General features: G+C 40.3%; 2 protein-coding genes across 2 annotated transcripts in view; both read left to right on the plus strand.

Annotated features, from left to right (window-relative positions):
* Positions 1 to 46,629, plus strand: part of TMTC1 (transmembrane O-mannosyltransferase targeting cadherins 1) — a 239,531-nt gene extending 192,902 nt beyond the window's left edge. Inside the window, exons 13-20 of the mRNA XM_081083700.1 lie at positions 14,442 to 14,550; positions 30,295 to 30,397; positions 32,969 to 33,104; positions 33,817 to 33,961; positions 34,869 to 35,006; positions 36,632 to 36,754; positions 39,148 to 39,225; positions 45,316 to 46,629. Of these exons, the coding sequence (XP_080939826.1) occupies positions 14,442 to 14,550; positions 30,295 to 30,397; positions 32,969 to 33,104; positions 33,817 to 33,961; positions 34,869 to 35,006; positions 36,632 to 36,754; positions 39,148 to 39,225; positions 45,316 to 45,456 (973 nt within the window). The 3' untranslated portion in view covers positions 45,457 to 46,629. The remainder of the gene's footprint in view (positions 1 to 14,441; positions 14,551 to 30,294; positions 30,398 to 32,968; positions 33,105 to 33,816; positions 33,962 to 34,868; positions 35,007 to 36,631; positions 36,755 to 39,147; positions 39,226 to 45,315) is intronic.
* Positions 46,630 to 57,442: 10,813 nt separating this feature from the next.
* Positions 57,443 to 101,498, plus strand: OVCH1 (ovochymase 1; the record flags this gene model as incomplete). The annotated part of the gene is given in 17 exon segments (XM_081084002.1): positions 57,443 to 57,778; positions 58,929 to 59,097; positions 64,679 to 64,718; positions 64,720 to 64,748; positions 65,405 to 65,537; positions 66,664 to 66,854; positions 72,892 to 73,006; positions 76,941 to 77,078; positions 81,234 to 81,306; positions 81,723 to 81,899; positions 81,903 to 81,918; positions 84,642 to 84,796; positions 88,422 to 88,475; positions 88,479 to 88,537; positions 92,697 to 92,800; positions 101,216 to 101,351; positions 101,462 to 101,498. Coding segments are annotated over 17 exon segments (1,764 nt in total). The 5' UTR covers positions 57,443 to 57,640.
* Positions 101,499 to 121,896: the final 20,398 nt, after the last annotated feature.

Raw genomic sequence — 121,896 nt, forward strand, 5'->3', positions numbered from 1 at the left:
TTAGCATAACCTTTTTATGAATGAAAAGAGTAAAAGTCCCTGATGGCTCAAAAGAGTATAATAGAATATTTAAATTCCGGGCTTGAGTTAAATAGTTGCTGCTGTTTGAAACACAATATGAAAAGAACCTCTTTTAAAAATCATATCATACATCCCTTCCAAAAATCATATTATTGCCTAAAGTACCCTCCATTCATGTGATTGGCTGTAGATATCACATGGGTGTTACAATAAATCTTATAATTAAAACTCAGAAGACAAGAAATAGAATGTCCAATAATTGAACTATGTAGAAGATGAATTTGATAACGGCATACATTTGATTTTCTTCACTCCAATCCTTTAGAAAATTGAATATCTAAAGAATAAAATAACACAAAAAGAAGGGCAAGTAACCATTATCTTTGAAATAAATTTAAATGTTAATAATGCATTTTCTTATGGATTTGATACTAACCACTCCCCCTTTTATTACACAAAAAGGACTTTAATACACTCAAGATAGTAGTATTTCCCTTCTGTACTTTTTAATTGAGGCCCCAGAGAATCCAAAATGCTAGCCTACTGTGTAAAGAAAAATGTTTTGAGGTTCTTCCCACCACATTAGGATGTCAAGTTCTGCATTCTCCCCTGGGGTGAAATCTTACTCCTCACCCCAGGGTGACCTATGAGTATCCAGCTTTACTTACCTGTAGTCCCAACCCCATTACAGTTTCTCCCCTTCATCTTTATCCAACTCATACCCGCCTCTCTCCAGGTCTCTTTCCCCAGCTCTTTAGAGGCCCAGCCCAGCCCAGCATCTCATGCACATCATCGCCATCCTCATCACTGCCACCTCACAGTTTTTGGTACAGTCTCCCATCGTCCTCAGGGACTTGAGCACCAGAGCAATGACTTTCTCTTGCTCCCAACCTATGCTGCCCTTTTTAGCAAATTCAAATATTAGATTAACCTCCCAGTTTCTCTGCTGCCTTCATTCCAGGGCCCTCCAGTTCTGCACTGCCTTTCAGACCTTTTCATTCTTTAATACCTGAATTCTGAAATGCTCCTCCTTGACCTTAACCTCTTACCCTTCCCATCATCCTCTCTGTCACTCCTACTGGCCTGTTGACAGGGTCATGATTATGGCCTGCTGCTTCCTAGCTTTGCTCTGTGCTCACTTGTCTTCTTTTAAGACCTTAATGTTGACATGCCTTCCATGACAAGTTTATTCTCCTCATTGCTGCTGGCCCTGCATTGAGACAATAAACCATTGTTAGAATCTCTGTTCTCTTGATTCTGATGTTCATAATTTATAATCCCATCTCTAATTTATCTGATCTATTTTAGTAATGTAGGTGACATCAACTTAGGCTCCTTCATATCTTAACTGTCATTTACTTGCCTGACCAGACCCCTGACCTAAGGTACCCCCATTGCCTACATTTTGCTTTCCCTAAAACAGCATTTCTCAACTTTTTTCATTATCACCCATCTTTTTAAAGCATTTTTTTTTCTAATTACCCTCCACCCCAATTTAAAACTCAAGAATACTATTTGTAGGTGGGGTTGAGCACTGGGAGACAACAAATCATTGTAATATCTAAAATGATTTTTCACTGTACCCCCTATCGTCCAAGAAGCAATTTTCACCCCTACCCTAGACCCTCCTCTACTCTAAAACACAAATCTGAGTTGAATGGGACTCTTACAAAACTCTGAAGATAGCACTGTGGAACACAACAGGATGAGGTGGGGTGTAGAGTTGTTAGAGATTCATCCTTTATGATCTTATAATATCTCCCACATATTTTCTATCTTCCTGATACATGTATTCTTTGTTCTCCTCCTCAGTCTCCTTACCATAACCAGAAGATAACATCATCCCTTACTTTAACTAACAATATTCCAGTCATTTAGGGTGAATTTTTGCAGCTTTCCTTCTGCGTACCTCAAAACTCCCTTCTTCTTTTTTTCTTTCATGGGAGGATGAATTGTGCTGCCTCTTTCATATTTTATGTTTAGATGTTTTTGTAAAATTGAGGCATAATTGACATGTAAAAAAATGCACAAATCTTAAGTGTTCAGTGTAATGAGTTTTGACAGTTTTACATGTTCTTGTAATCACCCCCAAATAAACACATAGAGTATTACCATCACCCCAGAAACATCCCTCGTGCTTCTGTTGAGTAATGTTCCCTTCCTGTGAGGCAATCATTATTTTTTTCACCATAAACTAGGTTAGCCTGTTTTAGAACTTCATTTACAGGCGATCATTTACTATGTACTTTTTTGCTGTTTGGATATTTTTCTTAGCATAAGTTTTTGAGGCTTATCCAGGTTTTTACATGTTACATTTTTTTTAATGCTCAGTAGTATCACGTTGTATATACATGAAGTACTTTGTAATTTTTCGCGCATAGATACTTGGTTTGTTTACAGGTTTGAGTTATTGTGAATGTCCATGTTGTGGATATTCACATCCCAGTCTTTTATGTTCATTTTTTTGTGGTAAATATCTAGGAGTAGAATCGTATCTTTAATGTTTTAAGAAACTGCCAAACAGTTCTTTAAAGTAATTGTACCACATTTCAGTCCAACTATGGTGAGCGATCCCTTTGCTTCACACCCCAACATTTGGTGTTGTCAGTGTTTTTTATTTCAGCCCTCAGTAGTCATTAGTGTAAAACCCACATGTGTTATCGATTCTGTTTCTTTCCTGTCCTCCCATCCATTATCATGAGTTCTCTCTTGAGTCTTCAGATTCTTCCCATTCCAAACTTACGACCCTAGGGACTCTTTCTGGGTTTAGCTACTCTCGCCAGTTGTTCTCCTAACCCATTCCTTTCTCTGATCAAATTGACAAGAGGAGTGCTTAGCACATGGTGCTCCTCCTCCCTCCCACCTGTTCATTTGGTATTGCAGCAGAGCTGCGGTCTTGAACATCAGCTATTTCCAAGGTTCTCTCAGCTCTCATTCCCCTTGATGTCTCTGAAGTGAAGAATATGACACCACTGACCACCTTCCACTGCTTTTGCAGCTCTTTAGTTCATTGCTGTATTGCAACACATTGTTTTTTTCTTCTGTTTCCAATATCTACTCTACTTCCACCCTCCCTTTAAATTTAGGGCACCTGAGAAATTCATTGATTGTCCATTACAGACACACATGCAGTCCAAATGCCATGGCATCCGGGACTTTCCACAATCCTGACACCTTCCTCCTTTTTTTCTCCTCTTCCACATTGTGTGAACCCAGAGGCTGGGCCAAACTGAGGACTTGCCAGTGTACAAGAAATACACATTCGCAAACTACAGTTGAGAAAAACATTACAAAGGGTTCAAAGCGAGAACTCCTGTAGTTCATCTGATATATGTTTTATTCTCATTTTTATAATCTTATATTCAGTGTCTTACAAAATGGAATTATCTGGGAAATGATGAGAATGTTTACCTACTTCCTCAGGATTTGGGAGTTATTTGTATATAAACACATTGCTAATTGTGAAAATATTTTTGTAAGTATCTCTCCCCTACCAAAACCCTGCTCATTCACGCTGTGATTACTAAAGAACTGGGCATGAGTAAGTTGTTTTAAGTCCACAGTGTGGTTTGTCAAGGAAAGGCCCCTCTTCTCATTCCTCTTGGCCCTGATGGCTGCAGTAAACCCCGCGGAGGCCGGGAGACAGCCCTGCACAGGACGTGCTGTGCGGGAGGGCATGCTTTAAGGATCCCCGGGTTTTGTTTACATTCCCTTGAAGAAATTGGACTGTCGTCATTTCCTTTCCTTGCATACCTATTTCTGACAGAGCGTAACTGAACAGGCTGGACTGCGTTGTGAGGGACAGGAGTTTTCAGCAGTCTCCTCTGTCAGGAAAAGCACTTGTCCCCCTCCTTAACCCTCATCACCTTTCCCGGCTGCATCTGCAATCTAGTCCCCTTATCCTGTGCTGGGGAATGACTTGGAACAACTCTTGACTAGAAATGTAGCTTAAAGAAGGTACAAATCAATTAAAAGAGAAATGAGGGTTCCCTGCTGGCATGGCTCAGTAGTGAGCATGGACCTATGAACCAGGAGGTCCAGGTTTGATTACCGGTCAAGGCAATCAAACACATACCTGGTTGCGGCTCCATCCCCAGTTGGGGGCATGTAGGAGGCAGCCAATCAATGGTTCACTCTTATCATTAATGTTTCTCTCTCTCTCCCTCTTCCCTCCTTTCTGAAATCAATAAAAACATGTATTTTTAAAAAGAGAAAGAAATGAGGGTAATCATTGGAAATTTCTTCTTGCACATATCATCTTACTTTAAGGGGCCAGGCACCTCAACGTTCAATCTTAAATTCTGTAAGAAATCAGCTTTGCCCTGACAGGGAGACTGAATGTGGAATATAAATTGTTAGAGATTATTTAAAGGCTTCCCGATCTAAAACTTCTGGAGAGTCCAGGAGGAGAAGCAGAAGGACAGGAAGGAAAGGCCTCGTCTGTGTGTTTCCTCGCCCCCCACCTGCCTGTGCCCCGCAGGGTCTGTCTGGGAAGTGCTGTGGGGAGGTGAAGCTTGCCTCGAAGCTTCCCTCCCTTCTTTGTGACCCCTCACCAATTCTGCAAGCCTCCCTCCCAGGCTCCCCTCCCTCGAGTAGGCCCACTGTGTTGCTACCTGCCTGCTGGCAGCATTGTGGGGCTCTCTGCCCTCAACCTTTTTGCTGCCTCTCCTTCTCCAAGGGAAAAGAACACTAGTGACTGACAATTGAATGACAAAGTGCTCCTCCTGGCTCAAGAACCCGCCCACTCTGCCACACTCACCGCAGGTCCATCAGCTGTAGACCTCAGTGAGTTTGCATCTCACCTCTCCCATGTAGTAGCCAGCAACCTTAGGAAAACAACTTTACTTGCATTGCTTCCCATTACTCATTTATACACTGGAAATAATACTAGTAACTACATCCTGTATGTATTAGACACGAGAATGCATGGAAGTACTTAGCATAGGACTTAGCCCCCAGTAAAGATGAAATAAGTTTTAGCGATTTTTAATTATTACTAGCCCAGGGACATAATTTCTCACTTCTAATTTGAAGCTGAACTTCTTAGTATAAAATTAATTATGAATGAGAAGTAGGGAATACATTTTCTTCCCCTGCAGATGAACAGGTCTTAAGGCAATATTCAACCTCCTTGAGACTCCGTTCACTCGTGTTTGAAATAAGGGCCGGAACCAGGCGATACTGTAAAGCTCTCGAGCTGCAAGAATCCGTGGTTTTAACTATGACTCCAAGCTTTTGATCTCTTAACTGAAGTGTCAGTAGAAGAACAGAAAGGAACATGAAGGTCCCTTTTGTCTTCAGAGGCAATCCTTGCATTCGAGCAACATCCTGCTTTTGCTGAGAAAGCAATCCGTGAGGCTGCCCTAGAATTTCCAGGTGGGACTCTGGGTGGAGGGGATTGAAGGAGCCCGTGGACCTAGCATTTCCTGCATCAGCCCACATGCCAGACACTCTGATGAGCTCACTGCCCGTGAGCGTTTATTTCACCCCCACAGGAACCTGGAGAGGTAGAGATTCATGTGCACATTTCACAGATTGGGCCACTGAGGCTAATGGAGATGGAGCATCTAACCCAAGTCACACAACGGGTGAGGGCGGAGTCGGGATTTAGGCAGCCATCAGCCTGAGCCTAAAACCAGGGACATGCCTTCAACTACACCCTCCAAGGGGCCCTTTACCTGAGGGTAAATGAACCCTGTCCACATCAGGCTATTCTCAGCTACCCTCTCCTCCAGGCCCCAGCCTAAGAGCATTATTTCCATACCCTCCTTCAAATCACTGAAGGGTTGAACTTAAATAAATATTTGCCTGCACTTTGAAGAGATGCTGGCCTGGGATCATTATCCCCATCCCCTCCCAGCCCACCTTCATGCCCTCGTGGCTCAGAGCTGGCTCCCTACACACAACAGCCAGGCCACTGTGGGACATGCACCCTGCTTCCAGGGTTCAGGGCAGCCGCAGCTCTGAGCTGATGACAAAGAATATCAAGAGCCATTCGCAGGAGCGAAGGAGGAGGGGACTCAGGAGGAGCACGCCCTCAGAACCTGCCTGTGCCTGGTCCTCACGTGAGCTGTGTCTCCGTCCCTGCTGCCCTGTGACCAGACAACATCAGAATTTCCCATCGTTCCATCTCTTCAGTGTTCAGCTGGGACACAGGTGTTCATGACAGCCGAAGCCTGACCGCTCACGCCACACAGGCGGGCACCCCAGCTGCCTCCCGTTGTTGCCACAGTGACTGAGTCTGATCCTGCAAACCCACCCTGTGGGGAGGGCAGGTGGTCTACTTAAGGCTGAGTGTGGGTTTGGAGTTCAGAAAAAAGATTCGTTCTTTACCACCACCGCACAATATGAATCTGTCTTCCAGACAGTTCTCTGCAGCTTCCATAAAACATCAAGCAGAAACACTAGGGTGACCGCCAGTAACCTAGACGCAATATTTCCATTGCATCACCCAGAGGTGAGCTCAGTAAACTTGATCATAAAAGAGGCATCAGAAAGGAGGATCCAATTTTTAAAAAATTACTGTACAGGAAGGATAGTAGTAGAGCCTCAGAAAAATGTTTGCTTTGAAAAGATCGTCTCAGTCGGACAGTTACAATTTGACTTTCATGATTCAGTTTTTCGCAAGAGCTGGTAAGTCTATCAGCCAGCTCCCCTCCTCCCCACCACCACATTAAAAAAATACTCTTTTCCTTTGTGAAAGGCATCAGATTTTGGATCCAACAACAACAAACACCCTAACAAAGAAATAGAAATTAAAAGAGCTGCCCGGCACTCCAAGTTCACAACTGTGGTTAATGGGAAATTGTACTACTGCCAAGTGGATTGCCAAATCCATTTATTTCTGTTACTGGCATTTCCGAAATTCTCCCAAAATGTCAATACTTTTTCAAAGCAAGCATCTGCTTCCAGTTTAAATGAATGTGTCATGAGATTTTAGACAGGAGTCCAAAAAGTTTTCTAAATTGACACTTAACAGGTCCTTAATTACTTAAAGAAAATGTGGTGAAGTTTTATTTGCTTTTGCTAAATATCTGTCCTTGAGAGAGAGCCAGGAAAGTGAGATGGTGCAAATGTTTTTACTTAACACACCAGAGGACCTGTCTCACTGCTGTAGAACTGAAGGGGAAATTCCCTGTGAAACTACAAATGTTTAATGGCAAGATTTGCACATTATGAACAAGATCTAATTTCTTCTTGATGTTTCTCTTACGGAATCAATGATGAAGATGTTATTGGTTCCAGGAATCCCTTCTCGGGAATCTTAACCTTTTGGAAGTTCCCGGGGGATACTTAAGAGAGTGGAATTTTGCTTGCAGCATACTAGGAGCTTTTTATTTATATATGATGACTATATGGATAGCACAGGAGCTAGGACTTGGATGCAAAGTAGAGGACATTCACAGCAGAGCTTCTATGAGATGGAAAACTGCCTCTTCCAATTGCAGTATTCCCCAGCGTACCCCTCCACCTCCAGCCTCCCCACATCGTTGGCCATCCAGAGGTATCAATCAGCTGGCCACGGTGACCTTTCTCTTTGGCTCAGATCATCCCAGGAGGTCTTCTTTCTCTCTCTCTCTTTTTAGGCGTTCTTAATCCTATAGCAGTTAGCCTTACATCAAGGATCAATTGATCAGGCAAATCCCACATGGTAATCAGTGCCTTAAAACACAGACTGAAGACCACCTTCAACAGAATCGCCTCAGGGGTTTATTAAGATTACTGACCCAGCTGGTGTAGCTCAGTGGTTGAGTGTCAACCCGTGAACCAGGAGGTCAGGGTTCTATTCCTGGTCAGGGCACATGCCTGGGTTGCAAGCTAGATCCCCAGTAGGGGGCTGCAGGAGGCAGCTGATGAATGATTCTCTCTCATCATTGATGTTTCTCTCTTTCTGAAATCAATATATATATATATATATATATATATATATATATATATATATATATTTGAAAGAATACTGATTCTAGGATTCTACCCAGGACCTACTGGACCTTATGAGGCCTGGGATCCTGAATTTTACCAAACACTTAATTATTTTTAAGCACTAAAATTTGAGAACTATTGACCCACGGGAAAGTGAAGATGGAATATTTTAGGTCATGGAGGATTCAGTCATCAGCTGGTGGCTCATTTGAGAGGTAAGGAAGTGCAGGATGCTGAGGGCAAGAGACATTACTTAACCCTGGAGCAGTCTTACTCCCACCTAGTTCCCTCACCTGTGCAGGTGTCCCTGACAGTTCCATCAGTGCCAGTGGAACCCCTAACAGAAGCGCTGACCGTCCTCAGGATCCTTAGTGTGACATGAGTTTCCTAAGGGACTCCATGCCCCTTTGATCCCACAGAAAGTGTGCCCATGGCTAAGTGGACGGGGGTATGTACTGAGGTTCACTTGGTCAATGTGTTCACCAGTTATGGATTCCTTCATTCAAACGTTTTCCACTGAATTCAGAGAAACAGCCTGGGGACTTGGTTACCTAAATCACATGCTTGGTCAATTCAGAGGCACATGTTCTTTTCCTATTGCTTCCATTCGAATGGACTTGTCGATTCAGTGTCAATGGATAACAGAGTAGCTCTTTGTAGGTGGTGTTCACATCGACAATGGGCTACTGATTTCCCTAAATAGCTTCTTATAGGCCCAGAGCAAATGCATTGGCAAGTTTTAGCACTGTCTCCTGCTGACCCAGGGGGGATCTGTACTGTCAGAATGCATAGGTAATTCCCATTATTAAGGAGTCTCATTATATCTATCTGAAATTGTTTGCATCTCTTGTTATACCTTTTTAGTTGGAAATAACTGCTTAAGCCTTTCTTTTCTAAGAAACTTCCCCGGCTTGGCTGAAGAAGAGTCTCAAAATTGCTCCTGATTCTTTCCTGCCCTTAGCCATCACCCTTAAAATGAAGACCCACTGCTTTGGGTGGGTTCACCATCTGCTGAGTGGACTCTGAACTGTGGGCTGCCATGTAGTCCTCCTCAGCTCCGTGTTTGCCTTTGGAATGAGGTTTCCAGGGACATGCCTCTGTTACTGGTGTTATTTTACATTTCGTACAATGCTGTTTGTTGGTGTACTTAATGATGATTATCATATTAAAAATCAATTGTGATATCAGATATCTAATATCACTCCTATATCTTACCTAATTCTTTGTGAATGGTTTAAAGTGTGAAAGCATATTACTTTTGAGGGAATTTCAAAAACACCGCATTCTGCTTGTTTTAAAAATTAATTGTAAGGAAGGGAGATATAGGTTTCAATGGGTGATTTTTAGAAACATTAAATGAGTTAATAAAAGCCAAAATATACATAGTACCTACTGTGAGCCTGAGACACAGGGAGGTTAAATAATTTTCCTAAAGAAATACAGCTAGCAAATGGTAGAAGTAGAGTCCAAACCCAGTCCTGGATTTTGAGTCTGTGCTTTTAACTACTATGGAGACTTAAGGTAGAGAAGCCACTTAGCAGTGCTTGGTAAGTAAGAAGTGCTCAATACTGGTAAATGGACACTAAACTTGTAATTTTTTTTTTTTTTATGATTCCAAGCCTTGGGTGCTTCTGCCTTCCTTAGGATCACTTCTATAATATTGAATGAGGTGTAGAAAGAGAGCTATAAAATGAATTATATAATCCTCATCTGTCAAATTTTTATTAGAATATTGAGAAGTTTATTTCAGGAGATTTATAAAAAAATCTAGGACTAAAGAAAATAGTAAAACCATGGCTTTTAAAAAATAATTTAGCAATTATTGAATTTCTACTATGTGCAGATCACTGGGATAGAAGTAAGTAAGATGAATAAGACATGGGTCCTGTCTATGAAGGAGTTTAAAACTGGTCACAGACAGAGTGCACAGCATTTGAAAAAGTGGACACAAAAATGCGGACCATGGACTGCCCATGGGCCTGGTGTTAGAGTAGCTGTGAGCTGTGTGCAAACCACTTGAGCTCTCCAAATCTCAGTTTTGTATTATTGGGGTGGTGATTGCTAGTATTTACAGTAAAGATAATTATGCCTCATTTGTACCGCTTAAAAGGAATTAAAATAAATAATGCAAAGGAATCACTCTGTCCTTAGCAGAGAGAACATATGCAGCAAACAACTGTTGGAAAACGTGGAGCTTGAAAAACTTGCCTGGTTGGCACGTTCACTGATACACAGGCTTGTACCCTCCCGCAGGGGGCAGTGTTGGGAACCCTTCACATGCTGTGCCTGCCAGGACCTTGGAAGAGAAAAATAATCTGGGGCCCAATTACTCCTTAGAATGTTGGGCTGAAGAACAAAGAGCAGCTGCCCTTTTGGAGGCCAGGATAGGGCTTCTAACGTGATTCCCCTACCACCTGTTTTGTTATGGAGGTACAAAAAGAAAAGCACAATATAAAAAAGGTAGCATATGTGTGGTTTCTGGTTTTGTTACATGTTTCGGGCTCTGATGAGGCCATCATGCTGTGAGCTGGTTAAGTCAGGGAAGGCTTCCCGGGGGAGCAGAAGGGTGGTGAGGAGGGGCAAGCCACCTGTGAAGTGACAGGCAAAAGTCCAGGCTGAGAGGCACAGACTTGGGGGAGGCCGTCCCTTGTGCTTGGGCCCGGGGCAGGTCACCGAGGCCCCCTGAGTCTCAGTTTCCATTCCTGTAAACTGAGAAGGTGAGATTATATCCATAATTCTCAAATCTGGATGGCCATCACTTTCCTGTGGAGAGCTTCCTCTTAAGAGGCCCAACCTCAGAACAGGAAGGTCTTTTGAAAAGCACCCTGCATCGTTTTAAGGTACAGTCAGGCTAGAGAAGGAGTAGGTGATCTCTTAGGTTCTATAGAAAAGATGTCAAAGGCCACCCAGTTTAGCTGGACTGACTAGTGGATACCTACGTATGTTTAAACATTGGTCAGAATTGTATCATAGAGGGTTTTAAACTATAAGTCTACCTGTAGGCAGTAGGATATTAATGAATATTTTTATATAAGAAAATGTGTTGAAAGCGATGCTCTGTGGGGAAATGCTTTCAGAGAGGAAGGGAGAGGGAAAGAGAGGAACATCAATGATGAGAGAGAATCATTCATCAGCGGCCTCCTGCACTCCCCCTACTGGAGATGGAGCCAGCAATGTGCCCCGACCTGGCCAAGAATCGAACCGTGACCTCCTGGTTCATAAGTCAAAGCTCATCCAGTGGGCCACACCGTCTGGGTTTACCCCTATTTTTTAATATGGGATAAGTATCAGAGAAACATGGGCCATAATGTAAATATGAAAAGGGATGCTATTCAGAAACAGGTTGAAATGAAGTTCAGTTCTCACATGGTAACTTTAAGACCAAGGAGAGTCCCATATGGATGAATTATCTGCCATGTAAAGTTACTGTGTCAAAGCCACACCTATTTCATAAATTCCCACCAAAGTGTGAGCAAAAGAGAGACTATAGAAGAAATATATCTTCTATTTCTTTCTATATGAATATGCCTACTATTCCTCTCCCTTTCATAAACAAAACAGCAATAAAATTACCACATGTGAATTTCTTGGGCTTTTGTAAAAGGCATTGTAAAATATCAGTTAAGGTGGTATGTGCCTCACTCTATTGGTAGGTAATGACGGATTCTCAAAGGTTCCCATGGAAAAGCAGAGTCACCTAAGAGTACAGAGCCCAGAGAAAATGGCCTGTCTGCCACCACAGCTGCACCTTGCAGTGCTCATATACTAACGAAATTGTGAAATACAGAGGTTCCCTGAAACTGTCAGTCAGTCCCTTGAGAGATTCGTAGAAATGCAGTTTTTCATAAAGAATCCACATTCCCTATAAGTAACCTTGATACTAACTTTTCTGTTGGGTCACAAGAATGTTAATGAACGACCTTAAGTATACAGGCTCGTAGACTATATTCAGAGGTAATTATTCGCACTGTGTTCTTATATAAAAGACTTACATTGCCATTCTAACTGATATGAGGCATGACAAATGAAAAATCATTAAATTTTATTATCAAATGTTGTGTGTGTGCATTTTTTTCCCTGCAGATCTTGAAGAATATCCAAGCTAAATTATGTCCTGAGGGACTTAATTTTCAGCCTTAATTTCCTAAGTTCATAACCCCCTTTGGATTTGGAGAGGATTTCCAAATGAATGTTAATAAAGATTTAAAAAATCCTTGGAGGAAGAGTTCTGCTAGCCATGAAATCAATAGTAAAATTACCAGGATTAAAAAATAAGTTTTTTTAAATATATTTTATTGACTTTTTACAGAGCGAATGGGAGAGGGATAGAGAGTTAGAAACATCAATCAGCTGCCTCCTGCATACCCCCTATTGGGGATGTGCCTGCAACCAAGGTACATGCCCTTGACCAGAATCGAACCTGGGACCTTTCAGTCCGCAGGCTGACCCTCTATCTACTGAGCCAAACCAGTCAGGGCTAAAAAATAAGTTTTTACTTAAGAAGTTGTGCCCCTGGAAGAATACTTCAAGAAATGTTTTAGAATAGAAATGCAGGAGTAAGTACACGTGTGCACTTCTATAGAGTGTTATGAGCACTCATTAAGTGTTTGTTGACTAAATGAATTAATCAACAAGAAAGCAGCACCAAGAGAGCTGTAAAGCAACTTTTTTATAACCATGCAACTTTCAAGCCACATTCCAAGGACGATCTACTTAAGGACATGGATGTCACACTTTGATATTTTGCATCGAGAGGAGCCCAGTAGGAGTTAGCTAGACCCCAATAAAGGGAGGATGTCATGGACAGCCACCTCCCTCAGGGAATAGCCAGCACATCATAGACAGTGATAAATGTTGGCTCAATTGAATAGTTAAATGCAAGGTCTATGCTGGAAACATGATTTTTTTTTTCCTCAAGGTCTGTGATAAAAGACTATCTTCCAGGTAAAATCACCTTGTGATATGCTTGCTGCTTCTAACATGTGGAACTCGGACACGGGGAGTCAATATTAGTTTTCCCTCTGTAGGGCTTTGTCCTGCAATAACTGAAGCTGTAGGGGTTTCATAGCAGGAGCTACTCTCAACTGCCTTTGATAATTCACTGAAATCTTGGCATGGGTTCAGATTACCCAGGAATCTGTTTTAAGTGCAGGCTCTGATTCAATGGGTCTGGCTGGAGCCCGAGACTCTGCATTGTTAACAAGCTCCTGAGTGATGCTGATGATACTAGTTCCATGAATCACACGTTGAGCAGCAAGGTCACGGAGGTAGATTTATGAGTAGAGAGAATAAGTGCGAGTGGTGTGATAGACGAGCACTGGCTCTTGACTCAGAAGATGGATTATGTGAATATGATGAGTCACCTGACTCTTCTGAATCCAAATGTTCTCATTAGAGAAAAATGAGTATAATAAGACACTAATAACTGCTCCATGGAGTTGTTGTAAGAATAAAATTAATCATGTTATGTGAAAATTTACCAGAGCATATGGTAGATATCCATTGCTGATGAAAACCATTGTTGATTCTAAATAGAAAGAACATAGGCACACGATTCAGCATTGGTAATGGGAAAAGATGGGGGGACCCTTTGGCTTTGCACTCTGTAGTTCCAGTCTTCCTTCCACTTCTTTTGCCAGTTACAATATCTGTCACTTAGCAAAGGATCAGTGTTTGTGGAACTGTACTAGCAGCAAAGTTGATCATTGCGAGTGTACATTTTTTTTTTTGCTTCAAAGATATTGATATTAGGAAAATGACCCAGTGTTTCCCCAAGGCACTAACAGGAGAGAGAACTGTCACCCCAAATAATGGGAATAACTTGGGGGCCTTGAGTCCTTTTTGAACCAGAAGCATAATCCCTGGGAGAAGATTAAAATAAAGAACAAAGATTCAGCCTCAATTCTGCATTAAAATATGATGATAAAATAGCCTATTATTCTTAGCCAGCCATAGTCACAATATTCCTAATTTTATAAACTATGTAAAAAATGTATCTCTCTTAGTTAGAAAAACAAAGACTGACATGGGCAGTTTGGCTGACTTGTCCCTGATGGGTGGCGTGGCTCGGCCCCCATAAGGCGCCTAGTCCGCAGTGATGCAGCTGGTACTATAGGGCCGCAAGTCAACTTCCACAGCCTCGCTACTGCTCCCGTGCACCCAGGGAAGGTCCCCACATTCCCTCTGAAGGTTTACCTTTCTGGCTAACATACTTGTAAGATATGAAATAACAACTCCCCAAAAGTGCACGGCAGGATATGGAAGGTAGAAAAATCAGTGAATAGCCTGCAGCTTCATTTATGTCTTAACATCTCTTTCCACCGAGAATTCAGAGACAGAAACCGTTGACTCGAGACAGTGTTAGTTCAATTCATTTGCAATGACACCCCGAGGGAATCAGTTAATCTTTGCTAGCATAAACAGATCTTAAAGTCTAATCAGAAGGTTTCAATAAAGTTTTATTAAAAGATGTCCCCTCTCCCTCTTGTAATCTACAGGTCCCAGGAGAAAAAAGAAGAGGCTGTCACTTTACTGAAAGATTCCATTCGATACGGCCCGGACTTTGCAGATGCGTATTCAAGCCTCGCTTCATTACTGGCTGAGCAGGTGATTGTTTCCATTTCATTTCACTTAATTTTTTCTTCACAGAGTTTTGCTACTGATGGTTGAGTTTATAAGGTCATATTGGACAACTAATCTCTATGTCAGTTTTCTTCTTGACAAAAATCACAAGTATAGTATTCTCACTCCAGTATTGTCTGTGAGGTGCAGGTGGTCCTTAGACAAAAGTGGTCCGTTATGCCCTGGCCTGGTGGTTCAGTTGGTTGGAACTTCATTCCATACACCAGATGGTTATGGGTTTGATTCCCAGAAGGAGCACATATACAGGCGACCAATCAATGTTTCTCTCTCTCTGTCTCTCAAAATCAACAAAAACATATCCTCGGGTCAAGGTATTTTTAAAAAGTTCATTATAGGCCTTTTGACATATTCTCTATCACTTTGGGACAAAATCTGTCAAGAACAATGCACAGTATTTGCTGGTTTTATTACTATTTACTTGTCACATTTTTCTGGGGGAATTGTTAATGTACTGAGACCTCTAAAGTCAATATGGAGCCAATTACCACTCATTTTATAGACGCAGTGTCTTAATATCGGTTAGGTCACAGAGGCTTATGGCACAGGTTCCTGAGACAACATTTCTCTCGGCATCAAAGAGGGGTATCTCATTCCCCTCCTTTTCACCTGTGTCTAAGTGATTTGGTACCACTTCTCCGTGTCCTGGAATCCTGCCCCCTGCTATGGGGGAAAAAATGTAAGTTGTCTTCTCTAAAATGATAAGTTTTGTTGACACACTTAAGTGCCCTCGATAGACAGTAGGTTCTGCTTTCATGAAATTGCCAGATTGTCTTTAAAATCAAACTCAGCGTCTTTGAAAGATGCCCTGCACCCTCAGTTGGCTTAAATGTAATGAATGACTTGGTACTGCATGTCAGGTTCATAGAGGTGCAATTTGCAGGTGTCACTGGGAAATAAAATTAAAGCATTCTGTGAATATGTAAGTATCAGAAGTGATAAGTCTAGTTGTCTTGCTCTAATACTCTACATATAATGTAGGCGGGCTTTAGCAAAAAGCCCATGTCTAGAATGGGTGATTTTAATGCAGACTGTAGCACAACATTTAAACTAAAATGATGATGGTGATATTCTATGATATACTCTGGCAACCTCAGCTGCCTTTGGCTTAAGCTGAAACAGACACAGCAGGGATTTTCTGAGGAAATCATTGGCTCCATCATTATTCCCTTTTCTCACTTCATCCTGGGTCCTTTATTTTGATAAGAAGACCTTTACTCTGCCTATGCCTGACTAGATGTCTTGCAGCTGCTCAGACATGCCAAGCATGCTTCTCACTCAGAGCCTTTGCACTAACTGTTCCCTTTGCATGCAACACTTTCCTCTCATATCTTAGTTTCCTCCCCTGTGTCACGCTGGTTTTAGCCCAGACATTACCATATCAGAGATGTTGTCTGTGACTAACCGTTCTAAATATTAACCTCACACTGCCCGTCTTGTTCTCTATCACCTTACCCTGCCTTACTTTTCCCCATAGTGTTTATCACTACCTCACAGGTATTTATTTGTCGTGATCCTTCTCCCACCACCAGAATACTTAACTCTATGAGAATGGCTGTCGGGTTTTATTCATGGTTATCTCCCCACATCTGTCACCTTGCATGCAATCAATACATTTTGAGTAAATAAGGGAGTCAATATGAACTGAAGAACATGGAGTCCCTCCAATCTAGCACATATTCTAAATTTACTCTTATATTACAAGGGAGGCTGGGCAGGTGGGCCACACTGTTTTGTAGCTGAACTGTGCCTCAGAATGATGCTCTTGTCCTCCACTGAGGAAAAGCATGTGAAATTGCTCAATTATAACCATCAGGTCGGGGATGGAATTGAGGCCAGCACCTCCTAAAGCATTCAGTGGCTTCTTTATGACATCTCGAGGGAGAAATTTCTCTCATGTTTCAGGATTAGGAAAGGCTAGGCTGTTGAATTGCAAGATTTTTGTTTTCTTTTTAATCTAATGCATAATAAATCTTGCAAATACTAGAAAGGTTAAATCTCTATCCCCTGCCCCCCACCTTTGACTAACAGCCAGTCTGGACTCTACAATCTGCTTTTCTGTGTGTGCTGCTTTTACTCCTGGCTTTATTATCATTTTTCTTAATAATTTATTTTATCCAATGTATGTCCTATATTTTTGAAAACTGCTTCAGTTTCTTTGTGGAATCATAAGGTGTAAATAAGTAAATAAATAAGGCATTTCATTAATAGTTCCCATTCATATTTTTTCCCACAACTCACCAGGACAGCTAATAAACATTAAATTTCTCTTCTTTTTTTTTAAATATATTTTTATTGACTTTTTACAGAGAGGAAGGGAGAGAGATAGAGAGTCAGAAACATCGATGAGAGAAACATCGACCAGCTGCCTCCTGCACACCTCCCACTGGGGATGTGCCCGCAACCAAGGTACATGCCCTTGACCAGAATCGAACCTGGGACCCCTCAGTCCGCAGGCCGACGCTTTATCCACTGAGCCAAGCCAGCCTTGGCTAAATTTCTCTTCTTGATGAAAATGGCCCTTAAGATAAATGACAATATCGCTTACATAATACTAGTAATAACCCAGTATTTTGTTTGAGGGAAGCTCTTTACAGATATTCACACAGTTCCATCTTTCTGTAATGGCATCTTTTCTTTCTCTCCCCCTCAACTCTCCCTTTTTCAAGATCCAAGTCAACTTCCACTTCCTCCCTCAACATTCTTCCACCTTCCCATCTCATGGTGAGTTATATTGAGTTATATTTCTTTGGAGCTCTTATAACATTTTAGGAAACATATATCAATTACTCATATTTTATTTCTTAAATTAATACCTTGAACTATAACTTAAACAGTTTTTGAGGTTTATTTTCCTTGCAAAACTGCAAATTTCTTTAACAACTTTCATACCGCCTACGAGCTTTCCCGTGTTTCGCGCGCCATCTGTTAAGGACCGCTCACGAGTTTTCTCGTTTTTCACGCGCCATTTGTTATGGACCTTAGATGTCAACACACTGTCTTGTCCACATCGAATGAAGCAATCTCATTGGTGGAAACCGTGCAGGTCAGTCTACAAAAAACTATATAATTGCACGAACCCATAAAGCATTGCAGTTACATTGTCTTTTGGTCATTCGAATAGTCTTCGTCTTCAAGTTCCTGGCGCTTTTAGAAATGCCCCCTCTCGGAAAAAGGAAGGAAACCAACGAAACTGATACACTTCCTTTCGTGTTGTTCCATTCTAAGGAAAATGATGAAATGGACAAAAAAAAAAGTAGTGCTGTACCTTATAAACTGTGGACTTTTAAATTCATTTAGAGTGTATAATGTCCTCAATCCACAAGCAAAAATGAAGTATAAACAGTTTCTGCTATCAGTGGCGAGAGACTGGATAACGGATGACAATAATGAAGGCTCTCCGGAACCAGAGACAAATCTGCCCAGCCCTTCCCCTGGGGGTGCAAGGAGAGCACCTCATAAAGATCCACCCAAAAGGTTGTCAGGTGATACGAAGCAGCATGAACCTACGTGGAAAGAAAAAATTTCCTACGAGAACCTGCAGAGTTTGTGCCGCCCATGGAAAAAGGAGCGAATCTAGATACTTATGTAAATTTTGTTTGGTCCCTCTTCATAGAGAAAAACGTTTTACGCAGTACCATACGTTAAAAAAGTACTAGGAACTTTAATTGTTTAATTGTTTAATTGTTTTTGTAAATAAAAATGTTATAATTATTGAAAAACAACCCCTAAAGTGCATTATGATCTGTAGTTATGATGATTTAAATAATGTGCAGTTTGCCCAAAAACATGCGGTCCCTGGCGTATGTCTTAGAGATTTCTATGCGGTACGAAATGTGTTAAGAAAAGCAGTATTGCCAGGCTTGTGCCTGAGCATCGACCTAGGAACCAAGAGGTCACAGTTTGATTCCCAGTTAGGGCACATGCCCAGGTTTTGGGCTCAGTCCCCTACTGGGGACGTGCAGAAGGTGGCCAATCAATGATTCTCTTTCATCATTGATGTTTCTCTCTCTCCCTCTACCTTCCTCTCTGAAACCAATAAAAATATATTTTAAAATATAAAAGTAATAAAATCAATCATGTGATAAATATATTTTTGTGACCCACAATGGCAAGTCGATGTAAAGTTATTGCATGTCTCATAGTTGAAGTTAGGAAGAATTTTTACGAAAACCAAATTGTGACTATGGCCATGACCTTTTCTAACATGCAAAGGTCACATCTTTTGCCGGTCTTTCCTATTCTAGGTTCAAATGAAAAATGCTGTGAGACCTAAGAATGTAATTGAAAGAGTGGAAGGTTCTCTGTTCTGCTCCTTTGGGCAATTGATTTTAACATCAAAGAGACAGAGCAACCGATGAGTATAACTGCGGATTGCCTCCCTCTCTTTCAACATCTTGTCTTCATGTTTTGAGTTCTTTAGTGATAAAAAGGTGCTTCGGATACACAAGCAAGGCACGGTGAAACTATTAGAAGAAAATCCACCTAGCTTCACATTCTTTGGCAGCAAGATGAATTCATTTTTGTGTGTCATGACCTTGTTTAACAGCATTCCGCAATTTCAAACATCCAGGTTATACGAAAGCAACATTCACAAACCTTTGTCAATCTAAGACACACTTGTGAAACTCTCCCCTTACAGGTTATCTTCCGGGCCACCTGTTGCACATGGATGGCCATGCTTACTGTGGGGTTGGGATGGGGTGGGTGGGGGCAGGCTAATGTTAGAAAACTCTTTCCTACACTGAGCTGAAATCCCCAGTCCTATAACTTGCTCTTATTGGGCCCAGGACAACAGAGAGCTTCTTGGCCACAGCTTATGAGCACAATTACTTTGTCACTTCTCTAATTATATATTTTGTTTTCTTTTTTTTCAAAACAGGCAGAAGCCTGGAGTGGCCTTAAATATTCAGTTTGCTTATCCATGGTTTAATTTTTCTTAAATGTACTTTTATTGATTTTTAGAGAGGGGAAGAGAGAGGAATAGAGAGATAGAAACATCAATGAGAGAGAGAAACGTTAATTGGCTGCCTCCTGCATGCCCACACTGGGTATTGAGCCCATAACTCTGGCATATGCACTGATGGAGAATCAAACTGTGACCTCCTGGTTCATGGGCTGACACTCAACCATTGAGCCACACTGGCCAGATTAATTATCTCTTTTCTAAGCCAACCCCACTTCTTTCAACTTGTTTCTCATTTACCCTGGTTCTAAATGCTTTCCTTCTGGTCATGTTACTTTGTCTGGCCTCTGGATTATCTATTTTCTTCATGACAATATGGCTCCCTAACAGAATAGAAATGCTTACTTTCCTGTCTTGAGTTCCCGTGTATCTATTCTATCACACCCTAAAATGAATAATGCTAGTTGTTTAGCTTCCACATGATCCTCTGGCTCAGATTGTAGATTCATTCCACTGAAATCCCTAAAAATGTGAAAGTTTGTTAATCCAGGTCTCACTCATTTTGCAGGCAACTTTTCATAACCTGCATGAATGAATTCATCTTTATCTGTCTTTAATCTCTCTTTATATCAGCCTGAAATTTCAGGTGTTCTAAGACTTTTTAGTCCTTTTTCTGCCATTCATTTTACTACCTTTTCCAGCTATTTCAGTTGGCAAATTGAGTAAGAATAGCTTCTAGGTATTTATTTACATTTTTAATAACATAATGTTGCCTACATCACTAGCAGGTAGAAAGCCCACATCGTGTCTGTAGAATTTTCTCTCCAGGTTGACCTCTATTTTACCCAAGACTCTTTAGGTACAGTTATTCAAATTTTGGCTAATTCATTGAATTATGGTATCATCCTAGCTCACCTCTCTCAGTCTTGTGCACAAGAATGTTGTGAGACACTTTGTCGGGCTCATTCTAAAATCTTTCCCTTGATCTAAGGTTGTGATTCTATCAAAAAAATAAAAATAAAAAATAAAGGAAGGAAACAAGGTCGCCTTGGTGTGCCCTCCTGTCATTGTAAGCATGCTGCCACCTGTTGACACCATTTCCTGTCCTCACTGCCAATAAGACCACGACTGTAATAATACCTTCTAGGTTTTTTCTGTGACTGATATTGTATTTGTCACTCTGTTGGAACCTGAAGGTAGTTAGTAAATCTTGTCAGAGTAGAGAATCTGAGAAGGGACATTTGAAAAATAGGTTAATAAGCTTGAAAAGACATTCTATGGTGGAATATATTAAGGACCAAAATGAAGCACACTTTTGAAATTGATCTATAATAGAAAGCAAAGGTTAAATGTCTGAGGAATGAGTTTTTAAAAATGTGAAGAAGAAGGTCTGGGGGATATATGTGAGGCTTTTGATGCATTCAGGTAGTGTGAGTGGTTGAGAGCCTTGTTTCAGAAAGAAAGTGTGGGAATGGCTAAACTCTTCTGTGGAAAAAGAATCCCTTTGTACTTAAAGACTATCTGCATGAGGAGGCTGAAAGGAAAGAGAAATAGAAAAGTAAGAACTCCAGGGCAGAGTGCTAACAGACTGAGAAGATGCATGGCCACTGGTGGCTACGGGGACGCCAGGGAGGAGCAAGATGTTAGGAAGGGAGAAAATGAGATCAACTTCAACATTTTTTTTCAGTCACACAAGTAATATAAAAACATAATGGAAAGTGTAGAAAAATCAGAGAAAATAAAAGATACCTTTTGTCTATAATATAATATAATATAATATAATATCTGGAAACAACAAATACTTTCATTTTTTTAATATCCTGCAGGTCTTTTTAATATACTTATTTTGTTTCCATACTTACATTAATATATCATTTGTATTCTGTTCTTTTCACTTGCTCTTAAATTATACATAATGTGGTATGTATTTTCATGGTGCTAAATGGCCTTCATAAATATAATTTTAATGGCTGCATACCAGTTTATCAAAATGATGCATTGTAATATGAATAATTATACCCTCGCTGTTGGTCATTTGGGGTGTGTGTGTGTGTGTGTGTGTGTGTATGTGTGTGTGAACTTTATGTTTCTTACGGCTTTTTAAAAACAATATTCTGAATCGTTTCCTAATGAGGGATTCCTAGAAATAGAATTCCCATGTCAAAGAGGATTAGCATGTTTTGTCGAGATATCTTACTAAATGGCTCTTTGGATACATCACTAAATTGCTTTCCAAAAGAGTGGTACCAATATGCTCTGCCACCAGCATGTGTACACTCTTCACATCTTGAATGTTAGTGGAACATTTGAATGAAAATAGCATATGGACAGATGGCAGTGAGAGAGATCAGGGATGGAAAGATAGATTTGGGACTTCAGTTAAGTGAAACCATGTTATGAGTGGGTGATTTCTCTGAGGGGGAAATGAAGACTAGTATAGGGAGGAGAAATCTTAAAGTATCTTAACTTTTTCATTTTACATATAAAAAGTGAGGTGGACAGAATTAAGTGCTGTTCAAGATCCTACAAACAACTAGTGTCAGGACCTGGACTAGAGCCTCATCTCTCAACTGGCCCCCACAGCTTTCATTGTGTGATGCTGGCGTCCAGTGACTGGACTGTGGTAAGGGTCATTGTTTATGAGATTGGGTATACCAGGGGCCAGAGGGGAGAAGAGAAGTGATAGAGGAAACCCACGGGGGTGAGTTGTCATAGCAATTAGATACATAAAAGGACCCAGAAGAAAGCTAATCCCCTTGTGTCTATTACAGCAAATAAGAAAACAAAGAACAAAAAATAAACTCTTAGATTCAAAGTCAGGGTGGTCTCTGGCTTGCTCCTCGCCTCTGGTTCTCCATTAGCATTCAGAACTGGCTGTACTCCAGCTTCACAGATAAGATGATAAACATTTACAGACCCACCATCATTTTTAACCAGCTCATTCTTGCCATACATTAGATAGCTTGCAATACACTAGCAGTAAAGGAAATAAAATTAACATTGTTTATGACTCTGACTCACTGCAAATTATGGCTAGCCCCAGGTTTATAGCCTATTGAAAAACTCATTTAATTAATTCGATAACACTTAAAATAAAATATTTCCTTTCTTGTATTTTGGAATATGACCTCACCTGATATAAGAATGAAAATTGGAACAATAAAATATACGTTGGAAGTGTAGATCAGCATTAACAGGTTCAGGGTCAATTTCTGTCCTTCTAAAAATGCCCCCTTTAGGGTATTTTCAGCCATGATAGCATTGCATGTGTGGCCAAGTCAACTTGTACTGGACCCCACTTTAAGAATTCATGGATTTAATTATTAAGTACACGTTTATTTAGCATCTAGCTATCACCAAGCATTAGAGATTGTTGAAGCAGCAAAGGATGCACCTTATCCTTATGGAATTTAGAAGCTAGAAAGTAAGGCTACCCCTAAACAAAGAGTTATATCGTTGGCCCCCTCCCCAATATCTAACACAATTGTGACAAGTGGGCAAAGGGAAAGCACCAGTGTGAATGTTAAGGGGACCTAACTAACCCCATGAGGTTAGTTAGGTCCCCTTAACATTTAATCTGAGTCACATTTAATCTGACACCTGAAGAATTTATGGATTGTAAAAAAAATGGAAATTTATAGATTAGGAAAAAATGAATAGCACAAGCTATCTGTCCAGAGAGAATAGACCATATGCAGCTCTGAGGTGGAGAACAGTAGAGGTGTCTTCCTCTAATAAAAAGGAAGTCATGTGCCTGGAAATGCAACGAATGAGGATGAAATGGCATAAGAAGGAAGCTGTAATTCTAGGAAATGTGGGTTTTTCTATTTTCCAGGCCTCCTGACAGTGCTATACCCATGTTGTTTACTCTTTTTTTTTCGTTATTGATTAAGGTATTATATATGTGTCCTTATCCCCCCATTGCCCTCACCCCTCCAGTGTCTGTGTCCATTGGTTATGTTTATATGTATGCATAGAAGTCCTTTGGTTGTGCCCTGACCGGTTTGGCTCAGTGGATAGAGCATCAGCCTGCGGACTGAAAGGTCCCAGGTTCGATTCCAGCCAAGGGCATGTACCTTGGTTGCAGACACATCCCCAGTAGGAGATGTGCAGGAGGCAGCTAATCAATGTTTCTCTCTCATTGATGTTTCTAACTCTCTATCCCTCTCTCTTTCTCTCTGTAAAAAATCAATAAAATATATTTTTTTAAAAAAGAAGTCCTTTGGTTGAAAGGACTTCCCCCTTTCCCCCACCATCCCCTGCCTTCCCTCTGAGGCTTGACGGTCTGATTGATGCTTCTCTGTCTCTGGATCTGTTTTTGTTCATCAATTTATGTTGTTCATTATATTCCACAAATGAGTGAGATCATGTGATATTTATCTTTCTCTGATTGACTTACTTCACTTAGCATAATTGTAATTGCTTACTCTTGTCATACTTTTTTTTCCTTTGGTTCTTTTTATTATTCTTGGCATTTCCTCTTTAAAATATTTCTCTCACCTGAAATTGTTACAGGGTGGTGTTGATCACAGTCTACTGAATGATGAGAAAAATTCAGGTCGAGAAATACCTAACATTTCTGTGGTGTGGAGGCTCGCCAAGTTAATTGATTCATTTCAGTTGAACGTGAAGGAGAATTAGACATCAAACATTGACAGCATGTTTCTCATAAATGTTCATGTTGATGACTGATGGGTGAAAATGTTTTATGAAAAGGAAAAGCAAAGAAGAGGGTGAGAAAGCAGACACCTTTGCTTTGCGTTTTAAGCTGCTGTGTCATAAAGATTTTTCTCAGAGAAGTCACTCACATGAGTTTAAACACCTCCATTGGTCCCAAACTTCCCAGGTTTGTCATAGTAAATAAAGTCATTTATTAGTCATAAATAAAGTTATGACTTTTCTGAAAGAGAGAGGATCTCTAATCTTCTCCATGTTTAATGTTGTAGGTATGTTTCTATCCTTTTTTCAAGAATTCAGATCTCTGTCCAAGATTTAATCAATATCTGGTGAGGAGATAGCAAAATTGCAACAAGTACTTCCCAGTGCTCTTCCTCCATATATTACTGGGTAACCGGGGCTAGGTGGTTTGCAGTAAGTCCACTGGGACATGTTATCAGGAGACCGGGATTTTAGGCACCTTTGTCACCAAATAAAAAATAAACAAAATAAAGTCATTGGGTTGGTGGGGGGAGGGGTACCTTATTACTCTGTGTGCTCATGTCATTGACTAGAGTGAAAGTACTTCTCGAAAGTAGTTCAGCAGCACGACCATAAGGTCAGGGCATGAGGACAACACCCTAGTCCCCATCTCTGTAGGCCCTTCACATTGTTGGAATTCCACACCCTATAATTTCTGTACAGTGAGTACACATTGTTACAGGCCACTCACTAGGCCAGCTGATCGCAAAGTGTTTGCAGGGGACCCCTAAGGTCCAAGAAGGTCCATGTAACTTTCAGAGTAGTATCAACAAGTAATTTGACTTTTTCATTCTCATTTTCTCATGAGTATACAGTAGTTTTTTAGAGGCTACATGATGTATCCACAATCATGAAAAATCTATTAAAATATTATACCCTTTTTCAACTAAAAAACATGCACATCAGGTACTTCAACTAAAAAACGTATAAAAACAGATTGAGCATAAAAGTAAATATGAGTGTCCAGCTATCTTCTATTAGGCTTGGCATTAAAAAGATTTGCAGAAAAATAGAAAATAATGTCACTATTCTATTTATGTATTTATTTTGCTTTGGAGAATATAGTTATTCTTCACATAAATGTCTTATATCTGAGTTTATTATCATTTTAAATAAATTAAGTATTTTTAAAATTTCTCAGTTTTATTTCTGCTGTGGCAAGTACTTGTAGCCCACATAAACAAAGCTCTATTGGGTCCTCAGTAGTTTTCAGAGTGCAAAAGGGTCCTAAAACCAAGAAGTTTGAGGATTGATACATTAATCTACTTGTTCTCCTGGTTATTGCACTTGAACTATTAGAAATGTTTTCCAAACATATCAGTTTGTTCAAGAGAGTTCCTTGTTCAGAAGATCTAGTTTTCACTTCTCCCCTCCCCCCTTACAGTAGAAAGCATACCATGTTGGGTAATTACAGCATGTAAAAAGTGGAGATGTGGAGTATGTTTTATTTCTCCCCTAAGGCCCATTTTATTTCCACGCCACTGAAAAGCTTCAGAGCCTTGGAGAGGAGCCCATGGCTGCATGCTGCCCATTTTAAACCACTGCCCTTGAAGGCTGATTTCATGCTGAGGCAGGGGAGCAGTTGGTTGGGGACTCGGATGTACAGCAGACAGTATTTTTTGTCAGACCCCTTCTCTGGGTCCCAAGCATTTTTAATTAAAGTTGTTCTATAAATAGTTATGTTCATTTCTCCTGGATCTTACAAATCAGTAGACACTAAGAATGGTCAGGCTTAGGTCAGGATATCTAGCCAGAAGAGGCAAATAAAAGTGAGTGCATGAAATTGAGCTTTAGGGATTGAATACTACTACTTTTTAAAATAAATGCATTATCTTTCCAAAGAAGGTTGAATTTATTTTAAATAAATACCTAGAAGGTATTTTTCTTCTTTCATTTTTCAATAACTGGAGTTAATCATTCCTTGAAATTTATAGTCAAGTGAAAGGAAAAGAAAGACAGATATTGAAGACATTTTTCATAGAGCCAGAGTCCTGAGACTGCCCTTGGGGGTTACCAAGAGTGCAGAGGTATGATTACTTGCTCCTGACACGCCCGGTCTTTTAAATCCCATTACTTCTTTCGACTTTGAAAATTGAATTTCTAATGGAAACCCAGCACATAAAGCCAAACATAAGAGAAGTTTTAGATGAAAAAGGTGATCTCTTTGTCTATTTTGGAGCAGCAAGGAAATGAGGGGAAAAGTAAAATTAAATCAGGTAAAACAGTAATTGCACTTGAAAACTGTTGTTAACTGTTATATTTGACTTCAGCAAGTTGGAATGTGAAGACATCAACTTTGTTTCTTTCAGGAAAAATGCCTTTCAACTCTCCCACAATTAAGTTACAAGGAAGTTTTTAAGGTCTCAAGCAGCCATAGATTTTTTTCAGGCACATTTTTAAGTTACACAGCTGAGAGAGTTCATGGTCACCAGCATCCTTGGGTATTTGGATCATGGGGGGTGTGCAGTTCCTATCCAACCCCAAGTCTGGGGGTCACTTGTTGTTGCCTCCCAAGTACCTTTTGCTTCCCCTCCTGTGACAATGTCACCATACATTGCAAAGTTTCCTTCTTGTTTGAATCCTACTTAATTGTCTGTAAGGGCAGGATTGTGTCTGTCTCATTCACTCTTCTGTCTCAGCTGTATATTTAGCTCATGGATGGTGCTCATGAAATATTTGTTGAGGAGATGGATGGATGGATGGATATCCAAAAGTGTAATTGTTTCTTTTGATGCCAGACACTCTTGTTTATTCCCCGAAACTTATTTTATGCAGGGGTTACCAATTCCCTGAACGTTCAATGAAAACCTAGGTTTTTCTCTGTCCCCTTGTAGCTATGAGATCTTGGGCAAAAATTTTGTACCCAAGTTTCTCTATTTGTTAAAAATGGTAGTTCAGCCAAAACCGGTTTGGCTCAGTGGATAGAGCGTCGGCCTGCGGACTGAAAGGTCCCAGGTTCGATTCCGGTCAAGGGCATGTACCTGGGTTGCGGGCACATCCCCAGTAGGAGATGTGCAGGAGGCAGCTGATCGATGTTTCTCTCTCATCGATGTTTCTAACTCTCTATCTCTCTCCCTTCCTCTCTGTAAAAAATCAATAAAATATATTTTTAAAAAAATGGTAGTTCATTAGTATCTATTAATGTTTTTTCCAGCTCTAATATTCTTTTATTTCCTTCTATTTCTCATCTATTGTTTTTTTAATAACTTTTTATTTTTATTTTATCATGACTATGTTAGTGTATGTAAAAGTGCCTTATAAAATATTTAAAAATTCTATAAAACTAAAGATTTGGCATTAGTGCCAAACATTCACACTGGTCAGGTGATAACACTGAAAACTCAAAATGTTCAAGTTATTGTTTACTGATCTCTGTATCAGAAAGTGATTAAGAAAAAAAGTTTAAGTTACTTGATTATTTCTTACATAGAGTATACTTAAAGGGGTTTGATGGGAGAGGAACTCTAAACTGTTGGCTGAAATATCCCTTGGAAGGTCCTGGTACCTAATGCCCTAGGCCACCTGAGCTCAGAGCATCTGTACTTACCTCTTTAATACACTGCTCACATTGGATTTATTTGTCAGTTCATTCATCTTTGAGCTCCTTAAATAGAGGTATTTTGTTTTATTCATCTTCATGTCTTTGGTATCTATCTCTCAGTGTGATAAGTAGTAATATTAACATCAGTCGTGCTTCTGATAGTAGTAGTAGTAAGGGAAATGGTTAACATGACCAAGTGCTGACTATGTATTAAGTATTGTTCTAAGGGCTTCACATGTTTTAATCCATTTAATCTCACAACAACCCTATGAAAGGTACTCGTTATCCCTATTTTCAGTTGGGTATGTAGAAGAGAAGTAAGATCACACAGATAATAAATGGTGAGGCTGAGATTCCAGTCCATAGCCCCAAACACTGACAGTCCGATTTTAAATCTCTGTGTCATACTTTCTATAGCCATTGCAATGAACGTGTGTTGAATGAATGGATAAATCAGTATATATTAAATGGTACCCTCTCTTAATTTGATTGGAGTCTTATATAATTTGTGTTCTGCCTGTCTCCATTTAACACACACATATGCCCACTCATAGATTTGCTAGTCCTCTAGTAGATGATATCTTTCTAAAGTTTTTCTTCTCCTCAGTAGATTGAGAGGAGATATTTTGAAATTTTCATTCATCTTTAACTTTTTTGAGTTTGGTAACTTACTAAGCTTAGCAATTAGAAAAATAATTTTAAATATTGATATTCATTTTTGCTTGATTATCTATAATAATAAAAGCATAAAATGCTAATTAGACTGGACAGCTGAACAACCTTCCCGACATCCTTCCAGATGAAGCCACTGCAGCGGGGGCAGAGGCAGAGGCAGTTAAGGGTGATCAGGCAGGCAGGTGAGCAGTTAGGGGCGATCAGGCAGGCAAGTGGTTGGGGTGATCAGGCAGGCAGGCAAGTGGTTAGGGGAGATCAGGCAGGCAGGCAAGCAATTAGGGGCAATCAGGCAGGCAGGCGAGCAGTTAGGAACCATCAGGTGGGCAGGCAAGTGGTGAGGGGTGATCAGGCAGGCAGGCGAGTGGTTAGGGGCGATGAGGCAGGCAGGCAGAGTGGTTAGGGGAGATGAGGCAGGCATGCAGTTAGGAGCTAGCGGTCCCGGATTGCGAGAGGGATGTCTGACTGCCAGTTTAGGCCTGATCCCCCTGGATCAGACACCCCCGAGGGGTCCTGGATTGTGAGAGGGTGCAGGCCAGGCTGACGGACCCCACCTCCACCCCCCCATGCACAAATTTTGTGCACCGGGCCTCTAGTGATTCTATAATTTAGATAAGTGAAATTTGCCAGATTCAAACCACACTTTGTTCCCAAAATGGTACTTCAATGTGTGGATTTGAAGAAATGGCCTCGGTCATTCTACAGAAGGTAAACTGTCTTTACTTTTCTGGGTCAAATCAGAGTTAGGCTTCTTGGCTTATGCTGAGTGCTCTCAATACATTTTCATTCACAAGCTTAAGGTGTCATGTCTGAGGAAACTAATGCTATACCTTCCCTTGTCATTTGGTTGAATGCTTGGTAGTAGTAACTTGTGATAAAATTACAGAATATGTCCATATTCCAAGCATATTAAAGGAAAAGATGTGATGTGCTTGATGCCAAATCATTTCTTTTCACCTGACCTTACAATAGTACTAGGGAACTATGAACTTGTTTACTTGTGAGAAATTGTTAGAACCTGGGTAACGTCGATTCATTAATTATCTGTTACCTTCTACATTGTGAGGTGTATGTGACATGACAATCTAAGGTGGTTGTGGAGAAAAAGAAGTGCTTAAAAGCTAATTCAGAGTTATTAAAGTATGTTCTGTGAATGTTCAGAGAGTAGATCAGGGCAATTAGAAAATGATCCATTGGAGAAGTGGTGGTTGACTTGGACCTTGCCACAGAGGTAGGAGTTGCAGGCATGCCTTTGAGAGGGCGTATATTCCTGTTGGAAGGAATAGCTTAGAGATGGAAAGCACAGGTTGGATAAAGGAAAGTGGCAAATAGTTTGGTGGGCTATAAGAAATATTTCAAAAAAGAAGGGATATGACAAAGCCTCCCATAATCTGCATCCACCTCTCCTCCCACTCTCTGCCCCCTCCCAAACCTCTCCAAATAAAGCATACAGTGCAGCTAAAAAGAGTACTACCTATACAAATGTAGCTGTAAGACAACTATCCCAGGCCTCTCTGTCTCCCAGTCAGATTGCCACCTAGGAAGTATTCCTGTATTGATGAGTCACTCATATTCATCCAGAGACTTACTGGGTGGAGGGCATCCCATTCAAACAACCATTTTGAGACTATTTCCAGCTATAGAGCAAATCCTTCTAGGCATCACTTCTCAGTAAACATCAGCTGTTTGCCATAAAGGAATGAAGCACAGGTATGAATTATAGGTGTGTGTGCAGTTATCATTGACTTTAATTCAGAAGAGTACCTCGTGTTGATCTCAGTGCCTATTGCATAATAGGTGCTCAGTAAATTTTTTCCTGCTTTTCTCACTTCTATTCAGTTTATTGTTAATTCTTTCAACTTTCTCATTTATTTTTCTTTATTCTCTTGTAAAGGAGAGATTTAAGGAAGCTGAGGAAATGTACCAGGCTGGAATAAAGAACTGTCCAGATAGCTCAGACTTACACAACAACTATGGAGTTTTCTTAGTTGATACTGGTAAGTGAAATTAGAGAGAATCTGTTCTTTTGAGATTAGATAATGCTCTCGAGCAAAATGGCAACCACCCAAATAATGCCTCTGAAGTACAATTCACTGGGCTTGGCAGGATGCTAACACCACTGACAGTCACAGTGTGCCATGGAGCTGTCATTTATCTAAATCTTCAGGCTCAGTTCAGTAAAAGTGCCCAGTTCTTATAATCATATCTCTAGGGAAACTCCCCAGGAGACAGGAAGTAGTCTTGATGATTTAATGGCTCTTCTTTGAGTACCATTTATACAAGTTTATAAATCTATGATAATGAAATGTTCCTCTACAATGATGCACAACCTGCTCTGAATCTCGTTACTGGCAGATGGTAAATACTTTTCTGCAACTGATTTTTTTTAAAAGCCTCCAGAGTTTCTTTATTGTTTCCCATGTGGTATACATTACAGAAACTGTATTATTGTAATTGATAAAGTATTCTTATATGACCGTGCTATGTAAAACACACTTACTCCATCCTATTTAATGCAAAACTTCACAGAGCAGGGATTCTGTTTTCTTTATGACTTGTGCTCCATATACTGTTGGCATGCTATGAACACTATAAAAGATTTTAAAAAGACATTTGAATTTAATGCAAAAGTACTACTTTGTTCCCATTAACTATTATACTACCTGCTACCGGCCCTGCAGTAAAATTTAATTTTAATCATTTTGTCAGTGTGAAATAATCTAAAGGATTTTGTTTTGGAGGATGTTGGAAGTCCTTCTGTTTTAGAGAACATAAATTTACATTGTGATACACTTAGAAACTGCCCGTATTTTTACATGTAAAATGGTTTTGTAGTGCCACCTGCTGGTTCATTAGCAACATAATAATAAAGCCCATAACACAAACATGTAAGCACCAGAAGAGACCCCTAGGCCTGATCTAGTCCTCTTCCTTCTACTTCAACAAAAAACCCGACCCCAATAAACACCACTGAACCCCAATAAACTGTACGTTTCCACCACTTTCTCTGTGTGTTTTTATACTGGTGCAATTCTCCCCATCACCAGTAATCTGGCACTCCTACCTAAACTTGCATTCAAAAAAGGTGGGTTTCTCTTGAGAAGATGCCTGTGCGGGTCATAACGTCCCACTCCATCTAAACGTTAGACTCTTCTACCGCTCAATTACTTAGACATACTCTCACAGGAAGCTTCTGTGGAGAACCTTATCAGACTAGAGAGACTTGATTCTAGTTCTGGCCTTTACCCTCACTTGCCCTGGGATCCCTGTCAAGTCTCTTAATGTCTTTGCACTTTAGTGTCTGTATCTGTAAGCAATAATTTTGTTTACCCTAAAATAGGTCCTAAGTCCTAAGAGACAGCTAAGCGGTATCAATAGGCAGCTAAATAGCATCAAAAATACCTGCAATGATCATATGAGATCACTTAATTAAAGTGTTTTAAAATGTACAATATATTGGACAAATGCAAGGTGGCATTGTTTTTTAAAATTAATGACTTTTAAAAATATGTGGTTAAAAATATTTTTAGGTACAGCTAATACATGCTAATTTGTTTATTTACTTTTAATTTATCTTTATTGTTGAAAGTATTACAGATGTCCCCTTTTTCCTCCGATTGCCCCCCTCTAACCCACTCCTACTCCCTCCCCCAGCCTTCACCGCACTATTGTCTGTGTCCATGGATTATGCATATAAGAATATGTTTTTGGTTAATCTCTTCCTGCAATACATGCTTATTTAAAGCAGTGTCTCAGGTGTGATGCTGTAGTATAGTAATTGAGACAGACCCTTAGAAATTACTTCAAGACAGTTTTCTTTCTATAATAGCCAATTCCATGTTTTTGCATGATGAGTAGCAACACATCTTTATAAATAACAACCACTGATAATCTCAAGACATCATATTAGCTAGGGTAATGGCCAGAAAACACTTTGACTAAAATTAATAATATATAATATATATATTAAAAAAAACGGGTTTTAGTTTCTGTTAGGGTCGCCGAAGAAAGAATGCATGAGGCCAAAAGGGGTAAAGAATTATGAATTATAGGTTTATTGTTATATCTGCTAGCAGAAGGGCTGAAGCCAAAACTGCGTCAGCTGGGTAGAGTGGGGGGTGGGTATTTATGTCTCTTGTAAGGGTCAGTCAGAGTAACCGGTGGGACCAGGTGCAGGTGGGGGCCAGGTGTAGGTGGTCCCTAGAAACTGGGTGAGGCTGTTTGCTGGACACCAAACGCCGTTAATCATGAAACCTACAATGAGAATAACAGGAAAATCACTGGGAGGGGCGAGAGCCCCAAGCAGAGCATAATGGAGTGCAAGAATGTGCCTAACCATTTCTATTGCTTTTTTATTGTTAATTTCTCTGGAAATGGGAATGAATAGTTAAATGGCTCGAAGTTAGGCAGTGGCAAGAAGAAGCCCGAAAGCACAGTAATTCACACGCTGAATAATTGATGGCGTGGCTCTGTAAGAAGAATGATGTACATCAGAAGAGAAATGAAAGCCCTCGTGTATTTTATAATTAAGGCGTGTTCTGCTCTTACTCACGCACCTCTGGTTATAGGCTCTCCCGAGAAGGCAGTGGCCCATTACCAACAGGCCATCAAACTTAGCCCGAGTCATGACGTGGCCATGGTGAACCTGGGGAGGCTCTACAGGTCTCTGGGAGACAACAGCATGGCTGAAGAGTGGTACAAACGGTAAACGTCTTTCCTTTCACTTTGTAAGTCGCCCAAAGACCTCTGCAATTGCCCATCAACTTAAAAAATGTTTTTAATTTTTTTAAGTACAGTTGACATATTAGTTTTAGGTGATTCTCCATTTATATACCTTACGATGTGATCACCACGATAAAGCTAGTAACCACCTGTCCCTGTACTGTTATATTATTGACCACAGCATCAGATTTTTAATTCATTGGGACAGGTATATTATCAGAATGCTAACAAATTTTGCCAGTGCAGGCAATACAGATTCTTACCGCCAAAGAGAACAATGCAACACTGTCAGGGATATCCCAGTTAATGACTTTCTTGCCTGCTGGTTAGAACATGGTGCTAACCAAGGTTGGAATTTAATTCCCACTGTTTTCTGAAGCGATGTACTGCAACCCAAAGCACCAATAGCAGTTTCAAAAGTGGATATAAATGAAATATTATGCATACATCACAACAAGTCTATCACCCTTGCTGGAATAGACCTTGGGGGCTCAGTTTCCACCCTGTTAGGCCACTAGAGATGTTCATATAGTCAGAGAATGGCACTGTGATATTGTTTAAACATGCTTCTTGATATAAAAACAAAGATCATAGTGGCACAAAATCTCAAACCTGGACAGCCATCCCTAAGTTTTGACCTTCGGAAATGTACCTACCAGAAGAAAAGTGTTAATCCGCCTTTCTTAAAACTCAGCGCCCTGAAGGTGGCACGCAAAGCGGAGACCCTGTCGCCTTTGGGAGCACTATTCTACAACACAGGCCGTTATGAAGAGGCCTTGCAGATTTACCGGGAAGCTGCGGCACTTCAGCCTTCTCACCGGGAACTCCGCCTGGCCCTGGTGAGTACGTGGGCTAAGCACATGAAGCTGGGAACAGACGCAGAGCATGCAGCTGAGGGAGCTGTGGTCAGCAGGCCTCAGAACGGGAACCGGAATTGCTATAATATATCCATGTTATAAATATTCATTTAACCAATGTTAGAGCCATTTATACAAGGCCTGGATGCTAAAAATACTTTTAAATTTTTGTTTGGAAATAATTTTAAACTTGCAAAACTTTGCAAGAATATTAAATAACTCCCGTATCCTCTTTCAACCAAATTGGTCAGTTTTCAGCATTTTTATGCATTTGTTTACCACCTTCTCATGTATGTATGTATGTGTGTATGACATGTATGTATACATATGCATATTTATGCAAGTATTATGTGCATATACACATTATTAATAAATGTCATTTCTTCCTGAACCACGTGAGAATTATAGGTCTCATTCCTTTGATTTCTAAATAATCAGCATATAGTTCCTAAGAATAAGGACATTCTCTAACATAACCACAGTATGGTTTTCAAAGTCAGGGAAATTAACAATAACAATGTTTTTTATTTCAATCTTGGATCAATACTTCTTTTCCTTAGATTTGCAGTACATGAAACTTATCTTGTTACAAACACAGGAAATCATTTCTCTTTTGACATATTTAGTCAACTTTTAAAAAAGGTACAAGTCATTTCATTGAATATTTTTAATGTTCCCGCCATTCACATGGAAATGCATGCACATACATAAATAACAGGCAACAAAAGTTAAAGCCTCGATGCTGTGGCGATTTGTCCCTCTCTGTGTGTCACAAACAGATGCTCAGCACTTTTGTCTGGGGTGTTTCCCAATGCCTCCGTTCAAGGATGCTTTATTTGATGAGGTAATAATGAAATGTCTCTAAAGCAAGGTCAGTGTGGTTTTGCAGGCTCAGGTTTTGGCCATGATGGGTCAGACGAAAGAAGCTGAAAAGATGACCAATCACATTGTATCAGAGGACACTGGATGCCTTGAATGCTATCGCCTGCTGTCAGCAATCTACAGCAAGCAGGAGCAGCACGACAAGGTACAGAGGACACTGGAGTTTCTTGGATTCGTGGGTAGAAAATGGGGAGCCCCTAAATGGGCTCCAGGCTGCACGGTAACAAGACTGAGCTGTCTTGAATATCATCACTTGGCATATCCTATCTCATGGGTGCTTTTCACAGATACCCCTTTAACTCTTAAGATATCCCCTGACATAATATGGGCTTAGCTCACTCTTAGTCTGAAGAGCTTTATGTGGTATTATCTCAGTTTGTTTTCAGCTGACTCTAGAAAAGATGAAGACTAACATTTGTATACTTTATCATTTTCCATTTTCTTTAAATATTTTTTATACAATCCTTACAACAAGCCTGTAAGGCAGGTCATTAACCCTGTGTTGCAACTGCTATTGTTTCTCTCCATTTTAAAGGTTACATAACCAGTAAACTCATGAACTAATTCAACAAAATACTGCTTGAATACCTACTATATGTCAAACACTGTAGTAGATACCAGGAATAAAGTGGTATGACCAAAATAAAATCATCACCCTTGTCCTCAAGGAATTTACAGTAGACAGGAGTTTACAGGAGACAGAGATTGGACAGGTAATCACAAAATCAATGTAGTAGAATTATAGCTGTGCTCAGCGATGTTATGAAGAATGACATGGTCCCTAACAAGAATATAATCAGGGGACCTGAGTGGTATTGGAGGTCAGGTTCCCTGCAGAGTCATGTGAAGGTGAGTGCTGAGTGATGAATAGGAATTATTAGGCAAAAGGCAGGCAGTGAAGAGCATTCCAGGAAAAACAGCACATGCAAAGGCCCTGTGGTAACAGCAATTAGCCTGTCTGAGAGATGGGCGTGAGGGAGCAGGGTGCAGTGTAACATATGGCTGCAGAGTATGTTGGGGACTAGACCTCAAGGCTTGGAACCAGGACAGAAGTCTTGTTCCTTATCCTGGGAGAAGCCTTGGGGTTTTAAGCAGAAAAGCAACACCATCAGGTGTGTGCTTCGAAGAGATCTCTGGCTGCGTGGGCTGGAGCAGTGCATGGTGAGGGCAGAGTGAGCACCAGGCACCCAAGCAGAGGCTATGGGAGGGTCCAGATGGGCACACAGTCAGGGAATTATTTTGTTTTCTTTCAACTAGATCATATAACCTCCCTGTAAAGTGATTCAGGGACATTTCATTGTCACTGATATAAATGGAAACCTGGAGCATAAGGAAGTTACTTCATCAGAGCTAAATTCTTATTGAGAACATTAAAGAGAATGAAGAATTGATTGTCACTCACCACCCCCGCTAGTTCATAAGAACAAAAAGTAGCCCTAGCCAGTTTGGCTCAGTGGATAGAATGTCAGCCTGCACACTGAAGGGTCCAGGGTTTGATTCTGGTTAGGGGCACATGCCGGGGTTGTGGGCTCCATCCCCAGTGGGGGTGTGCAGGAGGCAGCCAATCCATGATTCCCATCATTGATGTTTTTCTTTCTCTCTCTCTCCCTTCCTCTCTGAAATCAATAAAAAAAATTTAATAAAAAAATAGAAAGAGGACCTGGAAAAATATTTTTAAAAAAGAACAAAAAAGTATAAATTTTATCATCTAAATTTGTTTTCCTTTATTCTAATCTACATTTATTCTGTTTTAATTTCCAACCCATACAGGCACTTGACACTATAGACAAGGCTCTCCAGCTGAAACCCAAGGACCCAAAGGTCATTTCTGAACTTTTTTTCACAAAAGGAAATCAACTAAGAGAGCAGAACCTTCTGGACAAAGCTTTTGAGGTACATACACTTAGTCAAATTATGTTATTAAATTCATGAATTGAAATTTAATACTTCCTGAATCTAAGATCATTGGCATGTTTGTGAAGTTTCTGATTAATCAACTTGACATTAAAAGTTTATTTTTTATAATTGAGCTTCTAGTTTTTGATTATTCAGAATTCTGTGATAACTCTGCATTATTTCCTGAATTACCATCTTTAACTTGTTGTTTGACGCATTCTATGTCTTGCCCTCATGTCAGCTTCTCTTTCTCTCTCTCTTTCTCTCTCTGTCTCTCTCTCTGTCCTCTGTCTCCCTTTCTCTGTTTGTATTCAATCCCATCTCTTCCAGCTGATCTAGTGCCCGACTAGCATTGGGCCTACCCACATGGCCCTGTACCCCCTCTCCTCCCCTCGCTGATCCCCACTCATCCACCAGCACAGCCTGGGTCGTCCTCCCCGGGAGGCTCTCTGGACCATCCTTTCTCCTAGTGACCGTGATGCCACCGAATGCTGAAAACACTTATGTCTCCACCAGTCATTTGAGCAGGCCATGTATTAAGTTGTAGTATTGGATCCTTTCTTGCTCCCCTCCCTGGCCCCTGTGTGCGCTGTGTGCATGCATTTTGACTCCCTAGTTAGGCTGCACCGGTGTGCAAAGGGTCTGATTCCTTCTGTGTTCTAAATACAGTATGACGCATCTTACCGGTATTCACTATGTACAGCTTTGGAATACCACCGATGCCCAACTTGAAATAAAAAAGACATTTACAAATATGAGTAGAAATGTTACAGATACCAGACATCTCCCTTGTAACTGGTAAAGCCACAATTTGGAATTAATGTAGTAAAAATATGACACTAAATATATCATGGGAAATAAAATCTCAGATGATGTAATTTTTTTCTTTAAGTAAACTGTGGGTGGCTTTTAAAATATGATTGAAAAGCACTTGTGAAGATAATTGGGGGAAAATTAGACCCTTCAAACAGTAATGGTGGCACATTTCAGAACCTTGCATTTTCTCTTGCTTTATGCATGTTTTCTACACCATTGTTCTTAAGTTATTTGCAACTACTAGGACAGCTTAATGATTAAATAATTAGTAATTTAATTATGAATATTTACATGGGGTCTGTATCTTATATATTGTATGGAAAACAAAAGTATCGTCTAGTTGCTTGACCAGTGGATCAAATACTCGTCATAGAGTAGCTGGATTTCTGAAAACTAAGAGTACAGCCATTCGTTATTAGTAACAGCTAAAATGTGATAGCACTTTCATGTATGATTCACATGTACTTAGTAATTTAATATTCACAACAAGCATATAAGAAAGTCATGGTCATTGTCTTTTTTTACAGTTGGGAAAAAAAACTGAGAATCAGAGGTTATGACCTTGCTCAAGGTCACACAGAGGATGAGAAATGGGTCCAGGATTTGAATCTATACCCCATCTATACTACACCCTATCTCTGTTGATAAAAATTAAGACATATTCTTCAAGTCTTTAAAGCAGATTTTTAACAGTATATAGTTTCTTAACAGATTCTCATCACTTTATGGATCTGGTCAGTTGCCTTCTTGCTAATGAAAATAGCAAGGAGTATTAAACTACACACACACACACACACACAGAGAGATACCTAGCTTTGTAATTAAACACTTCATAAAGGCAACACTCATAACATTTAGTTATATTTAAGGTGACTACTCTTAAAATCAAGACTCAGTGGTGAGCTTGCCTTTGATGCAAAACAGCAAACAAAATATTAAAAATATACCTCACAAATATAAATCAATAGGATACAGGTAATTTAGGCACAAAAAAAAGTATTCGAGGGACAAGTAATTCTCTTCAAAGATTGAAGAACTTTCATATGGAAGAGAAAGAAAAGAAAGGTTTTTTAATGATTAAAACTATCCCCTAGGAAAATAGAAATCCTTAAAGGAGTAATGAGCATCCTGCAAGATTTCAAGCATAGACCAAATAACCAGATCAGTGATCTTGTAGGGTTAAGCTGTTTAGGAAACTAAGATCATATATATATATGATCTTACAAACTCCATTTATAGTGAAAAAGGCCAAAAAGCACCAAGTTCTTGCAGGTCAAGGCCAAGGGGAAATGATTCACTATAATAGAAATCCCCCGGATTTCCTGCAGGCGTCTCATTCTCAAGTCTAAACATTAGCTCTGCAAGGAAATTACACATTTCCGTTTCCTCTACTTTAGACTCATCAGCGTTAAAAATTAATAGAAATAAATGGAACCCCTGTGAACCAGAAGTGGTTGTTCATTTTCTTAACCATTTAGATTGTCACATACAAAGAAAGTAGTTTTCACAGTTATGTATTGGTAAAGGTGGATTCTTTTTGATTCCCAACCTGAAGATATTTCTTATATATTTAGAGCTATAAAGCCGCTGTGGAACTAAATCCAGATCAAGCACAGGCCTGGATGAACATGGGTGGAATCCAGCACATCAAGGTAGGAGAAGAATACACTTCCGGGTGAACCAGCTTTTCCATGATGTTTTCTCTTTCTGTCTTTCTTCTCTCATAATAGATTGAGGAACTATTCCCAATTTACTCCTCGAATTATTTAAATACCCCAAACATAATTGTTTAAAAGTAAAATTAGCAAAGTTTATGCTCACTTTGTATCCTAGATAGTCAATATCAGGAAGCCATTTAAAGAATAAATCTATATAAATTAGATTCCATGATTTTGCTTATCACAAAAAAAGTCATATGCACTTGAGAGGTATCCTGATAGCAGGTAAAATCTGCACGTGTGAATTAACAGCCTTGTTGGACTTTAGTGTAGTTTATTTTCCTGCAGTTTCACTCGCTGTCTAGAGCAAGTGTTACTTTAAATATTACGTTACTATTTCTTATACCTAATGTATCTTTTATTCTCTAACCTACTAAAAAACCAGGTTGCTTGTTTGTGGTTGCTTTGTTTTGTGAATTGTTGAAAATGACCCTTTGGGAGATTATATCTATAACTAATAAGATCAGAGATTCATTCACTCGCCCATTCATTTGAGCGGCATGTATAAAGTATCCTTTGTGCCAAGTACTCTTCCAGTCACTAGGAATACAACAATGAACAAATAAAACAAAAAGTCCTGTCCTCTTAGAGTGAACATTCCAGAAGGGGGAATTAGTCAATAAGTAAATAAATACATATTTACACACATAAAATGTATCAGTTGGTAATAAGTGCTATGGAGAAAAAGGATAGAAAAAAGATGGGAATGTCAGGGGGTAAGGGCTCAAATTTTGAATTATAGTGGTTAGGGAAGGCCTCAGTTAAAAAAGCAATAGTTGAGCCGAAACCGGTTTGGCTCGGTGGATAGAGCGTCGGCCTGCGGACTGAAAGGTCCCAGGTTCGATTGCGGTCAAGGGCATGTACCTGGGTTGCGGGCATATCCCCAGTGGGAGATGTGCATGAGGCAGCTGATCGATGTTTCTCTCTCATCGATGTTTCTAACTCTCTATCTCTCTCCCTTCCTCTCTGTAAAAAATCAATAAAATATATTAAAAAAAAAAAAGCAATAGTTGAGCAGAGACCTGAAGAGTGGAAACCATGGTGCAAAAATAACAAATGATCATGTGCCGAGGTTCTGAGGGGCAAGTGTGCTTACTGTACTTGAGGAGGCAAGTGAGAGAAAATGGTAGACACCGGGGTCAGAGGATCTAATCATGCAGAATCTTGAAGGTGATTGTAGGGTCTTTAACTTTTATGCCAAATGAGGTAGGGTCCTCAGGGGACTTTGAGCAGAGAAATACCATGGGCTGACATGTTTTTAAGGATCACTCTAGTTTAGCTAACTTATTTTCAGACTTCTATCAGTTATCTGTGACTAATCTAAGAGAAGAACATTGGTGGTGAATCCAAGCATGAGCCACATAACCAGAGCTTTGATCTTAATAATGTTCTAGGTCAGTGATGGCGAACCTATGACACGCTTGTCAGAGGTGACACACAAACTCATTTTTTTGGTTGATTTTTCTTTGTTAAATGGCATTTAAGTATATAAAATAAATATCAAAAATATAAGTCTTGCCGAAACCGGTTTGGCTCAGTGGATAGAGCGTCGGCCTGCGGACTGGAAGGTCCCAGGTTCGATTCCAGTCAAGGGCATGTACCTGGGTTGCGGGCATATCCCCAGTAGGAGATGTGCAGGAGGCAGCTGATCGATGTTTCTCTCTCATCGATGTTTCTAACTCTCTATTTCTCTCCCTTCCTCTCTGTAAAAAATCAATAAAAATTTAAATATATATATATATATATATATATATATATATATATATAAGTCTTTGTTTTACTATGGTTGCAAATATCAAAAAATTTCTATATGTGACACAGCACCAGAGTTAAGTTAGGGTTTTTCAAAATGCTGACACGCCGAGCTCAAAAGGTTTGCCATCACTGTTCTAGGTTGTCTAGCAACATCTAGTTGGGAAACATAGAATGAGTTTACTTTTAAAATAGTAACATAATAATTTTAAATATTTAAATCATATATTAAGTAGTTGAATTTTCAAATAATATGCTCACTATATATTTAGATGCAGTGCACCTGCATTTAAAGCAATGGGCTTAATTATTAATTAGAAAAAAGTAAAACTATATACTGAAGAGCATTTAAAAAGTCTATAAATACAAAGAAGATAGTACATTTATTATACCTTCTTAAATTAAGAAGTGAACCCGTTATTTAAATTTCAAAGTACTGCTCCTTGAAAAGGTGTCTGGGAGTTAAAGAAGAAAATATTGAGTGTGTTTTTTAAATATAGTAAATGCGCTGATTAAAAAGTTAATATATCTTGCTGAAACCGGTTTAGCTCAGTGGATAGAGTGTCCGCCTGCGGACTGAAGGGTCCCAGGTTCGATTCCGGTCAAGGGCATGTATCTGGGTTGTGGGCACATCCCCGGTGGGGGATGTGCGGGAGGCGGCTGATCGATGTTTCTCTCTCATCGATATTTCTGACTCTCTCTCTCTCTCCCTTCCTCTTTGTAAAAAATCAATAAAATATATTTTTAAAAAAAGTTAATATATCCTGTTTTTCATTTTTTATAACATCATGTATTAGTTGGACAACATAAAGTTGCTATGTTTATATTTTTAAAATGGTCTAATATCAGTGAGTCATATCCTCCTATCTAGTAAAAGAGAAACATGGTAATTAGCGTACAACCGCTACCCTTCCCATTGGCTAATCAGGGTGATATGCAAATTAAGTGCCAGCCAAGATGGTGGCCGGCAGCCAGGCAGCTGATGCGAACAGGGAGGCTTGTTTGCTTCAGTGACGGAAGAAGCCAAGCTTCCCCACCTGCCTTGCCGGCCTCTCAGCTGCACTCTAAGCAACATTGTAACAAATATAGAAGCTAAACAAAACCCCGGGCTTCAGCCAGCAGGACCGCAACATTGTTTCAAATACAGAAGGTAAACAAAGGCCAGAAACCTGCTTTCAGCAGCGGAGGTCTCATAGCTGGAGCCGAGCCTCACAGCTAAAGCTGGCCCAGAATAAAAAAAAAAAAAAAATAAGGAAAAAAGGACAGGTTGGGAGCTTCAGTCACCCACCAGCTTGAAAATGGCCCTCAGTCCCTCACCCACGCTGGCCAGGCACCCCAGTGGGGACCCCAACCCTAAAGGGGGTGTGACCAGATGCAAACAGCCATCATTCCCTCACCCAGGCTGGCCAGGCACCCAAGCAGGACCCCCACCCTGAAGGGGGTGTGACCAGATGCAAACAGCCATCATCCCCTCACCCAGGCTGGCCAGGCACCCAAGCGGGACCCCCACCCTGATCCAGGACACCCTTCAGGGCAAACCAGCAGGCCCCCACCCATGTACCAGGCTTCTATCCTATATAGTAAAAGGGTAATATGCCTCCCAGCACCGGGATCAGCGTGACAGGGGGCAGCGACCAAACCCCCTGAGCGCCCTGCAGCTCTGTGTGTGACAGGGGGCAGGGCCACAACCTCCCTATCTGCCCTGCTCTGTTCGTGACAGAGGGAGCTCCTCAACCCCCTGATTAGCCCTGCTCTGTGCGTGACATGGGGGAGCTCCCCAACCCCCCGATTGCCCTGCGGCCCTGTGTGTGACAGGGTGCGGCGCCCCACCCCCACCCCCATCGTCCCTGCCCTGAGTGTGACAGGGGGGAACTCCCCAAACTCCTGATGGGCCCTGCTCTGTGCGTGACAGGGGGAAGCTCCCCAACCCCCTGATGGGCCCTGCTCTGTGTGTGGCAGGGTATGGAGCCCCAACCCCCCTGATGGGCCCTGCTCTGTGCGTGGCAGGGTATGGAGCCCCAACCCCCTGATCGGCCCTGCTCTGTGCGTGACAGGGGGTGGTGCCGCAACCTCCCTATCGACCCTGCCTTGAGTGTGACAGGGGGCGGTGCCCCAACCCCCCAATCGGCCCTACCCTGAGCGTGACTGAGGGTGGCATCGCAACCTCCCAATCCACCCTGCTCTGTGCATGACAGGGGGCGGCGCCCCAACTCCCCAATTGGCCCTGCTCTGAGGCCGACCAGGGGCTGCACCTAGGGATTGGGCCTGCCCTCTGCCACCCCGGAGCAGGCCTAAGCCAGCAGGTCATTATCTCCCAAGGGGTCTCAGACTGCGAGAGGGCACAGGCCGGACTGAGAGACCCCCTCTCCCCCCCCCCCGCCCCGAGTGCACAAATTTTTGTGCACCGGGCCTCTAGTCCTATATAATAAAAGACTAATATGCAAATCAACTGAACAGGGAAACAACCGGTTGCTATGAGTGCACTGACCACCAGGGGGCAGATGCTCAACAAAGCAGCTGCCCCCTGGTGGTCAGTGTGCTCCCACAGGGGGAGCACCACTCAGCCAGAAGCCAGGCTCATGGCTAGCTAGCCTAGTGGTGGTGGTGGCAATGCTAAGGACCCCTTGGGGGATGTCCGACTGCGAGAGGGCGCAGGCCCGGCTGAGGGAGAAAGCTGGTGATCAGACAAGGCGATGCCAGGGCACCAGGCTGAGACCTACCTTTAGAGAAACACCTTTGAAGACAATTTCAAAATCAACTGCAGTAGAAACATACTTTGAGGCCACTTGAAGACCCACAAGTTCAGTTGTTTGCATGTGTGTGCTAAGCTTAATAAGTGGCAGAAGACACTTGGAAGATAAATGTTTGAGTTGAAGAAAATAATTTAATGTAGTAAGTCCAGGTTCTCATTTGTTTGGAATTCTTTTTAGCCTCTTATCAGCATCAGTGTTAATAATCAGAAATATCTTCATTGTGTGCATGCCAGACCCAGGATTCCCAATGTACAATTTCCTGTGCAGTCATTTCCACCCTCCTTTTCACAGATATGACAAGTGAATGCCGTAAGAAACAGACAGTGTTTACACAGAGCCTGGAGAGTCATTGAATTATAAAATAATGATGGTATCAGAATGACTGCTCACTGAAGCTCTTGACACATATTAACTCATTTGGAAGATGGATAAGCATCCAATAAATATTAGTTGCTATTGTTTACATAGAGAATACTTTCATGCCAAGAGAATACTACTTTAAATTGTGATGGAAATTTAGAGAGAGACCGATTTTTCATCCACACTGAGCTATAACTGAATTAAATAGACCAAATACATATTTTTTGGAATGGAAAGATTTCTAACAGTCTTAGAACATATTTAGTAGCAGAAAGGGGGCTGGAAAAGGTTAATACTTGTGACTAATTCACCAGGCACCATCTGGAACCAGGTATGCATGGTTGCCAGTTAGATGGGGCCAACAGAGAACAGAGTCAGGTGTCTCCAGCAGGTCAGGAATGACATACCTGCTCTCCTCCTTTAAAAGTATCCAGCAGGTACATATTGTCACACACCTAGAATATTAGATAAATGTGATTCCATGTACTTACCAGTTCTTTTCATTTTATAAAAATCTTACATTTGCGTCAAAGGCTGTATTAGCAAAGGGCTGTATTGGTTGCTTTTTTGTTGTTTGTTAGTTTAATTTGAAGATTAAAATAACTCCTACCACTAAGGAGGCATTATAGATTTCTAAACTATTTACTTTTGTATTATTACTCTAGAAGTTTCAAAATCATTTCCCCACACATGCGCGTCTCTCTCTCAACACAGGAGCTGCCCCCTGGTGGTCAGTGTGCTCCCACTGTTGTTTTCTCTCTCTCTCTCTCTCTCTCTCTCTCTCTCTCTCTCTCTCTCTCTCTCTCTCTCCTCTCCCTCCCTCCCTCTTTCCTGCCATGGCTCCATTTGATTACAGAGGAATAGTGCTAACCCTATGAAATGCCAGCCTCATACCCTGCATTAGTAGAACTGAAAATCTGTTTTCTGCCATTTGACCTGTGGTGTAAGTTCTATCCTTCACAGTCTCCAGCTGGATTGGTACTTAAAACAAATGGATTCTCCAAAAGCACCAGCAGATAAGGATACAGTTACCCATGCAGACAGGTTGCCTTAGTGGGGACATTCATGTTCAACTGGGCGAAGGGCTGTTTCCTAGTCTCCCCATCCTCCTACAGAACGTTCTGGAGGATCAGATTATTCTCTTTCTTTTTCTCAACAGGGAAACTATGTGTCTGCAAGAGCTTATTACGAGCGAGCCTTACTGCTGGTTCCAGACAGCAAACTGCTGCAGGAGAATCTGGCCAAATTGGATCGCCTAGAAAAGCGATTACAAGAAGTTCGAGAAAAGGATCAACCATAGCAGCATTGGATGTCATCTGGAGGGATGGTTGCTGGTGCCTCTGGAGGAGGAAGAAGTGATGGAGGCCTTGCTGTCACATCAGCAGGACAAACAACGGAGCTTTCCTCTCACTCCCAGTCCAGGGGGCACATTTGGAGACACTCGCTGGTAACCGTGTGCTGTGGGACTTGCATCTTCATGAAAAAAAAAGATTAAAAAAGAGCAAGCAAGAGCAAGGAGGCCGGAGAGGGAAGGAATACAACAGCATTTTACAGATTTTCGTTGTTGTTGTTGCTTTAACTCCAAATTTCCCTCCATATATTTCTCTGCTTTTGCAACCCAGAGATCTGGTTCTCTCTCTTAGTTTAAGCTTTTATGTCCCAGTAATACAGAAATTAGAAATGCCATGAAGTCAGATCTTTGCTTCTTAATGGGATATTTCAAAGAGGATAATTCCTCTGAGATAAGCCATTTGGGAAATTCTACCAAGAGGTGGCTCATTTAATTCTCCAGAACCAAAAAGGAGTATCTAATAATTTTTTGTAGAACCTTCCAGAATATGTGGAGAAAGGGGCTGTTGTTAAGTGAACTTGTTCTAATATTCCCCTAAAGATATTGCTAGAGTCCTACGGAATAGTAAATTAAATTCCACTCTGATGAAAGTTTTTCCCATCGCCTTATATAAAAAAGGAAGCTTCTGGAATTATGTATGGATATTCTTACCCCTAGGGGAAAGTCAAGAATCTTGGTCCTCCTAATTCTTTATGGAAAATTTAAAATTTATTACAAGTAGAGTAGTAGTTCTGCTCTAAGATTTCAAAAGTACTTTTAAAATCATAAATGTTCCTGCCTCCACATATATTATTATTTTGGTGAAGAAAAAAATAGTATATTCTACATGAGAATTATTAAAGATGTTAACTGAGAGAAATGTTCTACTTTATTATTTTAACATTTAGACATCATGAGATTCATTATTTTTTGAAAAATATATTTAACCACCTAGGAATCTTTACAGTATATCACAGAAATCTTCATAGACTATGGACTAAATAGAAAGAGAGCTTTATTATTTTGTCTTCCTAGGCTCAATGAGAATTCTGTGCTTAGAATGTGAGTGATGTAAACCCAGAATTCTTGGTTCTGTATTTGTAATTTTGGAGAATTCATAGAGAATGCTCAAAAAAATCTAGGAAAAAATTCTAAATTTATAATTTAAAAAATATATATTTATACTTTAAAATAAGGAAGGCAAAGTTGAACTTATCAATTGACATTTGTTTTTTAGTGTTATTTATTTCATAACTTATAAAATATTTAATATATGTACACACACAGGTTTTTTTTCATTGTACATAGTTGTTTTAATAACAGCTTTTAAAACTGACCATACAAGCATTATAAATCTAAATTGCAAAGCAGTTAAGTTTTAACAGCGCCTCAAAAAAGTTGCATTGATTATTCACTTGCTAAAGTTAACGAAATTGGGGCTCAGCCTCTTCAGGGTTTGGGGTAGTAGGATATTTGGTTCATATTTTGAAATTGGAATACCTGATTTTAATTTGGTCATCGTCATAAAAAATTAAACAAAACCTCTGAGCAGTGCTATTCATGATGCTGAGCCAGGTTCCAATGAGATACAGTAATTTGAAGGCACACATATTTCCCATGTTTAGGCCAGGTATGGTAAAAAAAAAAAAAAGAAAAGAAAAAAGAAAAAAAAAAAGAAAAGAAAAAACCTCTTCTGCTCCTTTTCACCCCAGTATCAGAGAGCAGTGCCCCTGTAAGTTTTTTTTGGCGGGGGTCAGGAGGGAGAGGGAAGGTCTAGATAAAGGGGGAAAAAACTTCTTTAGAAAGTGATGGTACAAGGAATATTTTAAATGCAAAGGATTACAGAAATTGCATTAGCATATATTTGTGTACATCAATAATCCAATAATTTTTATATTACCATTCTGATCTTCTGTTTTTAATACTCTTTTAATGTTGTATATCAAAAAATTTTCCAAAATTTTATTTATTTTTATTCCTCTCCTAAAAATATATTTCTATAGTCTTAAGGCCAAGAAAGGTTCCATAGTACATTTGAAAAATATACTATTATTATACCTACCCCTATAATTAATAATATGAAGCTCTACCTAAAACTAATATCTAGGGCTTTGATCACAACTTTTTAGAATGATCTGTAACCAAAACTCACACCTAGAAAGTTAATGGGAAAGTCTGAGCCCCAAATTTTGAAAAGCAATTATGCCTTACTTGCTGAAGTGCTGCGAAAGCTATGAGAGTACATTTGTTGGATTAATTGAAATAGCAATTATAGCCTAAAGGTCTCGGGAGGCGGGGGGGGGTGGGGGGGGTTAGGGGTGGGGAGAGGAACGGGGGTGGGGGGAGAAGGGTCACATGGCCTTCAGGAGACTTTTTCTGTCTTCTTTTGGGTGCTTCCCCTCCCCCAACTCCATGTCTGTTTTGTTTTTGTTTTTTCTCTCTCTCTCCCTTCCCCCCCACCCCCTTTCTCATTCTGTGTGCACATTAAAATTTAGCACTGTTACGTCAGGTATTTTGTGCTGAGTAAATACCTTCACTGAGATGTGGCCAATGAAGTAATTTTCATAGTTGAAATGGTGCCTATAAGAAAATAAATCACATTATATTTTCAAGGATATTAAGTATATTTTTAACTATTTTTGTTTGGTCCTTGTAACATGAAGTAATATGTGGAATCCATGCTTATCAAAATAAAAGCTGAGTGCCGTGGCTAGTCGTGGAGGTGCATCCAGGTTGCCCTTCAGGAAGCGTGATTGGCATGCGAGTCGATAGCCCCTCTCTGCGATGGAATTGCGGAGCCTGCTTCATGGATGTGCAGTCTACACAGTCCCTCAGGGTCCTATGCCCAGGGGCACCTCATGCTTGGTTGAATTCCCTGATTGAAATTCTTAATAATTTTAAAAAGGATTCCTGCAATTTTATTTTGTCCTAAGGCCTTAAATATGTAGCAGGTGCTGAGTAGGAGACAGTGGCTAAGGAGTTGCTTTAGTCTGGCTGAACACTTGATCCAATGATCAGAGTTTCACTTGTGTCTGTTACTCTGAGCATCATTTGCTGTTTTTCGTAGCTACATTAGAGTTCCTTGTGTACACATCTCCCCCCTCCTACTGCCAATCTGTCTAACCTGTCCATCAGTCCTACCCAGGACCCATTCTCTTTGCCTTCAGAATCTCCATAGGTGGCAGGCCTTTGACATAGGAGCCATGAGAATGGCTTTACAAAATTATTCAGGATTTTTCAAACGATTCAGTTGTTTTCAGTTTGTTAATGGCATTCATAAGACATGGTTCAGTGATGTAACATAGTTGAACTAAACCAAAGATTTAAATACCTTGGAGGAAATTAAATTTTATTTTAGAAACTCCTGATTCTATTATATAGTTAGACCACAGGTTAACAACTTCAATGGGAGTTTATGAATTTTACAAAAGAGATGTTTGTAATATTTCACAAAAGAGATGTTTATAATCTTTTGCAGTTTTAACTTTTAAATCTAGACTAAAATGAGCCAAAGAATTCTTAAGAAGGATTGATTTGTGGCACAATTGGTTGGTTGAGGTTACCATTCCCAAGATTGACAAACCTGGTGGGTTGGTGGGCTGCTTTTACACTCGTGGCAATTGAGCTATAATTTGACCTATATTTACAGAGTTCTTAATTCTAAAATGGACAGGAATTGCCTTGCCATTTACATGTACCCAGACAAGATGCTGAGTATATAAAACTCATATTTTTTTATGACTCAAAGAAGGTGTCCATGATAGAGAGTTAATGCCTAGATCCTATAATTCTCTTTCTTTGGGTTAATTATACACACTTCAGCTTTTATTAATTATTTATTAATTGTACTCATTAGAATCCATTTTAAAAAACACACAACAATTTTGCTCTGATTTGTGATAGATTTGTACCTTAGATTAATAAATCTGTAGAGTATTAATAACAATAATCAAAGGAAATATAGTTACAGGTAGTTTGTTTTCTATTTTTACCCTGATTTCCATATCACATTTACTTGGATTAAACTGTATGTTGATATTTCCCAGTAATAGCAAAACTTATCTAAGTGCCATCTTTTAGCATTTAAAAAGAGAAAAAATATATAGGGAAGTATTATAACTTTTTTATTATTCTGGACGTTTTTATGTAAAAGAACAATATGTTAAACACTTCTTCTACAATAGCACTTTTCCATTATTTTTTAGTAACCATGTAACTTAAAGAGAAGAAGTAAAATAACTGCAATCAAAGGTATGGTTTAATATCAATCAAGAAAATGGCACAATAGAATTGATGGCATTCCTATCTATCCATTGTCTTGTATAAAATGTTCCATTATTATTACCAAGGGTCCTTGCAATTAAAACCTTAGGGTATGTAACTCATAAAATTAGCACCTATCACAATATACAATCATTATTAATTTGCAAGTTTAGATCACCATTTACCCCAAACTGGAAACAGATGTCTATATCCAGAAATCCAGAAGTTTCTTCCCATTCTCAGTGGTGCCCGTGGTGAACATGTGTACCACATTTGGAAGTCTCCAATGCGCATAATGTCCTCCTGAGGTCGTCTTGCTGGTCTGTAAGGGGATGCACCAAGTCAGGAGTCCAGAGGTCTGGGTTCCTGGTCCCTCCTCTGCCACCGAGGAGCCGCCTCACTCTGGGCAGGTTACCAGTGTCTCGGTCATTGTTTCTCACACATTAAAGAACTGGTTAGTTCTAAGAAACTATCAAGCTCTATGAGTCTCCTGACACAGATTGAAAGCCCTCTACATCTGAAGACGTAACTGATAAGTGTTGCCCTTTGTTTTAAAAATGCTTAAGATAATCACCACAACAGAACACATACACACACAACGCTGAAAGTGATTGGACTGCCCAAGTGCTTTCCCATGGCAGAGAAACCTACTCTTATTTTACATCCTGGACACATAAAAATTAGTGATTTTGTTATGTTTCTGGGGGGGAAAACGATGTTTAAAAATTTCCTCCTCAGAAATTAAAATATCTGTAGAAGCCATGGCTTGCTTTTATAATGTGGCTATCATTTGACTTGCTGTAACTCAAACCAATTCCTCCTTTTTTCAGGGGAAAATGACTTGCGCCATGTTCTTTGTTCATAATGCTTTTATTTCCTACTTTGATCAGTTGTATATAAATATACATTTTGTTATGTTTGCTGTGCCAGTTAGGAATATATCTCCCATGTAAGTCTGATTATGTATACTTTGCCTAGGTCTTTCCAAAATAAAATTTATGTAAATGTCTATTTTATATAAAATATGATGAAAATAACTGTCTTGTTTCAATCTCTAAAGTGCTTCATGTTTAGTACCCATTGAAATCCATGTCACCAGTCGGTGTCTGCTTTAAAAGTGAAAAAGACCACCTTCCGTCCTTCCCTCATTTATTCATTCAGTGCATTGCATTGCTTTGTTCTGTGTGCTTTGAGTCTGCTCTCTTTCCCATACGCCACAATGACTATGTCAGTACTTACTCTTTATACATCTCCTCCCTCATTTTGCTGAGTAAATACAAGGTAGAAAACAGGAACTCTCTCAGCATCCTGCACTCCATCTACAAACTTACCTGCACCCACTACTTCCTTCCCTCCTGTTGCTGCAATGGAACAAAAGGGCCCTATTTTGCCTCTTGTAGAACTTCATTCTATTCCTGAACCTCTTTTTCATCTATAATTTGTTGTGTTTGCTGGTTCTTGTCCATGCGCTTCCATTTTATTGATTTACTAGAGGCTCAGTGCACGAATTCGTGCATGGGTGGGGTCCTTCAGCCTGGCTGGTGATTGGGGTCATCTCACCCAGCCCTGATCGGGGTTGATTGGGCCCACCGGCCGGGGGTAAGAACCACGGGAGGTTGGCTGTGGGAGCACACTGACCACCAGGGGGCAGCTCTTTTGTTGAGCATCTTCCCCCTGGTGGTCAGTACGTGTCATAGTGACTGGTCATAAGGGTCGCTTAGGCTTTTATATAGAGAGATTTTTAATTTATTATTGACAATATTACAGATATCCCCTTTTCCCCCATTGACCCCTTCTAGCCCGCACCTGTCCACCCCAACCCCAACACTCCACCCCCACTCCAGGCCTTCACCACACTATTGAGTGTGTCTATGGGCTATGCATATATGCACATAAATTCTTTAATATCTTCTCACCCACCCACTAACCCCCCTTCTAACACATACACAGGTAACCACCATCAAAATCATTTGGGGGAAAAAGCCTTTATTTCTCTTCATCTATTGCTGCTACGACATATCTTTCTGTCATTCACAGACAAACTATTTGAATGAATTTTTTTCACCCATTCTTTCTACTTCATCGTTCAAATTCCCACTGCATCATAATAGTATCTGTCCCTGCAACTAATATTCAAGTGAAATTTCTGTTTTTTAAGGTCATCAATAATCCCCTTAGTGCTGAATCTTAGGCCTTGTGGGACTTTGGAGTGTTCTAGAGTTTAGATCAGTGGTTTAGCTGGGGTAGAAAATTTTATTTTTTACATAATATATTATTTGTCCATAGTTTGCTCATTGCTCATGGGTCAGTCACCTAATGCTCCTAATTTTAGAACACTCCTTAGAGTTGGGGCTTCCATCAAGAATCTTGGAAGTCTTCCAACAGCAAATCGTTATTATTCCACCCTAATGAAGATATGTTCAAATTAAAGGCAAATTTCCCATACATCACAAGTCCAAACAAGGGTAGGTAGTGTAGTCCACTCTTCCCTTCCATGATGTCGTTCTTTTTCTAATGTTTATTTTCTAAATAAGAGAATACTTCCATTTGGGCACTTGAACATCTCCATAATCTCAACTTACACTTAAACCATCATCTTATACATTTAAACCTAAGTCTAACAACTTGACTATTGAGTATTATGCAACTTATACTGAATGGATCTTTCCCTATTTCATGGAAAACCATTATTTTGTTAGGCCTGTAAGAGACCAATCCTTTATATAGAAGAACAAGGTCTCACTTGAGGCTGTGAGTTTAGAACTTTGGAAGAAAAGGTAGCTGTGCTGTAGCAGGAAATGAGATTGTATCCAACCCCATGGGCATTTCTGGTTGGAAACAAACTGCTGAAGATCCTGCAAAGCTGTATGCACTGCATGCAGCAGAGTGTGGGGGGCAGGTCTGCGGGACTCATGAGAGCCTTAGCCATGAACTTCAACACTGTAGATAGGCACAGCACATATTCATTTTTTTTCTTCTCCCATATTGTAGTAGTTTTAATCGGACTCCCTTTTACCAAGAAGAACAAGAGGAGTTGGGTCCATTTGAAAAGTCTGAGCTTTTATTGGAGAGTATTGTGCCCTTGGGGCCAGGGACGGTTATGGTAATCTTTGTGAGCAAACCACAGTGAAAGCAAACCTCTGGGATGAAGATGATGAGGGCCATTGGTCAGGCTGCCACCATATCTGGAAATTTCCTGGCCAGTGCTCAAGTCTGGAGGTGCAGTGCTTTATTTTTACAAAAGAGCTGCTTACCTCACCAAACCCCTGTGTCCCCCAGACACCCAAGCTGGAAACCCAGGTGAAACTGTCATCCAAGGCATCCTTATTTAAAGTGACACTTGAAATAAAATGGTGCTACTCTCAAAAATAGTGCAGCCCAATAGAACCATCAGCAAAGATGGCAATGTTCTCTGCTATCCAACATGATAGCCACTAGCCATAGATGACTAGTAAGCCCTTGAAATTTAGCTAAATTTTTAAATTTAATTTTAGTTCATTTCAAGTTAAATAACCACACATGGCTAGTGTTCACCCTATTGGACAGGGCAGCTCTAGGTAGTTCAATGTAATAAGACACAAAAATCACAGGAACACTCTTTGGGATCATGAGACAAGAAGGTTGACAAGTGTGCTCCAAGTTTGTAAGCTCTTCACCAAAAGCTGCCCATTCACCTTCTGCAGTTACAGGGGTCATTGTCCCAGCTGATTGTCACCTGCCTAGTCCTATACCTGCATCCCTTCCACCTGACTATATTCTGGTTTTCTGTTCATCTGTCTACAGCCTGCTTACCACCCTGGATTTGTTTACCATCCCACCTCAAGGAGCTTTTATCTCTCTTTTACACAGAATTGAGACAACTGAGCCAAGTTAGTTGATTTATATAGAATGTCCACCTAGCCTTGCCCTAATTTTTTGATAAGATATAAGTCCATTTCAAATTCTGGCTCTATTCCTCTCCCAATCTCAAGCTAAATTGTTACAAAATAATATTTATGGGAAAAGTGCTGACATGATAGTCTTAGCAATGAATTTATTTTAACAATCTTAAATTATGGGTCATATAGTTCTGGTCCATTCCACTGAAGTTGATTGCCATCCAGAAACGTAATGACATAAATCTGATCTTTTATGTCTACTCTATTTGAAAACTTGAGTGCCAACGCCTTTAACAAGCTACTTAGAAGCAGGAGCAGTACCATAAAGTACTCATTAGGCCTTCCTGGGTCTTCCTTCTCTCAGAAGTCGGCTATCCTGTGTCTTGTATGGGTGACCAACTTCCTTGCCCAGCGTGGGACAGAATTCACCTGCGTGAATTCACCTTGATCACACACCTGTCCCTTAGGGACTTGTGCACACATTTGAGCGTCCCACCAGCCTTGTGGACACTTAGCACCTGTCTCCAGGGGCCAATGCCTGGGGCCTATGAAACCCGAGACCGCCAGAGGGCTGCAGCATCGGGATAACCAGAGGAGGTCATGCTGGGAGGTCTGGCAGCCTGGCAGGTGCCGCCCATCATCCTGTGGGCGGGAGTGAAGAGCTCTGTAGGCGGGCAGGCACCTCCAGGAGTGCAAGGACCTGTGGGGACGCAGACCAACTTCCTCCCTTGGTTTTCTCAGCCTAAGACACACGAACAGAGGAAGACAGACGAAGTCACCGCATGGGCACCATGCCGGCATTGGCTGAGCTTGGGGTGCTGCCGTTTCTCGCTGTGGGCCTCCCCTCAAATCCAGGTGAGTGGGCCCTGGTCGCCCAGGGTGCAGATGCTGGGGCAGGAGTCTGCATAATCCTCAGGCTGGAAGAGGCAAAGGGGAGGGGGACAGTGCAGGCCCAAATGTTCCCAAAGAAGCGCCTGGGCCCAGTTTCCTCTTGAAATTACTGGATTCTGGAGTTCAAGTTTGTAGGCACATCTGCTAACCCTGCTCGTGCTAAGCAGCCTCCTCCAAAGAAAAAGAGCCAAGTGGAAGTAACTTATCCCATCTAATAAAAGGCTAACATGCAAATTGTCCCCTCGGGAGTTCCACCGGGAGTTCAACTGGGAATTCCACCACTTACTATGATGTGCGCTGACCACCAGGGGGCGACACGGAACAAAGAAAGGCACTGGCCAGCAGCCAGAAGGCCTTAATCAGCCCTGATCACTGGCCAGGCCAAGGGACCCTTCCTGCGTGTGAATTTCGGACACCCAGCCTCTAGTAGCCAAATATCTGTCTTCCGGGGAGGAATATGTTGTTCTCCAGGATCATTATAGAACCTAAATTATGTAGGGCTCACCCTCCCCCAGAATCAGTCACCACAGGAAGAGCTGGTGCATCCTGCCCCAGGTGTTTTCTTGTTAAGGCAGTTCAGGCTGCAAAGGGGCAAGGGATGCCTGAGGCAAGTTCTTGTCAACACAACCTGAGTGGGGGCTGGTCTCGAGAATATTTTGAGAAAAGAACAGGGACAGCATGCAGCTGAGTGATGTCAGAACATCTGTGCCAAGCCAGGAAAATCTGAATGTGAAATCTTGATAGAGTGAGCTTTTACATAAGGTGTTCTGTGTGCGTGTGTGCACACATATGCTCTCCCTCACAGGACTGAAGTGTGGGATTCAAGCAGCTGATCTGAAAAGTACAGAAACTGCCTTAGAATCTGAGTTGTTCTCTGAAGTTACTAGTTAGAGAAATTCAACAGCTGGTAGACATCCATGCCAGGTCAGTATAACAAAGGCACTGCTTTCTTAATGAGAAAATGGTAACTTGAGAACCAAGATGGCGGCATAGGTTAATGCCGGAGTTTGCTGCTTTGAACAACTACTTCAAAAGTGAAACTAAAAGACGGAACGGACATCACCCAAAACCACTGGAACGCTGGCTGAATGGAAGTCCTACAACTAGGAGGAAAGAGAAACGCATACGGACACTCAGAGGAGGCGCAGCGCTGAAGTCAAATTCTGAGGTGCGGAGTGCACGGAGCGGGCTGGCGGTGGAGGGCACGGTTGGCGTTTTCAATCGGAGGGAGTCGCAGACTCTGAGCTCCAGATCCGGGCGAGTCTTTAGGGACCCAGACTCAAACGGGAGAAGCGGGACTGCCTGGTTTCGGTCAGAGCGAGTGCAGCTTTCTCTCCGAGCTTTGCAGCGGGTGCTGGGACTCAGAGAGGCAGAGCCCCTGGGGACAGGACTGAGAGCCGCCATAACTGCTCTCTCCAGCCCACCCTGTTGATCCTGTGCGACCTGCCCCGCCCAAGCCCTGCACAGAGGCATTTGCCGGATAGCCTCAGGCAAACGCCAGATTAGCATCTCCCTAGAGGACAGAAGTTCTCTCACTGCTGACACAGCTGATTCTCATAGCCACTTGGCCTGGAGGTCAAACCCTCCCTGGAATTAGCTACAACAATCAAGATTTAACTATAAAACCACGAACAAAGACCACTAGGGGGTGCACCAAGGAAGCATAACAAAATGCGGAGACAAAGAAACAGGACAAAATTGTAAATGGAAGATCTAGAGTTCAGAACCACACTTTTAAGGTCTCTCAAGAACTGTTTAGAAGCCGCCGATAAACTTAATGAGATCTACAAGAAAACTAATGAAACCCTCGATGTTATATTGGGGAACCAACTAGAAATTAAGCATACACTGACTGAAATAAAGAATATTATACAGACTCCCGACAGCAGAACAGAGGAGCACAAGAATCAAGTCAATGATTTGAAATGCGAGGAAGCAAAAAACACCCAACCGGAAAAGCAAAATGAAAAAAGAATCCAAAAATGCGAGGATAGTGTAAGGAGCCTCTGGGACAGCTTCAGGCGTACCAACATCAGAATTATAGGGGTGCCAGAAGATGAGAGAGAGCAAGATATTGAAAACCTATTTGAAGAAATAATGACAGAAAACTTCCCTCACCTGGTGAAAGAAATGGACTTACAGGTCCAAGAAGCGCGGAGAACCCCAAACAAAAGGAATCCAAAGAGGACCACACCAAGACACATCATCATTAAAATGCCAAGAGCAAAAGATAAAGAGAGAATCTTAAAAACAGCAAGAGAAAGAAACTCAGTTACCTACAAGGGAATACCCATACGACTGTCAGCTGATTTCTCAACAGAAACTTTGCAGGCCAGAAGGGAGTGGCAAGAAATATTCAAAGTGATGAATACCAAGAACCTACAACCAAGATTACTTTATCCAGCAAAGCTATCATTCAGAATTGAAGGTCAGATAAAGAGCTTCACAGATAAGGAAAAGCTAAAGGAGTTCATCACCACCAAACCAGGATTATATGAAATGCTGAAAGGTATCCTTTAAGAAGAGGAAGAGGAAGAAAAAGGTAAAGATACAAATTATGAACAACAAATATGCATCTATCAACAAGTGAACCTAAGAATCAAGTGAATAAATAATCCGATGAACAGAATGAACTGGTGATTATAATAGAATCAGGGACATAGAAAGGGAATGGACTGACTATTCTTGGGGGGGAAAGGGGTGTGGGAGATGCGGGAAGAGACTGGACAAAAATCGTGCACCTATGGATGAGGACAGTGGGTGGGGAGTGAGGGCGGATGGTGGGGCGGGAACTGGGAGGAGGGGAGTTATGGGGGGAAAAAAGAGGAACAAATGTAATAATCTGAACAATAAAGATTTAATTAAAAAAAAATAAAATAAAATAAAATTTTTGTATAAAGTACAAAGAAAAAAAAAAAAGAGAAAATGGTAACTTATTTCTTTTGTTTCAAATATCACAACTCCAGGTTAACAAGTAATTTCTGTCTTGATGCCACTCGACCTCTATGCCAAAAATTTTACTTCATAGGTAATAGCTTACTGCTCAACTTATATCAGTATCTAAGGATGTTATATTAGATGAGTTGATTTCAAATATTTCTGGAGTTGACACCCATGGGGAGATGTATGTTTGTTGTATCCATAACTTTTGTCTTGGGCAGGTCTCCCTGAAATTAGATGAGCACCATTTCTGTGGAGGAAGCTTGATTCAAGATGATCTGGTGGTTGCAGCAGCACACTGCCTGGCTAGCCTCACAGAGTAAGTTATGAGTTTTCAACATTTGTTAAACTTTGATTAATGATGATAGATAGAACTTGGAGATTTGATGATCTAAATACCTTTCAAGGTCAAATTTCAATTCCTTTCTTAATTTTTCTACTTGGTCTACCCCTATTGGCCTTCCTGATCCTCAGAAACTGTGTCTGTCCAAGATTTCCCATGCTTCCTACCTTATAACCAGAAATCCTGGAGATCCCAGACATCATCTATAATTTGTGGATTGGTGGTGGGAAAAAATAATTACCTATTTTAATAAAGTATTGATGTCAAATATTAAGTGGGTGCTCAAAAATTTGAATAATCTGAGTTTTAGGCATTAGGAGGGAAACAACAGATACTTGTCTAGATTAAAAGCAAGTACTAATAAGTGGGAAAAATGGTAGTTCTAGGAACAACTTTTATACTTTGTTAAAAAATGAAAGTGCATGTGTAGACTGGTTTATGTACAAAAGAAGAAAAGTTGCCACACTTAAATACTTTACACAGAAAGACAGTGGAGGTAGGGGAAAGACCTTAACAGAATGTAAACATTATGACTAAAAACCATGACTTTTTATAGATCCCTATAACTGATAAGGTCTTATGTCAATTAGTAATCCTATATAATAAAGAGGTAATATGCAAATTAACCCTCACACCCTCACAAGATGGCTGCCAAAGACCAGGCCAGCAGGGGGGTTAGTGAGGGACAACCAAACAACTGAACAAGCAGGCTGCGTGGGGCAACCAGGCCAGTGGGAGGGCCATGGGGGCGACCAGACTGGCAGAGGAGGCAGTTAGGAGTGACCAGGCTGGCAGGGAGGGGGCAGTTGGGGGCGACCTGGCCAGCAGGGGGCGCAGTTAGGGGCGATCAGGCAGGCAGGCAGGTGAGCAAGTAAGAGCCAGCAGTCCAGGATTGTGAGAGGGGTCCCAGATTGGAGAGGGTACAGGCTGGTCTGGGGGGACAACCCCACCCCCCCGCACGAATTTCGTGCACCAGGCCTCTAGTCACTAATAAAGGTATATCTTCTTTTAAGACTTAGTAATACTTACAGATACATTAATCAATTTTCATTTAATTGCATGAAACCAAGAGTCTTTTCTGGGGGAAACAACTGCTTGTTGAAATATTTTTCTTTGTTTTTAGGGAGCTAATTAAGAGTCTGATTATGATTGCTGGAGAGTATAACTTCTTTCAGAAGGATAAGCAAGAACAGAATATTCCTGTCTCAAAAATTATTATCCATCCTGACTACAACAGACTTGGATATATGAATTCTGATATTGCACCACTGCATCTAAAACACAAAGTCAAGTTTGATAAAGAGAGTTAGAATATAAAAAATGTAATGGAGAAAACTGTGTTCATTAATTCTGTACCAGTTAACTTTAATATCTATTTATATATCTAGTAATATTAGAATTGCTACATTTTGTTTCTTTTTAAAATAATTTTGTTTAATGTACAGAAAGCACTGAATAGGCCAGTGATGGCGAACCTATGACACGCGTGTCAGAGCTGACACGCGAACTCATTTTTTTGGTTGATTTTTCTTTGTTAAATGGCATTTAAATATATAAAATAAATATCAAAAATATAAGTCTTTGTTTTACTATGGTTGCAAATATCAAAAAATTTCTATATGTGACACGGCACCAGAGTTAAGTTAAGGTTTTTCAAAATGCTGACACGCTGAGCTCAAAAGGTTCGCTATCACTGGAATAGGCCATAAGTCCTAGCCACACATTCTATGCTTAACTTAAGTAGCATTTTAAGTACTCCAGTGTCTTACCTGGGCTATACTGTTTACCATCTACCTATACTGAGCTCTAGCCATGGAGGTTGGGACATTTGAAAATTTTATCAAAATCATCTCCTTTCTGTCATTATTGTGAAATAGATATCTGACATACTCTCAGCACAGGTTAAACAATCTGAATAAAGTATAAGAAATGTGTGCTTTTTAATGCAAGAAAGGAAAGTGTTTAGTGACAAAAACAATGAAAGAGCACAGATCTAGAGTAGTTACCCAGGCACTGAAATAAGCGACTGTGCTTGAAGCATGTAATTGATTTTTTAGAACCTAGAGCTTTAATTGGCCATGTAAGGAGCCTGCATTGGAGTTAAGGATCAGGGATGGGAAAGTCTGATTGGAGCCTTTGTGTACCTGGAACTTCCTGGAAGGTAATGCTTTGGAAGTAGGGGGAAAGAGAGGGAAATACAGCACACGAAGTGAGAAAATAAGGAAGCTCACTGGATGGAGGGTTCTCGAAGAATCTGTAATTGTAAGCAAACCCTCATTCAGGGTCATACTGAAATTTACATTATTTGTGATCCAAAACTCTAAGCCAAGACTCTAAGGTTGTTACAGGTGAGTAATCAGGGCTTCTGGTAGAAGCAAAAGTCAATCCTTTCTGAAGAGAATAACCATAAATCTCAGCTTTACTATCCTCCCATAAAGTTGTAATGAATGTGAACACACAATTAAATCAAAAGCATGCAGAGATAGTTGCCACCAAAGAGAGAGTCAGAAATAATAACTAATTATTCTTTCTACGATTATAGATGTTAAAATAAGGTACATAATATAAAGTATGTTTCACTTAAGTTTATGTATATGAAGGTCTATCAAAAATGACTAAAGAACAGGAAACTATTAACTTAGGAGGAAAATTTTTAAAAGAGCCAATAAAACACTAAGGTATAAAAGTATAAAAATGTAAGTGGAATTGAAAACACAGTAGCTGAATTAGTTAGCAGATTAGATCAGATACAGGGAACTAGAAAATCTGAAATAATTATTGAAAGTGACAAAGTAAGAGACAGAGGAGATATATTAAAAGCATTTAGTAAACATCCAGTTTGAGCTTTAGAAAAAAATATAGGTAATGGGACAGAAAAGCTATAATTTAAGAAAAAAAGTGGCTAAGGAATAAACATAACTGATGATGCACAAATGACCAGATTTAAGAATTCAATAATTCCAAACTATGATATTAAAAATTATATAGAGACTAGAAGTCTGGTGCACGAAATCCATGCACTCAGGAGGTCCCTCAGCCCAGCATGTGCCTTCTCGCTGTCCGGAAACCCTTGGGGAATGTCCAACTGCTACGGAGGCAGGAGAGGCTCCTGCCACTGCAGCTGCTCTCGCCAGCTGTGAGCTCGGCTTCTGGCTGAGCAGCAGGTCCCCTGTGGGAGTGTACTGACCACCAGGGGGCAGCTCCTGCATTGAGCATCTGCCCCTTGGTGATCAGTGTGTGTCATAGCGACCAGTCATTCTGCCTTTCAGTCAATTTGCATATTAACCTTTTATTATATAGGACTAGAGGCCCAGTGCACAAAAATTTGTGCACTGGTGGGGGGTGGGGGTGTCCCTCAGCCCCACTTGTGCCCTCTCACAGTCTGGGACCCCTTGGGAGATAACGACCTGCTGGCTTAGGCCTGCTCCCGGGTGGCAGAGGGCAGGCCCAATCCCTAGGTGCAGCCCCTGGTCAGGCTCAGAGCAAGGCTGATTGGGGAGTTGGGGCACCGCCCCTGTCATGCACAGAGCAGGGCAGATCAGGAGGTTGTGATGCCACACCCAGTCACACTCAGGGTAGGGCTGATTGGGGGGTTGAGGCGCCACCCCCTGTCACACTCAAGGCAGGGTAGATGGGGAGGTTGCGGCACCAGCCCCTGTCACGCACAGAGCAGGGCCCATCAGGGGGTTGGGGAGCTCCCCTCTGTCACACACAGAGTAGGGCCGATAGGGGAGTTGGGGCACTGCCCCCTGTCACACTCCGAGCAGGACCAATCAGGGGGTTGGGGCACTCCCCCCTGTCACACTCAGGGCAGGGCCGATGGGGAGGTTGCGGCCCCACCCTGTCACACACAGAGCAGAGCCGGTCAGGGGGTTGGGAGCTCCCCCCTATCAGGCACAGAGCAGGGCCGATCAGGGGGTTGGGGCACCTTCCCCTGTCATGAATAGAGCAGGGTGGATAGGGAGGTTGTGGCCCTGCCCCCTGTCACACACAGAGCCGCAGGGTGATCAGGGGGTTTGGGCGCTGCCCCCTGTCACGCTGCTCCAGGAGCCAGGAGGCCTCACGGCTCCGCTGATCCCGGGTTCGGGAGGCCTTGTGGCTCCACTGATCCCGGAGCGTGAGGCCTCGTGGCTCCGCTGATCCCAGTGCTGGGAGGCATATTACCCTTTTACTGTATAGAATAGAGGCCTGGTGCACAGGTGGGGGCTGGCTGGTTTGCCCTGAAGGGCTTCCTGGATCAGGGTGGGGGTCCCGCTTGGGTGCCTGGCCAGCCTGGATGAGGGGATGATGGCTGTTTGCAGCTGGTCACACCCCCTTCAGGGTTGGGGTCCTGCTTGGGTGCCTGGCCAGCCTGGATGAGGGGATGGTGGCTGTTTGCAGCTGGTCACACCCCCTTCAGGGTGGGGGTCCCCACTGGGGTGCCTGGCCAGTCTGGGTGAGGGGCTAAGGGCCGTTTTCAGGCTGGCAGGTGACTGAAGCTCCCAACCTCTCCTTTTTTTATGATTTTTTTAAATTCTGGGATTTGTTTATCTTCTATGGCTGTCACTGGAACTGAGAGCTGGCTTTAGCTCTGAGGCTCTCCTCCAGCTCTGAGGCCTCAGCTGCTGAAAGCAGGTATCTGGGTTTGTTTGGGTTCTATAATCAAAACTCTGTTGCAACTCCAGCTCGGCCGGCTGGCTGAAAGCATGAGGTTTGTTTAGCTTCTATAATTGCAACATAGTTGCTTAGAGTGCAAGCTCAGAGCCCAGCAGCAGCAAGCGGGGAACCTTGGCTTCCTCCTTCACTGGAGCAAGCAAGCCTCCTGTTCGCTTCAGCTGCCTGGCTGCCGGCCGCCATCTTGGTTGGCAGTTAATTTGCATATCGCCCTGATTAGCCAATGGGAAGCATGTCGGAGGTACGGTTAATTACCATGTTTGTTTATTATTAGATAGGATATGTTATGTTGAACTATAACATGCTAAAAACAAAGAGTGGATCTCAAACGCATTGAGAAGAAAACCTATATTACCAACAAGGAATGACAATTAGACCGACAGCTAATTTTTCAACAGCAGTAATGAAAGTTAGAAGACCATAGTACAAGATCATCAAAATACTGAGAGAGAATAACTCAAACTAGATCTGTATATTAAAAAATTATTGATTTTTTCTGCTCCTCATTATAGAAACACTCTATGAAGATCCAATTATGTTAGGTATTTCAATTTCCTTTCCTTAGTTCTCATAATTGCATGTATTAGGTTTGAGATGTCTATTAGACATCCAAGTCAATCAGACTTTCAATCGCACCACCCTATCAAATTTGTCTTGTCACAGTCACCAATGACCTTCATGTTGCTAAATTCAAAGGTAAATCTCAGTCTACAGCTTACTTGATAGGAGCTTTGACAGAGTTGTGCACACTCTCCTGGAAACATTTTCTTCACTTGAATTCCAGGAGTCCCTTGGTTTTTCTCCTACCCCTTTACACACTTTTCCCTTAGTGGTCTCATCCAGGATCAAGGCCTAGTGATCTATTCCAGATCTAGGCTTTAAACACTATCTGCTGGAAGATTACTGCAATATTATCTATCTAATACAGGTTCCTTTTATTACAGAAATTCTACTTGGATTAATAGGGGTCATACAGTCAATTACCTAATGGTCATCTGCCTGGATGATTAATAGGCATCTCAAACTTAATATGTTTAAATAAAAATCCTAATTATTCCCTACATCCTAAATTTGCTCTATCAATAGCCTTTCATCCCAATTAATGACAGCTCTACCCTGCCAGTTGTTTAAGCTAAAAACTTTGTACTCATTCTTCTTTCTCTCGTACTCTACATCAAATCCATCAGGAAAATCCTATTGCTTCTGCCTTACCTTCTACACTCTTACATCCTGTTTCAGGCTACAGTCTTTCTTGCTTGGGTTATTTTCAATCGACTCTTAAATTATCAGCCTCCTCTTTTGCACCACTAATGTTTATTATTAATCCAGCAGCCAGAATAATACTTTTTGAAATGTAAGTCAGGTTATGCCTCTCTATTCAAAACACTTCAGTGGTTCTCCATTATACTCAGATGGAAATCAATATCCTTATTATCTGACATCTCCCTCCTCCTAGCCCAACATCTAACCTCGTTTTTGTTTTTCACTGAACATTCTTTTGTTTAATCTGCCCCAGGCACCCTGGTCTCCCTACTGTTCCTCAAACAATATGACATTATTCCACTACAGGGGATTTTCCATTCTGTTTCTTCTTCTTCAAATGCTTTCCACCAAGCTAACTGCACGGGGCTTTCCCCCAGCTTCTTAAGACTTTGTTCAAATGTCACAGGCTCAATGAGACTTGTCATGGCTGCCCTATTCAAAAGTATACCTCCCATGCCATCCTCTTTAATCCCCAGACTTATCTTCTTTCCCCTGATTTCCCCTACCCCAACTCACACACACACACACACACACACACACACACACACACACACACACACAATTATGCCAAGGCAGGGATTTTTTTCGGTTTATTCACTGAGGCCTAGAAGAGTGCTTACCATACAGTAGTGCTCAATTTACTATTGAGAAAAAAAACTATTCTTTAAGAACAAGGGTACACCTTAAAATGTTAGTAGCTTTGGGCGGGGGGGGGATCATTGTGGTATGTAGAACAATGAATTATGTTTTTTCTTGTTTTACTTTTCCTGCATTTTTCTAAATTTCTATATGAAATAATTTTTTACAAGAGGAAAACATTGAAAATATATGTCAATATAGCATTTAGGAATAAATTGTAGAAGAAATGAAATCAGCCAATGTCATTTTCCAAATATATTCAGCATCATTTATCTGTGAACCTCATGATTTTGTTGTTGTTGTTGTTACTGTTGGTTTTCAGGAATTGCTGTCCAGCCAATCTGTCTTCCCCATGGAGATGATGTTTGAAGAAGGGATTCTTTGCATGACGAGTGGATGAGGCAAGATTTCAGAGAGTGAGAGGCATCAAAAAATAAAATAATGTTTCTTCCAGGCCCCTTTGCATGCCCAGTAGAAGGAAGAATTTTGCTGGCCATGAGTAATTCATTATTTCCTGTGTTTTCCTTTCCCCTGAGTTCTGACCCAGTGAAGATCTGTGGCTCTCTTCACTGTATGAAAGTCTATACTTGAGGCTCTATGTAAACCTTGCTGCCATTGTGGTCAGTGTGTCAGATAAAACCCAAGGTAACTATAACAGATGAAGAAGACTATAGGAAAGGGATAATTGGGAAATAGTAACAATAGTTAAGCTTCATTATATTTAATATTATGACTTTTAAAGAAAAATAAAGAACTTTACAAAATATTGCTTTATTGACTGATGTTTTCCTCTTGGGGAAACATTCAAGCATATATTCAAAGAAATCACCACTGCCTATGTTACCTTAAAAATATGCTGGATTTTTTTAAAAAGGGTCCTTTATAACATAATGATTTTAGGAAAGAATATAATTCACCCCTAAAAAAAAATAAGAGCTTTTACAATTTGGTTAAATATCTATTTGAAATAGTTTTAAACTTGAAGGCTTATTACTATTTGTTTCAGCGAGGGCAGTTGTTGACTAACTTACCAGTCCCTTCCCCACAGCATCGGAATATTTAAATTCCCTGCAAGAATTGGGCCTTCCTATCATGGATGACAGAATGTGTAGCACTCTGCTCAAGGGTATGAACCTTCCTCCCCTGGGAAGGACCATGTTTTGTGTTGGTTTTCCTGTCAGGTACAAAGCATAAACAGGCAGATTATTCTATAACACATGGGTGATAGTGAATTCTGCTTCCCCATGAGCTGTTTTTGGGAGATACTGCTTCAAAATCCCTTTTCCTTCATCTTTCCACCTGGCTTCTACTGAAAATGTTTACTCGACCTGGGCTGAGAGAATTCTTTCTTGACCTGTGCCCAATCTTACCCCCACACCTCTTTTTTTTTACGGTGGGGTGGGGAGTGAGAGGCAGAGGAAGTAGTTTGAACATTTCCAGCCTAATTAAAGCAACATGATGACCACTTTGGCAAACTAATTAGGTTGAGCTGTGAACTATGTTTCATTCCACCTTTTGTTAAATTTTTTAAACATTTAGTGCAGAATGCAATGTTTGCACAAAGGTTGGCCAAAGAAAGCATTACTTATAGTAGCTGTTGGGTAAAAGATGTTGTGAATGAGTGACCTCCCAAAGATAACAATTTCACAGAGGAGACCAATCTTTACAAGATACACAGGAGAAAGGGAGACCAGTCTGTTGAAGACATGCGGTTTAAGTTTTAGGTGGCTTAACCTGACACAAAATTGGCGCATGTTCTCAAAGCAGCATATTATTCCGAAGGATTATTAAAGGCAGGATCCTGAAATTGTGGGTTTCTTATCCTCGGAACCAAAAGTGTTTGACATATAGTACTTGGGACAAATTTAGTCCCTGTTTTCAAAGCCTTGAATCATTGCATAACCTTGGGGGTTCCATTCACTGGTGCTATAGTCTTGGGGTATGACCTAATCTTTTCCAGCAATTTCAGGTGGCAAGCGATTGCAGAAGCATGTATCTGTAAACTCATCCTTCCATTGATTTTGGTATGTATATGTTTGTGGCCAAAAAAGGAGGAGGGAGAGAGATATTATGTTAGCTTTATAAGATTGTAGGCAATGGGTAGAAGCAGGTTACATCTGTGCAAAACTATAGTACCTTGAAACTAATGGTAAAAAAACAAAAAGATGGACAAAAAATATTGATAGATAATGACCATTGGGCATCTATTTGCTTCTACTTCTCTGAGAAGAGTGCTGATATTTGTGGACTTGATAAAACATTTTTAACTAGTGAATTTTCAAGTTTTCTCTTTCTCTACTATACAAGGGGGGACTCCGGAGGTCCACTTGTTTGTAGAAGCGACAATGGGATCTGGATTCTTGCTGGGATAACTCCTTGGGGAGCTGGTTGTGCTAGAGGTCGGGCTCCTTTAAGAAATAACTACAGAAGGACATCAGTTGGCATTTCCCCCAATGTGTCTGAGTTGATGGATTTTATCACTCAGAACATGATTACAGGTGGGTGTAATTTCTGTGAATTTTATTTATTGCAAGTCAAAAATGCATCGTACTTAATTATTTCAAGGGTATTTTGATATATTGCAGATATAATCTGGACTAAGCTTTAAACCAAAGCAAAATTATGGCTGGTTTTCAATTTGTAATTCAATGCGTATAAACTTTTGTCTCTGAATTCATGAGCACTGATATCTGTCCATTTAACTTAAACATCAGCTGGTTCTTCAAATTTATGTTCATGTAGATTTTAACAAAATTTATATCTTTTTGTATTTCTGAGACTTAAAAATACAAGAAAGGATTCAGAAGATTCTTTATCCATTTGACTTCTTTCCCCTCTGGATTACTTAAAAGTACTGAATTAAATCCCTCCTCTCCCATTTCTCTCATTCAGCCTTGTTCATTTTACCTGGAGACAGTGGGAAAATATGGAAGCTTTGCAGTTACCTTTGTTCTATGGCACTAAAATCTAGATTAGGAAAACAAATATGGGTGTGGAGATGCTAAACCTGTCCTCCAGGAACTTTCCAGCTATTTGGGGAGACAAAGAAGCAAATGGACAGTTGCAATAAAAGATGGGTTGTAGGTCAGCCCAGAGAGTGGCCAGATCACTGAGGAGGAGCGTAGGGGCTGAGTACTGAGAGGCCTGAAGGTTTTCCATGCAAAGGGGCAGCATCTTTACAAGAAAATGGCACAGGAGCGGCCACTGCAGAATAAAAAGGCATGAGAAAACACAATTTACAGGACAGGTCATTTAGTATAAGAAAAAATTTTTTGTTGTTGTTAATCCTCACCTGAGGATATTTTCCATTGATTTTCAGGGAGAGTAAAAGGGAGGGGGAGAGACATTTCAATTGGTTGCCTCCTGCATGCACATCAACCAGGGCCAGGAATCCAGCTTGCAACCAAGGTACATGCCCTTGACTGGAATCAAACCGAGAACCCTTAAGTCTGCAGGCCAGCGCTCTATCCACTGAGCCAAACCAGCTCAAGAACCAATTTTTTTCTTATTAATAATTTGTCTTATTGATTATACATTGAAGTGATATATTGTGTTCAATAAAATATACTAGTATTGTTAAAATTAATTTCGCCAGTTTAGTTTTATTTTTTTAATGTGGCTACTAAAAAAATTTAGAATTTCATGTGACGCTACTATTTTTTCCTTTAAAAAAAACTTTATTTTTGAGAGTGTTACAAATGTCCCCCTTTTCTCCTTCATTGTCCCCCTCCACCCAGTTCCCACCCCACCTGAACCAATAGTTTTTAAAGGCCAGGACCCAGAGCAGCAGAACATAGCGCTCTTTCCATCCCTCCCTCCTTATAGTCCAAGATCAGCCACTTGGATGACAATTTGGAAAGCACTGCTGCCTTTGGGCCAGCTGAGCACTAGCTCTACCTCAAACCAAAGGGGCTTTCAGCTCACTTTCGTTTGGTCTTCAGAGTAAAAGTGTTCTGTTGCCATCACTGCAGAGGGAAATTCTCTCCTGGCGGCACTCCTGTTCAATTTTTATCACCTGGATGTGAAGATTAAAAAGCTTAACAAACCTTGAACAAAGGTTAATGATAACAACACTGTAAAATAGCAATGAAATCAGGCCATAACCATTAATTCCAGAGTCAAATGAATATCGGCATGTGACATGTACTTTATTTAAATAACACTTCCTTATGACCATCTTTTGTCTGACCCCCTGGTTGCCTATTTCTTCTGGCTTCTAACAAAATGTGGCACTGTCATCTGAAATGTCTGAGTGACTTGCTAAAATTTGTATACTTTCACTTTAGCATCTTTAAACAAAGGTGTTTCATTGTAATCCAGGACAACCTAGTTAGAAATGAGAAAACACCATCTTAGTTTCATCTACTATAAATTTGAGAACTTCAGTGTGATACATGATTTGAGAAAACTGCATAAATGTTAAATCTGAAGAACTCAAATAAAGAACATTATAAATACTATTCAATCATAAAAAGAATGAAATCTTGACATTTGTGACAACATAGATCTTGGAGACATTATGCTGAATGAAATAAGTCAGAAAGAGATATAAATACTATATGATCTCACTTATATATGGAAATAAAATAAAAAAACTAAGCTTATAGATACAGAAAACAGATTGGTGGTCACCAGAGGTGTGGGTAGGAGGGTGAGCAAAATGAGTGAAGGGGGTCAAAAGGTATGAACTTCCAATTATAAATATGTCATGGGGATGTAATGTAAACATTGTAACTATAGTTAATAATACTGTATTGCATATTTAAAAGTTGCAAAGAGAGTAGATCTTAAAATACTCATTATAAGGAAAAAAATTTTAAATATGTGTGATGATGGATATTTATTAAAGTTATTGTTTTGCAATATATATAAATATTGAATTATTATTGTATACCCCAAACTAATATAATGTTATATGTTAAAATTATACCTTAATGCCTCACAGATGTGGCTCAGTGGTTGAGCATCAGGTTAAGAGCTCAATCCCCAGTGTGGGGCATGCAGGAAGCAGCAGATCAATGATCCTCTCTCATCATTGATGTTTCTATCTCTCTCTCCCTCCCTCTCTGACATCAATAAAAATATTTTTAAAAGTTTAGAAAATTATACCTGAATAAAAATAATATAGGAGGAAAAGTATTATAGAAGTATGTCAGATGATTAATTAATAAGACTATTATTTTAAAAAAAGAAAAGAATGTATCACTTAGAAATTTTACTAATGAAGTCTGCAAATACAATGTCTTGGTCACAGAACCTAAAAACATACCAATTCCTATAAATATAAATTAAACATTATAAATTGTATAGTTTCAAGCTGACTCTACCATATGTCTTGAAATATTGTCCATAGCTGAAGTAAATAATCAACTTTTTTCCTATGTTTTGGAAGATTGCAGACCTCAGGGAACACAGCCTAGCCAGGTTCTCTAGCCAGATTCTCTAGCCAGGTCCTCTAGCCAGCATCTGGTAGTGATATTGTTATGGGAATTTAGTGGGTAATCTGTTTCACTTATTTCTGTAATAATGATAATATTTTGTTAAGTGTTGCCTCGAAGATGGAAACTAATTCATGATCTATAAGCTTCGATGTCTTTGAAATTTTTTCTACATACCCCATCTTCTATATGGCTAATGATATCTTTAAGGTCAAAAAATTAGTTTTGCTAGTACCTCATCTCCTTGAGTGTTCTACATCCATTTTTTAAAAATTGTATTTATCATTGAAAAGTATTCAAAGATAGATGATAGTTCTAAGAGTTTATAATCTGGTAGGAGTAGAGAACTAGACAAAATTAACTATACTATAAAACAAGACAAAATAAGCTTTATAATCCCAGGTGTGTTGATACTATGGAAAATGGAGAGACTAATTCTCATTGCAGGGTTTTGTGAGGTGTGTATACTGTGGTTGGGAGGGGTTGGGGTAGGAATGCTTTAGTGAAGGGGTTAGTATTGAAACTAGGCATTAAAGCAGGGGTGGGCAAACTTTTTGACTCGAGGGCCACAATGGGTTCTTAAACTGAACTGGAGGGCTGGAACAAAAGCATGGATGGAGTGTTTGTATGAATTAATATAAATTCAAAGTAAACATCATTACATAAAAGGGTACGGTCTTTTTTTGTTTTTAGTTTTATTCATTTCAAACGGGCCGGATCCAGCCCATGGGCTATAGTTTGCCCACGGCTGCATTAAAGGATAGTTATGATTTTATAGTTCACGAAGTCTTTTGTAGCCCTAATATCTAAGAGATTTCTACAAACCATTCTAGACAAAGGAAATTGTGTATAAGCAATGTCAGAGAGGTGAAGATTGTCAGTTGTTTGAATAATGTGTATCCCAGTGCTGCTGGAGGTCAATGTTAATGTAACTAGGAACTGGGTTAGCAGTGGGAAATGAAGATAAAAAGAATGCTAAGGCCTTACTCATAGAGGACCTTGAATTTCATGTGAATAAATTTAGACTTTATGCTGTAGGCAATGGAAAGCTAAAATGATGGTGAGATTGTAATTTATAAAATGAAATAAAATGAATGTAAATATTTTTATGAATACAGGATGAAAATGAAGTGGCTTATTGCAGCCCATATTTAAAAGGCTTAAGAGCCTAAGTTCTGTGAGTAAACCTAGTAATAATATAATACCAATAAAGCCTTTGCCATTGTTGCTTATTCTTCTTTTAGAACAGGGTTGGGGAACTTTTTTTCTGTCAAGGGCCATTTGGGTACGTATAGCATCATTCGCCGGCCATCCAAAATAATCAACTTAAAAATTAGTCTGCTATATTTGGTCAAACAATTAACTCACTCCTAATGTCTTGGCAGTGCCAGGCCAAATAATTTCTTGGGTCTTATAAATGGCCCTTGAGATGTGCCGGGAGCCGGTCCATCCTTGCTGTTTCAAAGGACCTGGCATATATGGCATACTGTTCTTAAAATGTTTGCTCACCTTCTTGGCACTATGTGTTTTAACCAAGGTCTCCTCTCTGAGAAAGATTGTTTCCCCAGGTAGGGATTTTCCCCTGAAGTTAGGGAGGGAATAAAACCCCTCAACTAAGTGCCAGGCGGGTAATTAATCACTTTAACTACGAACAATCATGCTTAAGCTACATAATCTTTACTCCCTGGAATGGAGATAAGAAACACCCTAACCTTTGTAATAGAGATTGATAGTATTGAATCAACTGGTATAAATACAGATGTAACAAGACAGCAAGACACAGAACTTAGAACACAGAACTTAGAACACAGAACTTAGAACACAGAACTTAGAACACAGAACCTACACACAGAACCAAGAAGACAGGACCTACACAGAACTTAGAGACAGAAGAACTTTGCTGGAGAGAACATGGCAACAGAACCTGGACAGAACCTGGCAACAGAACTTGGCAGGAGAACCTGGATAGAACCTGGCAAGAGAACCTGACTAGAACCTGGTGACTGAACCTGGCTGGAGAACCTGGACAGAACCTGGCTGGAGAACCTAGCAAGAGAACATGCACACAGAACCTGGCTGGAGATCCTAACCAGAACTTCGCTGGAGATCCTGACCAGAACTTGGCTAGAGATCCTGGCTAGGCTGCTGATCAACTGAATGCTGTCTCCATATCATTCCTTCTTCGCCGACTCCGTCCACACCTTTGGGGACCCCTGGACCCGCTGGGGCTGGACCCCTGCAGAGATGGATATTCCCCACCCCTGTTTTAGAAGAATAGCATTCAGAACAAAAATGAGAGTCCTGGTATTAGAGTTCCAGGCAGGGGAAGTAGGGAGGAGGTCTGTAGGTGTGCCATCTTTAGAAAAGGACATGGATAAGCTGGAAATTATCTGAAGGACAATGCCCAAGATGGAAAGAAATTCAAAACAGTGTCTTGGTAGATATGATGGGAGGAACTAGGAATATTTGTGGACCAAAGAAGACTTGAGAGGAGGAAGGAACTATCTGATTTATGTGAAAGGCTACTGGAGAAGCAGAATTGGACTTTTTCTGATTAACTACAGAGCTGAGAATAGATGTTAGGAGGAGCAGAGGGTAGATGTTAGGAGGAGGCAGATTTCAATTCGATGTTAAGTAGTTTCTAATTTGAGAGATTTTTGAGACTTAATGGACTGCCTGAGGAGATAATGAGTTTCCTTTATAAGTGGTTATTTGAGCAGAGCATGAATGGCTATGGGTAAGATGTGAAAAAGCATTTATATATTAGGCAAGAGACATGCAGATGACAGCCAGTTTACCCTCAAACACAGAGAACCTGAGATTCAACTTAGGCAATAGAGAACTGAAGAGATATTTACAAGGAGGACTTTCAAGAAAAAAGGGGTTGGTAGTAGTGTCAGATATTGCAAAAGTCTAAATAAGTTCAGTTAAATGCTGTTGGATATGACAGTGCTTATTTGGGAGCTGATTCAGTAGAAATTGTCTATCAGAAGCTATATTCATAATGGGTTAAGTGATTATTTAGGATTTGGTATCTTTTCTTCACCAAATAGTCAAAAAAAAATTTAAGGCCTTAAGATGTGTCAGGCTAATTTAGGTGCTAGTAATATAGCAGTGAATGAAACAGACAAAAATGTTCTCCTTTATGGGGCAAGTTGGAAGATGGAGAGTGGGGATAATACAAGTAATGTCACATATAATAGTAGAAGGTGGTAAGTACTATATAAAGCAAGAAAGAGGGTATAGAGCAGTGGTTCTCAACCTTGGCTGCACATTAGTATCACCTGGGAATCTTTTTAAAATCCTGATTTCTGGGCCTCATTCTCCAGAAATTCTGTTTCTTTGTTATGAGGTGAGGCCACAACATTAGTAACGAAGAAACAGAATTTCCGGAAGATGAGGCCCAGAAATCAGGATTTTAAAAAGATTCCCAGGTGATTCTAATGTGCAGCCAAGGTTGAGAACCACTGGTATATAGAGTGATAGGTTGTGCAATATTAGAGAGGATGGTCATGGAAGACTGCCTCGAAGATGATACTTGAACAAAGACTTGAATAAAATGAGGAAGGAAATTATATGATCATCTTTGGGAAGGGACATTCTTGGCCAAAGGAATGGCATGTGTGAGTCAGGAAAACTTGTGGTATATTTAGGGCACAGAAAGATCTGAGAGCTTGAGCTCAATGAGAGAGGGAGAAGTGGTTGTGATTAGTGGTGGCCAAACTTATAGGGGTTTTACTGTAAGATATGGAGCCATTGGAGGACTTTGAGCAGAGGAGGAGCATGACCTGAAATGTTTTAAAAAGATTGCTTTGGCTGTTGTATTGAAAATAGACTATAGACAGGCAAGGCCAAGATCTGAGGGACCAACTACTGCAATAATCCAGGTAAGGAAGATGTTGGCTTTAACCAGGATTGTAACATTAGAAGTGGTGAGAAGTGACAGAACCACAGGATTTGCTAACAAGTAGAAAATTTGGGTTTTAAGAGAGAGAACCTTATGATTGATTTGAGACTTTTTGATCTAGGGAAAAGATGGAGCTGCCATTGTTTGAGATGAGAAAGATAGCTAAGCAGTGAAGAGGAAGATGGAACAGTGGCTTTTGGTAATAGGGCAGTAGGACCAAGAGAAACGTAGTTTTGTTTTTGCTTATTTTCTGGACGTATAGGCTTAACTGTCCTTATGGCCAGAAGAGAGGGTAAGAGTGATAACTCAAGAGAAATACATCTATTTGTGAAGAAAGTTTAATAAGAACACTACAGATAAAGGAAATTTAGCTTTGGAAAGAAAAATCAATTTCTTTTCTGGGAAAGCAACAAAAAATCTTGATGTAATTTATAGGAAAGTTGAAGGAATTTACATCAAATGCTGTTTTTGTAATTATAAGGTTTTAATTGCTTCAGATTTAGGGGATGAAGTTGAGATTGATAGCTAAGAAGATATTAGAGTTTAGGGACTAAACTAAGAAGTCAACTAGAGCCCAACCAGCATGACTAAGTGGTTGAATGTGGACCTATGAGCCAGTAGATCATGGTTCAATTCCTGGTCGGGGTGCATGCCTGGGTTGTGGGCTCGATCCCAAGTAGGGGGCGTGCAGGAGGCAGCCAATGATTCTCTCTCATCATTGATGTTTCTCTCTCTATCCCTTTCCCTTCCTCTCTGAAATTAGTTTAAAAAATATTTAGAAAGGACGTCAACTAGAGAGAATAAGACTTTCAGTAATATCACAATTCAGTTTTAGCATGAATTTGTTACATTTCAACAAGTTTAAAACAAACTGGTTGTAAAATTCATTGTTATTTCATGTACCACCAATAAAGCAAATAAAACATCTAAGACTGAGAAATCTCATGTAAAGCTGGGACACCCAAGGCCTGCAGTGTTAGGCTAATCAAGGCATAAACGCACCCACATGGAAAGTTACATGCCTCAATCTTGGCACTGGATGTAGGGAGGAATAAAAAATCTTACCTGATAATTTGAATTACAAGCTAATACTTGTGTAAGTCTACAGCCTAAAATCCTCTACACCAGTGTAGTCCAAACTATCCCAAGCAGAAAAATTAGGTAGTAATCAGTTGAGAGTTTCCCCAGGTGACTGGGCAAAGCTAATACAAGTCCTTCTGGAAAAATTCTTTCAACCTGTGACTAACAGAATTGTAAGATCTTTCTGATTTTAAAATGTTCAAATGTGAAAAGACATGTGTTTTAGAATTGTAATAAGATATGGAGCCAATTTGCAGGCCCGGTGACTTATCCAGCATGCTAAGCAGCTTTGAATGGTACAAGGGTTTTATAAATTCCAAATGGAGTCAATTAGCTAATGGTAAGGGAGAAAGAGATAATGAGAAGTGGGGAGTTTATACAGTCTTTCCAAGCCTAATTTTATTCTGGCAGGTGGTAGCTAGGCTCAGAAATGGCAGGTGATAAAATTCAAGTGGTCTCCTCTTTTTTTTTCATGCCCATGGTAGACATTGCATTTCTTAGAGGCTAGAATTGTGACTCTCATATCATGAACTCAGTAGATATTTGAATGGATAAATCCATGATTAATTTTGGTACCCATCTCTCACTTAGCTTGACTAGACATCAGAATCCTTTTTGTTGTTGTTGTTGTTGTTAATCCTCCCCAGAGGGTATATATTTTCCATTGATTTTTAGAGAGAGTGGAAGGGAGTGGAAGAGACAGAGAGAGAGAAACAGCGATATGAGAGAGACACATCAATTGGTTGCCTCTCATAGGAACCCCGAACCAATGTCCAGAACTGAGCCTTCAAATGGGGTACTTACCCTTGACTGAAATCAAATCCTTGACCCTTCAGTCCACTCTAACCATTGAGCAACCAGCTAGGGCCTCAGAGTTCTTTTTAATAGCAACCACTAACAATAAATCAAGATTGGCAAATGATTTTAAATCTGTTTTCCATCTCTGAGTTAGAGATTTTGAGGCAGAAAATAATTTAATCAAAAGAGGAGAAAGTACTGACCTTTGAAATCATACAGCCTAAACTGCATTTCCTGTTATATGAGATGTGATGAGTCCCTTAATATCAATGCCAGTTTCCCCATTTGGAGAGGGGTAGTCATTGCTCTCCCATCTGCTTCACAGGGAGTGTAATGCATATCAGGGAAAATGATAGATGTGGGGTGCTTTTTCAATTGAAGTGCTTAAAAAGTGAGTTTTATAATATTTTTAGCTGGCTTATTGCTTTTTAAATTGAAGTGCTTAAAAAGTGATTTTAATAATATTTTAGGCAGCCTATTTTTACATCTATGTTCAGGATGATGGACCTGAATAGAAAAAGAGTAAAGCAAGTTTTTTTCTTGTTAAGAGGAAATATTTAGTAAGAATTATTGTGTTTGGTTTTTGGAAACTGGGTATAAAAGAGTTGGATAGTTCCTACAGTCCTGAGCATTTATTTATCACTTAGAGGGCAGTGGGGCTACTAAATGGTGTAAAGTTGTTGATAAAGACTACCAAGTTTTAAGAAAAAAGTTCATTCTGACATATGAGATTCCAGATAAGATTGCTTTGCACTCAGATGAGCCTGAGACATGGAAGACAATGAGGATTTATGGTCCACTGAGCCTTCTTTTTCTGAAAAATAATAATAATATGAATTAATGTCGGAAAATAAAGATGTAAAGGATTATGTGTTAAATTATGTTAGACTACTTACAAAATGTTTAGACACATTTCTAAAGATGTTAGGAAAAGGTCACAGCCGACCTCACTGGCAGTTTGAGAGACGACATTGCAACCACAGGGACTGTGACTTCGGCTGACAATTCATAATTCAACTTCTGGGTGAATCTTATGAATTTCTAATGAGGCTTAGAACAGAGAGATGACTCTTAGGTTTCTTCAATTTATAATTCATAATTCTAGCATTTTATAACTAAGTGAAATTTAAAAAGTGGTTTCTGCCATTCTCTAATTAATACTCTTCTGTTTGTTGGATCAATGTCAGAAATTCAAGCATAAGCAAATCATTCTCCCATAAGGAACTTCCACTGCTTTTTATCTTCTACTATCCTATAAAATGTTACTGTTGGTGAGTTATGAGGCAAAGACCAGATAATAGACCTTATTTGTCACACTCAACTTTGTGGTTTATTAATGTTCTCCACTTTCCTCTATCCAGCTTATGTATTTGGAAAATAATGGTGCCAGAAAATAAAATTATCCTGTTAAGATTTACAAGCTTAGACATAGAAAATCAAGTTGGATGTGACCATGACTATGTATCTTTGCAATCAAGCAACAGTGTGCTTATTAGTAAGTATGTTACATTTATTTTCATTTGTCATATTTTAGTCCCTGGATTGGTTCAGTATTATTCCTCTTAAAATACGGTTCACAACAGCGGAGAGCACAGTAGATAATCTGCCACCTTGATCACTGGACTATTAGTGAGCTAAAATTTTGATTAACTTTCAAATAATGCTTTTAAATTGTGAACTGTGCCATGATATGAAATGGATATAAAATATATATAATTTAAAGAACAGTTATTACTATACATTTGTGTCCGTAACACCCAGCTTAGAAAGGACCTTTTTACTTTCAAGGTCCCAAGAAGTAAACAATATGCTAAATTTTGTATTAATAAATCGTTTTTGAAATTGGTTTTAAAAGCTATAGATCCTTAAAACCAGTATATTGGTATTTCTTAGTTTTGATATTAATTGAAAGAATTATAGTTTATATTGTTTTGACTTACTTTTGTCCTCATAAAATGTTATATAGATTAATCTGTGTGGATGTGTATATGTAATTAAGTCATTTTCAGTCCAGACTTGTTAAGATAATCACTTGTGGGTAGGTTCTGGACACTGTATATTTAGATACTCCCCAGATGATTCCAATTTATAGTCAAGATCAAGAACCACTCCCAGTCTCTCTAATCCAGTGGTTCTCAACCTTCCTAATGCTGTGACCCTTTAATACAGTTCCTCATGTTGTGGTGACCCCCAACCATAAAATTATTTTCGTTGCTACTTCATAATTGTAATTTTGCTACTGTTATGAATCAAAATGTAAATATCTGATATGCAGGATGTATTTTCATTGTTACAAATTGAACATAATTAAAGCATAGTGATTAATCACAAAAACAATATGTAATTATACATGTGTTTTCTAATGGTCTTAGGTGACCCCTGTGAAAGGGTCGTTTGACTCCCAAAAGGGTCGTGTCCCACAGGTTGAGAACCGCTGCTCTAATCCATCTTGACCACTCCCCACCTTGCTCACAGTGGGCCAGGCCCCTTCCTCAAACATGCTGCATGTTCCTGTCTCAGGCTTCATAGTTGCTGTTCCCACTGCCTTTCAGGTACCACATTACAGTCAGGTGTCTTGCCTCCTTAGGCTCCTCTCAGCTGTAAGTTTCATAGCCTTGTTTTTGATGGTTTTGACTTTTTGGGGAGCACTCATCTTAGAATGTCCCCAATTTGATTTTATCTGATCTTTTCCTCCTGGTTTTGCTCTGATTATGAATTAAGGGAAGGAAGTCCACAGAGGCAAGGTGCCATTCTTATCACATCATAGCAAGAGGACATGCTATCAACATAATTTATCACTGATGATGTTAACCTTGATCACTGGCCAAGGTAGTGTTTGCCAGATGTCTCCACAGTAGTTACATTTTCCCCCTTTCCATACTTACAAGCAAGTCACTAAGGGTAGCCCACACAAGGAATTGGATGTTAAGCTCCACCTTCTTGAGCAGGGAGCATTTATATAAAATATTTAAAATTATGTATGGGAGATTTGTCTCTTCACCATTTATTTATTAAATCGTTTCTTTAGATCAGTATGGACTCAGGAATATTTATTTTATAAGACTACATATTTATTTGGTTGCTCACATTGTTCTAGCTTTAACCATCATGAGCTTTTTCAGCGTGGCTTCTTGTCTTATTGACATGCCCCCATCATTTTGTGACACTATAAGATGCTCCAGGCTCCACTTAGATATTCCCTGCTCAGTCCTAGAATCAGTCAATTCCCCAGTGAACCATGATTCATTTTAATGAAGAATGGTCTGAGAAATCAAGATTTGGGTGCTGGGCATAATAGTTGCTATTAGGGTTTTATTTTATTTTATTGACTATATCTTTATTAATTTCAGAGAGGTAGGAAGAAGGAGAGAGAGAGATAGAAACATCAATGATGAGAATCGTTGTTCAGCTGCCTTCTGCATGCCCCCTACTGGGGATCAAGCCAGCAACCCAGGCATGTGCCCTGACCAGGAATCGAACTGTGACCTCCTGATTCACAAATCATGCTCAACCACTGAGCCACGCCAGGTGGGCATAGGGCTTTATTTTTATATTAGTAAATTTCTAGGCTCTCTCAGCTGACAAAGGTAGAAAATATAGGAATGCATACTAACCCATATATATTCTAGTTTCAGCTAGAACTCATATATATAAACATGAGTTCATGTAGATATTTTCAACTCTACCCAAATAGTTCCAACTCTATCTATTGCCACATGGTTCATTCTAGGGGTCCCCCAGCCCCTCAAAGAAGCCTATTGTATAAGAATTCTGTCAAAGTGCATTTTTATGTACTATGGAAAAGAAGCCTCAGTAGTAGTGATTAATTCGTGAAAATTAATGTATTAGAAAAGACAAATGTTCATACTGATGCTAGAGGAACAGAAGAAACTTTGGCAGAGTCCCTTGTCAAATAATATAGCCTATTCTTGAACGTATGTGATGAACCATGACACTTGCAGCAAGATGGAGACCACAGCAAAGCCATTCTACACAAGGTGGATGTTCAACTCGATGAGTCAATTGAAATTAATAAACAAAATCATCTGTGAATATTTGTAAGCCATTCAAGTTAATCACACACAAAAATTTGTCTGCAATTTTTCCAGTGACTCTTCTTGATTTATTTTAAAAAATTTTATTGTAATAATAATGCTTGAGGAAAAATACAGTTAAAAGAGAGTTTTCAGGTAAAATCTAAACCACCCTCTCCATTTCACTAATCTGTTCTTCCTTTATATTAATTAATCAATATTAAGAATGTTGTAATTATCTGATTTTCCATTAATATGATGCACATAATATGTATATTTAATAGTGTCTGTATATATCATATATATTGTTTTATAATATTTTTGCACATAACACTGTGCCTTATATTTATACTTATATAAAAAATGTCTGTGAGGGTTGTTTTTTTTTTAAGTCTCCATAATTGCCTAATATTGGACCAGAGGAATATCTTTTTGAAGCTGTTCCTTGAAGTTTATGGACCTTTACACCAAGGGTGTTTGATATGCTGGTATAGCAACAGTGGTGTGCTCCATTCAGCCCTGCCTTTGTTCTCCCTGCCTCATTTTCATCAACCTTATAGACACATAGGACTCTACCTCTATGGAAAGGGGCTGCTGAGTACTCAAACCCTTTGCAAAGGGAATTTTGCCATGTGGAATGTGCCTGTTGGAGAGATATGCAAGGTGCTTGTCAAGTTCTTTACCTCAGTTAGCTTCCTTAATAACGGCATATGGAAACACATGAACAAGTCAGATCCATCATGCAAGGAATTGAAATGAGCATGGTTATAACTTGAGAAAAGATGCCTCTGTGTATTAAGAAACTTATCCTTTGAATAAAGTGTATTGAAAAATAGTTTCAATAACTTTACTTTTCCTGAATAAATACTTTTGAAAAATGAAAGATCTCTAAGCTGAAGTGACAAAATAGTCATTGCAATTGAAGGATTCTTTTCTCAGATATTTTTTCAGCTAGAAATCTTAATGTGACAAATTAATGGATATTGATTCAAGTTTTTTTTAACTTCCCGAAGTATATAAAAATGTGCAAAACTTAGAGGAATTTTCACAAAGTGAGCACCCATGTAACCAGCACTCAGACAAGGAAACAAAATATTGCAAACACCCAGCTTCTTCCAATCATCTCCCTAAAATGATGTGATTTCTAATACTGATTTCTAACACTGTAAGTGAAGCCTTCTTATTTTTGAACTGATCATCTCTCTTGAACCTCAGTTTTATCAATTCATGTGATTTCATAAAAGATGGCAATTTGAGATATATTCCTGTAAGATAATGTTTTGATACTGTTAACAGTAAAACACAGACCTGAATCTACCTCATTTTGAATGCAATTTCTTTTTTGATGTATTCTTAACATCAGGGTAAGATCAAAATAAGCTCTAACTTTTCACCTTTCCTTCTCAATTTAAACAATAGCCTTCGGTGTCATTTGGTAAAAGCTCCAAAGAACTCCTTCGCAAGTAGACCAGGAGGCTTGGTGCAACCTTCCCAGACGGCAGGGAACTGACGGGGTGGCACCTGGCTGAACTGAGCAGCGCACGTGGGTAAGGCCAGGTGGGGTTAGCCAAACGGTGAAAAATGTCATTTCATGTCAAACTTTTCTTCTTCTTTCTTTAGGAAAAATAATCCACTCTTCTGGACTGTTGTAGCTGGGGACCATGACAGAACCGTGAAAGAACTGACCAAGCAGGTGAGAAATATTTTTAAAGTTCTTTGCCTTGTTGTCACATGCTAGGGACTTCCTTTCACAGAACTGTGTAATTAGATACTCGTATCCTAGTACCCCTTTACATTTATCATTTATACCAACATTTAAAGATGCCATTTGGGGTCACGTTTTGGTCAGAGAATTAGGTGAAGTTGGTCGGGTCGTACAAATTGAAGTGCATGTGCAGAAGTCCACATAGCCCAGTTTCTCCAGGACTTCCAGTCCTTAGTCACGGCCTCCTACAAATGATAAACAAGGTCACCCTTTTAGTACAAAGTCATCCCCACTGCTGATATTTGGACGTGCAGACATTGAAGGTTAATTTTGAACCATTATGCAAGGAGGTAGTTTGACTCATTGACTTGATCTTGTAATTCCCCTGCTTGCCCCTCCTGCAGGTAAGAAAGGCAAAGAGCATCGTGGTGCATGGAGATTTTAATGGCAGGACCTTGGGCTCTGACATCGCCCCCGTGCAGCCGAGCTTTCCTCTGGAGTTCAGCTCTGTGGTGAGGCCCGTGTGTCTCCCACAAGGCACGGAGCCTCTCTTTTCCTCTGAGACCTGGACTGTGGCAGGATAGGGAAGTATCAGTGAAGGTAAACGTTTTACATTTGCAGAAATTTTACTACAGGTTGTTGATTTTGAAAAATCGTCATGGAAATGATATACGGCAGGATCTGCCTTAGCTTTTCTTCCTTCCAGAGGAGAGAAACCATGTTTTATTTAGTTGTAATAGGTGATCAAATTAGAGAATGAGCTATTTTATATGTTCCCTTCAGAGTGCCTAATTTTAAGTAGGCTAGATCCATAAGGGACAAGAACGTTTTTTAGGCTTTGCAGGCCATATGGTCCCTGTCACACTACTAAATTTTGCCATTGTAGCACAAAGCAGCCACAGACAATATGTAATACAATGGATGTGGCTTTGTTCCAATAGAACTTCATTCATGACATTTAAATTTTATATGATATTTATGTCACGAAATATTATTTTCATTTGGATTTTTTCGATCATTTGAAAATGTACAAACCATTATTAGTTCCTGGATTGTAATAAATAGAACCAGGGGTGGGGCTGGAGGGTGCTGGCATGAAATTGACCCATTGGCTATAGTTTGCTGAATGCTGGGCTATATTGTAGAGTTATTAAAGCCATAATGAGATGCTGATCAATCCGAATGGGTTGATGTTTACATTTTGCTTCATTTCACTGCATAAGAGCATTTTCTTTTTGTTTTTGTGTCATTTATTTGGAATCTGTGAATTTGAAAAAGAAGGGATCGCTCTTTGTGTACAATATTCATGTTCACAGCTATTGTACGTCCTGCAGCCAAATTGCATTTTCCCAAAACCTTTGCAATCACTATCTGAAGAGGTTTTTATCTTCCCTGTTTTGCAAAAGAGGAGGTTATGGCCCAAAGATGTATGTAACTTACTAAAACCCTATGACTAGTAGGCATCAAAGCTAGGATCTAAAATCAGCGGTGACTCCGCTGATACTCTGTGAATTCCCAGCCTGACTTCAGCTCCATGTGATTTAGCCTCCACTTAACTCTCCAACTTCATTTCCTCCTTGTGTCCATCCCTTCAGGCACTGTGATCTTCTTCCTTTCTCTTAAACACCAAACTCATCCTGCGTTCTGAGCTCTGCACTTTCTTTTCCTTCACTGAGAACACAGTCTAGTCTCCCAGCTGCCTCCTATCACTTCAGTCTCAGATGCCACGCCCTTTGCTCAGACCCATTTGCTGCAGCAGAACTGCTCTTCCATCACCTACTTTCTGCATAACCCGCTTTTATCAGCTCATTGCACATAAACCTTCTTGACAGTATTTTATGTGATTATTTTCTGCATCTTATCCCTGAGACTGGGGACCTCTGGGAGGCAGATCTCTATTTAATGTAGTACTCTCTCCCCCGGGCTGACAGCTTACCTAGATTAGAGTAAACAGGAAATGTTTATTGACTGACTGCCTTCAACGCCCTTGAATAAATATATCCATTCTCTAACACTTTCAATCATTGCCACCTCCATGACCACCAGACGACTGAGAGGTAGTTACAGTCTGATCAAGATGAATCCATTCTTAGCCCTGGCTGGTGTGGCTCAGTTGGTTGAGTGCCGTCCCGTGCACCAAAAGTTCACTGGTTTGATTCCTGGTCAGGGCATGCCCAGGTTTAGGACTTGATCCCCAATAAGAGACATGCAGGAGGTAGCCAATCGCTATTTCTCTCTCACATCATTGCTTCCCTCTATCTCTTTCCCTCTCCCTTGCATCTTTCTAAAGAAAAGCATGTGTGTGTGTGTTTTTAATTTAAGAAAAGATGAATCCATTTTTTCAATCTCAGAGAAAATGAGTTTTTGATTTTGAGATATGGTAAGTATCACTGATGGGATGGATGGTCCCTAAAAAGAGGAGTTTAAATACTTTAAATTATTTATGTGTTAGATTTATGCATCAAAAATAGCACAGGATTTAGAGTCAGATGGAGGCTGGAGCCCTGTTGTGTCTCACAGGTGCTGTGAGGTCACATTTTCAGAGCTGTGGCTTCTGCATGTGTGAGCTCAGTGGGACAGCCCATCTCAAATGCTGTTGTACTGTTAGGTTGGAGTAAAGGACCCCATAAATATCAAGGGACTATATAAATGTAAGGTAATTCTTATTTTGTCCAAAAAGGTATAAGGCTATGAAATAATAAACTTATTTTTTTAATGTCATGAATCTAAAGTGATAGAGCAAATCATACAGAATACATGTTAACCCAGGCCTGACTGAGGGTCAGTTATGAGAAGAGATTTTTTAGTGTGCATTATTAGCATCATTTTAAATTGGAGTTGAGTTTTGGTCACAGTGACAATTGAGGGAAAAAAGGAATATGATTTTGGCTTATATTAGGAAATCATAAAAACAGGTTGCTATCCCATATTTATATTGTATGTTTACATAACATTTATCTGTATAAATATGTAAGCATGTCAATTACATATAACAATTCATATCTCGTTGAATCCTCTTTCTGAAATCTTATGTAGCAATATTTGAAACACTGACATTTAGAGTGGAAATGAGCTAGGAAAAAGTGTTTCTGGCCTCGTTCTCCTGCCAACGTATTCCCTTTACAAAGATGCCACATCTGGAAATGAAGACAGCCTGCGTGAGACACACAGTTTTTGACTCAATGCTCTGCATCAGCACAGGCATGCCTGAGTGATTGCAATTACATCGGTGCTAAGCAAGTCTGAGCTTCAATATATTTTCTAACTTAATTTCTTGCTCACTTCATTATCACGCTCTCTTTCAGAATCTGCTCCTTAATTAGATGGTGGTCTGGCAAGTCGCTTGCAGCAGATTCAAGTGCCTGTGTTAGAAAGAGAGACCTGCGAACGCACTTATTATTCTGCTCACCCAGGAGGGATCACAGAGAAGACGATCTGTGCTAGCTTTGCAGCAACTGGAGGGAAGGATTGCTGTCAGGTGAGACAAGTAGGATTTTGCAGGGGAACAGAGAAAGCTGTCATCTGCTGGAGACTGTCTTCACACAGGAGAACACTCTCAAATCACAAACAGCTCCCTTTGCCTGCTTCATAGTATCATGCCACATCCCCTCACTCAAAGGCCTAGTAGGACCATAGGAAGAGTTAGTTGCAGTATCCAAACTTGCTGAGGTGGCAGAGAGGGAGGGTGGAAACAGCCTGCAGCCAGAAGAGCAGATGAGAACAGAGAGCAGCATGAGGAGGTAGGAGATGGCAGCACCACTAAACTGACCTGCAGGTGGGACGATGTTTGCAGTTATATTTAAGTCTTTGGGAAAACAGGAACAAGCAAATAAGGATTCTAAATTAGTGTGTCCTATTTATGACTTAAGAGTTTAATTGTTTAAAATTGTTATTAATCTCCAGTGTGCTCACACTTGATTTTCCATCACAGATTAAAATAAAATAATCATGAAGAGAATGAGAACCTTTGAAAAATAGTTTTCATGTGCAGTGAAAAAAGTCACAAAGCAATAGTTTCATTTCAGTGATATTGTAGAGGCACAAAGCTGTACAGATATATTCACAGGGGCAAGCATACTATTGGCAAGTTCAGAACCAGCTAAGAAAAACAAAAAACACAACAGAATATGGGCAAATAGATTGCAAACACCAGCTTTACTCTTCACAAAGCCAACTGAAGAATGTGACTTTAGATACATCCAAAAAGCATTTCTAACACTCTGTAGCCCACCTTCAATATCTAGTCTCAATTTGAGCAGCCCTCCTAAAAGAAAGCCATGGTCTTCAGGGCAGACTTACTTCCCCAGATTTATCATTTCATACTGGTCTAGAGTGGAGGGGGAGGAAAAAAATGAATCTCTAGTCTTTATTGCTTTTGATAGTCCCTCCCCCTTGCCCTCAAATCAAGAAACATGAACCAATGGATGTCACTTTTATGGGGAGAAAACTGGGCATTAACCTGAATAGAAGTCCTTTCACATGAAAACATGAAGAGAGAAGGGAAGAGGTCCCTTCTTAACACTGAGTATAAATGCATTGTACTTAAACCCATTCACAGCATCAAGCATTACTCACATTCTGTTATATGTTGAGTAGCTTAATTTGCATTCTCCAGAAGCACACCCTGTGACAAGTACTCAAGTGTAATGGTCTGTTTAGGAAGTGCAGATCACTGGTAGGAAAGTGAGTAGGTTGGAGGTATAGGGAAGGGAAGGCAGCTTAAGATGTGATATTAAGTCACTACCACAGTGAGGGGCTGAGCTTCATCATGCAGCAAAAATCTGGCAGTGACACAAAACACACTAAGAATATTGATTCCCTCTGAAGGGTGAGGGAGCTGGGATATTTATACACTACTTCCCCAAGGTCATAGTTGGAGGGCTGCAGGAACAGCACTTCCTACATTATGGCCTGCTTTCAAGGGGACCGGGGAGGGGGGAGTGGGGGAGGCCTGGGGAGGTAGCGGGGAGAGCCCACAGGCACAGAACCAGGATGTGGACAGGAAGATCTGAGGAATATGGGAAGTCCACTCCCAGTTCTGCTAGAGGACAAAGTTGTATTATTAAAAATAAAACTCTAAATTAGTGTGTTCATTCTTCCCCTTTTGAGGGATTTTTTTTTTTTCTTCTCTGTGCTTTGAATCAGGAAAATCACAAATGGCTCTACTATCTCCATCATGTGGGACAGCATATAACATTGAGGGAAGACCTTACTCTGCATCAAGACAGCAAAGATCCTGGCTGGTTGCACAGTGGTTAGAGCGCCGGCCCCAGGACTGAAGGGTCACGGGTTCAATTCCAGTCAATGGTATGCCTCTTGGTTGCAGGCTCGATCCACACTCCAGTCTAGGCTCATGTGGAAGCCAACCAATCAATGTGTCTTGCTAACATAGATGTTTCTCTCTGTCTTTCCCCTTCCCTTCACTCTCTCTGGGAAAAAAAAAAAAATCAATGGAAAACAAATCCTTGGGTGAAGATTAACAAAACAAAAGAGAGAGAGAGAGAGAGCAAAGAGGAATTGGGGAAGAAATTAGGTTCATGCCCAAGGTGACCCGCATATTGTGATCTCGGTTGGCACTTGTTCTTATTTCTTCTTCATCCAGCAGTCATTTTGGCTGCAGCATGACCAAATTTACAGTCATTGTAGGGGAAGGAAAATACAGAGATGAGATTCTAACTGGTAAATGGGGCTAGATTTCTTTCACAAACAGGTGACTTCAGAAATTTGCTTTGATAAAATGGACTCTGCTATTTCTATCGGCCAATTGATTTTTTACCCTCTTGTGTATGCTCAGAGGTAATGAACCTGCTGATGTAATTTCTCATCCAAGAAGATGAAAATAAAAATGTTGGAATGCAGAGACATGAGAGTTTTAGATATGTGATGTAGAATCCTATGGCTTTTTGTTCACAACAAATTTCAGATTCTAAATTTTTAAAAAATTTCAAATTTTTTGACCTACGAAGGGATTTGTGCAATCACAGTGATGCATGTCCCACTCCTGCTGACTTTTCCAATTGCTTTCATACTTCTCTCCTCTTGCTTACATTTCAGCCACATTGATTTCCTTCTGACCTTCCAACTTGCCACATATTTGCCCAACTGGTGCCTTAACCCAGATATCAGTTCTGCACAAATACTTTTTCTCCAGGGTTTTGAAAATCTGTCTGAATTTTTTGTTTAGGATTTTTACATCTTTGTTCGTTAGGGATACTGGCTTGTAATTTTTTTGCCCCTATCTGTCCTGTGTCTCAGGGTAATGCTGGCCTTATCAAATCAGCTTGAGAGTGTTCCCTCCTCTTCAATTTTTTTGAAGAATTTGAGAAAGAGTGGAATCAATTCTTTAAATGTTAAGTAAGTTCATCAGTGAAGCCATCTGGGCTTTTCTTTGTTGGGATGTTTTTGATTCCTGAATCAATCTCCTTACTGGTATTGGTCTGTTCTGATTTTCTATTGCCTTAGAATTAAGTCTTGGTGGGTTGTATGATTCTAGGTCATGCACTGTACTTAATGATAAGAATACATTCTGAGAAATGAATCATTAGGTGATTTCATCTTTGTTCAAATATAATCTTTTTACAAACCTGGATGGTGTAGCCTACTACTGGAATTGTATATCTATACTTTTATATGGCTGGTGGCACAGTGGGTTTGTCTAAACCAGCATCACGACAAACTTGTAAATAATGCTTTGCATTCCCATGTTAGAATAGCTAAAACATCATTAAGTGATAGGGATTTTTCAGCTTCATGATGATCTTATGGAACACCATTGTATATGTGGTTTGTCATTCACCAAAATGTTGTCATGTAGTGCATGACTTTATTTCTTCTAGGTGGTCCGATTTTGGGTGTATAATCTCATAGCAGTCTCTTATGATTCTTTGAATTTCTGTGGTATCAGTTGTAATGTCTCCTCTTTCATTTTTTATTTTATTTATTTGAATCTAAGTATTCTAAGGTGTACAAATTGACAAAGAATAATTCTTTTAGAAATTAAAGAAATGTCTTATGAATAAATTATGGGTTATTCTTGTTCCAAAATTGAAAACAGGAACTCTGATTAAAGAAAATTTCTAGGACACATTTCTTTGGTGTTTCAGGGAGACTCTGGTGGGCCACTAGTGAGTAGACATGAGAATCATCTCTTTGTCCTCTAGGCCATCATCAGCTGGGGAGTTAGCTGTGCCTGGCCAAGGAAGCCAGTGAATTTGCTGGAGTGAGTGTCTTCTTGGACTGGATCCAATCCAAACTCAAAGGTAAAAATATTTCAGATATTATGAAAACAATGCCTCTTTCTTCAGATTTTTATCAGCATTATGAAAGAGAAGACTATAAAGTAGTACTTTAGTTTTGAAATACATTAACATGCACATTAAAGTTCTGTAAAAATATGTCTCCCTTGGACAGTTAGGATAAAACTGACCTTTCCTGAGGCTGTTTAAATCCTAGATATGCATTCTTTTTTAACAAAAGCTGCTTTGGTACAGACTACATGTTGTCTCAGGCACTCATTTGTATTTATTTTTGATTGGTTCTCTCCAGATACAAGCTTTGTTTCACTTCAGATGAATAATGAAAGCAAAAGCTTACCAAGGAAACAATTGCCACCACTCATATCTCCAGCAGACCGGGCCAGGTAATGGATATTCATGTTATCCCATTAACACAGCTAGTAAGAATTTAACAAAAAGCATTGTATGTCTGGGTCCCCTTATTTTCTTTGGAACACTATAAACTTGGTGTTGGGTAGTTTAAGCTGAAAGAGATGAGAGATGTTATGGTGAGTGTCTGGGGATCTTTTCTACCTCATAGATACAGTGATTACAGGTTAAAAAATAAATCTTGTGGTTGTGAACAAGTGCCTGAAATTTGGAGAAGTGCATAGAATTATTTTGGTCTCTGAGCTATTTATTCCTACATAAACCAAGGTCCTTATACTTTTAGGTATCTTGCTAGGTAAAGACTCTAGCTGTGAGATAACCAAGACCAGTACCAGGGTTAGTGTCTCTCTCAATTCTCCCATAATTGTTAGTGTCTGTTTGCTAATAGGGTTTTGATTTTTAGTTAATAGCAAACAGCAGCTTGAGAACTAGAAGTCTGTAGTTGACTTGTAGGGAGATGAAAATTCTATGATACCATCATTCTTGGTTTTCAAATGGCCAGGGTCTTTCCCTTCTCATCTATTTCTGCCCACTCACCCTCACATACACTCAACCACAGTAGACAACTAAGATGACTTGGAGGAAAATTGAAGAAGATGCAAGAGAGAGGGGGTGGGGAATTGTTAGAACGGTGGCTTCAGTAGGAGAGAAGGATGAGCCCGAGTGCTCAGCTGGAGGGGTTGGTCTTAGGAAGAAGCAAAACACAATTCATCCATAACTGCCAGATGGAAGGCAGAAAATTTAGTCACTGATACAGGTGTGTGGGTACATGTGGGGATAGGAGCTTCTGGCAGTTCTCTTCTAATTGCTTCTATTTTCTCAGCAGACGAAACAGGGTTGTGAAAAAAGGCTCGACGTGTTAAAATAAAAAAAGAGAAAGTATGAAATAGCTCGCTTAAAAATGACAAAGGGCATGGACTAGAAAAATGTGGTAGGATTATTAGGCAGCATACGCCTCAGAGATTAATGATTATACATTTAGAGGGAGACCAACTATTGGGTGAATTGTATGTTTTCCTCTGGGGACACTGAGTGGTACATGGATGCAGAGCAGGTAGAGAATTGATTCAGTTAGAGTGGATTTTCCCAAGTATGCAAGAGTGTAAGGGAATTGAGAGTGTGTGTGGAGAAGGGATTAAGACAATGGGTCACAGGAATTAAACTAAAAAAAGAATAAACAAGGGCCCTGACCGGTTTGGCTCAGTGGATAGAGCGTCGGCCTGCGGTCCGAAGGGTCCCAGGTTCGATTCCGGTCAAGGGCATGTACCTTGGTTGCGAGCACGTCCTCAGTGGGGGGTGTGCAGAAGGCAGCTGATCGATGTTTCTAACTCTCTAGCCCTCTCCCTTCCACTCTGTAAAATATCAATAATATTTTACAGAGAGAGAGAGAAAGAGAGAGAGAGAGAGAGAGAGAGAGAGAGAGAGAGAGAGAGAGAGTAAACAAGGATGTGAGAGGAATTAGGGATAAGGAAAAGGTGATAGGAGAGTCAGTGGTCGGCAAACTCATTAGTCAACAGAGCCAAATATCAACAGTACAACGACTGAAATTTCTTTTGAGAGCCAAATTTTTTAAACTTAAACTGTATAGGTAGGTACATTGGTATTAACTTAATTAGGGTACTCCTAAGGCTTAGGAAGAACCATACTCAAGGGGCCAAAGAGCCGCATGTGGTTCGCGAGCCGCAGTTTGCCGACCACGGGGATAGATGAATTGCAAGTCTCAAAAGGTGGAAGTGTTGGAGGAAGTTGAAAAGATAAAAGTTTGTGGCTGGAGATAGTGGTGCTTAAAACCAAGCTTATGAAAGGCTTGGGGTTCCTACTAATGACCAGGTCTCTAAGGCTGACCATTGAGATAAGGCTGAGGTCCAGTGGGGGAAAGTTGAGAAATTGAGAAGTATCAGTACTGGAATCATTACCTATATGGCTTCTGAAATCAGCAAGATTTAAGGGAAGAATCGTGTTGGAGAGAATGTCTGCTAAAATCTAGGAATAACTCGAGATCAGTTGTGGTTGATATGGTTTGACAACACAAGGGTCAAAGAGTCAAAACAAGAGTCAAAGAGTCGTGTCTGACAACATAAGGGTCAAAGAGACAAAACGAGGGTGGAAGAGTCATGTTTAGATTAAAAGGAAATCTGGAATTGGAGTTGAAATGAAGAGCAAACTTAGGTCCAACATCCCCAAACCTAATGATTCCAATGGGTTGAGTTAAATGAATAATTTCAACAAGTGACTGACTACTTTAATGCATGTAAAGCACTTAGAATTAGTGGTGGTGGTATTCTTTGACTTGTCCCATTCAGGCTATTAGAAAAGAACATTGTTGACACGTAAAGATATTTCTCATTTGCATGTGTTCAGAAATTCTTATACATGCCGAAGAACTTAGAAAGTTTTACATATGAAAGGGCATTGTTTTATTTTAGTTCTATAACTATCATATGAGATAAATGTTAGAATTATGCCATATTTAACACCCCCACCCTCACCACTTGCTTTTTATACTAGGTAATTAATGAATCCTAGCTATGGTTTTTTTCATTGTTCCCACTTATAAAAAGCAGTGACTGTTTGGGAATTCATGATTTTTAGGATTTGGCTCTTTTTCTAGGCAGATTTGTCAAAGAGGATTATTATGGAGAGGAAAAGGAGATTGAAAAGATTGGAAACATTGGGCCGCCCTGTAAAAGACATTGCAAGGTACACTACTTTAGTTGCTTTGAACAAGGAAAGAGCTCAGTTATTTTATTTCATACACAATTCTCAGATTAGAGGGCAAGGTGGGGGAAGATTAGAGACTGGGAAACCAGTTAGGCTACTATTAAATCAAAGTAGACCTAATAAATCTATCAATTAGATCACAGTAGCCATATAAATGAAAAGGAGAATTTGCAAAGAAATAACAGAGGACTGGGCAAAGGAATAGAATCCTGAATTCCTGTAGCATTGTATTTCCTTTCTACCACTCTTCATGTCTACTGTTCATAAAAATATGTTTTTTTATGTATCTCCTTGGTTAGATTATTAATTTCTCTACATAGACTGTATATAATAATGCATATACTAATTAACTAATGCTCATATATTAAAATACGTTAATTTGAATACAGAGTATTTAAATATGTAATTGATAAGAAGATTTTTATTTAGGGACTAAATAGACATAGGGGAGGAAAGAAGAGTCAGGGATGTAACCTGAAGGAGAAGCTCAGTTAGCCAGAGAACTACTGGCATCTGAAGCTCTGCAGGTATCCCTGCAGGTCTAAAGGTGCCCTTGAACTTAAAGGTAAGTCAGAGAAATGAGAGACATTCAAGTGCTTTTAGCAAATTCTTTCCTTGACCTCAGTCACAGACTCCATGAATGTAATCATTTGTCCCAGTAGGATAAATGCTCAGCAAAATCAGTGAAGATTTTAGGAACAGATCTTCAGTAGCAATCTGAAAGAAGAGAAGGAATAAAAACATGCAGAGAGTAAGGAATGTAACTCACTGTGCATTTTCCAAGAAAATTTAAAAATTCAGTGAAAAGTCATTTTACATAATTATAACTTAATTTCTACTCTTACAACCTCATTTCAAGAAAATAGGACACATCAAATGGGATGATCCTTTTTTATCCAAGAACTTGTAACTGATTGTGACAAAGTTTTAATTTTCTTCTTGTAAACCTAAATTTTCCAAGTTTGTGATAGAGCCTCATTCTGCTTTGTTTAGGCTGGTCCCTGGTGTCTGTGCGCTCTGCGCTGCATGCTGTTACTCTGAAATGGAGCTAGGAGAGCCCAGAGGCTTTCTTTCAACTCCAAGATATCCACTGGATTGTAAAGGAAAACTGAAATGTTCTTGGGTTCTCAGAGCTTCACCAAGCAGTATGGCAACATACTGGATGAGGACCTGTCACTCCCGGAGCCTCATTTGTGTCAAGATTCAGTCCTGACTATTTATGAAGAAAGCCACAGGGAGAGAAGGATGTCAGGTAACCCTTCCTGGAATTTGCACTGTGGGGTCTTTTCTGTAGAAGCAGCTAATGATCAAGAGAGACTTTGACTCGGTAACAATAGCACCGAAATGTTGATTCATGTAATACGCATGTCTTTTTTCCTAGACGCACCTAATATTTTCAAAAATTGAACTTACAAAACCGGTATACCAAAGGTTGAGTGTGTGTGTTTGTATGTAAGTGTATTCAAGAAAAAGAAAAAGACAAAAGGGCCCAACTTCTACAAACATACCAAAACTACACCAGCATGCCAGAAATGTGTACATGATAAAAAGGAGGAGATAAGATGCTTAAAATGGGGGTGAGGGGTGGGGGAGGACTAGCGTGTTATATTTTAAAATAAAGCAAAAATACAATAACGGCTTTTAAAATTGCAGATTTAAAAAGATTGCTATTAATGTGCCAGCCATCATTTTATTTCATGTACAGGCAAACCTATTTTTGTTCAGCAAAACAAACTTGCCACCTCCTGTTTGTAGAGGTGTAATACAGGCTTTTTTTGTATTACCAAAAGGAAAGAGGAAAGTGAGAAGGTGTTAGAAATAATTTGGTTTATGGGGAAAGCTGGAGTGAAAATAAGTTTGTGCATGTTGTTTTGAGTGTGTAAGCTACACACACATATGCACATGCTTGATTCAGGAGTATATGGAGACCAGGAAAATTGCTTTGAAGGTGGGATTATTTTTTTTAGGTTTACACTGGGATGAGAGATCAAATCATTGACTGAAAAGGCACACACATTTAAGGGACCTTTCTTTCAAAATATTAAATGATTTAGACTTCAGAAAAAAACTGTTAACTATCCTGTTCACTTTGCACATTTTTCCCCTACAATCAGATCACATTCACCAATCTCCTCGATTAAAATTGCTTAAGGTCCTCTCCTTATAGCTGAAATAAAATCTAACCCCTAGCACACCTTTCCCCTCTCTCTCTCTTAGCTTCCCATGCTCCAGGCCCTTTCATTCTCATCTGAGGGCCCCTGTGCATCTACTCTCCCAACTCTTCCCTCACCTCCTTCAAGTCTTGACTAGAATGTCAAGAGGCCTACTTTGATTCATATAAATTAAATCACCTCCTGCCTGAGTACTTCTTAGTGCCCTTTCCTTAGCACTTCTTGTCTCTAACATATTTTGATTTTTTTCCATGTCTGTGATTTGTCTGTGTATTCTCCTTTGAATGTGAGCTCCCTGTAGGCTGAAATTTTGGTCTCTTCACTTTGAAAATTCCCAGTGCCCAAAACAGTATCTGACACATAGATGGCGTTGAATGAATGAATGAATGAGAAATCACTTCAAAGAGTCCTTGTCAGTCTAAAGTATCATCATTTGTTGCCTCTCCCACAATGAGTTTCTATCATATTGTGCTAGTTATTTCACTGTAGCCTTGGTCTCTATTTGAAATCATCTTCATTTTCATGACTAAAATGAAAGCTTCATGAGACCAGAGATTTTGCTATTTTGTTCCCTTCTATATCTCTCCAAAGTAGGCTAATGCCTAAAGACTCAGAACATTTTTTTCACATGAATGTGTACTGCTAAATTACTTTTCAGAAAGGCCAAATCTTTTGCTGCCATTAGCAATACATGGGAGCCTCTTCCACCAAGCCCACAACCTAATATATCAATTTGGTAGGCCCTTTTACTTCTTTTTTTAAAAAAATATTTTTATTGATTTCAGAGAGGAAGGGAGAGGGAGAGAGATAGAAACATCAATGATGAGAGAGAATCATTGATCAGCTGCCTCCCGCACGCCCCACACTGAGGATCGTGCCCGCAATCCGAGCAGGTGCGCTGACCAGGAATCAAACCGCGAGCTCCTGGTTCATAGGTCGATGCTCAATGAGCCACGCCAGCTGGGCTCTTTTACTTTTTAAAAATCATTAATGGGGATACATATATTTTTCATATATTAGCTAATTGTATTTCTTATTTCTTGTCATTATTATCCATTTTTAACTATTATGTATATATGATATATACATATATATTTATCACAATTTGCAAGTGCTTATTCATAAAGTTGTAACTTGCCTTTAAATTTTATTATATGTTGATGTAAACATTTTATAATTTATTTGCTTAAATCTATTTGTATGTATCTCTGATCTGTGACTTATCTCTTTGTTTTTATATTTAAAAATTAATTCATTCTTAGTTCAGAAAAAAATTGTAATTAAAAACTGTACTTCTTTAGTCCTGCTAAAATGTATTATCTTATATAGTAAAGTGATGCTATACCTATTTCTTTAAAAATAAGTTATTTTCTTTCCAATTTATATCACTATCTTTATTATACACTAGGTTCTCCTATAAAAGAAACATTTTCTGGGAAAACTTTCCCCTTTACTATAACCTATTGAAAAACATGCTTGACTTTGATGTGGACTAACTGGGGAGCCACTGTAATTTTTCAACCTACCATTTCTTTTCTTTGAAATTGACATCTTGACCTCTGCAGAATTGTTCTGTCTCTTCAGATGATAGCTAGTAGAACTACAAGACTATAATGGAAACATTACCCCTTATTCAAGTTGGATAGTATTTTTCTATTCGGTAGAATGCTATCTTTTTCCCTGTGGGAGTCAGCAATTCATTCAAGAGCAACATTCATCTCTACTTGCTACAAATAAATATTTGCTCATTCTTCAAATAGTATTTCAACATAATTTACCCAAATATGTTATGCCAACTAATGTTGTATTTTCTTCTTGGTTACAGTCTCCTCCCTCTATTCCTCTCTGTATTTGTGGAGCACCTAGTATGAGCCAGATTTGGACTCTTTTTGGTTGTGGGGATCCAGTAGTGAACAAAATGGACAATAAAAAAAAAACCCTTTACTTATTAAGCTTATATTCTAGTGGGGAGAGTACACATAATAAGAAAAATAAAATATGTAATATATTAGGTGGACAAACCAGGGGGACATGAAGTGGGAAGAGAGACAAGTAGTGACTGGGATTGTGGGTACCTGCAGTTATATGTAGTATACACAGCAAATGTCTTTCTGAGTGGTTGTCATTTAAATAAATGTTACGGAATGATGCTGCATTATTCTTAATAGCAGATAAGTTTGATTCTAAGAAACTCACAAGTTCTTTGCATGTCTTGTTAATCAGCCATCTAAATTATTTTAGAATTATGATCATAATTTTTCCTTCCATCTTTGACTTCAGTTTCTCAAAGTGAAGCAATTAAAAAAGACTGACGATAGGGAAATAATAAATTTTCAAGTAGAAAAAGTTTTCTATTGTGGATCTTCATGGTGAGATATTTTTAATAAGTGGGTTAATTTTCTAGGAGAAAAAAAAATGGCATGTCAACATAATTTTAAAGGTAAAATAATTTACTTCCTACTGTCCTTCAAGGAGCAATGTGACATGGGCTATGATGGGTATTGGATTCATGGACCCTGTCTCCCCAGCCCACCAGTCTGTGACTTTGGATAAGTCACTTGAGTTCTGGAACCCAGTCCCCATGTGTTGCAACGTGGAATGAATTCCTACCTCATGGGTACACACTTACAACAGACAAATAAGTCCCAGAGATCTAATAATGCACAGTGCAGTGAATATAGACAACAGTATTGTATTATAATCAGCAAACTTACTGAGGGACTAGGTCTTAATTATTCCTATTACAAAAGGAGAAGTAATGATGTGATGTGATAGAGGTGCTAACGATTGCTACAATTGCAATAATATTACAATATATAAATATATCCAATAACATGTTGTATACCTTAAATTTATACCATGTTGCATGTCAGATATATTTCAATAAAGATAAATAATACACGAAAATAAATAATTCCAGTGCCTAAAATAGGAAAACTACAAAAAACAAACAAACAAAAAAACTTGAGTTCTTGTTTTTCACTAGATTTTATTTTTTTTAAACGTAGGTGAAGTATGTGCAAGAAGGCTTTACCCAATGATTTTTATGAGCCCTGAACCACTGGTGAGATTGACATAATTTACTTAAATATGTTATGCCAACTAATGTTGTATTTTCTTCTTGGGTATAGTCTCCTCCCTCTATTCCTCTCTGAAAGTATTTGTGGAGCACCTAATATGAGCCAGATTTGGACTCTTTTTGGTTGTGGGGATCCAGTAGTGAACAAAATGGACAAGAAAAAAAAACCCTTTACTTATTAAGCTTATATTCTAGTGGAGAGAGGACACATAATAAGAAAAATAAAATATATAATATATTAGGTGGACAAACCAGGGGGACATGAAGTGGGAACCATCTCCCTTGTACAAGATGCTTTCAGCATAAGTTATATTATCATTAGAGTCCAAGGTACGTTTGATCATTTTGTAAACTTATGAAGTTAAAATTCATTGTTTTTCCTTTTAGGAATAGTCAAAACTTATACATTGTTTTGTAAAAAATTGTGTTTCTGTGGGAAATGGGTTTATGTTTGGTCCAAAAGAGAAACTACTCAGTGGATAACTTAATTGACTTGTAAATCATCCAGAATTGTGATTTCTGGACATAGCTAGAACACATTGGTTGCAAAATAAAATTTTTGACCGTGATTATGATTCTATACCACAGAGAGCCTTTTCTGCAGTGGTAATTCTTGTGGATCAGAAGGTCTGTATTCAAAATCTTAGCTGGCTGATTAGCTCTGGACAGGTTGTTACACTGTACCAGAGTATTCTTTATAGTGATATCCTATATAATAAAAGCCTAATATGCTAAGTGTCTGGTCATTCGGTCATCTGTTCAACCAATCAAAGCGTAATATGCTAATGATATGCTAAGGCCACTTAACTGCTCTCTATGATGTGCACCACGGGGCAGACAGTTGACTGGTTGACCAGTCACTATGACATGCACTGACCACCAGAGGCAGATGCTCTGATGGGTAAGTTAGTTTGCTGCTGGGGTCCGGCTGATCAGGACTGAGCGAGCCAGGCTGGACACACCCTGGAGCCCTCCTGTGACCCCTCCCTGGCTGGCCAACTTCCCGCATCCCTCCCCAACCCCAATGGTGCACCAGTGGGGTCCCTTGGCTTGGCCTTCACCCTCTCGCAATCCGGGACCCCTCAGGGGATGTCAGAGAGCCAGTTTTGGCCTGCTTCCACAGGCCAGGCCGAGGGACCCCAATGGTGCACAAATTCATGCACCAGGCCTCTTGTTATAATAATAAAAGGTCAGAATGAGTTTTGAAAACAAACTACAGGAGAAACTAAGATGGCGGCATAGATAAACACCGGGAAATAGTCGCTCCACACAACAATTGAAAATTAGCCCAAAGGACGGAGCAAACATCGTCCAGAACAACAGGAAGGCTGGCTGAGTGTAATTTCTACAACTAGAAGAAAAGAAAAGCACGCTGAGAGCCAGAGGAGCTGCGGAGGCTGAGTGCAGAGGTACGGCGGCGGCGGCTCGCGCGCGCGCGGAAAGGGGGTGGCACCTGAGGACGCGGCTGTCTTTTTGAATCACAAGCTCCCGACTGCTCTGATCTCCGGTTCTGGGAAGTCTCTGGGGACCCAGGTCTCATACAGGGAGAGGCTGCTCTCTCAGGCGGCAGCGGGCGAACTTGGGGGCAGATTTCCCTCGGAGGTGCTTGCAGCCATTGCCGGGACACTGAGACGCGCTACTCCGGGCGCGGAGAATCAGCCATTGCTTCTTTCTAGGCCCTTTGACTCCCTGAGACCCCGCCCCACCCGGGCTGCGGCAGAGGCTTTTGCATGTGAATGCCCCAGAACTTTGCAACCTGATAATTGCCTAACTGCAGCCGGGCCAGCCAGACCCGGAACTTCCAAGAGAAGGCCCAAGGCCCCGCAGCGGCTTGCATTGCTTCACAGCTGAGCCTCTTCGTAGTTCCTGCTGTGAGGCCTCAGGCAGGGGCTGAATTAGCACCTCCTTAGATCCAGGAGCCACTGTACCCAGTGGTCAGAGGGGGACCATTCTCCCACTTCAGACACAGCTGCTTCCCACAGCCAATTGGCCTGGAGGTCAATTCCTCCCAGTGATCCTACAACAAGCGAGGCACCAAGAGTGCACCAAGAGTGTCCACCCCAGGTAACTGGGGAGGCTGAGCCACTGGGCCCTACAGGACACCTGGCGCGCAGGCCACTCTATCAACACAGGGAAGCAGCCAAAATGCGGAGACAAAGAAACAGGTCACAATTGGCAGAAACGGAGGAGGCCAGACGACTGGATATAGAGTTCAAGGCCACGTTTATAAGGTTTGTCAAGAATTTTATGGAAACCGCCGATAAATTTAATGAATCCCTCAAGGAGTATGGTGAGACCATGGAGGTCATGAAAAAGGACCAATTAGAAATTATGCATACACTGACTGAAATAAAGAATACTTTACAGAGCTCCAACAGCAGACAAGAGGATCCCAAGAATCAAGTCAAAGATTTGAAATGCAAAGAAACAAAAAATACCCAACCGAAAAAGAAAAAAGAAAAGAGATTCAAAAAATATGAAGATAGTGTAAGGAACCTCTGGGACAACTTCAAGCGTACCAACATCAGAATTATAGGGGTACCAGAAGGAGAGAGAGGGCAAGATATTGAAAACCTTTTTGAAGAAATAATGACAGAAAACTTCCCCCACCTGGTGAAAGAAATGGACTTACAAGTCCAGGAAGCGCAGAGAACCCCAAACAAAAGGAATCCAAAGAGGACCACACCAAGACACATCATAATTAAAATGCCAAGAGCAAAAGATAAAGAGAGAATCTTAAAAGCAGCAAGAGAAAGACAGTCAGTTACCTACAAGGGAGTACCCATCCGACTGTCAGCTGATTTCTCAACAGAAACCATGCAGGCCAGAAGAGAGTGGCAAGAAATATTCAAAGAGATGAATAGCAAGAACCTGCAACCAAGATTACTTTATCCAGCAAAGCTATCATTCAGAATGGAAGGTCAGATAAAGAGCTTCACGGATAAGAAAAAGCTAAAGGAGTTCCTCACCACCAAACCAGCATTATATGAAATGCTGAAAGGTATTCTTTAAGAAGAGGAAGAAGAAAAAGGAACTCTTACCATTTGCCACAGCATGGATGGAACTGGAGAGCGGATAAATACCACAAGATCTCACTTATTTGTGGAATATAATGAACAACATAAACTGATGAACAAGGACTGATCCAGAGACGGAGAGGCATTGATTGGACTGTCGGGCCTTGGAGGGAAGGTAGGGGAGGGTGGGGGCAAGGGGGAAAGATCAACCAAAGGACTTATATGCAAGCATATAGGCCTAACCAATGGACACGGACAACGGGGGGGTGAGGGGGTGAGCGGGGAGAGGGGGGGTAGAGGGTACACATATGTAATATCTTAATCAATAAAAAATATTAAAAAAAAAAAAAAGAAAACAAACTACACAAATATTAGATGCTATGCAATTCAGAGTTAACAGATTACTTTTTAGAACATGTAATTGGTGAAGATTTTTGACTCTTTATGAGCATAGATAACTGAAAGCTTGTTTCTCTTCTTGGCACCAAAAAACAGTGCAGATATATTTGAGGAAAAATGAGGTGAGTAATAAAGAAAAGTATGCATACCATCTGAAACTTTTTTCCCCAAGAACTATATTAAGAATACTAGAGGCCCAGTGCAGGAGATTCATGCACTGGGGGGGAGTTCCTAGCCCGGCCTGCACCCTCTTGCAGTCTGGGACCCCTCGGGGATTGGGCCTAAGCCGGCAGTCAGACATCCCTCTTGTAGTCTGGGGCTCTTGCAGTCCAGGACCCTTCGCTCCTTACCTCCTGCCTGCAGCAGAGGTAGGAGAGGCTCCTACCACTGCTGCTGAGCTCGCCAGCTATGAGCTGGCTTCTGGCTGAATGGTGCTTCCCCTGTGGGAGCACACTGACCACCAGGGGGCAGCTCCTGCATTGAGCGTCTGCCCCCTGGAAGTCAGTGCACATCATAGTGACTGGTTGGGTTGTTCAGCCATTTGGTCAATTTCCATATTACTCTTTTATTATATAGGGTTGCTTTCAGATGGAACTCTGCGTGGAACCAGCATTATCTGCATTTATCCCACATAGACCCTGGGCTGTGCCAAATATCATCCTGAGAGAGGTGCCAGTTTTCTGTATGTTTCAGGTAGAGACTTCTCAGTGACACTAACCACCTCCTTTTAACTTTTTTCTATAACAATTAGAGAAGAAAGCTGGCAGCTTTGATCTGAAAGGGCATATAGCAAAGCCTCTTTAAAATTGGTTTTATACTCATTCCCTTTTCTTTCTTTATTTCTAGGTCCAAAAGTCAGTAAAGTAACCAGACTTCATCAGAGTTCAAACCAAGAGCATGTGGCCACTTGTAATGATGTTATTCTGACCAAACCAGCAGGAATCATACAGATTTCAAGATGTTTTCACAGAACCACTATGAGGTGAGACGGGAACATTTATTTTGATGAAAGAAGTATGTGAATGATTACTTGACAGGTGGCAACACTTAGTATTTGCCTTAAATCTTATTTTTCACCTTGTTTCCTTAAAGAATAGACTTTCAGATAATCCCTGATCTTGGCCTTTAATATGCAAAAGCTGATTGTAAGATTACCCCTGTTGATAAATTGTACTTTTTCAACAAAAGAGATAACTTATCAGGCAAAGTGAAAATTTAAATCTCTATCAAAGAGTTTTAGAGATTAAAATAATGTGTGTAGAATCTTCTGGCACTTAGTAGGTACTCAGTAATTGTTTCTAAATATTGCCATGATGACAATAGAACTTTCCTCGAATTAAACAACAGATAAATTTAAAGGATAAGTGAGTCCTCTTCCCCCCAACGCTTTGCCTATTAAAAAATTAATAATAATAAAGTACATAAGTAAAAACTTAAAGGGATAAATGAAAAGTGAAGATTTATGTAATATCAATCCTAAATAAATTTATATGATTTGGGGGAGTTTGGAGAAAATTTAGGCAAGAGTAAGTCCTTAACTCTTACAGATTTGCCAGTCAGAATTTTGAATACCTTACATGACTCACCAACCATTTCCCATGATTAGTGAATTTACTTAAGCCTTTTGACTCATTAAGGATTAGAGAATATTTTTTCATTGTTGTAAATTAAAGTGGAAATCTTCCTCTTACTCAAGCACAAAGGAGTAAAAACGAAGGCGAGCTAAGTCAATAACGGTGATGCATTAAATTCTGAACAAAGTAAATAACAGTGTATGCTGTTTGGAAATAATTTCTGATATTCTTCCATCTGTGCCATAGCTGCCACTGGAGGTTATTAGCCCCTTTAAATCACTTCATTTGCCTTTTACCAACTTCCAGATGAAGCCAGCACCGTTGGCCTGTCAGGGTCACCTGTGGGTTTATGAAGGATTTGGATTAGGCAAAAAATTAATAGGTACTAATCTTCCATGAGAAACTATGTTTTTTTAAAATTTTCTTTTATGAAGTATTGTTTTATATTCTGTGTGTGATGTAAATTCATTTCATACGATGTTGAAAAACCTTACTATTACTATATTTTTTTAGATTTATGATTGAGATTAATCAAATACTCTCTCAAATTAAGTTGCAAACAAAACCCAACCATATGCTGCTTACTTGGGTCATAGTTAGATTAAATTTGCCCACAAACACCAAAAACAAAGAATGAATAAGGCAGTTTTAGACAATAGTAACACAAGAACATTGAGCCTATAATATCAATTAGGCAAAACAATGTAGGAAAAGACATTAAATAGAAACAGGGTTTAGGCTGGCAGACCAACAGTACCCGATGTGATGGGATCTGATGGTCCAGGGTTCAAATTTCAGTTCTACCACACAGTAGTTCAGTAACAGGTGCACTATAAATTCCCAGTTTACCTAGTCAACAATACGCATGCCTACCAAATAAGGTGACTGCCCAGAGGGAGAGGATATATGGCATTTCACTGGCCTTTGACTTCCTAAAAAGGAAAAACAACCCAGGGTCGTGCCAGAGTTGATAAATCAGCCAATTGTCAAACCACTGTTCTTTTTTTCTTTGGACTTACATGTTACCATCCCAGAAATAGGCACAATGACAAGCTTTGTGTTTCTACTTAAGGGAATGTCAATAAACACGGAGCTTCCTGGTTTCTGAGCCAATTTTGCATCAAAAGCTTCATAGCTTCTTGTGAGGAGAATGCAGGCTCTGGGCCAGGGGTGGGCAAACTTTTTGACTCGAGGGCCACAGTGGGTTCTTAAACTGGACCGGAGGGCCGGAACAAAAGCATGGATGGAGTGTTTGTGTGAACTAATATAAATTCAAAGTAAACATCATTACATAAAAGGGCACGGTCTTTTTTTTTTTTTAGTTTTATTCATTTCAAACGGGCCGGATCCAGCTGGCGGGCCGTAGTTTGTCCACGGCTGCTCTGGGCCCAGTATCATTGGAAACTATCTGTGCTTCTTCCTATCTTGCCTTACAGAATGCCTGTCACTTATATTGCCTCATAGGGTGGTTTTGAGACTTTAATAAGGCCTGTTAATTAACAGAAACCAAGCTTCTTCTGTGTTTAAATTAAAAAAATACATTCCCCTTTCTATTCTTTAAACTGTGCTGCTTGGAAGAGAAGATTAGACTTTTATTTTCCCTACTGTCTTTCCCTGGGTGGGATGTCTGAGTGTACACAGTTTGGAAGAACAAAGAAATACAGAAAAAGGGGGAAACTTACATTAGCTATATCAGTTATGACATACAATGTTAATGAACTACACACCTGTTCATCTTCACTTAGAATTAGTTCTTAAAACATATATACTACTTCCTATCTCCACCCCCAAAAGTTTTAATGACTCTATTTCAATTTTTGCAAGTAAGGTTTACAAACTCTAGGGGCTAACTTAATGCTTGAGGTCAGTAGATTATTCAATGAATATTTAGATTGACCAAGTATTATGATTTATCCCTAGAATGCAAGGATATTTTTTTAATATTGAAAAACATATTATGCATCATATAACTAGGTCATATTAAGAAATCTAGATATAAATTAATCATATAGCAATTATATATTTAAAACCATCTCAGTAAAAATTTATTTATTTAGTTTTACATATCTTTATTGATTTCAGAGATGAAGGGAGAGAAAGAGGGAGAGAGATAGAAACATGATGAGAGAGAGAATCATTGATAGGCTTAATTAACAGATGTAATGGAAAAATTATTTCCATTATGGTTAACAATAAAAACCATGAAGCTAAGAATAGCCATAAAATGATATATGAGACTTATCATCAAATGTAAAACTTTATACACAGACACATATACATACCAACACATAGGCACGCACACACAAACAGATCTGAATAGAAAAAAATAATATGTTCTAATACTGGAAGACAGAATGAACATTAATTCATTCCAAATTAATTTACAAATATAGTATACTAGTGGCCCGGTGCACAAAATTCATGCCCATTAAAGGGGGATTAATTAGAGGAAATATTTTAATATTGCTATTTGCCCTTTCTCTATAATAGAAGTGTCAGAGCTGAAAGAAAATTAGTAAAATGTATATGAAAATATTCCTCCTGTCAGAGTCTAGGGCATGCCGTGGGACTCAGAGTCAAGTCCCCGCCCACCTGCGGCACCTCAAAATCACACGAGACCCAGACTCAACTGGCCCCACTCCCATTGGGTGAGATGCAGACCTGGCGGGCCCCACCCTTGTCGAGCCCCACTGGGTGGGGGGTGCAGCCTCAGGGCCCCTGGCCCGGTGCCGGGCAGGGGGTGCAGCCTTAGGTCCCCCGGTGCATGCCAGGCAGGGAGCACAGCCTCAGGTCCTCCAGCACATCCTCAGGTCCCCCAGCCTGGTGCTTGGGTGAGGGGCATGGCTTGAAGTCCCTAGACCCGGTGACAGGGCGGGTGGCACAGCCTGAGGTCCCCCGTCAAGCCCTACCAAGCAGGGGGTGCACCTTGAGGTCCCCCGTCAAGCCCTGCCAGGCGGGGATGCAGCCTGAGATCCCCCATCAAGCCCCGCCGGGCAGGGACACAGCCTCAGGTCCCCCAGCGCTGGGGTGGGGGAGTGCGGCCTGAGGTCCCCTGGCCCAGTGCCAGGGTGGGGGGCACAGCCTGAGGTTCCCCATCAAGTCCCAACCAGGTGAGGGTCATGGCCTGAAGTCCCCTGTCAAGCCCTGCTGGGCTGGGGGCATGGCCTAGCGCTGGGGTGGGGGCCATGGCCTGAGGTCCCCTGTCAAGCCCCACCGGGCGGGGGGTGCAGCCTCAGGTCCCCTGTCCCAGCACAGAGCCACGCAGCCTCTGGTCCCTGCTGATTGCTCGTTAAGGCTCGTTACAGGAACTCGGCCTCTGCTGTGGGTGCAGCCATCTTGTGTTATGGAAACCCCGCCTCTGCTGTTGGTGCAGCCATCTTTGTGGTGGCGTGACAGTCAATTTGCATATTTCCTTTTTTATTAAATAGGATTTCCCATACAATTCTAATGGAACTTTTGTTCAGAGAGTAAGGAAGAACTTGATAACTCTAAAGTTTTTCCTTAAAATAAATACACAAGCCCTAACTGGTTGGCTCAGTGGATAGAGCGTTAGCCTGCAGACTGAAAGGTCCGAGGTTCAATTCCAGCCAAGGGCACATGCCCAGGTTGCAGGCTCGATCCCCATGGGGGGCGTGCAAGAGGCAGCCGATCAATGATTCTCTCTCTCATCATGTTTCTATCTCTCTCTCTCTTTCTCTCCCTTCATCTCTGAAATCAATAAAGATATATAAAACTAAATAAATAAATAAATAAACAAATTAATACATGAGCTGAAAATGCTTTGGGGGGAAAAAGACCAGGTGATGAAGCAAATTATCAGATATTAAAATATATTTTAAAACAATGATAATTGAAACAGAGTAGAGCTAGTACAAGAAGAGACACATATAAGTGGACCAGAAGGGAAATCAGAAATACAGGCATTTATATGATAAATTTGACATTACAATTCAGAGAGGAAAATAAATTTTATGCTGCATCATATCATAGAATAGCTGATTAAAGAGTTAAACATTTTTCTTAAGCCATTAAAAGTAGAAAAATAGGTAATTATTTTAGCTATAGATGGAAAAGGACCTTCCACCAATGAAAGAAAATGGAAAATTATCAATAAATTTCTATATAATTAAAACCTTTTCTGCTCTAACCAAAGCAAAGTCTAAAAAAAAAAAAGAATGAGATTTTCAACAACTCTGGGAAAGGGTTAAGGTAACTAACATAGAGAATGTTTAAATCAGTATTAGAAAAGCTCAAATCTGTAAAAATAAATTTATAGGTCCGATATCTTTGACTCAGCCTTGATTAAATTTCAAGTTAAAACCAGTCTCCAAAGCTTTTGACTTTTGTTCATTTTTCTAGAGAATGACAAACTATTGACCCAAGTGATTTTGAGAACAAAAAGTACTGGATTAACCATTAGCCTCTTTTAATAGGTAAGAAGAGTTAGTGAATGTTTGCATATCAGTTACTATACAATCTAAATTAAATCTCTTCTTATTTTGTGTCTTGTCACAATGAAATTAATTCTCTGGCCATTGGTTTACCAAAAAGGACAGTTTTCCTATAATAGCAAAACACCGTAATAGTTCTTTATTGACTTGAAACCTTGAAACTGTGAATATTATAGCATACCACCTTTGTTAGAATGTTTGTTTCAGAAAATACCATGTTTGATCAAAGTTGAAATGGTTTATCATAGGAAGCAAATTTAAGTCATCAACCTTATGATATCCATGACTATGACCTTTGTGATGGACCACTACTTGACTCAACAAGTATAAAGCACACATTTATTTTTTTAACAAAGAGAATCTCTAATGTAATTTTTTTTAAAAAAATAAGTACAAAAAATAAGAGTTTAACCAATTAATTTTTAAATACAATTTAGAATCACTATTTTTGTAGATGATACCCTAATAGAAAAATGAGTAAGGTACCTACGTGAGCAATTTATAGACAAATAAACGCATATGAGAAAAAATATTTAGCCTTGTTAAACAGAATTGAGAAAAAATTTTACATAATAAGTGTAAGGTGGCTCAGGAGGTGGCATAAGAAACAAAGAGAATCAAGCCGGTCAGAGAGGAGAAAGTTTAATCTGCGTCCCCGGGCGAAACCCACGAGCCCCAGAGGCAGGGCCAGTGAATTCACACCAACAGGGAAGGGGGGGCACTTCTTTTACACAGGTGTTTAGTGAGGGGTGGGGGGCATGATTTGAGGAAGTTCCCGCCATGGGGGTCATCACAGTATTCAGGAAGGAGTCAGTATCTGTGTGGGGGTCGTTGTGGATTCCAGGGAGGAGTCGGTATCTGTGTGGCCATCTGTCTGGCATGCTGACCTGTTAGGAATTCCAGGGAGGGTCCATTATCTCATCACACATCTGCATGCATCCGATCCTGGGCTTCCTCTGACCTAACATCCCGGCCTTTTAGTGACAGGGGGCCGAGTTCATTTTGACTACTTCCAGCTGACCAGGGATGACGAGGGGGGTGGTTAAGGCCAGGGTCAGGCAGAGGCAGGTCAGAGGGCAGCCGAGTGTAGGGATGAAGCAGGAGCTGATTCACAGTCACCCATGACATCTCCGTGATCCGGGAGCGGATGAACTTGAGGAGGCAGGGGGCTAGGAGAAAAAAGACACAGATGAGAATCAGGGGTCCTATCATGCGTAGGACCCAGGTAGCTAAGGGGCTTTGGAACCAGCCTAAAAGAGAGTTGTCCCGGGAGTGTCTTGCGTGTAGTTCTTCACTCAGCTTAGTCAGGGTCTGCACATTTTGCTCCACTATTCCAGACTCCTTGACGTAGTAGCAGCATTCTTCCTGAAGGAATATGCAGGTTCCTCCTCTTTCTGCAGTCAGAAGGTCTAAGGCACGCCAGTTCTGTAGGGCTACCTGGGCTATTGATGTTATTTGTCGCTGTAGGGAGGCTAAAGGGGTGGTAGTAGACTCCAGGGCTAACTGGAGCTTGTCATTAAAGTCCTGAGCAGTGACCAGACGGTTCCCAAGTGCCCCCCGCCCCTGGCGAGGCCTATCGAGGTAGATACTCACCCCTAACATGACAGGGAGGAAGACAGCCCGGGGGCAGGATGAGGGGAGCAGTCAGGCAAGCTCCGACTCTTCATGCAAGGTTAGTTGGGGAACAACTGTGACCATGAAGCAAGGCCTGGGGTCAGAGGAGTTTATGCAGTTGCTTAAGGTGCCTCACATGTGTAGAAGTCATGCTGCTCTGGGGTCCTCTTGAGTCTGGAGAGGTGGTGCCACAACGGGTCGCCAAGCAGCTTGGCTGCGGTGGGGGTTGTGAGGATTACAGTGTGAGGTCCCGTCCACTAGGCTTTTGGATGTAGATTCTTCAGGAGGACCGAGTCACCAGGGTGAAGGGCTGGTCCTCGGGAGTCCTGGTCAGTCGGTTCTGGCTTGGGCAGAAACCTGTTCTCGTGTTCTCGGAGCAATTGCCTGGGTAAGATATGGAAGATAAGTACCCAGGGGAGGGGGATCAGTAAGGAGATGGTGGTTGAGCAAGAAGGGTCAAAAGGGCTTAAGAAGGCGGGGCTCCTTGGTGTAGCCGGATTTTGGTCAGGGCCATGGGCAGGAGGTCCATCCAGGAGCTGCGAATTTCTAGAGAGGGTTTAGTTAGATGGTCCAATAGGTTGGGATTGGAGTGGCTATGATGAGGGTTCGAGCCAGTGACAGACAAAGAGTAGATGGAAAGTTGTGTTGATGAGGGTGGGCAAAGGAGTAGATTCAGGTTCGTAGGGCAAGACAGCATGTCCTTTAGTGAGGGAGGGATAGGTCAGGATTAATATAGGTTTTGATAAAGACAATTATAGTAGAATTGATGATTCCTTCGATATCCCAAGTCTGTTTCACCTGAAAAGACCAAAAACCTTCATTGGTGCATTCACTGCTAGCTGCCTGTAGGAGGATTATGGTGAGGAGATGAGACATATAAAAAGAAACCTGAGCTTCTTCTGGAGTAAAAAATTAGAGGGTCCCTTGCCAGGTAAGAGCCTGTGAGGAATAATGGGTCATCAGATCCTGGATGGTGCCGCTGAATCTTCTTCGGGGATGGTGGGGAGACATTTGGTGAGCCTTAGAGAGGTAGGTATTGCAGTGAAGATGGGAGGGAATGTTAGAATGTGCTGTTATCCAAGGGAAAAGAGAAAGGGAAGGAGCAGTGGAAGCCAGCGACCTGGATATGAGGCTGGAGAAAAGGCAGGGGGAGGGAGGGACCAGGCTGCGCAGCCTGTCCCCAGGCCTCTAGCCGCTTGGATTTTAAAGTTGCTGCATTTCTTCCTAGAGATAATGATCTCAGTTTCTGATAATAGCTGGATTGTTGAGTAAACTTGTGCATTCAAGGAAGTTTCCTTTGGGAAGGGTGGAGTGGGGGAGGGGGTGGCAGGGTGAGAAGGCGCCGAGGTCAGAGGGCACGCATGAGCTCTGCTTCCTTCTGGAATCTCACCTCCAGGACACGACTTTCCCTTGGCTCTCCTCTCACCTGCTCCCCTTCAGAGTCTTCACTGGTTGCTCCTCATATTCTTTACCATGAAAGGCTGAGGTGTTCCAGGACCCAGGTCCTTGCCTCTCTTTTCTTCTTTACCTAAACTCACCCTTAAGTGAGTGAGCGTGCAACTCCTCACTTTAAATACCTCCATACACAGGTAACTGCCAAATACTGTCCCCAGGATGAACATTTTTACTGAACTCCAGCACTGTGTGTGCAATTTCCCCCCTCCCCATTAGAATATACAGTAGGCATCTCAAACTTAACATGACCAAAATTCAACTCTTCATTTCATGGCCCTGCCTCCAAATTATTCTTCCACCAATCTCTCCCATCACAGTAGATGGCAACTCCATTTTACTAATTAGTTGCTCAAACCATTAATCTTGGTTATCTTTGACTATTCTTCTCACATCTCACATTGAATATAGTTCATATGTGGGCCGTTCTGCAAAATAGATCTAGAATCAAACTATTTCTCAACAATTCCACCATATTCTCATGAGTCTTTTTTTTTTTAGTCTATTTTACTCATAGCATCTAGAATGACCATTTTAAAATAAGTAATTCAGATCATGTTATTCTGCTTATAATCTTCCATTTTTTACCCAGCTCATCCTATCTAATAAAAGAGAAACATGTTAATTAGCAGTAACTTCGCTACCCTTCCCATTGGCTAATCAGCAAGATATGCAAATTAACTGCCAACCAAGATGGCTGCCAGCAGCCAGGCAGCTGACGCGAACAGGAATGCTTGCTTGCTCCAGTGACGGAGGAAGCCAGGTTCCCCGCCTGCCGCTGCGGCCTCTCAGCTGCTCTCTAAGAAACATTGTTACAAATATAGAAGCTAAACCAGCCGTGGGCAAACTACGGCCCGCGGGCCAGATCCGGCCCGTTTGAAATGAATAAAACTATTGAAATAAAAGATCGTACCCTTTTATGTAATGATGTTTACTTTGAATTTATATTAGTTCACACAAACACTCCATCCATGATTTTGTTCCGGCCCTCCGGTCCAGTTTAAGAACCCATTGTGGCCCTCAAGTCAAAAAGTTTGCCCACCCCTGAGCTAAACAAAACCCCAGAAACCTGCTTTCAGTCAGCTGGGATCTCAGAGCTGGAGTCGCAACAAAGTTTCAAATACAGAAGGTAAACGAAGCCCAGAAATCTGCTTTCAGCAGCTGAGATCTGAGCTAAAGCCGGCTCTCAGCCCCAGTGACAGCCATAGAAGGTAAATAAAATCCCAGAATAAAAAAGAAATAAAAGAGAGGTTGGGAGCTTCAGACACCTGCCAGCCTGAAAATGGCCCTCAGCCCCTCACCCAGACTGGCCAGGCACCCCAGTGGGGACCCCCACCCTGAAAGAGCTATGACCAGCTGCAAACAGCCATCATCTCCTCATCCAGGCTGGCCAGGCACCCAAGCGGGACTCCCACCCTGATCCAGGACACCCTTCAGGGCAAACCAGCTGGCCCCCACACGTGCACCAGGCCTCTATCCTATACAGTAAAAGGGTAATATGCTTCCCAGCACTGGGATCAGCGGAGCCATGAAGACTCCCAGCACTGGGATCAGCTGAGTAGCGAGGCCTCACTGCCCCGGTGTCAAGAGGAGCCGCGAGGCCTCCCAGCACTGGGATCAGTGGAGCTGCAAGGCCTCCCAGCACCGGGATCAGCGGAGCAGCGAGGCCTCACTGCCCCTGGAGCAGCGTGACAGGGGGCAGCGCCCAAACCCCCTAATCGTCCTGCGGCTCTATGTGTGACAGAGGGCGGGGTCACAACCTCCCTATCCGCCCTGCTCTGTTCGTGACAGGGGAAGGTGCCCCAACCCCCTGATCAGCCCTGCTCTGTGCCTGATAGGGGGGAGCTCCCCAACCCCCTGATTGGCCCTGCCTTGAGTGTGACAGGGGGTGGCGCCCCAACCCCCCAATCGGCTCTACCCTGAGCATGACTTAGGGTGGCATCGCAACTTCCTGATCCGCCCTGCTCTGTGCATGGCAGGGGAATCTCCCCAACCCCCTGATCAGCCCTGCTCTGTGGGTGACAGGGGGGAGTGCCCCAACCCCTTGATTGACCCTGCTCTGTGTGTAACAGTGTACGGAGCCCCAACCCCCCTGATGGGCCCTGCTCTGTGCGTGACAGGGGGCAGCACCCCAACCCCCTGATCAGCTAGCTCTGTATGTGACAGGGGTGGCACCACAACCCCCTTATCTGCCCTGCTCTGTGAGTGACAGGGGGTGGCGCCGCAATCTCCCCATCAACCCTGCCTTGAGTGTGACAGGGGATGGCACCCCAACCCCCAATCGGCCCTACCCTGAGCGTGACTGAGGGTGGCATCGCAACCTCCTGATCCGCCCTGCTCTGTGCATGACAGGGAGTGGTGCCCCAACTCTCCAATCGGCCCTGCTCTGAGCCCAACCAGGGCTGTGGGGCAGGCACCTAGGGATTGGGCCTGCCCTCTGCCACCCGGGAGCGGGCCTAAGCCAGCAGGTTGTTATCTCCCGAGGGGTCCCAGACTGTGAGAGGGCACAAGTGGGACTAAGGGACAACCCCCCCGCCCCGCCAGTGCACAAATTTTTGTGCACCGGGCCTCTAGTCCTATATAATAAAAGAGAAACATGCAAATTAGCCATCCCTTCCCTATGCTCAAGCCATACCCACCAGCCATGCCCACCAGCCAATCCGAGTGACTATGCAAATTATCCAACAAAGATGGCAGTTAATTTGCATACACAGGTGTCAAGTGCCCCAGGATGCGACGGCAGCCGTGGCCATGGGCTCCCAGGACTTTCGCCGGCCCCAGGAGGTGAGGCCGTAGCCATGCCCGCGGACTCCCGGGACCTTGCTGGCGGAGAGCGGGAGGTTTGGAGGACTTGACAGAGCAGGAGACCGCTGGACATAGAGCAGAGTGAGAGAGAGGGCGACTTGGAGGGCGTGGCTCCCTCTGTCACCCCAGCTTCCTCATCACAGCTATGGAAACTGACAGCAGGATGAGGAAGTCTCACCCCCACAGAATCAGCCAGAATCAGCCATTGGTCAGACAGCTCTCAGCGGTCAGATAGCCAGGACTCTCATTCACCTGCATCTCAGACCCTGACAGTAGAGAGGTGGGACTATGTTTAAAGAACAACTGTTGATTCAACGTAGCTCTGCAGCCGAAAGATGCTGGCGTTATCAACAGAAAGTGTCTGCAGAGCAGCGTGCGTCTGATCTTGAAAGAAGGCGGCGCCTGTGACAGGATGTATCTGAACACCAGCTACTAGAAAACGTCGCTCTGATGCCGAAAAACACCAGTATTATCGACAGAAAATGTCTAAAGACCAATGTGCCTTTGAAGTTGAAAGAAGGTGGTGGCAATGACAGAATATGTCTAGAGAACAGTCATCAGCATGTACTACTAATACCAGTAGGAACTGCCTTCTCAGCGAAAATGGAGTACATGAGGATGCAATCCTCAAACATAGGTGTGGTGGAATGACTGTTCGATGTGAATTTTGCCTATCACTAAATTTCTCAGATGAAAAACCACCCAATGGGAAATTTACTTGATATTGTAGCAAAGGGAAAGTCTGTCCAAATGATATACATTTTCCAGATTACCCGGCATATTTAAAAAGATTAATGACAAATGAAGATTCTGACAGTAAAAATGTCATGGAAAATATTCATTCCATAAATATTTTTTTTGCTTTTGCTTCCATGGGTGCAAATATTGCATTACCATCAGGATATGGGCCATACTGTTTTAGAATACATGGACAAGTTTATCACTGTACTGGAACTTTACATGCTTTGGATGGTGTTTCTTGGAAGTTTGCTCAACTCTATATTTTGAAAACAGCCAAAGCTATAAGTAAAAGATTAAAGACATTAAATCTTGTAGACATTAAAGCTAGATTCAAGAAGTACTAGTAACTCAGCTTATTTATTACTGTGTTAAATATTCTTTTTCTTTTGCCTTAAGTATGTCCAGTATTGGTTTGATTCCTATTGATTCTGTTGTAATTACATCCCCCAATTACCCTAATATTTATCCAAACATGCTGAACTGAACTTGGACTTTTTATTCCATATCAGGAAATAAAATTAAGGCAGTGATTAAAGATGAAAATAGAAGAATCTTGGAACTGTGAATGGGATTGCTTCAATATTTATGATGGACCAGATCAGCAATCAAGATAACTTGGCAAATGGGCTGAGTATGAGACCATGCCCGCTGGATCTTGACCTTTAATCCCAGCTCTTCTTGATTTAACTCCAGTGAGTTTTACCTCCCTTTACCATTAGGGAGCATTAAAATTTGTTTTTTCTCAAGAGGTAATATATTTTAAGATACTCTATTTTCTAAACTGAATACTTAGGTAATTTTTTTGAAAATTTGCTTATTCAGGTTTCATTCTCACAATAAAAATGGCCATTTTTTAGACCCAGGGTAAATTAAAAAGGAAAATGCTAACAAGATTGAATAATCTTTACAAATTTATTGACCACATGGTGTCTATCATGCTTAGATATCCTGTGCTGAGACTGACTCACAGAGGAAAACTTTTCCAAAGATTTTTGTAATCCAATATTAGATCACCCCTCTCCAGTCTCCTCCCAGTTCTGCCACTCAGGACACCCTCACAAATCACCTATCACAAAGGGCAACAGGAGAATATTTCATAGTATCTTTTCCAAGGACCTTGACCTCTTCTGTGATATTCCAGGATTTATAACACCAATATGTTCAACAATTTGCTTCAAAATTCCAAGATTACCTAACTCTTTCTTATTGGTGAGTTTGGTACCTATCAAGATTTCTAAGGCAATTAGAGTATGGGGGAGGGGAAGATAGAACATTTTAAGCTATTAGTTCTCCTTAAGATTAATTAGAGATATCTAGAGCAACAGACCTTACAACTCTCAACTCTCATTAAAGCCCTTGAGCCAAAGACCCATGGAACACATCCGTAGTTGAAAAATTTGGATTTGTTTTACTCACTACAGAGAGGGAGAACATACACTATGAGAAACCAGGAGGTCTCCGTTAGAGGGTGTTAGAAAGAGTCTACTATAGGATTTGGGTTTTGGTTGGATAGTTTTGCAGAGAGTCTAAAGCAGTGGACTTGGCTCTAGATTAGTTGCTGTTCAGGAAGTGAGGCAATTTTATGATTGGGTATCTCAATTACAGGGAGGCCTGACTTGAGTAAAGATAAAACCATAAATGAGTAGTACTCCCTCATTTTAGTTGAGAAAAAAGGGGCAGGGGACGAGGGGGGAATGAGGGAGGAGATTTGTTTGGTACTTTGGTGGCTTCGATTGACCTTGTTTTCATCTCACCTTATTATAGATGCAGAGAGTCCTGTCTGATGTTGATGTTCTGTGAGATTGTTTATTTCCGAGAGAACAGCACATTCTAGCTGTGAGCATCACATCACACGGGTTTCAGGGGCTGCTTTTCTCGTTTTCACTCTTTAGTACTCTCCAACCTGGCAACATTATTCTTCTTGAAAAGTTCTGATTAATCTAGAATTTAGAGATGTCAAATAGTTACAAATGAGACAACTTGTTTTTCTTTAATTAGCTTGTATGATTCTGTGTAAAAATGAGGGAACTAGCATTTGTTTACTCGTTTATACAATTTTATTTCATGAAAATTTTATGCCTCACGTAATTTTATTTCAATGAAACATGCCATTTCTATAAGGATTTTTTAAAACTATTGGACATAGAGCCCATTACTATTCTCAGAGCTAGTTAGAAGGGCTATCCCTTATACAGAACCACGCTGTCTACAATTCTACATAGTCTTAGTTATTTTTTCTTGCTAAATCTTTTTGTTCACCTAAGTAGAATTCAGCAGTTTTTAGCTAGTTTTTAATTATTGATGAGAATGTGAATGGAGTGGTAGTTAGCTGCCAAATTCTTTCCATTGCAAATCTTTTACAATATTTTAATGAAAGTAAATTAGCAAAATTAAGGTCATCTGGTCACCCTTCTTCCATTTATTCCATGAAAGTAAGATATCAGTAATTATTAAACACCATATTAAATTACAGGTTAAATTCATTCATTTCCTGATGTGTTAGGCACATTGGAGACACAATGGTACACAAGTCAGATGATCACTGCCACCTTCCCTTAGGAAGACAGATAATAAAGAAAACATAATACTATTTAACAATACATCTCCAAGACCTCTTCTATCCCATAATCCTAACAGCCCCTTTCTACTTTTTCTTCTTAGCATTTATCATGACCTGGCAAATATATATTTATTTGGCTAAAATCTTTCTCCTTCCACCAGAATGAAAATTTCCTGAGAACAGTACTTGGTCTCTTTGCTTCATTGATGTATCTCTAGCATATTGAGCATGAACACTTAGCAAGGGCAACCTTTGAGGGCTGTTCTGGCTGCTGTGTGGAGGAGTAGATTTTAGGACAACAGGGTTGATTATATCAATAGCTATGAAGCTATGGTAGTAGTCTAGACCTGCATTGTCCAATCAGTGTTGCTATTTAAATTTAAATTTGTTAAAATGAAGTAAAATGTGCTCAGTTGCTACATGTAGTGATTGACTACCATACTGGACACACTGATATAGAACTTTGCATCACTGCAGAAAGTTCTATTACTAGTTTTAAATAATAGATTATCTTACCTTACAAGAGGATGGCAACAATAGGGGACAAGTGAAGTGGACAGATCTAGAAACAGAACTGGTAGGATTTCCTGATGGCTTGAATATGGAATTAAACATGCAAGTCAAGGATGAGATATTGGAGGTGGTATTTCTAGAGATGGGAAGTACTAGAGAGCAAAATGCACTGGTTGGAAGAAATCAGTTAGGGACATGTTAAATTTTTAATCCTATGCTATACCCAGATGGAGTTGGCAATAGTTAGCTAGAGGTAGAACTACTGAGCTACAGGAAAAGTGTAGGCTAAAAATATAAGTTTGAGAGTTATTAGGTTGCTTCTCACACATTTCCTTTAGTTATCCTCTCTCCCACATCATCAATCTCCTCTATCATTCTCATCGGTTTCAAATATGGTCTAGTATGGCCCATCATTTAAAAGAAAGTCAAACAAGAAATATAACTGTTGCCTCAGTATCCTGCTTCATTTTACAATGAACCCTCCCACTTAGAGGCTGATGGATTTAGAAAGGTTATGGGATCAATGGCTAGATGGTCATTACAGGAGGGAAATACTAATAGAATTGAAGGTAGTGATTTAGAAAGTGGGTGTTCAAAATAAAAATTTCAGAGGTGTCAAATTATTACAACTTTCCAGACCAGTGTTAGTAAAGAATTAAAAAATAAAAGGAATGGTAGTTCTATTGTATGGTCAAATTTAGTGTTGCCAGCTAGCTGGCATCCTCAGTCTCACAAATATTCACCAATTCCAATCATATGGGCTGTTGCCCTGTTTTAATGGTTATTTTGTTCTTGGTCAAGCATCAGTTTTAAGGCTCATTGACAAACTAGAACATATGCATAGAGCAAAATGACCAGGATGTTATAGGGTGTGGACACTGGGGCATATGTTTATCTTAGAGGAAAGAGAAGACAGAGGATCATAATTCTTCTTTATAAATATTTATGGAATTATCATCGAAGCCATGTATGAAACTTGTTCTGTGTAATAATACCTAATAGTTATTGAGTATTTACCATTATTCAGGCATAATCCTAAGAATTTATAGCTCTCTTAATCTTCTTAAAAATCCTACAGAAGTATTTATGTTAGTCTCATCTTAAATAAAAGGAAACCAAGTCACAAAAAGATTGAATAAATTGTTTTCAGTGACATAATAGGCAGAGAAAGTAGAATTTAACCCAAGCATTCTGATTTAGCATTCTGATTTAAACACCTACATTCTTGGCCATTATGCTAATGGCAGTCATTACTTTGATGCCTTTTGATTTAACATGAGAAAGAACAGTCTAGCAGTTAGGACTGTACAAAAGGAGGAAATGCTCACAATGTCCCACGTCCTATTTTCAAGGCTAGTAATCATATGTCCAGGGTTATTTTAAAAGGAACTCAATGTTAGATGACATATTACCATAAACTAAATGGTCTCTAAGTTCTATATTTAACCCAGTCCCTTCTCATCTAGCTACCACCCATCTTAAACCTAAAGACTGTGATTTCTGTATTACTAATCGTAGTGGCAATGCTGTATTTGGAAGAACCAAGGATAGAACCATTTCCATACCATTAAAACTTTCTCTCCAGGTTAACACTGTTTGGTTATTTAGTCAGCAGTGAAACTTCTTAGCCACATAATTACCCGCTTATATTCCATATCTGTTCACAGAGACATCATAAGACACTTTATTAAGTGCTTCACTAAAACCAAGATTCATTAAGTTTATCTCATTTCCCCTAGCCACCATCTAATTATCTCTTTCAAAAATTAAATCAGGTTAATTTAATGTGACATGTTAAGGATTCCATGCTGATTTCACGTGACCGCTGAGTCCTTCTCCAAGTGTCCAGAAACCATCTGTCTAATAATTAGCTGTACAAGTTTCCTGAGGTCTATTTTTACTTAACAAACACAATACTTTATAAATTCCAATTTAATTAACCCCATGTGAGTATTATTATTTGTATCTCCATTATGCAGATGAGAAATCTGAGGCACAGAAAGAGTTTAAGTAATTTACCCAGGACCACATAGTTAATAAATTGCAGCACTGGTTCAGACTGGCAGTTGGTAGATGGAATCTGCCTGTAAACACTAAGCTGCATTACTTCACTGATATATATGACCTTGGAAATCCCCTACAACTCTGGTTTCTCTGTCTCTTACCCACCCCCAAACCCCCCAAATTCCTTTTTAAACAGAGAAACATTTTCCCATTTCCATTATTTTAAAATGTCTGGGGTTTTTGTTGTTTCTACCCCGAAGCCCCTTATTTGACATGGTATATCCCCAAAGTTCCCCATCACTTCTAATTCACCATACAGTTTCTTTGAAGTTAAGAGTAATGTAGAGTATAACTGTTCCCTTATTCCCCATATTTCTTTCTCAGATTTCTGAGATAACATTGTCTTTAAGACAAATCAATAGTGTGCCATTGTTTTAATTTAGGAGAATTTGAATTACAGCATGTACAGATGAATCACATCAAATGTCCTGTCATTATCAGAACCACCTTTGTGCCAACTTTCATGTTTCTGAATTAGGAAAGGATCCTCATTATACCATATTTGGACAACCTGTATATCTTAGTTTGAGCTTCTATAACAAAAATGCCATAGTGTGGGTGGTGTAAATAACAACTATTTATTTCTGAGTTCTGGAGCCTCTAAACTCCTAGATTTGGTATCTAGTGAGAACTGGCTTCCTACGTCATAGGCATCTGTCTTTTTGCTATACCCTCTCATGGCAAAAAAGGGACCAGGTAGCTCTCTGGGGTCTCTTTCACAAGGAGACTAATTCCATTCATGAGGGCTCCACTCCCATGACCTAATTACCTCTGACAATCTCATCTCCTAATACCATCACATTGGGGCTTAGGATTTCAACATACAAATTTCAGGGTATGCGGGGGAAGACACAAAACATTTGGCCCATACACTGTTTCTCTGTACACTTACTTTCACCAAAATGCTTCTTTTCTTATTTTTCACAGTCACAGATTGGTACACAATCCTACATCATTTCGTATCAATTGCTAACCCAGTCTTTCCCCCTTGACCTTTTAAAATCTCTACCCTTCCATTGTTGCAATCAAATCATGAATTCCATCCTACAAATCTTGATCTTATATTGTTCATAATCATTTCTTTGTCAATATTAACATTTAGAATTCAATATCTCCTCTCTATTGTCTTTTAATTATTGAGTGCTAGAGGCCTGGGACACGAAATTCGTGCACTCAGGCGGCGGGGGGGGGGGGGGGGGTCCCTCAGCCCAGCCTGTGCCCTCTCACAGTTTGGGAGCCCTCGGGGGATGTCCGACTGACATGGAGGTGGGAGAGGCTACCACCACCTCTGCTGTGCCTGCCAGCCATGAGTCCAGCTTCTGGCTGAGCAGCATTCCCCCTGTGGGAGCGCACTATCACCAGGGGCAGCTCCTGCGCTGAGCGTCTGCCCCCTGATGGTCAGTGTGCATCATAGCAACTGGTGGTTCCACTGTTCAGTTGATTTGCATATTAGCCTTTTATTATAAAGGATTTCTCACATTGCAGCTCATTTATGTGGTTCCAAAAAAGAATGTGTCTTGATATCCAGTGGTGCTTACCTGATGGTGCAGTTTAACGCTTATGAGTCTATGGGAAAAAGAGGTTTTTAAACTTATTTTGGAAGATATGATTCAGAAAAGCAATACTGGGATCAAATTGCCTACCAATGGTAAGTAATTGTTTTAAAAATGTTTATTAAATCAGATACCACATAGGTCTTGAAGGAACGCTAGTTTAAAGGTCACTTACAGATACTTTCGTTTCAAACCATTTCTTAATGCATGAAAATTTGGTCTCAGGTAACAAAATTAATTGGTGTGTGTATGTGTGTGTGTGTGTGTGTGTGTGTGTGTGTGTGTGATTTTTATTTAAGAAATAATGATAAAACATACAAGTCAGTTGCTACTTAAAAGACCCAGTGAGGACTATTCAAGCTAAAACAAAAGTAGAGGTCAGTGTGTTCCCATGTCTGTTACCATGGTTCTTTTATTAAGTACCTGCACCCCATTTCTATAAAGGCCCCAAGAGAATATGCTAGTTGAACATATACAAACTTATCTGCATAAAATAGAAACAAATTTAATGATTTTTGTATTGACCCAATCTTCTTTTTTAAAAAAAAATATATATTTTATTGATTTTTTTACAGAGAGGAAGGGAGAGGGATAGAGAGTTAGAAACATCAATGAGAGAGAAACATTGATCAGCTGCCTCCTGCACACCCCCTACTGGGGATGTGCCCGCAACCAAGGTACATGCCCTTAGCCGGAATCGAACCTGGGACCCTTGAGTCGGCAGGCCGATGTGCTATCCACTGAGCCAAACTGATCAGGGCTGACCCAATCTACTTTAATCAAGAATTCCATTAGTTGTGCTTAAGATTTAAAAGCCTAATGAATGTGTTATTAAGAGATTATTTTGATTGTAGTGTAATTCTGGGAAGAATTCTAATCAACTTGCAATGCGAAGTTCTTTTTTATGTCACTTTGACTTTATTATGATAAGGGAAGTGAATGAGCTCTTGGAAGAGTCCTTGATTTGAGCTATAGGAGACTGAACTTCACTATTCCACAGGTGTGCTTTTTTATTGTTTAGGATGCTCGCCTAATTGATGCTTCTGTCTCCATTGCTTTTATCTTTCCATCTCGACATGTCTAAACTGAACCTTTAGTCTCACAGTAAAAATATTTTGGCTGCCTCATTTCCTTATTTAACTATTCCTTTTTTGGAAGTAATTTGAATACAATAAAATATTGATATGGTATATGTATACAGACAGCCCAAAGTTATAAGACTTACTACATATTACCACATACAATGTGGCTTGTAAATGCAGTAAAAATATGCAGTAAGACAGAAAACCTTAATGGACAAAACCATTTTTGAATAAATATCTTTTGTAGGGTTTTGTTTTTTTTTTGCCGTAAGACTAAGATAGCTTAATTTTGAAGTTTGCATAATTTTTAGAATATGTATCTAAAAGGAGGAAGGATCCATTTTTATACATATCTGAAAAGAAAGTTGAAATGAGTTTTTGCTACAAGTGTTGAATAAATAAATCCACTCTACTAGAAACTTTTTGTTTTAAATGGATTTCTGGTATAAAAAATAAATTTCAAGTAAGGAATCTAACAAGTGAGCACATTTTATAATTCTTAAATTATATGGCTATGGAGATGCTTAACTTTCTTGTTATTTAAGGAAATACTTAAGTAAGCCTTTTAAAAATTTCCTAGTGGATTCTTTTTAAAACTGAGAATGGAGTAGACATTTTCCTTACGCATTTCCTTTATGTATATGGCTATGGAGAAGCTTAACTTTCTTGATATTTGAGGAAATCCTTAACTAAGCCTGTTTTTAATTTCCTAGTGGATTTCTTTTTAAATCTGAGAATGGAGTAAGCACATTGCTAGACATTTTCCTTATGCATTTCCTTTATGTATACATTGTATTTGAATACATTTAGTATAAAGTATTTTGGTTTGTTATACTGGGATAACACAAATAATGCCACAGAAAGGACAATGTCCAGTAATTTCGTAGTTAAATGCAATATTTAAATTTTTATTTTAAATTGATTTGTGCTCCAATTTGTCTAAAGATGTGTGTATCAATGCTTCAGTTAACTTGACTGATTTTTGCTCATTTTAAGAATTCTAGTTTGAGCCTACAAAAGAAACAAAACACCTTTATTCTGAGATTTTCATAAGTATTTCTAGCTAATGTTTTGCTGTTACTTTTCTGAGGAATGACACTAGAAAACAATACAGAAAG

The sequence above is a fragment of the Myotis nattereri genome, assembly GCF_964212035.1.
Source record: "Myotis nattereri genome assembly, chromosome: 2".
In the NCBI taxonomy this organism is placed as follows: domain Eukaryota; kingdom Metazoa; phylum Chordata; class Mammalia; order Chiroptera; family Vespertilionidae; genus Myotis; species Myotis nattereri.